This window comes from Anarhichas minor, unplaced genomic scaffold (genome assembly GCF_050575085.1).
Source record: "Anarhichas minor isolate MPS153535 unplaced genomic scaffold, ASM5057508v1 ptg000038l, whole genome shotgun sequence".
Classification (NCBI taxonomy): Eukaryota; Metazoa; Chordata; class Actinopteri; order Perciformes; family Anarhichadidae; genus Anarhichas; species Anarhichas minor.
In genome coordinates this window covers 2,429,931-2,548,188 of record NW_027466484.1, presented here as the reverse complement: position 1 = coordinate 2,548,188, position 118,258 = coordinate 2,429,931, and the positions used below count along the sequence as shown (strand labels likewise).

The 118,258-nt window shown below is 41.9% G+C and overlaps 5 protein-coding genes and 1 long non-coding RNA gene across 13 annotated transcripts; 2 read left to right on the top strand and 4 right to left on the bottom strand.

The window, feature by feature from the left end:
* Window positions 1–7,793: 7,793 nt before the first annotated feature.
* LOC142967692 (G-protein coupled receptor 151) lies at window positions 7,794–9,137 on the bottom strand. Its single transcript, XM_076107172.1, has 2 exons — window positions 9,015–9,137; window positions 7,794–8,937 (listed from the first exon to the last, which is right to left on the bottom strand). Exon 2 carries the CDS (start codon window positions 8,925–8,927, stop codon window positions 7,794–7,796), a length of 1,134 nt encoding a protein of 377 aa, XP_075963287.1. The 5' UTR covers window positions 8,928–8,937; window positions 9,015–9,137.
* Window positions 9,138–32,854: 23,717 nt separating this feature from the next.
* On the bottom strand, window positions 32,855–34,245 carry LOC142967821 (uncharacterized). Its single transcript, XR_012958968.1, has 3 exons — window positions 34,172–34,245; window positions 33,610–33,659; window positions 32,855–33,423 (listed from the first exon to the last, which is right to left on the bottom strand). It is a non-coding gene; the product is annotated as an uncharacterized LOC142967821 (long non-coding RNA).
* Window positions 34,246–40,611: 6,366 nt separating this feature from the next.
* On the top strand, window positions 40,612–65,620 carry rab11fip5a (RAB11 family interacting protein 5a (class I)). 2 transcript variants are annotated; one of them, XM_076107158.1, is made up of 6 exons: window positions 40,612–41,331; window positions 52,485–52,996; window positions 54,175–54,733; window positions 57,594–60,065; window positions 61,690–61,855; window positions 62,693–65,620. In XM_076107158.1, the coding sequence occupies exons 1-6, from the start codon at window positions 40,952–40,954 to the stop codon at window positions 62,948–62,950; spliced, it is 4,347 nt and encodes a 1,448-aa protein (XP_075963273.1). In that variant the 5' UTR covers window positions 40,612–40,951; the 3' UTR covers window positions 62,951–65,620. The 2 variants fall into 2 exon arrangements, with proteins under 2 accessions (XP_075963273.1, XP_075963272.1); XM_076107157.1 differs by having other exon boundaries at window positions 61,690–61,861.
* Window positions 65,621–66,498: 878 nt separating this feature from the next.
* sfxn5a (sideroflexin 5a) lies at window positions 66,499–91,359 on the top strand. Of its 7 annotated transcripts, none has more exons than XR_012958945.1 (16): window positions 66,499–66,657; window positions 68,586–68,654; window positions 70,183–70,260; window positions 70,420–70,446; window positions 70,547–70,659; window positions 71,631–71,685; window positions 72,389–72,442; window positions 73,355–73,411; window positions 73,522–73,587; window positions 74,493–74,583; window positions 77,589–77,704; window positions 77,788–77,873; window positions 81,599–81,716; window positions 82,688–82,733; window positions 87,034–87,108; window positions 90,437–91,359. XR_012958945.1 is itself a non-coding variant. In XM_076107160.1 (16 exons), the coding sequence occupies exons 1-16, from the start codon at window positions 66,610–66,612 to the stop codon at window positions 90,438–90,440; spliced, it is 1,131 nt and encodes a 376-aa protein (XP_075963275.1). In that variant the 5' UTR covers window positions 66,499–66,609; the 3' UTR covers window positions 90,441–91,359. The 7 variants fall into 7 exon arrangements, 5 of the variants coding, with proteins under 5 accessions (XP_075963275.1, XP_075963276.1, XP_075963274.1 ...); XR_012958944.1 differs by having other exon boundaries at window positions 77,570–77,704; window positions 82,688–82,761; XM_076107160.1 differs by having other exon boundaries at window positions 82,688–82,761.
* Window positions 88,329–92,781, bottom strand: emx1 (empty spiracles homeobox 1). Its single transcript, XM_076107164.1, has 3 exons — window positions 92,436–92,781; window positions 90,426–90,610; window positions 88,329–88,496 (listed from the first exon to the last, which is right to left on the bottom strand). The coding sequence occupies exons 1-3, from the start codon at window positions 92,779–92,781 to the stop codon at window positions 88,329–88,331; spliced, it is 699 nt and encodes a 232-aa protein (XP_075963279.1).
* An 11,459-nt stretch (window positions 92,782–104,240) lies between these two features.
* On the bottom strand, window positions 104,241–105,349 carry noto (notochord homeobox). The gene is made up of 3 exons (XM_076107179.1): window positions 104,959–105,349; window positions 104,655–104,842; window positions 104,241–104,447 (listed from the first exon to the last, which is right to left on the bottom strand). The coding sequence occupies exons 1-3, from the start codon at window positions 105,347–105,349 to the stop codon at window positions 104,241–104,243; spliced, it is 786 nt and encodes a 261-aa protein (XP_075963294.1).
* Between the last annotated feature and the right edge of the window lie 12,909 nt (window positions 105,350–118,258).

The window sequence follows — 118,258 nt, the reverse complement described above, 5'->3', positions numbered from 1 at the left end:
AAGTAGATTGGATCTAGACTTCTGCTTTACATCTGTCTCTAATCCCTGATCCTAATCCGTTCACATAGACACACGCACACACACACACACACACACGCACAGACACACACACACACACACACACACACACACGCACACACACACACACACACACACACACACACACACACACACTCACGCACACAAAGGGGAGGGAACAAATTGTGTTATTTATATGAAACAGAAAATATGATCATAACAATTGTATTCCTTAATGAAAAAGTTGGTGTTCAACAGCAGAGAATCCGGGAGCATAAAAACACACAGTGGTGATAGTAATGTTAGTGTTTGAGGTACTTGTACTTGAATATGTCCATTTCATGGTACTTTGTTATTTCTACTCTGCTTCTGCTCCGATTCAACACAGAGAGGAATATTGTACTTTACATGATGACCTTTGAAAGATGTCTAATTGTTACAGATTAAAAGTATCTAACCGGATATATAACCACACACATGAACTCCTCCGCGACCAGCTACAGCAGTCTGAGTAAAATGATTATTAAAAACTATAACTAGAAACGTAACGGAGCAGAAAAGTAGCATGAAATTGAAATACTCAAGTGAAATATAAGTACCTGAAATTTGTAAATTAATATTCCACCACTGCTGATATTATTACATTTGTGCTTTTATCATGTTGTTTGTGCTGATTTCAAATGTACTACTAATAATAATAATACATCAAATTTATATAGCGCTTTTCAAAATACCCAAAGACGCTTAAATCTGCATTTAATGATGATGAATCTGTGAGAAACAACCGCAGTGGCAACGTCAACAGACTCAAATGAAGAATCCTCTTCAAGCCCTCATCATTTCACTTTCTATGCTTTTTGCCATGTCTCTGTGGTGTGTTTCAGTGTTTCAGCTGTTTTATTATTTTTGTTGTTTCTTTAATGTCAACATTTATTTTGTCTTATAAATGTTTGCTTTATGTTCTCAACGAGGAGAAACGCCTTATTACCCAAAACCCTCTGTGTGGTTTTATTACAGTTACCGTCATATTGTTGAAGCTCGATCATTAAAGACTTTACTATGGAAAGAAGATAATATTGATTTTATTGATCTGATTAAGTGAAAGCGTGTAATTGAGAGTGTGTTAAGGGGGAAAACAATAGATCCCAAGATCTGCTGAATCATAAAAGCACAAGTTACATGAGTTTAAATTATGTCTAAAACAGAAGTTTATGGCACCAGAGCAGCAACATGACTGAGTCAAGTGTAATCATGGCTCATGCTCATGTCTAAACACAAGGCGGCGCCACTGACTCACGCACTGAGTCAGTGAGTGAGGAGCAGCCTCCTGTGTCCAGTAACACAGTCATATGCAAACATTCCCAGAACACAACGAGCATCCACTGACGTGTACAAACAGGAGATACGTCTTTTGTGTGACAATAATCTTATTTAATGCAAGAAGCAAGTTAACAACATGAACAGGGTCCCGTGTGAGCTGAAGTACTGGAGCATTATGGGATGGATAATGACATCAGGCAGGCTGCTAGTTCATGATATTGCATGTCTGTTGAACAGGGATCGAATGGGCTCAATGTTTGTTTCAAAGCTGTTGTTTTTTAATGATAAGATGTTCTTTATCCTGCAAACGTGCCTTTAAATACGTTACATTAAATGCATTGCCTCCAGAAAAAAACGACATCTCTCATGAGTTATGATGCAAAGAGGTAAATATCGTGAGCACAGTGTTGCCTTTGTGCTCCACACAAATCTGATTATTTAACAGACAATTTGAACATATATGCTGTTTGTCATTTGACAGTTTTTCTGGTGAAAGAGACCAATGGAACGAGAATAAGCACCTCAGTTGATGCTAGAAGGGTCAAACAAAAAGACGATATCACACTGCACCATGGGAAGCGTAGGATTCACGGTCTTTGGAGCTTGACTCATATTAGGAACTAAAGATCTGGATATTTTATCCGCTCATATTTCCATATTGACCATCAACTTCACGCAGGTACATTTCTAAATCGCTTTAAGCTTTGAACCTCAAAACAAAACAACATTTCCATTAAAACGTGCATTACTCCGGTTGCCGCTGCAGCTCTGCACTTCCCACAAATCACCTGTCAATAAAACCACGTGGGCGGTCTCGTCTGTGACATCTCCTTCCTACATTTCCTTTTGTCGTTTCTGCATGTAGGTGGCAATCTCTTCTTTATCATTTTTCCACATTAGCGTCTGAACTAAACGTGAAGCGTGTCACTGCCAGAGGAGCATCATGAGAGACCGTGTGTGTTTAGACAAGCAGATGTGGGAAAATAAAGATGTGTTTGGATGAATAGTTGTTACTTTTATGATATTTGATGAAAGCAATGATCTGGATGGTAGTCTAGACATCAGAGAGGCCTGACAGAAAATAAGAGAATGTGAAAATAAGTTGGGAACAGACAACAAACCGGACACGAAACAACACAAAACCATCTTTATTCGGCGAATCCCAACCCTCTAACCCTCCTCGCAGCTCTTGCTAAAACTATTAGCGAGTCCCACTTTGTCTCAAGTCTGCTTCCAACCTTTCATATCTTGCAGGGCAATCCTTCCTTTGAGAGACGATGCTACAAATAAAGCCACAGCGAGAGCCTGAGGCAACATCAACTATCCATCACGGCTGAGTGGGGAGAAAAGACAGCAGCTACATCTCAATAAAAGAGCAGCACTGTACTCTCTTCAGAGGCCTTTAGCTTTAAAACCACAGAAGAAACAGACGGAGTCATAATGTAGACGCTTCTCATGCAGCACCGCGCAGATATCTCCACTCAGGCTTCAGTGGTTCAATGTAAAGCATTAAAGACTGCATACTATACCATGAGATCATTATTATGATGCATTCATGTAAAAGCAGGATTTTGTTGTAGTTGGTTGAGGTCAAGATCATTTTGAACTATTTACTCATTTTCATTATGAATTAATCTGCTGATTATTTTTCCCATTAGTCGATTGATTATTTGAGTTGTGAAAATGTAAAATATAGTGAGAGATGCAGTCACCATCACCCAGAGCTGCTCCAAACACATTCAAATTATTACAATTATTAAAAGGAAAAGCATCAGATCTTCACATGTAAGAAGCTGGAACCATGAAATGTTAAAAATGACTTGAAATGATGATCAAAATATTTGATTTGACTGATCGCTCCAGCTGTTCTCGTATATACTGTTGTGTAGTTTCATTTAAAACATCTTCATATGTTTTGTATTGAATAGTGACTAAAGCTGTCAGATGAATGTAGTAAAGTAAAGTACAATATTTCCCTCTGACATGTAGTCAAGTACAAGTATAAGAGAAAAGAGAAGACTCAAGTTTTAATTCCCTCTGCCGATCCAACATGACTGCTTTTTCCTTTTATGCGAGTTCAGATCTTGGTTAAAGTTCGTCAGTTCAGTCTTCAGCAGAGACGGCTAACCCTTACCCCACATATGAAGAAGCTCGCTGGCTGTGTGAATGATGAATGAGACGGCTTTAATTAAATATGTGCACTTAAAGGGAACTCTGCACAGCACGCCGGGGCCGTATAGACTTCATCCCCCAAAGGCAGTTTGATTTCTTTTATGCTGGCGTTAAGTGAACCAAGCGTCATGGCTGCACCACACAGCAGCCTGCACTGCTCTTTAAACACACGGTGCCTCTGACAACATTAAACATCTCAGAAAAGTGCTGCAAACACTTGGGCATGCCATGTGATAGTGAGGGATGCTTTGTGAGCCGTGTCTGTCAGTGACATGGATGAGAATTCACCAGAAATACTTTGTCTCAGATCGCACTGGCTTATGAGAAAGTGTCCCAACCTCGCCCCCGATTCTCTGCTGAGTGAATGAAGGTTCTGTGTCTGCCGGAAGTATCTGTCATCTGGATCCTGGATAGCTTGTACATGCGCTAACACCTTCAGGGTTAAAGGTCGGATCCCTATTGGGGTTTTAACCGATAATAAAGGCAGCAGAACACAAACAGCAGTGGGGAAAAGTAACAGGAATCCGGGAATTGACCTTTAATGCCTTTAATAAATATTCATCAAATCAACAATACCAAAAATAAAACACATGAGTGAAACAGCTTATCATGAGAAGCTAATGCTAACGCGACTTCAGTGCTCTGCACATTAATCTATTATTGTATTGATACGATATAAAATGTATACAGGTTTTCATTTCTCTTGATCCTTGAAGTACATTTTGCGTTTACAATACTAATACTTTACATTACTAATACTTCAGCACAAAAAAGCTGAATTGAATTGACTGATCACTGTCTGGTTAGTCAAGTTCCTGCAAGGCAGCAACCTCCGGCTCTGAGGACTGACGTCAAAGCTTCATGTCTTAAACTTGCATTCTCTCTAGTGTCCACCAGGGGGCGACTCCTCTGGTTGTATAGAAGTCTATGAGAAAATGACTCTACTTCTCTCTTGATTTATTACCTCAGTAAACATTGTAAACATGAGTTTATGGTCTCAATCTCTAGTTTCAAGTCTTCTTCAATACAGCATGATGTTCATTTAGTACATTATGGTCCATTTAGAGTCACACAGACCATAAAGCAGGGGATGCTTTAGGGCGGGGCTACACGGTGATTGACAGGTCGCTATTACATTACATTACAGTCATTTAGCAGACGCTTTTATCCAAAGCGACTTACAATTCAGAGTCTATCACATTTCTACACCGTAGGCACAACTACGGGAGCAATTCTGGGGTTAAGTATCTTGCTCAAGGACACGTCGACATGCGACTAGCGGAGCCGGGGTTCGAACTGCCGACCCTCTGATTGAAAGACGGCCCTGCTTAGCCACAATCGCCCATAACTTATGGACAATTCAACAAGAGCCGTATACATCATATCTACGTCACTCCTCCGCCGTCCAAATATGGTCACTTCTGTTCACTGGTTACAAAAAAGCCAAGATGAGCTACCATGGAGCCACACTGTCACTAACTACACTCCCTGCATAAATATAATGACAGGATATCAAAGTTATTCAGCAGCGAAAACTGCCTAAAAATATAAAGATAGAAGCACAGATCACAGTGAAGAAGTGAACAAACACTTCACCTAGTGATGGAGACATGTATCATTTCAATGGTATTATCACAAAAACTTCACTTCTTCTCAGCTACGTTGCCTAATGACGACACCTTTAAGACAATGGACTCTTAGTAAAACAATGGAAAAGGTCATTCAGTGAGCCATAGTTGGATTTCCAATTGTGGTAACAGTATTGCTACATACTTCAACCTTCCAGAATCTAAATATTTGAGGAGAACAAGAGTGTGAGACAAACACGAGTAATGACAGCAACGTCTTGTAAAAGCAGGATCAGTGTGATCAGTCTTGAAGATGGAGCTATCCTCCTGAGAATCCTGTTCTTTGTCTCATTAGTGAGATCATTTCACCGGCATGCAGAAACATCATCTGTCAGGGGAGTTAAAAAGCTTCCTGTTGGAGCACTTTTGGACGTTGCCGTAAAAGTTAATTAGACAGCTATACAACGGGCGTCCTGGTCATTTATTCTGTCCTATACAGACCTATGTCCTATCATGGCCTGCAGGTTATTAACTGCAGGAGTCTGTCAGTGCCTTTAAATTAAATTTTTTTCAAGGATTAAATGAAAAGCTGGTGAAGCTGCTTTTACCGTGAACACTCACCTCTTTTAAAAGCAGCCTATGATCAGGTTTCATCCTGTTTGTCTGTAAACGCTCGGCCTAAACTCTTTTGTTTTTTTGTGAATACGGCTCCACTCTTTGTATTTGTGTTTGTTACAAGCAGATGTTGGAAGCAGAGTCAATAAATATAAATATTTAGGCCATCGTGGCTAAATACTCATCTTTGTAGTGTTTTTTCTTTTCAGCTAATCTCTGTTATTTTCTGCTGCTGTGACACTTTTCCCTGCATGTTAGAAATAAACGTACCTTGTCTTATTAAACCATAAATAACAGGCTACTGATGTAAAAAGTTTGTAGTTTGAGCCAATCTACATTTACACAATTGAAGTCAGTCAGTGTTTTTACATTTCTTACATTAAGATGTATTCCAGGTTACAAGCACACAGCACAGCGTCTCCATCTTTAATTCATGTTGAAGGAGAAATGTGGGAGAAGTTATTTTGTACTTTTGTCTTTTAAATAGACTCCTTGATTGGCTGAGAAAAAGTAAATGATGTCTGTTATTCAGTATCTGATCTGCTGGTTAACTTTTATAACGACAGTGAAAAATAATGAAAAACCAAGTGACCCAAGGGCAGACGTTTGGAGACATGGTCCATTGTCAATGAATAAATGATGTGCCGGAGCACAATCATGATGAAGAGCTTTAGAGGCTTGTCTGTTTTTTCTCCTCGACCTGTAACCTTTCTTTTCACTCAGGCAGACTAAAATGTCAAATCTGCTGGGGCGTCGGAGCCACAGGCGGCCGCTGCTTTACTGGTAAACACACAGACGACTAAAAGCAGGTTTCTTTTCACGACCGCTGAAAGGTTAGACTGTTGACCAGGTCATGTGGGCTGGTGCTGGGCAGCTGACCATCCTCTCTCTAGTACGTATATATCCGACCAAAACCATTTATACTTCAAGAAACACTGGTTTTAAGTCTCTGGCTTCTCATTTTCACTAAAAATGTAAATAAATGGTTTCTACAAGAAATCTAAATCTAAAGACCATCATCACTTTATTTGTACTTTGATTTAGTTTTTCTGTCTATATCGTGTTGTAAGTTGATTGTTGAATACAAACAATGTGACAAACAATATTGTTTTTCATTTTACTTTCATCCATTTATCATCTAAATTGTTTATAACACTTTAAAATATAGTTATAAGCAGATATGATGACATTTTAAAGTGTTTATTGATGTATTTACAACCCTTACAAGAAACACTTTACTTAAATTGCCCCTATTTATCATCTATAAGCAGTATAAATATATAATAAAGGTGTTATAACACTGGCGTTGTACACACAAGATCTGAGTACTTTCTCCACCACTGCTTATACATCATGGAAAGGTTTAAACAGCACTTAAGTCAAACTTCCTGGAGTTTCTTTTACATATAAACTGAACATAATAGTGCACGCTGCACTTTTATGGCACCTTGTCTGTTAGTGTGACTGAGACTCTGCAGTCATTCATGCTGAGAAAGAATAAAGACATAAACATTGACCAGCTTTGACACCACTACTTAGTAAAACAGCCAAACTGTTGCTTTCACTGAAATATTATGATTGACCTAAAACATGCAGCTGGATTATAGTCGTGATTTTAATATGGAGAAATGATCTCTGCATGTCATCTCTTCTGAATTAAATGGAGAGATTTGATGGTCGAACTGCATTTGATCCGTGATTAAGGAAGACTCAATTATTTTATAGCCTTTGGAGAGAAAAAACCCAGAGAACATTTGTGAATGTTTTAATAGGTTATGCACCACACGTACACAATCACAAGTCACTCCTTGATGCGAGAGTGTCCTGGATATTTACATTGGCTTCATGTTAGATACAAACTTCCTCTAATAACGGTTGACAGTGCAGCAATACTGCAGGCAAAAACAGATATTCAAAATAGATAGAAACATGTGTTACAACAAAAAACATTATAGTGTACAAGTTTATTTTACATCTAATCAAGCTCACGACAGCAAACAGCCGTTGAACGAGGGTCTGCACGGTGGGTCAACACACTGGAAACCAGCTGAGAACAAGTTGAACTCTACTGCTAAAAAAACAGAACCAAAACAATCTGATTTACAACATCTTCTCCTCTCTCTCCCACGGAACCGGATCCTGCTCCTCCTCGACGTGCGTATTCCTGCGCCCTGTCCAAAAGTGCTCCACATCTGGGAAGTTCTTCTCATTCTCCTTCAAGACCGCGTTGCCGACGGCGTTGGCTCCGACTTCAGCTCCATTCCCCTCCGTTTTTGGACACTTGGTGCTGTGGATGGGCTTTGTGCCTCTGCAGGTGGCGATGAACCAGATGCTGATCAGACCTTGGCGCACGTCGTCGTACATAGTCATCAAGATCACCGGAGAGAGGGAGCTGCATGCGTAAAGGAGGACTTGCGCAAAGATGATCAAACCCACGGGAGGTTTGTTGTACCCAAGCCTGATCCAGGTGAACGTCCCCCACTCCGGCAGCAGCATGAGCACGAGGGCGCCGCTTAGACACAGTAAAAGCAGGGTAACTTTGCTCTGGTGCTGCGGGTTGGGTGCGTGGTTCACCGCGGTGTGCAGCGCTTTTGTGTAGTAGGCAAGAGTGAAGATGACCGGCACCACGAAGGCTGCAGTTGGATAAATCTTGTAGAACAAACTCATGAAGTCAGACGCGCACTTCGGCATTTCAGAGACGCAAATAGTGTCGCGGCCATGCGGCACCAGAGACGCGAAAAGCATCTGAGGGATTGGAAACATCATCGACACAATCAAAATGAACGCCAGGGCTCCGTGGATCCACGTCGGGCTGTAGAGGGGCCCCGTAGCGGTGCTGGGCACCAGCGTGTGTTTGGCTCTGGTGGTGACTGCAAGGACTAAAGTTTTTGCAATCACACACGAGTGCTGGAACCAGTCGGTGGTGCTGCAGACAAAACTCCCCAGGGTCCAGGTCTGCTTGTAGTAGGTTAGGGCGCGCACTGGGGCGCACAGCAGCAGGATCGCCAAGTCCGTGGAGGCCAGAGAGGCGAGGAGCGCTTTCACCTCGGAGCCCTTTCCGTTTCTAAAGTCACGGATGAAAATCAGCAAAATCAGCAAATTCCCAACTGCCCCGGACACGCAAATCCCGATGAGGATGACAGGTATGGCTGTCCTGGTGTCCTCCCCCTGGAGAAGTTGGACTCCTCCAACGAAATCAAAAAAGGAGACATTTGCTGGTCGATTAATATCCATAACCGAGAGACTTTAAAGTTCGAGCTCCTCGAAGTGGGGAAAAATAAATCGCAGTCAACAAACACAATTAAATGTGTTTTTTTTTCCTTTTGAGTTCCACTTTTCTCCGCAGATTTAAGGTCCTCGAGGAACAGAAGGCGGAGGAGCTGTCCAGGGCGCCGCGGTGCTGAAACGATGCTGACGGGGTCGTGATCGCATCAGCAAGTGGGTGAGCAGGCTGGCAGGTAGGCTATTTCAAGTGCTGCCATTTAGCATCGTCAACCACTCACGTCATTTTGTATCAGTGTGGCTCCAGGCTGCAGCTGCACAAATGTGAGCGCAGCGTGATGCGATTTACATTCAAAAACCTCAGAGGGATCACGGCTGGTGTGGCGCGTCAGAAATATGTCAGAGTGCACATTTATCTGACTCCTCTGGATATCTGTCAGTTTATCTCTTTAGATTCAAATGTAACAGGTGAAAACAGGCAGCGACCTTTACTGGAGTCACTGGCCAATAATTGGCATTTAGTGCAGCTATCTAAAGTGTTTCAATCCCTAATTATATCATGATGTCTTTAAAGACATGCAACTCCTCATTCGGGACAAATGTCCCTTCAATACATTTAAAATAAGTCTTAATATATGAACATCAAAACAATCCTCTTAATCTAACTTCCAACTTTCCAAACTGACAAAAAAAAAAAAACTACCTCAAGTTCAGTCAGGGCCAAGCATCAACCTTCCATGAGTCAAACTGAGAAGAATAAACGGCTAAACTTTGGTTTGCTGAGGATCAAATTCAGTATCGTATTGTGGCCTTTTAAAGTAATTATTCTGTCCATATGTACAATATTTAAAGGTGCTTTAATACATTTTAAGTTACTTTTTAAAGATGAAGAAGCCTAACCCCCACAATTCAATACAGCCCTACTTGGTCTGGTATGACCATCATCTTATGGTAATGTTACCATTATACTACACTTTCAACTTGTAACCACAGTAACTGCTCTTCAGCAAAACTCCGAGGCCGAGAGTCAGAGTCCACAACTGGGTGGGCGGAGGGGGTCCGGAGGAGGGACGTCCAGATCCAAAAGCTCAGGGGAACCGGAGTGGGGAAACAGACAACGGGACTCTAGAGACTGGGGGTCGGGAGGGCGGAACTCTAGAGGCCGGGGATCAAGAGGAGAACTGGACTCCGACTCTCGGAGACGGGGCTCCGGGGAACAGGATTCAGATGGTGGCCCAGCCGGGTCCGGAAATGGAAAACGCTGCAGCTCGGAGGCGGCGGCCGGAACTGGATAAAGAAATCAGAACAGGAACACAAGAGGGAATCCACAGACGAGACGAGGGGGAAAATCCAGCAGAATGAGGCGGGGCAGGCAGCCGGGCGGGTAGACATGTCAACGATCTGGCAGTGAGTGAGCGTGTGACTGGGGTTTAAATAGTGGATGCAGCACAGTGATCAGGTGAGCGTAATGAGCTGACGAGGTGGGTGTGACTGGCAGGTGCACTGAATAAACTGATTAGGTGAGTGAGAGATGGACAGAACAGGATAATGGTGGCAGAGCTGTGACAACCCAACTTATAAGGGATCATCATCAAACTTTCTCTTCATCTGTTTATTTGACATGTTAAAGATTAATAGAAGCAGATATATTGTTATCAGATTTTTAAAACTCTCAAATACTGATGTCAGCTTTTGTTTCAGACTTCCAGTATTGATGAGGCGCTGTTGGCACATTGTGGAAAATCCAACATGACACTTTATTTTTTCTTTCAAGACCTCTCCAGTGAACTGTTGGACCGCCGAACCTTCTGGAAAACATATGCATGTGACTTCACAACACTGCAGACTTGATGTCTTATTAGACAGTGAGAAACCAGTGAGTAATGTTCCCTTCCAATAAACCAATTCTGAAACTCTGGGAATCTGCTGATATAAATCTGATACCAGTTCTCTCTTTTCCCAAAATGTACGCTACATGTACCTCCTTGCAATCATTGTTTTACTGTAAAGTAACACGAGGGATCGCTGTGGCACATAAAGCTGAGTTAGCGGCTTGCTGTGACCTCATGACTGTGACTGAATTACTGGATGTTTATAATGGCATTAACAAAGAAACTGTATTGAATGTGCATTACATCATGTCATGTATCAGCGTCACAAATAAATATGAATGAGCTATAGAACGTAACGTTTTAGAGGTATTTACACATCATTCAAATATTTAGTAATAAACAAAATGGCAATTCAGGCTCATTATGAGTCTCACAGCGCATGGAGCAGACTGCACCACAGAGTGAGGTGTGTTTACTTGACTTGAAGAGCATCCGGATAATGAAGGGGAGGAAGGGTGGGGTGTGTGTTGGGGGGAGGGGGGGTATATGTGGAGAGGTGAGAGTGCCCACTCAAATGCTGTCACCTCCTCTAAGGGAGTCGGTTGCTAGGAGACCGGAGCCACCATCACAGTATGGGGTTAGGAAGATGTGAGGCGTCATGAAGTAGTGCGAGTTGTGGACGGATAGAGAGGCTTTAAAGCGACTCTGGAGCTTCAGATGTAATGAATGAATAATAACAACGGTGTGATTGCAGAGTAGGAAAAGGCTTTGGTGATATTTAGACGGCTGATATAATGGCACAAGCAGGGATGCTGCCCGGAGCACGGAGCAATCAGGGATAATTGATATGTTATGAACTCTGCAAGGCTAAGAATACAAGTAGGTTTCAGCTCCCACTGATCAGTGTAACACAGATGTAACACTCAAATCAACATTTCTTTCTTTCCTTCTACACAGAGATCCATTTGTAATATTCCAATGTCCCCACATGTATGAGCTGCAACATATTTCTAGATGAATAATTAGTAATATATATAAATATTGATAATAATTTGGAGAGTCACTGAAGATTCAAAGCTAAATTTAGCAGAAAACCCAAAAAGAAAATAGGCAGTAACACTAAGTATAATGTTTGAGAACAATATCATGAACCATTAAAAACAATAAGAATGAAACCAATAGACATCATATAAAGACATATTTAATGAAAGATAGATCAAAACTGTATGTCTTAAAACAAAGTTTTGGCCAAATTGAAAATTTGATTGATGGTGGCGCTAGAGGCAAAGTCAGCGGATCATCAAAGTAGGATTCATCGTTTGACAAACATTCTGAGTTAGATATTTATGTAAGTGAAACATGTCAGAAGAGCATTCAAAGATAAACAGTCGTGTATCATCTGTGAAACAGTGATATCTGACAATATGACGAGTAACAATGTTGCACGGATTTAGCATGTTAAGAGAAAATACAATGGGGCCTCGTACGCTTCCCTGAGGAACTCCGTAATTAAAATCAAATGTGATACAAGACCTACTTTTTTCTCAAGTCTATTAATTAAAATGCTGCGATACATTCTGTCTCAGGCGGTGCTAAAATCTAAAAGAATGAGGAAAACCACTTTGCTGGAATCAACAGAAATGTGTAAGTCATTAATGATCTGATTGTGGCGTGTTGGTCTTTCAGGTTGTCCACAACGTTAGTCCAAATGTCTTATCAACTATTTGATGGATTGGACAAACTTTTGTAGACATTCATTGTGCCCAGAGGATGACTCCTAATGGTGGTCACCTGAGGATGTCTCCTAATGGTGGTCACCTGAGGATGACTCCAAATGGTGGTCACCTGAGGATGTCTCCTAATGGTGGTCACCTGAGGATGACTCCTAATGGTGGTCACCTGAGGATGACTCCAAATGGTGGTCACCTGAGGATGACTCTTAATGGTGGTCACCTGAGGATGACTCCAAATGGTGGTCACCTGAGGATGTCTCCTAATGGTGGTCACCTGAGGATGACTCTTAATGGTGGTCACCTGAGGATGACTCCAAATGGTGGTCACCTGAGGATGTCTCCTAATGGTGGTCACCTGAGGATGTCTCCTAATGGTGGTCACCTGAGGATGACTCCAAATGGTGGTCACCTGAGGATGTCTCCTAATGGTGGTCACCTGAGGATATCTCCGAATGGTGGTCACCTGAGGATGTCTCCTAATGGTGGTCACCTGAGGATGACTCCTAATGGTGGTCACCTGCTTTTTCAGCTGGCATCATTATGTTTTTTTCTGAGTGAAATGTCTCAGCAACTGTTGGATGGATTGAAATTAAATTTCGTACACAAATTCATGTCCCCTTCAGGATTAACTGATGCAGCTTTTGTGATCCCTTGACTTTTCATCTAGCGCCACCATCAGGTCAAAATTTCCATTTGTCCAATACTTTTATTATGACTTAATATCTGCAAAGCTGATTACATTCCTACCAGACTCATCAACTTTGTGTTTGGTGCTAATGATCACATCTTTGCATACTAACACGCTAAACAGAACTGATGAACATTTAACATTATACCTGCTTGACAATCAGCATGTTAGCATTGCCAGCTAGCATTAGGATATGCCTCAGAGCAGTGCTGTGAAATACAGCCTCCCTGAGCCACCAGTATGTGAATGAATGAAACAAATCGCTGTCTATTCAAAAAATCTATCGATCCATTTAAGGGGCATTAAATTAGTTGCAGAATATCTCGCCCTTATGAGGTTTTGTCATTCTGTCAGTCATGACAGCTATTATCCATGAAAAGGTGCATTAATGTGCTGTAATCTTCTGCCATGTGTCATTTTAGTAAGTAAATCAGTTTTTAAATGGCAGCAGTCTCATCTTGGAACAAAACTGTTTCTCAGCGGGGTCTTGAAAAGAAGAAAGAGACTTCTTTTTGAATCGTGTGTGCGCCTACGTGTAGCGTGTGCTACTTAGGTATTTTTCTCGGGAAACAACCCAGACCAACTGAGATACAAGAGCAAATGGCCATGAGTTGTTGTTCTTTGTGTCATCTCTGCCTCCACCACTCCAGCCGAGACTGAATCAGTATTGTGTGAGAGCAGGGTCCCTCACATTCCCCCGAGGCTTTTACAAGAGAAGGACAAAACAAGAGAAAAGAAGAAGATGATAGAGAGGAGGGGGAGGACACCAACAAAAGCCCTGAGCTATGTAAGAGTCTAACTCCAGTAATGTTCCCTTTGGAGATACTCCAGAGCAGAAACAAAGATGAAGTACTTTTTCCACCACAGGGATGTCTACCCTGAAAAGCAGACCTTGCCACAATACATTTCGCTCCCAAATCCCTTGATGCAGAAAAGCTTTCACAGTATCAAAGAAAAGAAGGTTTTTCTGTTGTCATCAGCATCATTCAGAGAGATCAAAGGAAACAGGGTCTCCAGGTAACCGCAGACATAAACCGCCTTGTTATTGATGTTATTGCTCAGAAGTGGAGAAGCGATCAGCAATTTGCTGTTGATGTTGCGACCCTGTTTTACATGAAAACTGACTGCTTTCAAGTTCCCCACCGCCATCAAACGGAGCTCAAGATGCAGAACGATGGCTGCTGACATCAAGCTGCTCCATCAGTGGCAAAGACTGACAGTGACCACGACAACCTATGGATGGGAACCACTGGACTTGTGACTGCTTGTGACTTGTGACTGCTTGTGACTTGTGGCTGCTTGTGACTTGTGACTGATTGTGACTCGTGACTGCTTGTGACTTGTGACTCGTGACTGCTTGTGACTTGTGGCTGCTTGTGACTTGTGACTGCTTGTGACTTGTGACTGCTTGTGACTTGTGACTTGTGGCTGCTTGTGACTTGTGACTGCTTGTGACTTGTGGCTGATTGTGACTTGTGGCTGATTGAGACTTGTGGCTGATTGTGACTTGTGGCTGATTGAGACTTGTGACTGCTTGTGACTCGTGACTTGTGACTGCTTGTGACTCGTGACTGCTTGTGACTGCTTGTGACTGCTTGTGACTCGTGGCTGCTTGTGACTCGTGACTGCTTGTGACTCGTGACTGCTTGTGACTCGTGACTGCTTGTGACTGCTTGTGACTCGTGGCTGCTTGTGACTCGTGACTGCTTGTGACTCGTGACTGCTTGTGACTCGTGACTGCTCGTGACTGCTTGTGACTCGTGGCTGCTTGTGACTCGTGGCTGCTTGTGACTGCTTGTGACTCGTGGCTGCTTGTGACTCGTGACTGCTTGTGACTCGTGGCTGCTTGTGACTTGTGGCTGCTTGTGACTTGTCTTCGTGCTTCGGACAGCTTAATGAATTCCATCCTCTCAAACTGTTTTAATTTCTCCGCTCACGTGAATAAATCTGTGTCCGATTTGTGATGAGCTGCAAGAAGACAGATTAGCGTTATCATTTGATTGTTTGTTTGAGGCATCATGCAAAGAGATAAATGACTCCCTTTAGCAGAAGGGCAGACTCCCGCCTGCAAAATAGCAAATAATTAATGTCAGGCGTTTTTCTTCATAGTGAGTGTGGGAGGGGGAGCAGATGGAGGCTTTTCTTTTTTTCTTCTTAAATCATGAATACATAAAAAGCAAAGACGCAACAGGACACATGGTATTAGCAGATACTGTATAGATTATATGTTTAGTGTATATTACTCCCATCACATGTTCTTTAGTGATTCATTACTTGTTTCCTCTTTTTTTATGTAGATTAGTGTCACCTCTCTGCTGCTGAGGCTTCCTGCTGTCTGCTGTCATGACTCATGACTGATCAGTGCATGGACACTGAAAGCTTATTAAGAATCACATTTATGGTATTTAGCTGTTTTAAAAACAAATTCAAAGTAATGCACAACAAAACAAACAGTGGTGGAAGGAAACTAAGCATTCAACTACAATTATCAGCTTCATTTTAATGCTACTTTACACTAAACATTGTACTTCACTTCACATTTGAAATCTTTAGTCACTTTTCACATAAGATTTTACATAATACAACCGAGGATTAGTTTGTAAACTATAATGCATAGTCATTGTTGATCTCCCACACAACCTGCTGCAATGTTAAACGATTCAAAGATTAAAGATTTAAAAGGATTTATTTGTCACATGCTTAAACAATGTGTGTGTGTGTGTGTGTGTGTGTGTGTGTGTGTGTGTGTGTGTGTGTGTGTGTGTGTGTGTGTGTGTGTATGTAGAAATGCAGGGTGGCATAATGACTGTGACATAGAAAAATCAATGCCAACAGTATACAATCAAATTCAAAGCTTAAAGGTTTATAAGTATATATGTAGTGACAGTAACAGCCTGTTTTCATTTCAACTTGTCCCGCGCTGACGCTCGGTCAATCCCTTCAGCGTCTCTTTCTAACACACTCAGTAGCCTCATCGCGTCAAATGATCTTCCTTCACTACAGTTTTTGGACCCGGACATTGAAATTCCACCGTTTGGCCACTGTGTCAAATGTGCTTCTGCTCTCCCTGAGGTCTTGATCTGAACATTAACACTTGCTCAAAGGTTCAGGCATCAACTTAGTTGTGTTTAGGAAAACATCATGAGTGGGTTTAAAATAAGAAGGCCTCCGTAAACCAGGTAAAACGTAGACAACACGGAAAACACGGCACAAACATCACTGACATAACTTCAGAATGACTCAATAACACAGTTTCTGTGTCTTTATTGTCTCTCAGTGCATTTCTTCTGAGGGTCGAATCATGATGTGGTTGGGTTTACACAAAAGATGGGGGCGACCGTGGCTCACTGGCTTAAGAGGGTTGTCTGGTAACCGCAGGGTCAACGGTTCGATCCTCGACTGGGACGTGTCACGTGTTGAAGTGTCCCTGAGCAAGACACTGAACAATTGGTGCTGAACAATTGGCAGCCCACTGCTCCCTATATACAGGGATGGGTCAAATGCAGAGGTCAAATTTCGTGTAAGTGTATATGACAATAAAAAGGGTTTCTATTTCTAAAGATACTTGAAAGCCCGATACATCTCATACGGATGCCTGGTACCCAATGACGAGGGCCGTGACAAAGCATTGGTATTTGACACCCTGAAGTATAGAATATAAGTATTAAAATGCAAAGGTGTGTATTGGCCTGATGTGCATTTCTCGAGAATAAACATGTTAAATGTATGTTTGTCACTGTTGTAGTACACACTATTGTACATGGTATAATATACTTTATAATGATATGACACAGTTGCACGATGAGTACCTTCAATATTTAAAGTACTTTGTTTATAATACTATAAAAGTTGAATATTTAACAGTATTTCTCACATTACAGTACAAAATCACATTTTAGTAATTGAAACAATAATAGAACACTGGGAACCTTTCTGTTCTACCGGAAGAAAAATATGATTTCCAAAATAAAAGCTCATTACATCAGAGAGTTTAAGAATCCTGACAGTCTGCAGTCAGAATACTGTGAGCTTTTCTTGGCTTCACGTCAACAACGATGGCAAAGTGTGACCGGCAGAAATACTAACAGAAGAGCGCCTGTGACCGAGTCACGCATGTGACACGCATGTGACCGAGGAAGGAAACACAAATCCTACAACCAGAGGTCCTCCACTCCAACGCTATTATTCTGCAGCAATGAAAACATGCAGCAGAATAAAATACAAACATGTAGAAGATGTATGTCGTTGTTTATCCCCAACAACCCATTTCCCTCCACATGTTTGTATAATATATTTAAAATCTGAATCAGGAACAGTTCAATGCCAACAATGCTTGCACATAAAAGAATTTGATTTGGTGATTGTTGCATGACGATGAACCGAGTACAATAGTATGAAAATGTACAATAGAATATGATAAACAAACAAACAATATAAGAGTACATACAATATGTATGTTTTTTGTATTTCCACTTCCCCACTTCAGGTTGACATACTGTTAAACTGCATTCATCTTTGTGTTCATATTGGTATTGTGATCTCAACAGTAGGTGGCAGCAGATGATAGTTAGTTTAAACAACAACAAAGTCGTTCCTCACTTCAGCCACTAGAGGGAGACTTTGATATTTGAGTTGTGAAGAACAGCTGACGGATGGAATGAATCTCAATCAGTACAAATCTTCTGTATTCGAGTTTGTCTGTTGGATGAAATAGTCACAATTTAAGGATCAGTTTTACTGTTACATGATTCATTTGATGGAAACCAATATGTGCTGCAGTTTACAGCATCGTTTATTATCTAAAGTATTAAAAAATCAAAAAGGACTGTTGCTCCGAATAAACATTTCTTATTTGGTAAAATAAAAATCAAACAGTGAAAGTATTACAGTGTCTTGAGCAGGCGTGTTGTTGAAATGCATGAGTAACAAATGGGACTTTGCTGTAAAATACATTTATTTGAAGTAGTTATGCTTCACTAACTTGTATCGATACGTTATGTGAAATGGCTCAACAAAGAAATGAAATATGTTAGTGATCAGAAATTGGAAAGGTTGTTTAATTTTGACATTTTCAAGTTTGCTAACTTTGTCTCAAATACCTGGAAAAAAGGAAAGATAGATTATTTAATTAGTAATTATTATGATTTCCCCAGAACTACATAATAGATATGTCTTACAGTGACTTGTTGTACTCAGTAATGATATGAAGATCAGACTGTGAAAGTAAAACATATTGATCATATCAGTGGTAATAATAATGGTCATGTACTGTTAGTGTCGAGGGTGTGGTCACAACCACAAACACTTTTATTTTTAAACCTTTCTTTGCTTTTCTTTTCTATTCTTTACCTCTTTCATAACACGATAAGGCAATTTATACATACAGCACATTTAATAAAGCTTAACGTTTGGATGTTTTAAAGTGAATACCTTCAGTAATACGAACACACCAGAATAAAAGAAATGAAAGCTGTCACAAAAGAAAAGCAGTGTGGCATCGTTCATATCAATCAACACACTGTTGTTTATATGTCCTCCCTCAGCAGCACTGACAGACAGGCAGAGTTTAACGTGTTGAGAGATGAATAAACACATTGTTGGTTTTGCTCTTTTAATGGGATTTGTTGACGACACGCTCATTGATCCTCTGTGTGTTCCTTCAATCACTTGTTTGTGCATCGAGTGAGAAATAACAACCACATTACACGTCATGGACTTCATGAGACCTGGAAATTATATTCAATCAGTTCCACATGTAGGCGGATTAATAATTAGTTCAAATGTGTCTGTCATGATGTTTTTATGAAATTGCTGAAAGAGAACAGAAGCCTGCAGCAGCAGCAGTCTGTGTATCAGAAGGACTATATTATATTAACACACACACACATAGTGCAACTGATTAAAGTTAAAGTTTTAATGCACACAATGAGAAAGCAAAAGTGTTTTGTTTATGGACCTGTGCTGTCTTTATTTAATCTAGAAGACTGATGTATGTTCCCGCCTTTATGCACACAAGGCCCCGCTAATCTTGTTCTCCATCGGCCCCTGTGCATAATGAAAAGGGGCTTATCATGATGCTGGCCTCGGGGTGACGTCGACTTTCTCCATTTCCAGCGAGAATAAGGTGAATGCCACTTAAACCACGTGACCGGCAGAAATCTCCCAGGACCCGTGAGGTGCCATCGCTGGCTGGAATGGGAACAATAACTCAGAGAGAATAAAATGAAGAGTTCAATTGGGAGGCGATTAAAATGAATAGAAGCTCTGACTAGATAAGACACATACCATTTCCTCATCTATTTAACATTCATTGAATTGAATAATCCGGTCTTATTATCGTAAATAGTCTGCATATTTACCCTGAATATGCTAATTTATGTTTGCTGCAAGCCCTCTGCGACTTAATAATTTTCCCATCAATATATGCATAACTGCTTTCTCCTATAGCTATTTCTAAAGAGGAGTGGAGAGAGAGAGAGAGAGAGAGAGAGAGAGAGAGAGACAGAGAGAGAGAGACCTAGAGGAAGAGATGAACACAGTTATATAGTGCTCATTGTTTCTGTAACTTTTGTATTCATTCCTTTTTCTTTTTTCCTTGCTCTCTGCCCAGGGCCAACCGAGTTACATTTCAATCAAAAGATTCATTGTAAAGTCATTATCCCAAACTAGGCTCCCATAATTGGCTGTCATTCTGCATAGTGGTGGCACTCTGGCTTTAGGGCAAATGACTGTGGTCTTATCTTTCACTTTTAAGGAAAAATAATGGACAATTTATCATTAATCTTCTCTGGGAAATAATAACAAGTTAAATGTCAATTCCTGTGTCGCGCATTACAAAAAAAAAAGAATAGTGTTGCTCAGGGCCTGAGCTGATCACTGACTGACCTCTCCTCTTCACTGTGGAGGCAGAGGAGACGTCTAACACAGCAGGGTGAAGGAAGGTTGCACCAGAATACAACAAGCGTAAATATACATGTAATATGAGTTATAACATGAATGTATAGTCTGCTTCTCCTGCAGCTCTTACTGCGCAGATCCAATTCATTTATATATGTGTTATGATCTGAAGATCCAGAAAAGCTTCTTAACGGACTTTGTTTTATCACTGAATTTCTACACAGTATTGAAATTAAATCATAGAGACTTTTAACTTGCTTAAACTTCTCCGTGAGCATCATGTCCACTTTAATTTGGGCTAGCTGCGTTGTTGTTGTGCATTAATTTGAATCTGTAGAATCAACTTGCACTGACACCTGCATCACTGGCCCATGATAATACATAAAGTGCATGTGAACAGTCTGAGTGTGTCCCAGTTGATCTGCTGGTGCAGTGGAGGAACAGAGACAGCAGCTCTGCATTGGTGCAGACGTTGGGGCCAGTTTGATAGAAGTTAATGGGTCGGGCATCAGTCCCATTATAACCCTTCATATCTGGTGTTTCACGTTAGAATGAAAAAGGCTTTCCCACAAACCAAAACAAAAACATTGTGTGAAGTTGACTGATGTTTTTTATCTAAATATGTGAGTTTGTTTTGCTTGTTATTGGCCTCATGGCTCGGACCAGCAACTGCATGTAACTCAACTTCAGTTTCATCATGACATACATCATGATACATGACCGAACTATCATCACGGACCAGACTCAGAACCAGATCAAGCTGCTAGCTCTGATTATAACTGGTCGGGCTGTCGGAGTTATTTAAACAGGACATTATGCTACAATGCCTGCAGTTGAGTCAGTGATATATTAGTCATCTAGCGTTAGCCTAACGTGAGCTACACACACATATGTCATCTCAGCGTAAACAACTAGCGAGGCTGTACTTTTTAACATTCACCAACAGTCTGCTGTCTGGTTGTGAGGTCAGGCTGATCTGATATCAGCTCTTTGGCCTGAAGGTTCTCCTCAAAGTTCTCCTCTCGAACGGGTCTTGGGGGAGGATCGCGAGGATCGCTTCCGGTTTCAACTTCCGGTTGAACCCGGAAGTCAATTTACGGTTGAAACCGGTTCAACCGGAAATGAGGAAATGACAAATAAGAGACACAGGCCAAATCCCAATGTCCCCCCTAAACCCTGAACCCTGAACCCTCAAGGACTTACTGAGGTCACCTGGTGAGTGGGTGAGTGTGAGAGGCTGTGAGGGCTTGAGATGGTGTAAATATGAACGGGACAGCACTTTGCTGCAACATATCACGTTACCATGAAAACGACAATAAATATGATGTATAACTGTGTATTTATTGTATACTTTGTACTCCCTGATGTGAAAGTCTTCAGGCTCTTTCCTCACTAGATGAGGTAACTTCATATCATCTATTTACTCGTCTTTGTCAAAACAGCTTCAATGACAAAATCAAATATTTGATGAATAAATAAATAAATATCTTCTGATTTCATGTTTATTTTTTGTTCCATCTTTAACCCTTAATGTTTCTGAGTACATTTATTAAGACAGGCTTAACACACTGATCCGTCCTCTTTGTTTACCTTTTGTTTACGTCTCCATGCGTCCGCTGGTTACCCCGTGTTTAACGTCACATTGCAATGATTTGTGGGTAATTCCCTTAGGCCAAGTCAGCATACCATGCTGACTTACGGAAAGGGTTCATAAAGGGCTCAAAATGTCTGCCAGAGACTCAAACACTTGATGATGTGACAGTGGGACAGCCCTAAACCCTCACGGACTTCGCGGGAGCGCGCCTCAAAGTCCGTGAGTCCGTAAGGGGGGACATTGGGATTTGGCCCAAATTGTCGTTTCCTCGCTCCTCGATCCTCGCTCGAACGCCGCCATATTGACGGTCGTCCCAAAGCTCTAATGTAGCTCGGAGGAGCGAGGATCGAGGATGGAGGAGGGACCTCGGAGGAGCCATGAGCGAGGACCCACGAGAACAGACTTCCAGGAAGTGTTTTAACGGCCGACACGCCCCCTCATTGTTCATCTGTCATGTGATTGGACGCTGCAGCCGATCGGACTGATGAGATTTTGTTCAACATGTAAACAGTGAAGACGGATCACAGATTAAACTCAAGCTTTATATTTGATTCGTTTTCTGATTCAACATCTGGTTTAAATAAATGTGTGTGTATATATATATATATATATATATTAAGAGAGAGAGAGCTGAGAGACGAAACACTTTTTACATCATTTATCATAATTTCATTCAGTCACGTGAGGCTGTTCATTCCTGATTGTCGGGGCAGAACCGATTCTGCTGAATCTACTTGAGGGCGCTGATTGGCTGATTGGCTAAATTGTATGTCACACATTTATATCTTTAACCAGCAATTGGCTAAACTGCTTCATAGCCCCGCCTCTTTTGGGCAGTTTCTCCAGCGCCCCAGAGCTGCTGAGACGTGCACGCGAGAGGACGTGCAGGAAAAGCATATATATTTAAGCATATACTTACCGCAGATATCATATTTTACACATATTACTGGGTGATTCCATATTTCAAAAACACAAATATTGACAAGTTGTATAGTTTATTATTATTATTAATTTTATTTTATTTGTTGTGGCTCAAGGTGGGGCGGCGCCCTAGCGCCTCTATTGACCAGCCGCCACTGATGATACCGTAGGCTACTAAGTATCTAAATATAGCATTGAAATACTTGTACTTGTAACAACAATACTTGTTGGTGATAAAAACAGAATCGTTTTTAAAGTAAGACTTTCTCCTTCTGACAGAAGCAGCAGGCCTCAGCGAGTGACCCCGTCCATTGTGAGGCCTCATCAGTAAACAATATGAGATAAATGGCAGAGTGAAAGGTTACATCAGCAGAGGACGACACTCATTCCCATTCGTTTACCGGATTAGGCCGCTGTGAGAGGACGAGGCCGAATGACTCGTTTGGCATTCAAAGGCAACTGTGGCCCAACGAGAGCCTGTTTGAACAGGGATCAATTATCAATCAGTCTATAGGCGAGCGGGGGAGATCACCAAAGCTATACGAGTCGTGTTGACAAATAACCTCGGAGATCCTGTCAATGAATGCACACGGACAAACGCCTTTGGCTTTGACACTGGCCACTGCTGAAATTCAGATTAGAGTCCATCTCATCGGAAGATTAGTGCTGTTTATGTCTGCTCAATCATTTCTGTTGTCATTTCAGCTGCATTAAGCTCCTCACAGGCTCCCGACCGGCCAATTATGTCCTCGTAAGCTTACAGGTTACATTCACTTCGTCAACAAATCACATTTTTGGGAAAATATATTTACACACACAACCACATTTTCTAATAATGTCATAATTGCACGAGGACAAGGAAAACAATCTCACTCTCTCTCACGTTATTAAATGTTGAGAAAAAAATGTGTTTTCTTGAAGAGACACACAAATAAACAGATAATGAGCCGAAGCTTCACAAAGACAATGAACGCACCATGTGGCAGGAAGTATGAATCATCTGGAGTCAATCAAGACAATAAGATAATATGAGTCAACAAGCTTTTAATGAATGACTAAACTATTGAAGGATTCTTTTTGGCTGCTGTAATTAATGCAAAACTGGTAGAAAAAATGAATAATTAGCCTTAAATTAGTGTTTATACGCAGGTACACAGAACCTCTTTCCAACTCATGTTCACGAACCACTAAGACGTTTATCTTTCATATTTAGTTGTTTCATCAGGTGAGTGAACAGAAGTTTCATCAGTCTAATGACTGTAATATTAAGAGGAGAAGTTATGAAACATAAAATCATTCAGAAGAGACATGACAGCTTTGTGATTTATCTCAAATGTTCTTTGTTGTTGTGTCATGGACGAGAAGAGAGAAGTAAAGAAGATACATGTAATCTTTGTCCTGAAAGACAATTGATTGAACCACAAAAAACATCAACTTACAAGACAATAAAACACAGTAATGAAAGGACAGAGTTGTGTAAAAATATGATCATTATAAAAATTCTTGATTCTGACTCTTTAAGAGAAACAACAACTTCAGTGAGTGTGGATCAAATAGGAAATGTTACTTCATTATATTCATGAAATGCATAACAGCATCACATGCAGCCACTGGGTCATACATCTGCAAACACACGAAGGAACTCTGTTCTAGTCGTGAAAAAGTGCAACAGATGAGGATTAATTTGACCAAATGCTGCTGTTTGCAGATGCTAATGTTTTAAATACACGTCTCTATAAACAGAGTCAGATTAAAATAGTCTCACCGCGGATATAAAGGAGGCTTTGACATCAGCAGCAGCGGTCAGTGTGTCAGTTTGGAGGGCAGGTTGAAGGTTTCAGAGAGCAAACAGTCCCTCGTAATCCTGACCTTCCCTTTCTCCTGCAGCAGGAGTTGACCGTGACGGCTAAGAACCGCCGTGACTCCTCGGGCACGTCTGGACAGCCCCCCCCCCCCCCCCTCAAAGTCGAGGGGACGGAGACAGATCCCGTGACGGATCATGGGAAATGTGCAGGGCAGCAGGACGGGTCATCAGCCTGCAGCGACATGGATCATTAAAGCTACGTTTTTGTGATTTGAGGTCAGATTAACAATAAATACACAAGAGAGGCGACGGTAGTTATTATACCTTAAATATATTTAGTAGTAGGATATGATTCTGCTCAAATCACAAAACATCATGAAACATTCAATTGATCGCCACTCAAAAAGCGTTTCTACTCTTTTACTAGATTTACTTAAATGCAAGGTTGAAATTATTTGAATTTTCTGCTTTTGATTTGAATTACAGAAGGACATATTGTACTTTTTACATTTATTTGATCCACAGCACATTTACATATAAACACACAGTATATGATTTAAAATAAGATGCAATATACTTCTAGCCCAGTATATGGAACAATGTATCTAAATATACAGCATTAATACTCTCACATCTGTTAGTGATGATAACAGAATAATATTATATTATATAATGATAAAACACTTTTAAAGGAGTCAGTCTGCAGAATCAGTTTTGATACTTTATAGAAATATTCTTTACTTTAACTTAAGTAACATTTTGCATTTCACTTGTTGTGGAGTATTTTTACACTGAGGTATTTCTACTATTATTCAAGTAAAGGATCGGAGTACTTCTTCCACCATTCTATACTTTACATGTAACTGAAATGTCACAAAAGTATTCAAACCTTTTGCTTTGACACTTTAGCTCAGGTGTCTCCCATTCCTCTTGATCCCTTTGAGACGTCTCTGCACCTCTACTGGAGTCCACCTGTCGTCAATTCAACTGATTGGTCATGATTTGGACACGCACACACACACACACACGCACACACACACACACACACGCACACACACACACCTGTCTGTATGAGGTCTCACGGCTCACAATGCACATCAGAGCAGAAACCAGAGGACTGTGCCGATGCACAGATCTGGGGCGATTAAAAGTGTTTTTTTACGGAAACAATCGGATTAAATTTGTCTCCAACTTTGGTACCGAGTGCATCTTGTTTCTGCGTCCTCTTGGTGAACTTAAAGGCTCTGTAGGTGGCGCTCTATGCTTTGAATATAGAGTGCTGTAGGAATCCTAACATGGAAATGAGTCAGCATTTTTGCATTTCCCCTTCCTTCATTCTAAATTCATGAAAGTTTTTTAAATGGGGTTTTAGTTCGATGCCTGAAATAAGATCTGTGGTTAACACACTCAAGAGATTTCTACGTTTTGTTCTACGATATAAAATACGTTATTTAGAAGCTTTTCAGTGTCTTTAAAAAAGGCGGTTGCTGACATCGTCACTAAGAGATGTACACTGTTTATACTACTGTTTCTTCTACTTCTGGTGGTTGTGTTCCCGCTTCAAAAATCAGAAAAGTGGTGTTCGTGTGTGAAGATTATCTTGCTGAACAAAATGTGAAAGTATCATAAACGAGTTTATTTTCTGCTCTAATCCAAAATTCGACGGTAAATTCCCGTTGGCTTTTTGTCGAGGGAACCAGTGCGATGCCTTCTTCTGAGCTGGCTCAATACTCTCACTTTAGGCTGATTGCTACGCACGCTTACTACCCAACTCTTCCTCCTTGCTGTGTTTAGTGTGGACAACAAAAATGATGTAGATCAACCAGACAAACACGTTGCACTTTAATGCAGGTTAGTAGCTTCAGGTTGAGTTTCTTTTGTCATCAGGGGACGTTCACAGACATGACAATGTAACAGACTGTATATTAAAGGGGACATGTGCTCATTTACAGCTTCATACTTTCTACTCAAACATGTTTACATTCTTTGTTATCTCATACTGTCCGTCTGAACTTTGAATTGTTGCTAACGTGGTAAATAACTGTGGTTCCCTGTTTGTAAAGTGTTTCCAGCTCTGTGTCTCCTGAGGAGGGTCACTCTTCTGCCCTCATGACCTGCAGGGGGTCAACGAGAGCAGCTCTACAAATCCTGACTTTATAAAAGCACCGGGAGAAGGTCCTCGTGGGAATTAAGCCCTACCCAGGCAACCCCAAACAGTGCATTACAGGGAGCTTACATGATTCCTGCGTTCCCCCGGGGACATCAGACAGTCAGACGGGCTCCGTTAAACTCGCTCCACTTTAGATCTGCTTCTCTCTTTTGTTCCACTGTATTAGTTCAATCCCTTAAAGGCCGCGGGGAGGCTGCTCGCTCTCCACACGCTTTCTTTCTCCCTCTGTTCATTAAGCTGTTTTAAAAATGTCATCTTCTTGGGCTTGTCGGTGACCAGACTCGCTGCTAGAATACGTTTTGGTTGGTTTGTAGCTCATGTGGCTAAAAAAAATATACATTTTAAGGGTTAAGAGGACAATTCAGAATAAATCCAGAATAGATGCAGATTCGAGCCTTTTGAATGTGTGTTGTTGGTGCTGTTAAGTCCCTGTACAAGATGTCATGAAGTGTGCATTGTTTACCACATCTACTTCTATAGTTACTGTTTTCATTTGACTACTTTACCTTTTGCCCACAGAACTAATGTAAACGTGTTGCATTTAGTTGTCGGTGAAAATGTTGCTACCTTCATAAGATTATCTTTCTTGCTGTTCCCAAATGTTTTGGGGTCAATTTAGTTTCTCCAGCCTGCACAGAATATGAATATAATGTAATCAAATGTTTTGTAAAAAGGATGTCACTTCATCTAACGCAACAAAAGACCTAAAACTACATCTTCAACAGACACTTTTTTGTAGTTGCGTCCAGAAGTTTTGGGGTTTTTGTATCATACAAACTGCTGTTTATTATTACTTCTTATGTCTCAGTCCGGTTTAAGTATCATTAAAAGCATATTTTATGAATATGTATGTTTTTAAAAGCATATTTAGCTTGAAATGGTCAAACATATTCCCATTTTTTGTTATTTTTCCTGCCTGCTTGAGTTCATACAACCTGTCTTTTGAGCCATACAAGACATTTGAAGGTACCGTTCTGTTAACAAGCACTAAATATCAGCAGAAGATATGAGCTGATATGTTAAATACAGTGAGAAGCGTGGCTGCTCTCTGCTGCCGTGGAAAGGCTGGATGGTTTGTGTGCACTCGGGGGACAATAGCTTGTATACGTCTGAGTGTTTTTTGCTCAGCTCTTCATTGAGAGGAGCCCCGCTGGGAGCAGATTAGCCTCTTCATGGGGGATGTGACGCCCAGAGAGGAAGTATCAGAGGAGGACAAACACAAGGACAAGTCATCCGTCCGTCTCTTAATATTCACCACAGACGAGCAGACAGCAGGAGAGGGCTTCCTCTGAGCCATTTCTTCTCTTCTTTGTTTCCCCCACATTGTGATCTCTATTAGCTGCTACTGGTCGTCTGTGGAGGCAGACATGTTCTAAGTCACAGCAAAGGAGGTTTTATAGAATTTGAAAGAAGGGGTTTATATGGCAGAAAGAACATCTTTGTATTTTCTCAGGGTTGCAGGAGCAGACGATAACAGGACGTAGAATATTTGAATCAGAAAAAGGTTTATTGTCAGACTCACACACAAGGATCTTGACTTGAGATGTTGGTGCCGGTCACAATAAACACAGTAGGAGAAAAGAAGAAACACATATTAACAGAAGTCAAGATTCACGAATATAAATTAGAAACTTACAATAAAAAAGATGTCAAATAAATCAGTTTAAAAATGAAATGAGCCGTACAGTGTTATACTAAATAAATATAATAAATAAACTGAATAAAGTGAGAGACCCACGCCACGATAAGATCAAATAAATACTATATCCAAACAAGCTTTTATATACGTCATAAAGGATGTTATCTTCAAATCTGGAGCTGATATTACTTTGATATATTTTTTTTTTCAAGAGAAAACAAGATAAGAAACTTTGCTCGATATTTAGAAAAGAAAAAAGCAATAAAATATATATATTTTAATTCATAAAAAGGTTTATTATTTATTTCATTTATTAAAAATGGCATTTTGAAAGTTGAGAAAATTAAGATCTTTGTCATCCGGAGTCTTTTTCATTCCACGACCAACAGATGGCGTCAAATACAAACTTATTTAGATTGAACTGATTGTTTCTTAGACGCTTCAGATACTGACTGGAGGGAAACATTTACACAAAGTATTACTCAGTGGTGGAAATTCACTAATCACATTTTGCACTTAAGTACAATATTGAAGTACTTGAGTATTTCCATTTTATACTTTAAACTTCTACACCTCAGAGGGACATATTGTACTTTTACTGTACTTACTGCTACTTTTTAAATATCTGAATACTTACCTTTGATAGTAGAAAATGAAACTCCTCTTTGTTAACATTTGGTTTTGTATTGACATGAATCAGATACAACGCTGATTATATATAGTATGTTCTGTGTTGAATGAAATGTCGTGTGTATGAATATTAATCCCTCCTCCTTGCTGGCTGATTGACAGCTGCTGGGGTCAGTCCTCGGCTCTTTCCCACATGGCCCTCAGCCGCAGTTTAGCAGATAATTAAAATATAAATCGGACAAAGACCGCTAAGTCGCTGGTTAAGCGTTACAAAGGCGGAGCCCACATCCCCAGAGCCGGTAAACCAACACCGTCTTATTGAGCCCGCAAAGAAAAACACGCCGCTCTCCGCCAGCTGTTCCACCGCAAGTGTTCGTCGGAGCGCCGGGGCCGCAGAAACCGTCTGCGGGCCGCGAGACACACGCTGCGTTCAGGGGCCGTCGGAAACACCGGGATCCCTGCTTTGACTGTGCATTAAACTGAATCAGATTCCGCTTTATTTGATCAAGTATGTGAACACATACAAGGTGTTAAATTGGTCTCAATGTGCCTACACACAGATTTGTTCACAGGAAGATAGAGACATATATATATAAATGTATTTACGAGAAAGCAAAGACCGAGTGTTGGATGTTCACAAACATAAATAGTGCAGATTTCTAAATATTGAATGGGTAAAGTATCCTATTAGGTTTATGCACGTGTAATGGGTGGTCATGTACCGCTTGTCTATAAACAGTGAGCAGTATTGACTGATGCATGATACATACAATGATCAATGATGAATCATGTTTACATATGGAAATATTAACCACTGAGCATGACGAGATTTCTTGTTCTGATTAATATAATTGTTATTTTTTACCAAATTATTATCTATAAATCAAATTTACACGATAAGATAGCATTCAGCCAGAGTGGAAATGCAGGTGTTGCTGCAGCGCAACGATAAAATATGAGTACAGATAAACCGAGGAAAGTAACAAATAAATAGTTGTGTATAAAATAGAAACCATGCAAGTGAAATAAAATGATGTCAGGGAACATTTAGCAGATATGTTCATTAGTATTTTCAGATGATATGATAATGAAATAGTTGAATTGTAATACAAGCAGCTCACTAATGTGACGCAGTGCCTTGTTAAAGGTGAAGTTTGCCTCTCAAATACATGTGTAGCCACTAATGTGCACGAAGCTCTCAGGTATTCCTGTAAAGTTTAAACTGTGGTCAGTATGCAATACTGTCATATTTGGAAAAATACGTTCTTTACAACCTGCAACTCATGCACATCCCCCATCTACTCTCTGCTGCTGAAAGTTACTACAAACTTAACATCCAAGGTTTCCTCTCATTGTATCCAACCCTCACCTTGGGAGCTGCAGCTTTTAAAATTGACTGAATGCACCTGAACGCAGCATTTCTCTGCTGCTCTGTCTACATGGCTTTTGACACTGAATGAATCTCCTGTGCTGCTTAGAAAGGATGACCCTCCTCTCCCTTCATATAACTGAATACAGTTTGATGTTTAAATACTGCTCAAACCTTCTATCCTGATATTACGTGCAGAATAAAAGCCTCATGGTTGTCATGGGGGGGGGGGGGGGGGGGGGAAACAATGTTAATACCTGTAATCATGTAACTGTACACATTTTTTCTTTGTACTTGAACATGAACATGCATTAATAGGCTCCTCAAAATGTATGAAAACATTTGTTGTGACCGAGAACAAAGAACACTGTGTATGCCGTTTACTAGATTACCAAAACACAACACTTTGCTGCCTTTATTTTGACAGAGGTGAGCACTTCCTGTGTCCCTGATTGAGCAAGCAGTCTTTAGATTGGGCGTTTAAATAATGAATCAGCAGGTGAACAGAATTATCACCACAGAGGTGAAAATACAGACATGTAGCATCGTTGAAGCTTGACAGTGAGGATGTTCAAGTGTTTACTACAGAGGAAGAAAACAGTTTATGCAGAGATTGAGACTACCGTATATACTGTAATATCCAGGTCAGCATCGTTCCGTTGAAAACACCTTTAAAATAAGTCTATGGTCTCCGGTGATAAGAGGTTCACAACTGGTTTAAAAGTCAATATGTTTTACTTGTTTTATTTCCAGATGTCCACCTTCTTGAAAATATGGCAGATCTCCTGAACCGGCTCCTGTGTGGCTTTGAAAACGACATTTAAAGAAGGAAAAGGAGATTGTGGTTGTATATAAAGAACATTGTTTATATTTATATTGTGCTTAATAAATACAAATTAACTGTTGCCTGTCACTTGGTCTTTTGTCCTGTAAGTGGAAACTGTTGATGTGTTACTAACATTAAGTATTTAGTTGCTACATATTGATCTGAGAGCATTTCCACGTTGAAAACACAGTTAAGTTTTTTAGCCGACTATTTGAAGACGTTGATTCAACGTTCACGTTTAGACCAGATTTCAATGAGATTTCCAATACTGGCTTTCAACTGATAAATGTGGATGTGGTTTCTTAGTAAGCCTCTAAAATGATATTTAGCTTTTTTAAATGATAGGGGTACATCCCAAGTCTCTTATTTGTCATTTCCTCAATTCCGGTTGAACCGGAAGCGATCCTCACTTAAACCGGAAGTTGAAACCGGAAGCGATTCTCGTGATCCTACCCCAAGACCCGTTTGAGAGGAGAACTTTGAGGAGAAACTTCAGGCCAAATAAATAATTTTATATATATATATATATATAGATCTATATATAGATCTATATATAGATTTATATATATATAGATCTATATATATATAGATCGATATAGATCTAGATCTATATATATATAGATCGATATAGATCTAGATATATATAGATCTATATATATATATATAGATATATATATATATCTATATATAGATCTATATATATATCTATATATATATATCTATATCTATATATAGATCTATATATATATATATCTATATCTATATATAGATCTATATATATATCTATATCTATATATAGATCTATATATATCTATCTATATATATATATAGATATATATATAGATATATATAAAATTATACACACACATATATATATGTGTTTTATATTATAGTAAATATTATTATATGATATATATATATATTATATTATACTGAGACTATAATAAGATGTCCTGACATGTTTATCAAAGTGTTATTTTTCATGTTGGAATAAAGGTTAAATATTTAACTGTAAAGTAGTAATACGTGTTTGATACCTTAATGTTTCTGCATTAAATCATTCTGGGATGTTTGCTGACATAGATTGGATGTGGCTCAGCCCTACAGAGAACATGTTCCACCAGCCAACACTCGGTCCAGATAAAAACTCATTACGGTCCTGCAGATACCCGATCCCCTCCACACAGTCTAAACATTTGGATTTACATAAAGCCCAGTATACTGAAATAATAAGTGACATTTACTTGAAAAAAGCTAGGTAACAATTTGCACTCAGAAATTCTGAGTAATTTTTACTCAGGAATTCTCAAGTTAAGTTTACTTACTCGTAAGAATTGTTTTTTATCCAAAATATTCAAGTAACTTTTACTTGCAAATTTCTCCCTTAGACATAAAATGTACTTTGCCTTTTATAGTAATCTTTACTCAGGCTACCTTTGCATCTAATTACAAAACCCCAGTAAAAATCAATTAGGTGTTTCATGTATATTTAACTAGCTTTTCTTTACTTTTTCTGTTGAGAAATATTAAGTAATATTTACACAATATATCTTTTATCTACTACTACTCTACACAACTATTCAAATATGAATGTTGCATTTTTTAAACTGGGCTACTGTTAATTTAATAAAATTGTCTTAACATCAGGCTCCTACAAAACATGAAACATCTTTTAAACTACAGCAGCTTTACTTGTTAACTGGTGAAAGAGGTCACTGCTGACAGACACACACAAATACCAACATATAGAATCTGGTTGGCATTGCCAGACAAAACATTTCTAAATCAGTGCTGCCAATAAGAAATTTAAGAACACAAACGCTTAGTCATTTAACAAACACTTTTAATTTGAAACGATGGGTATTGCTTGACAACACTTGGATACACATAGATGAAGCCCATGAGCAGAAGGCAAGCCTTTGCCACACTTTGACAGTCATCAAGAACCTCTTTTCCCTCGATGACGACGAACACATTGTCAGGAGTGAAGCCTTTCTGTGTTGCATTTCCATGGATGACAAGGATCTTCATGACATGTTGAGCATAGACCTCTTCAATGACATCTTTGAAATTCAAATTTACTAATGTTCACTTTTACGTCTTCGAGTCTGATGTGTTCTCAAAAAAGGACAATAGTGGGGGAAACTAACAAAAATATTGAATGTGTTCAAATGCATCATTATGCATCTATTCTCAGTGCATATGAGCCCAACATAATTTTATAGAATATTAATATATGATATCTAAACCTTACCAGGCTGGGTGATTCCAGCATGGGTCTTTGTTCCTGCAACTCCGCCCTTTGTCCCAAGTATCTCCAGAAAGTTGGCAGTGCAATTGTATAATTTCGACAAAAAGGTTCGCTCCAGATGAACTGTGGTTATTCTTCTGAACTCCTCATTGATCTGAAACAAGACAATAAAAAACATGATCAAGATGAGGTACCTAAAACAATGAATGCAGTAGTCCTCCCAGTATAATGTACTATTGACAGCAACACAAACTATGACTTCAAAATGGATCAGGGTGTTTTTCTAAGACTTCAAATGTATATGTCAAGTTAAACTATAACAGTACTAAGTTGATTTTACCTTGCATCAACTGTTGATGTCAACTTGCTGAGTTAATGTCGTTTAATATCCTGTGAAATATATAGAGAATTATGTTAAAACATGAACACACACAACATTACATCTGAATTTGGCTTAAGTCTTCATATCGATAGCATGTTTTATCCCCACACAAAAAAACAGCACATAACCAAGTCACCATAACGTTAATACACAGCAGGCCTGGTCATGTTGATATGAGACACTAACTCAACACAGTACTGGCACCTTGTTTCATGCCCAAAGCCTTAATCATCAAGGACACCGCATTGGATAGAGACATAAGCCGAGCACCGTGTCCCCAGGCCAACAACTTTTCAAGGGAGAACCCTGTAAAGTCGCGACCAAAACCACCAAAAACAGCCACAAAATGTAGCGCCTAGAGCCATGTCTGTAATGCTGCCCCAAGTTAGCTAGCATCATAGCCTAACTAGCTAGCACGCTAAACTGACCAGTTCGCTACTCTTCAGTGTTCACAACTCAAACACCGACTTGACCGAAGGCTCAACAGCAACGTAGAGCATTAATTAAACATATAACCTACCCCAAAGGCTCCCGTCCATGAAGTTCCTCTCCTCAGGTGAAACGCTGCCGTCCTTGTTCAGGTTCTGCTGTTCCGTCGTCTCGTTGAAGAAAGGAGCGCGAAATCTCCTCTGACGTCACCCCGAGTACGCGCTATAGGTTGCCAGGTTTTACTCGTATTACCCAAGTACATTTTACTTTGTTGTGTCAGGTAGTGCATTCAATACAGTAGTTTAGTAGATATTACTAAGTGTGAATGATTACAATTTACTTATAAAAATGAGGATACATAATTACAAACAAATACCAAGTAACACATTAAGTAAAAGGTGATATTTTAAAGTAAAAGCACTGAAATGATAATTTCTTGTAAAATTTACAAAAATAATCGAGGTAATAATTACAAGGCCAAAAACTCTTTTTTTTCAGTGACCCGTGTCACCAGTACTCACTGCCCAGTAACAGCTGCTGCTCACCAGCAGAGTGAGGTGACAGACATGCGTTTTACTGACAGCGGTGTCTGTCGGTTTGTACCAATGAGGGAAAACGGGACTGTAAATCCAATTTAGGACCACCAACGATGGAGCACAGCAATTTAGTTTGCTTTCACCCAATGTGGCCCTCTAGACAATAAAGTTCTGTTCTATTCTAAAATACTAAATCATTGTTCATGATTGGTATCAATTAATATCAATATCAATCCTGAATATTAACCACCTGATGCACAAAGACAATAGTAATGATTCCTCTCTTTTAATCACTTCTTGCGGCATTTGAACACACACATGTTGACATTTTCCGATGAGAGGTGTTTACAGGCAGTCGCAGCTGTTTTGGGGCCCGTGAATCAGTGTCACCTGTACGAGGACGGGAGCATTTCATTACGTTCATCGGGGGGTGAGAAAGTGAGCCCTGATTAGGTTTCTAATTACCCAGTTTAAACTCTAAGTAAGCCATTTGCACTGCGATGCTTGAACTGGATCCATCTCAGGGCCTCGTCTATATCTGTTGCTCTTGGAGTGTGTGTGGCAGCTGCCGGCCCTCATTGTCTACCAGAGTGTGTGTTTATATGTGTGTGGTTGTGTGTGTGTATCCGTATTACATGTGGATTAGCTGTGGTTATGTAACACCTGTTCTGATATGAATCTGTGAGCCTGATGAGGGGATGATTGGCAGCTCGGCTCCCAGAATAGACGAGGAATCTCTCTTTGATGAGGCCCTGAGCTCTTGGCGAGGCTTTCTGTAGGCATCTCTGTGTCGTCTTCATGATTGGCGGGGATAATATCTTAAATAGACAGATTAGTTTGTAAAAAAATATTGCTAAACATTTCAGCCCCTCATTTAGAGCCTGTTAGAGGCCTTTATGGCTCTCGAGTGTTGTCTCTCGAGTGATTAGAGGACGTCGAGGGATGTTCAGCGGCCTGAAAACCTGTTGGTCTGCATTGGGAAATAATAAGCAGTTTGGCACTTTATCATTTCACAAAACACAACATCTCATGAAACAAAACATTTCACAAAACAAAACTTTCACAAAACACAACAACATTTCACGTAACGTTTAATGACCCACAGCGTACATAAAAGTAATCAAAGCAAAGTAACACAAGACAATGAATCCAGTCTGCTGGACTGTAAGGCATGAGTCCAACATGTCGCACTTCAACACACGGCTCAAGAACCTGACACACATAAGTGAATATATGATGAGAGAATATGTACTGATGTTTTTGTAGTTGCCACTTTGTTGCCACTGCAACAAAATAGGAGAAATAAATCTGAATCACATCAAATAAACATATATCTATTTTGTCTTCCTACACTGAAACTATCAAGGCCTTAAAAGTACAAAATTACTTGTTAATTGAATTTGTACATGTCCTAAATTGTGTCCGGAGGTTAATTGATCATGAGAACTGGTTATTTGCAGCATTGAAGAGAATAATGTCCACTTTGCCAAACAGAAGTCAAACTTCTAACTGTTGTTGCCTGTGATGCCCAACAGAGGGCGCTGTTTGCCTCAGCTGGTATCTGTGCAACCCAAGTTCTCTGTTTCTGGCTGCCAACTGGAGAGCTTTGTCTTTACAGAACTGGGAAAGAAAAAACAACAACAAACTTTATATAAATTGGGTGTTGTACTTTTCAAATCTCTCAACTCTGTGGGGAGAAACCTGAACAAGCCCTCATAATTCATGCAAACCGTGTCAGCCATTCCTGCACGTTCACTGTGTTTTGATTAGCATGCATACAGCACAGGGATTTATGTGATGAAATCAAAGTCACACCGAGTTATTACAGTTTAGACGCACAGAAGTTCTGCACTAAATTCACTCGAAAGTAACACCTCGCCTGTTTAAAATCTACCACATTTTCCTTCCAACCCAACTGGCAGTCAGAGGAAGGTAAAAACACCACATTAGGATTTGTTTGCTAATGCTGTTTGATGCAATTCTGGACACAACAACCATGACGCCCTCAGATATCTGGACTTCCACCAACCAAACCTGCTTCATCTGTCTGCCAAAATGTCGCCTTTCCACAGCCAAAGCTCCATCTTGGCAGCGCTAAAATATTTCGGTTGCATCTTTCAAGTCACAGAAATTTCATAAAAACTCAGATTGGACCATTTACCAGAGAGATTTTCCCTCATCATTTGATTACTTTTTTGTTTTGTTTTTTTAATGTAGAGAAATCACACACCTTTGCTTTGACACAAGCTTCCGCTTAAAACTAATTTACTCTCAAACCTCATTACTGCTTCACTGAAATTAACTTCCAATGAAACATCGTGGACAGATTCCTGGTATCTGAAATACTGTGTGACCACAGTGGACAAATGCAACTGTGAGAGAGACGATATACTGGACGTGTGCCTCAGATCAGCATTTAATATTACAATCAGAAAGTTCTCTCATGAAAACTCTTTTATTGACACTTTCTCTCTCTTCGTGCAGCAGATGATATATTTTTGTGAGAGGACAGAAAAGGTGAGTATTTGTAAAAGTTTGTCGAGAGAAAGAAATGACAAAGAAAGGAGGAATTTAAGTCAGTCCGAGTTTAACTCTCCCTGCACTTGAGATTTTGTGGATAAAAAGGTTTGTTAAGTGCCTCCTTTTCTTTGGTTTCCACTTCAGAGAACAGTCTGTTTACTCAGTCTTTACCTGAGTGGAAAATCTCAAGTGCTTCTGTCAAAATACCCTCAAAGAAAGAAAATTCCTGCAGCACAAACTGGTCCATAAGTTGTAATTCATAGGTGGGCGGCCGTAGTCGTACACCTGCTTTAGTAGAGCTGCTTAGTGGAGGATAAGGCTTGTATGTAAACAGCTCATGATGAACCATTAAAATCAAGTTAAATCCTTATATGGGCACCACATTGCTGTCATAGCCTAAATACAGGGAACCTGACCCGCCAGATAGTTTGTTACACAGAACCATCAAAGCCATCATTGGAGACTATTTGGAACAATGCCGCTTCCATTGAACTTTCTGTGCCATTTGAATCCCATCTCTTTACAGCAGCTTAACAAAAAATTGATATTCATATTTACAGAGCGACTTTTTTATAATTTTGTTGGGTGTTCTTCACTGTCATTGTTAAAAAGTATAGTGACACAAACTTGTGGGACATTGCTGTGTTTGATCTCTAACAGCTGTCCACATATAACTCCAGCTATCAGATAGATGTATGTAAACAGCTGTAGTTAGCTAGCTACATATTAAACGTTACCACTGGACGTTAGGCTAACGTTAACGCTTGTATTTTGAGGTAGCCCATATTAATTGTGTTATTTTGGTGAAAGCTAAAGTAATCTTTCCAGTTTACATCATCAGCCAAGTGTCAGATGTGTTGACCATATTTTACTCTTCTATCTATTTGGGTCATATGTGAGCAAGCTAACATCTGCGTTGTCAGTTCAGCTAGCTGAACAAGCTAGCTTGTTCAGCTAGCTACATTAAAACAGTTGGAAGTTGGTAGGTATAAATATTTAACCAACAACTGGCCTAATCTCTAAATTACTAGTTTGTGTGGTGCAATTTATTAGTTTAGTGATATGTGAGTAAACATTTACGTTACATAAAGTTTTAGTTTTCCAGTTCCCATGTCTTTATCTTTGTATCAGTATTTTACTTTTTAAAATCTTATTTCACTGTGGTGTATGTTATGCATAATTCAATACAGCTTAATGAATGTATATTGTGCCTCACAACACTGCTGTAGTGCCCTTAGGCAGAGGTGGTAGACCTCAAACTGCCCCTGCCCTGCTGCTTTGCTTCCAAACCTGCACTCCGGTTGGCCTGTGGTTCAACGCACATGCACATCTACAGCAGGAAGGATACAAATGTCAGTAATGTGAGTGTAAAGTAACCATTTAAGTAGTTCTAACCTAAATGAATGACCCCTTTAACTTGTCAGTCAATAAACAGATATGACGCTCAGTGAAGGCCGCCCACTTTCCTCAAGCAGCAGCAAATTCTTTCCTTCACTTATTGATTTTCTCACATGTTAGCTGTGCACCAGTTCAGCACTGCATCACTAACACTAGCGGCGACATTAACTGGCCCAGTCCTGACATCAGTCACTGGGAGGCAGACGTAACCTCACCCGGTCCTACGAGGCCTTTCACAGCAGCATGTCAAGTAAGTTCAGGCGCAGACTTAAGGAGGCAATTCAACTGGGAACAAATTCTTTCTTCACAATGACAGCTGGAAGGAGGCAAACGGGACACAAAACAAGGGCGGTAAAAGACTACTATAGCATGCAAAATGTAGAAGAAACCAGAACTTAAAACAGCTTTATAAATGACACAAGCAACCACAAGGACACTACGAGCAATTCAAACATGCGGCAAACATAACGCAGAGAGAAACAATCCCATCTGTTCTTTTACATGAATATAAAGTTGACTTTACTCGACACCCAAAGGGGATTTTAAAAACCTACACGATATGTGATATATCTGCTGTCATGGTGTTTGCTGTCATCTTCTAATATAGTTGAAACCACAGTGCAAAAAAAACACTGACAGGATGTGCCCAAAATATCAGCCCAGTATATGTCAGGGTGACTTAATGTCACGACATGAGGTGCTTTGGATTGTAAAATCCTGTCTGCAGTGCTGACGAAGAAAATGGTACCAATGTGTGTCATATCAGGCCTCACAGATTCCCCTTAACCCCATCCCAGGGCCATGTGACACACTTAAAAGCTAGTAAGTGGACCTTGAGTTTACTTTGTCAAGGATGAACTTTTATGCTTAACTCTTAAGCCTGCGTGGAAAAGAAGTCCTAAAAGTGCAGCTACCGAGCATGTCAACAGATACATCAACATCCATTGATAATAATAGATCACGTGGTTGAAAGCTCTGGGAAAAGCTAGTAAGTGGACCGAGTTGCAGTTGTTTTGTCAAATGAAACTTCCATTTGTTAGCCATTTCCTTATTAAAATCTATAGCCCACATTATAAAACACTACTTTGAAAAAGGCCAACTACCTTGTAAATGATGTGCACTTTAGCACAAAAAATACAAATTAAGACACACGTCAGCTTTCAAACACATGATCCATTATTATATATGAATCAACAACTAGTTTAATCAATTAATCAATTTAATGCAGTTTTCAAGCAAAAATGTCAAATATCCTTGTGTTTCAGCTTATTAAAGGTGAGAATGTCCTGCTTTCTCTGTCAATAATATAGGAAATTTAATGTTTTTGAGGTTTCGACAAAACAAGACACTTGATATCTATCGCCTTGGTTGTAGGGGTACTGTAGTGGGGGGTAGCCGTGGCTCAATGGGTAAAGAGGGTTGTCCAGCAACCGGCTGCGGTTCGATCCTTGGCTGCTACATGTCCTGTGCCGAAGTGTCTCTGAGCAAGACACTGAACCCCTAACTGCTCCCCGGGCGCTTCTCAGCTGCCCACTGCTCCCAATAAGCTAGGGATGGTTAAATGCAGAAGTTAAATTTCATGTATATGTATATGACAACTCTAATAAAAGATCTCGTTAAAATGATATCTCAAATTCCCTCTGTAAAAACCTTGAATGTAGTGGGTATAATTCATAGTTTTCTGGTGTTTTATTGATTAACAATGAAATAAATCATTATGCACAGCACTTTGTAAGATGTTTAAAACTATTAAAATGTTGTGTAAGATTGTAGGGTTTATTTAAGCCTACATGTGTCACTGTATATGGGCTTCAGGCAGTCTCAGCTGTCTTTAATGTATAATTTAAAGGAATATTATTGCAGCTTGTAGTACAGAAGCCTTCATCAGAGTCATCGCAGCCAGGTAGCATGCGAGTTTTACATTCCTTAGAGAGGAGTGGACTTTATTTGGTTGAAATACAACACCCGCCACATTCCAGCGTGCGCCTGTATTGTAGTGTCTGTGCGTGCAGCGTGTGTCTGTGCGTGCAGCGTGTGAGCGCGCGCGTGTGTTTTGTGTCTCTCGAGTTGAACTTCCTCGTCCTGCAGAAGAAGAAGAGGGAGGCGTGACGTCGCTGCCCGCAGAGAGGCCCGTACGGCAGCGGGAGAGAGGCAGGGACACGGGACGCTGCTGCAGCCGCAGAGCAGAGACTCGAGGAGGAGCAGCTGCGGGCGCACACACACAAAAGAAAACAAACCGACAACCACGGCAACTTTGCAGAGACGACAGACAGCCATAATGCGGCACCGCCCGCCGACCCCGGAGCTGATGTGACTCTGCAAACCCAGAGCAAGGGAGGAAGCGGCGGACACCACCACCACCACACGCCGGTGGTCGGACTGTCTGGTCTGGAGGAAGGTGGGGGGGAGGAGAGGACATGTCCTCGCTAACCGTAGAGGGGGACCAGAAATGGTTACCGACACACGTCCAGGTGACGGTGCTGAGAGGCAGGGGCTTACGGGGCAAGGGCAAGCACGGCACCAGCGACGTGTACACCATCATCCAGCTGGCGAAGGAGAAGTACTCGACCTGCGTGGCGGAGAAGACCACCGAGCCGGAGTGGAGGGAGGAGTGCTCGTTCGAGCTGCAGCCCGGCGTGCTGGAGACCGGCGGCGGGCGGAGCAGCTGTCCGGCCGGCAGCAACGAGCTGGTCCTCATCGTGATGCACCGGGCGCTCATGGGGCTGGACGTGTTCCTCGGACAGGCGGTGATCCAGCTGGATAAGGTCTTTCATGAGACTAGATGCGTGAAAAACGAGTAAGTTCAGCTGCCTATACATGTGTATAGTATACATATATGTGTGTGTGTGTGTGTGTGTCAGCATGAGAGTGACCAAAACCTGCATGCAGCTTGAGCTGCCATTTCCCATGTTCATTGAACTCATCAGGGTGTTTCTAGTATGCTTTTGTCCTGTTTTCTGTTGCTTCACAGTTTGTTCTCGGATATAAACACAGCTGTCAAGTCTGTGGTGCTGCATCAGGGCCCTGCAGACACACCCTCCCTCCTCCCACGGACACAGAACTCTTCTGAGCACATCTGACCACTGTTCACCTCGCTGAGGCAGAAGGTTTCCCCTCCAAAATAACCCAGTCCTTCTGGACACTTCACGTTCACCTCCTCCAGGCTTGTCGCCATTAGGTGTTTGCTTTTGTTGCGTGTGGGCCCTTAAAGTGTTGTTTCCCAATAGCCGAGGCATGGCGTAGAGCAGGAGGGGGGATTAATGCCTGTCCCAATTCCAGGGATTATCTAACCGATTCATGATCCGAGAGCTCCAAGGTATTTTAAGCAGAACATGTTGTTTCTACAACAGTCCAACCCACCCACTGGAGCACAGGATGCAAGGAGGCCGATGCAAAGTTTCACGTTGCATCATCTTAAACATTTGCCAAATGTTAAAGGAAGTTTTCCGCCCTCATTTAACTGGAATTAATGACCAATATGTGATTTAGTTGGAGTTGTTTAGAGGTGAAGGACAGACATGTTTTGGTGCACCAACTGTCCCTAAAACTTATTGTTGTGTTGTTCTATCTGTGAGGTCTAACATTCCCCATAATCCCTTTCAACACCTTTCAGCTTTCCAAAACATCAGCAGTCTTTTTAAACATCTTTTCTAGATCAAAAACAGGAAGAAATCAATTATCGAAGAAGCAGAAAGTCCAATATCTGCTTCTTCGATAATTGATTTCTTCCTGTTTTTGATCTAGAAAAGATGTTTAAAAAAAAGACTGCTGATGTTTTGGAAACATTTCCTTTCATGAGATCATAACGAGATGTGATGGCGCTTTGTTTACATTCTCCCAGGCAGAGCAAAATCAAAAGTTTGTCTTTGTAAAGGCAAATTTGTCCCAAGCATCATCGTATTGTGACCTGGCAATAACATGTGCATCACCCGGTGGGTGTATTTGTACAAGTGCCGGAGTATTTTCGCTCCAGTGTGAATCAGAATTGGAACACGACCCAGGACATCCCCCGTCCCTCAGCACAGATTGAATGTTTTTTCATATGTTCCTCTCAGCCTTCTTTAGTTTCTGTGTCCTTTATGGCAGATTGATAAATAATAACTAGCGGCCGACCACGCCTGTGCTTTAGCTCGGATAGACCTGTGAATATGAGCTGAAAGAGGAACCAGCCTCCTTCTGTTGGAGCTGGTCACGTGAAGGTTAGAGTCAGCCTGTGATGTTGACGTGTCAGCAGTTTGGTGTCATGGTACATTCAGTGTCTCCATGTGGTATTCAGTGAATCTGGGCTGGTCAATAGCAACACATCCCAACAGTCAACACTGCTCACGGAGGTCAACCCTTTAAAACAAAATACTAAAAAACGCTTAAAACATCTTGTGTTTGACGGAGAACATTCACCAAAACATGAGCAGCATTTAAGGAGAAACCACCGTTTTGGTTTTTGTGCTACTTGATGCCAGATGCTACACTATACGTTGTTGTAGACAAAAGCTCCGGCATTCTCACCAGTCAGAATCAACTCTTCAGTTAAACATGTGAATACGTTTTGAAACCTGAAAAAATGTATGCAGCAGAACCAAAGACATAAGAAGTGCACGTAGTCATCGTGACGTCATCCATTGGTTTGTGGACTGTTGTTTTGAAGCTTCGAGTTTGGCCGTCGCCATCTTGGTTTATCTTGGCTTTCTGCAACCAGTGAACCTGTCAATCACTGTGTAGCCCCGCCCTAAAGCATCCCCTGCTTTATGGTCTGTTTGACTCTAAATGGACCATAATGTACTAAATGAACATCATGCTGTATTGAAGAAGACTTGAAACTAGAGATTGAGACCATAAACTCATGTTTACAATGTTTACTGAGGTAATAAATCAAGAGAGAAGTAGAGTCATTTTTGTTTCATAGATGAAAATACTTTTGGATCAGAAAATTGTGCACAAGTAGAAATGGATGATTGGCTTTATCTTTTTGCATCTTTAACAATGTTAACGGACTCAGAAAAGCACATGACTGCACAGTTTCCATTTCAGATGGTTTGTGATTTGGGGCTGTTCCCAGTAACAGTCTTTATAGAGCTGTCTGATCTGTGTTCTCTTTGGGCTCATGATTCAGTAAATAATAGGTTCTCTGAGGCTCTTATATTGTTCAAAGCTTTATTTGCACGGTGATAAACCCCGGACGGAGGGGTGGATGGTGGCAGTCAAATCTGATAATACCAGTGCAGTCAATTAGCTGCTAAAGTGAGATAGAGGAAAGAAAAAACGCTTTTAAAACCAACTCGACACAAACAAAACAACAACAAAAGTCACTTTACATACAGATGACCACATGATTTTTCATTTCAAGTTTGTGGTTTTCAGTGACAGTAGTGTGACATTTAGTATTGCAGATGTTGAGGGGGCCGTGCCAAGACTCCTTCACTTTACAGTTTGTAATATTTATAAAGGCCTTTAGAGGAGGGTGGGGGCGTCACAGTGATGTAGTGCTCTGGGTCGTATATTTCAGCAAATGGAGGAGATACGTCAGGTCGAAATGGCTCTCTTCTTCTGAGCCTCTGACTTGTTTTATTCTCTCTAGGATTCATCAGTTTCCACACAGTGTACTACTGAATCAGCGTGTTCCAGTCACCGTCACCGGAAATGAAGGATGAGGTTTAAATTTAGGTGTGGGGATGTTGGAGATGAGTTTTTCTTCTGCAGGTGAGAGGATGAAGAAAGAGTGATGATTAATCTAGCGAGGTAGTGCCAGAGGTGAGGACTCGAGCCGTGACTCTGGTAGCCTTTCCAAAACCCCAAAATGTGTAAAGAGGAAGTTAAACCGTGTGTTTATCTGCTCTAATACAAGCCGCAAATGTTAGCATGCATGGCTAGCTAGCTTACTACCTACAGCTGTTGTAACCAAGTGTAACTTTAAAGCACTCTAAATAACCTGCGTTGAATTAGGACAGTTTTAAAACTAGCAATAACAAATAAGCAGCAAAACAACCCCATGAATGCTTTATTCTCCTAACATTTCCTCTTTAGTTAGCGATGTCTTCATTGCATGAAGGCAGAGCAGCTGCCACTGAATGGGTGGCATGGGAGGATGCAGTGACCGTGATGCATTTGCGTGATGAACTATCAGTGTAGAGCAGATTCCCCGAAAGGTGGGCGTTGGGTGAATTCCCCTGCAGGGTCTGTCAGGAGGAAGCTACAGAAGCACTGCCAGATCAGCACACGGTGGACAACAACAACAAGCAACCCACGTTATCAACAAAAAATATTAAATAATTTGCGACACTTTTGCTGAATATTGAACTTGTCGTGCACATTTCTTCCTTTGATAATCTAGTTTCTTCCCAAGAGAGTCATTTTTAAGTTTCAGCTCTTTTTTTTCTGCAGTCCAGGGATTCTTCTCGGTGTCGGTCGGGTGGTTCTTGAAGCGCCGACATTATGATTTAGATGTTAGATTTGATATTTTACAACCGCTGCTTTTACTGCCATTACTGTCTCAGTTTTACGTCGCCTGTCATGTTGTTTATCTGAAGAAGGCAAAGCTCTGATGTTGTTTCAGGCAAGTGTGTGTGTGTGTGTGTGTGTGTGTGTGTGTGTGTGTGTGTGTGTGTGTGTGTGTGTGTGTGTGTGTGTGTGTGTGTGTGTGTGTGTGTGTGTGTGTGTGTGTGTGTGTGTGTGTGTGTGTGTGTGTGTGTGTGTGTGTGATGTACATCCAGCCAAATCCTCTGTTAAGTGCAGACAGACTTTCAGCAGCTACTGCAGAGACAGAATATGGACATTAGAAGTTACATAAGAGTGTGACCGGACAATCCTATACAACTCAAATGTACCTCCGCTTGTTGAAAACAAAGAGATTTATTTATTTATAAACTCCAATGTTATATAATCAAAGGATATATAGCGGCCTACATTCAACTCATATTGGTAACTTATATTCCTGAGTCATGTAGAGGCTGTGCAGTCGCATCACAAATCTCCCATCAGCCTTTGTGGCATCATCATGGAGATTCAGTGAAGCACAGACGAGACGAAGACGCATGGAAATGACTGTTCTGGTAGCTAGGTAGTAAGCCAGCATGCTATGCAAAGCAGCTAATTGCTAAGGGATGCTAGCAAATGCAAGTCTGCTTAAAGCCGCATTTTGTCTCACAGTGCTCTACATTCTTGAAGCATCTTATTAACACAAAGTTCACAGGAATCTGCCTTTTGAAATGCAGACGTTGGCCTTGAGCTTCACATACGATGGCCTTGTATACCAGCAGCACAGTCTAACAGAAGGAAGGTTGTATCATTTGTTGCAGGCTTTGAAAGTGGACAGACAGCAGCAGCCTTGTTATCAGGATGCAGCTGCAGCTTCTGTTTGTGATCTACTTTTGCTCATTGGCTCATTCTTACTGTTGCGTAATACTAAGGATGAGCAGGTATTCATTTATCTCGTGTTGTTTTCTTGTGACCACAATTTATTTGTTTATTTTTGTATATTATTCCTGTGATCAATAGATATTGTTTCTGTAATCGGGGTCATTCTGTTGAGTTGACAAAATGATCATCCTGTGTTTATTATCATTATTTTCACGACATAATTATTTGATAATAATCCATTATTTTCTTCTTAAGAATTCCAGTTTGTTTTATGAGATGCAAGGATCTACTACTGTCTACTGCTGTTCTTTACAGTACAACTGAGTACTACGGTATTTTATCCGTAGAAGTGTATTTCTCTCTAGCTGACCTGTCCTCAGTCTGCAAAGGGTTGGCAACCTTTCTTTATTTTTTTAATACAACTTTTCACAAAAAAATGACTATTTGTATAGTTTTGTATGACTTTGGGCCCGAGGAGGTGTGGTTTGAAGACACAATGCTCGGTTGTGTGAAAGCATTGGGAGGGAAGTTGGCGGTGAGGTTAGAGCTCATCACATCCAGATGTGGAATGTGGTCTGGGTCTCGCGGCCCGTCTCCTACTTCTGCTGATGAAGGCAGGAATCGCAGGCCACAATACCAGCATTACCCACCGTGCTCCTGGAGGGTTTGTTGGCTCATATCATAGCTAGAGATGAAATGGGAAGCGTCCACTTGATTAATAAAATGAAGTAGCACCACTCACCTACCTAGCACCCTCTATAAGTGGCATGAGGCACTAAGCCGAGCGTCTTCAGCTGAGCGTGGATTGTAGTTTTTGCAGCGTGCTCAGCACTGTTGACTCTAAATTAGCAAATGTTTGGATGCCAACACGCTAAACAAAGATGTTGAAAATGGTAAACATTTACCTTTATAGACATGCAGATGTTAGCATTTTGTGCATTTTTCTACACCTGTCACTTTCTGCATGTTACAACGGACTCCTGGGTAAAATTCTAGTTTTTATCTTTGACCCATTCCACCCGCTCTGTGTGGGTATTTGCAATCTTTATACTTCCTGGTTCATGATTACGTGGATTACACACATCTACTAATCACAGAACATTCTTCTTTCTGCCCGAGTACAACCTCACTCAAACATGTTTTATTTCTAAATGTGACCTATGTGACAGAGAGGTTCAGATGTTTTCTTCAGTTGCAGTGAAGTGCATCAAGCTCTGTCTGCCCTTGTAGAGGCCCCTGTGAAAAAAAGAGTATCTGAGAGTGAAATAACCTTAAATAACAATATGTTTGGTGAGTAAAGTGCGCCGCTAAATCCCACGGTTGACACAGATCCTGCGCCCTTGGCACCAGTTTTATTTCAGGGAGTCTCTTCTGCGTGGCTCAGATACCAGCCAGGCTCACAGAGACCGAGTACACGCTGGATGAAATAGGTTGACAGCCTACTCGTCTTGTAATTTCAGCCCTGCACTGCCTTCAAGGTCGGTTTCTGGGGATCGACTTGTTCCACAGAAGAAGCCGAAGCCTAGAATAAGAAGGAAGCTTAGGGAAAACGCTGAGGAGATGGTGTCATGCTGGGATGGGGTGGAGTGTTGTGATTTCCTGTTTTGGAAGATAGGGAAGCAGATATGCAGTCATGCTCTGCAGCTCTGGAATGGGACTGTTTATGAAAGAATGAGCTCTACAGGAGTCTGTGTGGAAACTGGGTCCTCTTCAGTCTGTTCTCTGCCTGAGGACGTGGGGTTCAAAATGTAGGCTGCTGGGTTTTTGTCTGTGTTGCAGTTTCTGTATTTAGGCCTCATGTTACTCACGTTTACATTTGTTGTTGTCAGGCTTTCTCACGAGTCACATGACCCACAGGCACAGGTGCATGCACGTAAATAGACCTCTAACTTTTATTTTGCATCGTCTTCGAAAAAACAAACCAAAAGATAGTTTGTGTCATGAAAATGTCTTCTGAAATGTGTTTTTTTGTTCAGCATACAAATGCTTTTTCTTCCGATCTTTTAATGTAAGTCAGTCTGCCTACGTCAAATAAATACCATAATTATATTTGCTCCACGATCTCCAAGAAAAAGTAGAGGCTAAGAGGGACTTGCGCCCTAAATTACAACCTCTGCACAGTGGATGTAGTAGTAGCAGCTGTAGGTCTGCAAAAGAAGAAACCTATAGCGTGCTGGTCCTGTATTTGGAATTTGATCCATCCCTCGGGTGCAGGGAGTCAGGAGGAGGACTGATACTATTGTTGGCACATGGGTGTGAAACTGGAGTCCACACCTAAAAGGCATGTGAGGTAGAAGCACTGGTTTACAATATTAGAGCAGAGAGAGTTTGCTCCAAAATCTCTGTGTTGTTTGGATGCCTCCAAACATAGAAAACATGAAAACATGTAGATTGATAATCCGGTAACATGATTTGATTAAATGAAATGCTCCAAAGTAAATCAGATTAGAATAATTGAGCCTCTGTTGAACTGATTGTAATGCTTCATGGGAGTGCCACTTGTTCCGCCGTCTCGAATGAAATGTGGATTAGTTAAACATACTTCACATTTCTCACGTGGCACATTTCCATCGCTGTCTATTTACATGCGATGTAATGCTTTGTTGTTCCTGTGGAGCTTTAAAAAGCATCTGCATTCCTCTCTCTTCTGGGCTCGGGGCTCCGCCTGTTTGTTAGTTGTGGCTCTCGGAGTGTTTTGTTCTGGAAGCAGTTTGTCTGCTAATTGTTTTCACTGGCATTCATCTTGGGTGTTACCGTGTTTTCAGGGCAGGATGATGATGATGATGATTACATAACAGTCTGTGCTGTGAGTTATAGGATGTGTGTGTGTGTGTGTGTGTGCGCGTGTGCGTGTGCGTGCGTTCTCCTGCAGCCTACAATTACACCAATGCTTTTTTTTTTGCTAGAGAAGGGAACTCTTTTCCTACATACACGAACAGGACCTGGAAATACAAACACTGGGTTCAGAAGAGTGTAATGCTAATGGCCTTTTAATAAATATCAGACGCTCAGAACACTGAAAGTTGATGTCAGATAAAATAAATCGGTATTAATATCTTGATAATGATTCCACATCGCCCAGCCCCACTCTCCTGCTAAACATTATATACTAGCATGCTAACTGATCATAACACTTTAACGTTAGCATGCTAACATGCTAACTGTGATCATAACACCTTAACGTTAGCATGCTAACATGCTAACTGTGATCATAACACCTTAACGTTAACATGCTAACTGTGATCATAACACCTTAACGTTAACATGCTAACTGTGATCATAACACCTTAACGTTAGCATGCTAACATGCTAACTGTGATCATAACACCTTAACGTTAGCATGCTAACATGCTAACTGTGATCATAACACCTTAACGTTAGCATGCTAACATGCTAACTGTGATCATAACACCTTAACGTTAACATGCTAACTGTGATCATAACACCTTAACGTTAGCATGCTAACTGTGATCATAACACCTTAACGTTAGCATGCTAACATGCTAACTGTGATCATAACACCTTAACGTTAGCATGCTAACATGCTAACTGTGATCATAACACCTTAACGTTAACATGCTAACTGTGATCATAACACCTTAACGTTAACATGCTAACTGTGATCATAACACCTTAACGTTAACATGCTAACTGTGATCATAACACCTTAACGTTAGCATGCTAACATGCTAACTGTGATCATAACACCTTAACGTTAGCATGCTAACATGCTAACTGTGATCATAACACCTTAACGTTAACATGCTAACTGTGATCATAACACCTTAACGTTAGCATGCTAACTGTGATCATAACACCTTAACGTTAGCATGCTGACATGCTACGATACTAAATATGAACAGTCAACAGTCTTGTTAGGCACAGTATTTGCAGCGTTAAGTAAAAGGATTTCATTATTATTTCATTATTTTAGTTTAGTCTAAATGCTGTTCTCACATTTTTTTACACTGTGATATTAAAACTGGAGGATAAATGGAAAACTTTAAGTATGACATTGATAAAAACAAATAATAGCAGCCATAAAAAAAGTATTGATTCATAGCATCATATTTTGAAATGCTTGAACCAGAAGATCTCCAGTCTAACGGGCCGCTGAGTTCAGTGAACAAACCGTCTGCAGCCTTTATTTAGAAGTGTTTGTGTTGTGCCCCGTGTTCATTTACTGCCTCGCTGAGTGTCTGCAGAGTCACACTGAAGGTTCACAGAACAAAAAGAGGAAATCTTGTTTTTTGGGGGGAAATGAAAAGTACTGTGTTTTCTGGCTATGCAGTAAATGTGTGAGGCTCCTTTCTCAGATGCTTCTTACGTCAGTGTTTTTACTTTAGTCTTTCATGTCTCGTATATGAAGTTTAAACCTCATTTCTTCTGACTTTTCTTCAGTCGCACATTTGTCTCTCCATAGCATGACATTTAGGTTTTCTTGTTGACTCGACAGACCGGGGCTTTAATTGTACTTTACCTCCTTTAACTGCTCTGATCTTGTTTTATGTTTGTGCATTGAGACTGAATTCACTTGTTTATCAGTATTTCACAACCACTTAAAGGGATTACAAAGTCAGCTACATTTAATTGCATTTAATTCAGTTAAAGACACGTTTTTTGTTCTATTCTCAGCAACGACTTGTGTTCGGTAAAGTTGTCAGCATTTGCTCATTAAAGCATGCAGCTTTGTCGCTGGGCTCTTTTTGTCTTCATGTCTATTAGATTGTTTTTCAGTGATATAATTAGATAATATTTCCGTGAAACTACTCTTTAACCCACATGTGGAACCAAGTAGAATTGTACTCTTTCAGAAAGGTATTGTGAAATATTGGGCAGGTACGTGTCACCCAAACTCAAGAGAGCTCATTTATGAACAAGGTGCTGTGGTCGTGGTGTGAGGTGAAAGTAGCCCAACAGCACAGGAAGTGAGAGAATAAAAGCAGGTCTTGGTTTCAGGCCCGGTTTCAGTCTTGCTCCCTGCTCTGATGACTTCACGTTGGTAACAGCCAAGTTTAGAAGAACACATGTTAACAGGGGGAGTTCTTCTCAGTCATATTATCTTTGTAAACCGGTCGAAGCGGAGCAGATGAGACTTTCCCATGAGTCACGGTGTGGTGAACGTGTTGGCGCTGCTACGCCCACCGGTACGCAGCGTTTCTAAGAACTGCTCCTCCGTGTCCGTCCAGTAAAGCACTTTACAGTTGGAGCAATCTGTTCTGCATTCATACTTATGTAGGACACTCACTGTTGAGTCAGAAAGGAGCTTTTGTTTTACTTCATTGTTCTTGCTTATAACCAGTCTGATGACAAAAAACAAGAGGCCTCCCCGAGGTATTATGGGATGTCTGGCCACATGCAGCCTTGCGGTGTTAATAGGACACAGACACACACTCGACCTGTTTGAGGACAGTTTAGCCCCGATCATCATAACAACACACTCATTCACATTGTTTCATGTCAACGCTGAACTGACTAATGACTAATGATGGCTGTTTTGCCCGTTCTGTACTCATTTAAATGTTTCTTTTAATGATTTCCTCAATGTTACTTATCATAGAGAGTAGCAGTATTGTAATGATCCTGGAGCTTTATTTTATTGTCTACTCAGGCTTTGTTCCTGAGATGTTTTGTTCATCATTTGACATGGCAGGCAGGTATAGATACTACAATACCCATGAGCCTCGGCTGCTGTTTCCACGGAGAAGAAGCCAATAACGGGCCCGAATCAGAGCGGTCGGTGGTGAATTCACAACGCTTCGTACTTAGTGATGTTTTCGACTAAACACGGCGCAATAGTTGCTGAATTCCTTTAAAATGAACAGAGAATTTAAAACCGATTTGATTTGAGATGCAGAGTTCTTCTCAACAATGTAAACGTTAGCTTTCTCCCACAGTTAGTGCCGCATGTAACACTATATCAGCTCGTGCTATGATGTTTCTGGCTGAAATGCACCTTCAGACTCAACGTTTGTTTTGTACACAGACTTGTACCTTTTGACTATTTCTTTTATTATCAAAGAAGCAGATATTTAACGCAGCTGTTAATCTTTTCTACTGATGATTTAGTCGAGAGAGTTTCATGTTGATCCAAAGCTGTAGAAGTGCTCCAACTATAAGTCCCCTCACACTGTCTCTGGGACTTTAACTTATGGAACCTGGTGCCCAAAATATCTCCTCCAATTCCATCCAGGGCAAGAAACGTAAACAGAAACCCAATTCAGGTATTAAAAGGAAGAAGTGGGGATCAATTCATGACTGTTTTTGATTAATTCATTAATCATGTTAGCCATTAAATGTCTAATAAGAATGAAAAACATCCACCACAGAGCCCAAGATGGTGTTTTTTAACTACATGATCTGACCAACAGTTCAAAACGCAAAGACATTAAAAAAAACAATGATATTAAATAGAACAAAGCAGCAAATATATCAAATTTCAGAAGCTGGAACCGCCGACAGTTTGATTTCTGTTTGATAAACGACCTCCACAATTAATTGATTTTCTGTCGACCAACTAATTGATGAAGTGACTTCTTGTTTAACTGCTAAATGTGTTCGCTGTTAACCTCATGAGTAATCTGGTGTCTGCTGCAGGTGGTACAAGCTCAACTCCAAGACGGGGAAGAAGGAGAAGGAACGAGGAGACATTCAAGTCACGGTCCAGTTCACCCGGAACAACCTGACCGCCAGCATGTACGACCTGGTCATGAAGGACAAGGGCGCCTCCACCTTCGGCAAGCTCAAAGAGCGCATCAAGGGGAAGAGGAGATCCAGCGAGGAGGACTCTGCGTCGGCCGTCCTACCCAGCGGTTACGGGTCCCTTCACCGCATACGGCAGCGGCTGCCGAGCGATGGAGGCGGGGAGGAGGATTACGAGGACGACGAGGGGGGCGAGGCCCGGCGGAGCAAGATGAGGACCTTCTTCCTGAGAGGGAAGCTGAGGAAGTCGTCGGACACTCGTTCCAGCACGTCGCTGGGCTCGGAGAGCAGCGAGTCGTCGTCGCGGGGAGGGAGCCTGAGCCCCACGGCCGGCATCAGCGTGGTGGTCTCCGACCTCTCCAACTCACCCAGCAACAGCAGCAACCTCACGGTCGACAACAGCCCAGGTGAGAATGAGCACGTACTGAGTATTATTCTCACTATTCACAGTCGTCCTTCCTCTTCCTCATATTCAACTCGTCAGGTTCCCCTCTTGCAAACAACCTTTTTTCTTGAGTAATTGTAAGTCAATAAAATATCACATAATTGTGAAAGGATGCTCATTGTTACTTTCTACAGTCCGATGAGACGTCTTAAAGGTCTTCTTTTGTTTGACGAATTGTCCAGAAGCCAAAGATATTCAGGTTATGATGATTTATGATGAGGAACAGCAACACATGGTTTCATGTTGGAGCCTGGAAGCAGTAGATATTTAGCATTTATTCCACTAATCTTGATGAAAAAATAAACTAATATAATTGCAGATTCTTTTTTTGTCAATCGACTGATCGATAAATAGTTTCAGGGTAATTTATCTCAAATGTATGTCAAACATTTCTAAATTAAGCACTTCCTTTAGAGCTCGTTCCCTCTAGTTCACTGAGTGTGTGAGAACCGTGTAAGTGGTTTAAGAGATTTGGTTTATGTTCTCGTTCATGAAGTTGCTTGTCACTTGTATTCATGTCTAAAAAGGAAGCTCCACTGTTGAGTGAATGGAAGGCTGTGAAACTGGTTTTAGCTCGTTCGTGCTACAGGAGTGGTGGTTATTAAACAGAAGGGTGCGACAAATACTTCCTTAAATTATCTTAATAAAGGTTAATGGACGGGTTATGTTGCCACATGTCTCTGTTTGTTACCATAAATCATTTTATTATAGATTTAAAAAATAATAATTTCAGCTGTTTTTGAATACTTAGGTGAATATAATGATGTATTAAAATGGAGAAAAGGCTGTGATTGTCCGTATCATTCACCTTCAGCTAACAAACTAAAGTATATGTGCATAATACTAGTTAATAATGTGACTTTATGGAGGCAGGTGGTCCCCTGAGTGCCATCTCCATCGTTAAATCACCTGAGTGGAGGGATGCTGCACTGTGAAGCTCAGAGCAACATTATACTAGAAAGCCTTTATTCTAACATCTGTTGTATCTCTGCTAGTGATGCGAATCCATCTAGCTGGGAAACGTCTCGTCAGTCTAAGCTGTTACTAGGTGTTATCACCCGTTAAGTTACCTGCAAATGTGAGTTATTGACCTCATCTTTATCACGCTGCCTTTCTGTCTCTCTGCTCTGGTTTTTGCAGAGCACACTTCCTCTCTCATATGCGAGTTCGGTGATGATGACGGTGAGATCACCATCGCAGTGCCTCAGCCCACTGTGTGCGTTAACGGAAGCCATGCTTACGGCGTCCAGCCCCTGGACCCGGGCTCAGGAAAACCTGCGGACTCCTTAGGCCTGGGCCTGCTGCAGAAGTCTTTGCCTCTCTCCGTGTCTCTGCAGAACCTCAGGCCTTCCACGGACCTCCTCAAGGGCCCCGTCGGAGATGGGCGCCGCTGGTCTTTTGACAAGCCCTGCGAGGAGGAGAAGGCAGCCATAGCGGCGGCCCTGGAGCAAAGCGGCCCAATGCTGGGCGACGAGGAGGAGCAGTTGGGACGGTCCGCTCCGCCCAAATCCGCCTCCTCCACGGTGGAGTCGGAGAGCCAGGGGAAGAAGCAGAGGAGGAACTTGTTTTCTCAGGGGAGGAGCGGGTCTGCGGGGAGAGGACAGAGTCAGTCCAAGGATGAGTCTGAACAGGCCCCCGCTGCCGCTGAGGAGAAACACAAGGGATGGTTTGGATCAAAGGACTCGCACAGCAAACCCAGGTGAGATACACACTGCGATCGCAGAGACGACTGATGTGTTACAACGTCAAACCGGTGATGAATTATCATTTCAAGATGAACGTGGATTGAATTAGGACACAAGTAGCTGAACGGTTTAGATTTCTTTGCATCGTAAGTCACAGACTGAGGTGTTTTATTGCAGGTGACTCTTTTACTTTTTATTTGGCATAAACATGCTTGTTTGCCATCTTTCTGAGGGTTACATGAAAAGATCGATACCACTCATGTCGAAGTACGGAGTCAGTAGGTAACCACCAACACCAAGTAATTATCATGTCTTTTGGAAATGGTTGCCAGATACGGCCGGTGAGCACAATGGTCTCTGCACAGACACAACGGTACAACCAAACCTGGCAACCTCACTGTGAGGACAACACTCCAGGAAGTCACTGCGCCCAACTGTTGCTCCATTAAGAAATAGTTAAAGCGAGTAATTCTCCCTTTAGTGCCAAGTGGGAGTGCCTTGAGTCAGTAGGTAGATCTTCTATCACCAAATACATATATATATATATATAGATATATAGATATATCTATATATATATATCTATATATATATATATAGATATTATACAATATAGCATGTTTTCTACTATTTCAATAAGTCTATATGAAATAGCCACATGGTTTTCTTTGTTCTTGAGTATTTTCTCATTTAATTTAGAAATTTAGTGCAAAATAGTACGATTTTCTGAAAGATTTGAGTTAGAATGTGCTTGTTATTATCAACTTAGGCGATGTAATTGTGTATCAGGATGTCTCTCTATAGGATTTCATTGAAAGAAGAATTATCTCCCAGTTTTATTGTATTATACTTTGGACAGAGTCAGGCTAGCTGTTTCCCCCCGTTTCCAGTCTTTATGCTAAGCTAATAGCTTCCTAGCTCCAGCTATGTAACGCGCTGACATGAGGGCGGTATCATCTACTCTTTGCTCTCTCCAAAGATAAGCCTGTTCCCCTAAATGTTGTGATATTCCTTTAAAAGGTAGTATTTACTGTTTCATAGGTCACATGATATCTTAGCTGTTTAGAGGTTCAAGTAAAGAATATCCAACACAACTTACAGAAGGTTACATTGGAGTCAACACAAGAGGGTTACATTTTAAAATCATCAGAGTAGTTGTTCACTTTTAACTTCCTGTGCACCAGCATGGCTGCTGGACGTCGCCTCCAGCGCTGCACACATCCCTCCTCCGCTCCTGGTCTCAGTCTCTGGTTACAGCAGGTATCTGCAATGCAGAGGAGGAGGGGAGCGCTCTGGTGAAATTAGCTCCATCAAGCTGAAGCCTCGTTGCATGGTTCAGCGATGATGTCAATTTCAATGGAAAGATGACGATGCGAGCTGGAACAATATTTGTTCTCTTACAGATTTTGTGTGCGTGTGTGTGTGTGTGTGTGTGTGTGTGTGTGTGTGTGTGTGTGTGTGTGTGTGTGTGTGTGTGTTTCGTCTATGCATTTGTGGTGTGTGTGTGTGTGTGTGTGTGTGTGGGCAGAGAAAGGGGAGGCAAGAAAACCCCATCTAATTTTATTTCCACTTGGAACACAAGCCCATTCTTTAGTGGGTAATTTATCTGGAGGGTGTCACCTGCTGTACTGTACTCTGTACTGTACTGTCTCTGCTGCTCACTGACGTGTTGATGCATCGCTCCTGCAGTTTGTCTTATATAAGAAGTCATCTTTAATTCAGCTCTATAGGAACCCTTTACCATCCATTTACCCGACCGAGACCAAAGAGCCACAGGTATCGTAATGTTTATAGAAACAACACTGAGCGTAAACACAATATTGGCCCGATAAGCGCCTGCTGATTGAGGCGAGGTCAGCTATTCTGGACCATAGTACACTCGATACCTCTCTGCCAGCTCTGTAACTATACGTTTCCACCGCCTACACACCCACATGCCTTTATATCCTTGGGGAAAGTTGCCAAGTTGGCACCAGCAGCACTAAGTAATCACTACACCCAGCTGCATCAACTTTTCTTGCTAAATGTTACATCACGGGCCACGGAAAACACACAAGAGGCACAGTTTTAGTTTTTTAGTTTGATTGATTTAAATATTTAATATGCAATGTTTGATTGTTAGCGTTTGCACATCAGTTGCTGTTAAAGCCACTATGAGACTTTTCATGTGACAGCCAGATTTAGTTTTAATAGAACATCCTGGGGAACACGAGTGTAGTTTAGTGTTGATTTCAGCCCATTCATCTCAGCAGCGAGCATCGTGTGATACATAGGCTTTAAAGTTGCACAAATCAATATTTCATATCAACAATAGATGAAATGACTACCAGTGATGTGAAGCGGTCACTAGTAGTGATGAATCCACAGCTTGTTTGAGAGTCATAAGTTCCCCTCAGACTCTATGGAGCGCTTTAGTGTCTTCCAGCTCATTGTTTTGGTTTTTCAGCACCAAACAGCAGACCGACAGTTGGAGAGCATAGTGGAGCATGTAACTGCTGATATTTCCAAAAATGGAGCTAAAAACAAGTGAATGTCGGACTGTGTGTCTGCTGGACGTTCACACTCACAACTCTTTTCTATCATATTCACTATGAAAGGTACGAAAAGCCAAAGCTGTGTTCACAGCTTGTTGCGCTGCCCTCAAGTGGCCAAACAATGACTGCAGGTTTAAAGGTGTTTTCCAGGTCATGATTTAAAACAGGGTTTAAAGGAATAAAAAGGGCAAAACATTGTGAATAAATTGTGTTAAACAAGAACGACTGTTAAAATGTGTGATTACGATGTGACTTGAGACAGAAAAGCCTCCTGCAGGCCTGAGGTTGAGCTGTGTGAACTATCCACACTAATCAAGAGGACTGTGTGCCCTTCCTTTCACAGCCTGGTGGTGTCACCTAAACTAGAGCCCAGCACTGACCCCCACCCACCACCCAGTCACCACCCCCCGGGTCCCCCCGTAGATCCCGCCCCTCCGGTTTCCCTGCTGCATCACACTAACCCTTTCTCCCACTCACAGACCCCACCGCCTCCCATAACCCCCTGCAACCCTTTCTTCTCTGTCCTCCAGCACAATCCTTTCTATGACGACCCGCTAACCCCTCAGCCCCTAAAACCTTCGCTGCCTCCTCTGCCCTATCTCTCCAGTTCCCGGCCCCCCATAGCTCAACTCTTTCCGCAGGCGGGTAACCCCACCCTGACTCACGACAACCCGCCCACAGAGGACGCCATCACCGGTACGGTTGCAAAGAGCGAAGCTGGGGAACGACCTCTTGAAGGGGAGAAACCTTTAAGCATGACGTTGCCCGGCCCTTTTGTGTGTGCCGGGGAGCTGAACCCGGACTCAGAGTGGGACGAATCCTTTGAAGCGTTTGCAGCTGGCAGGCTGCAGTCTCCTGAGGATCTGACCACAGACTGCAAAACACAGCAGAACACACCCGGCGATCATCCACTGGAACACTGCGCTGATAAAGGAGTATCACTACCTATAACGGATCCAAACGACGCACTACATCGCCAACCTTGCACGGGATTTGCGTCCGATGCACAAAAAGCCCTCGGCCAGGCGACCGGCACAAGTCATTTTGACACATTTGCACAATTCCTCGAGACAATCCCGGAGCACGCAAGCTTTGAGATTGACAACATCCCTTTGAGTAACACACCAGAACTGGATGCTGAAACTAATCAAGCTAACAGCGCTACTAACGCAAACGATTTAACGGACACTAATGGGCACCAGGCCCCCTGTCACTCCCCCTTTGTAAAGCTCAACAGCAGCTCCCCAGATCCCGGTTCTTCGGGTATCGGCAGTTCAGAAGCAGAAGAGGATTTCCTCTCCTGCCTCTCGTCTTATTCAGACAAATTCTCTGCATCCTCCTCCGAGGAAGCCGAGGCACAGCACTTTGAAAGCAACATCCTCTGCTTTGAGAAATCCTCTGATTCATCTGTTGTAAAGCACTCAGAATCAGAAGATGACATGACCGACAGGTCCACTGATCTGTCTTTAGCCGATGTAGCTCAGCACACTGTTATTCAGCACGGTGACGCTGATGAAGAGGCAGATCTCAGCGGTTTAGAGCGGTCATTGGCACAGCAGTCCCCAGTGCTTACGCATCAGCAGCCGGTGATCAATGCAAGTGAGGACGCTGGTACTCAGTCACCAAACCTTTCAAGCACTGACTTGTTACCAGAAATACAGCCGGAATCCAAAGAATCTCTACAGTCTGACAATGAAAACGGAGAGAAATCCACAGGTGAAGGTCTGCAGGATGTCTCCACAGTGTTAAATGATTCCTCTGTATCTGTATGCGACACTACGGATATGATGACTTTTACGATTCCAGATGAGAAACTCTACTCCACACACCCATCACTACACATCATGACCTCCTCCCCTGATGTGAGGCGGAGTTTGTTGGACTCGCCCATTGAGAGCACAGATGTAGGAGGGCAGGATGAAAGCCAGCGTTCCCCAATACCATTCGGGCTTCTTGGCGATTTCCTCAATGCCAGTCACATTGCGAACGGTCCCAGCCGAGACTTTGAGGACGCGCTGTTGCACACCCGGTTGTCCACTCAGAGCACCAGCAGCTTTTTCCCAAGCCTCTCTGTCAGCACAGACTCGCAGGATTACCAAACCTGCGAGTCTCACCAGACCTCAAAGTGCTCCAGCGGCTCGGAGCCAAACGCGACGCTGCACTCTGCGAACTTGACGCTCTGCGGCGAGCTGAATGACACGCATACAACTGCTGAGGCTGCTTTGGGCCAAGAAGATTCCACCAATGAATGCAAGCCGCGTGACGAAGAAATCAAACAGAACGACCGATCTGGAGGATCCGTCTGCGGAGCTGAGGACAAGACGGCGACTCTCGAGTCAAGTTTCATGATGGCGGATGACTTCGGTTTCCTCCCCGTGGCATCTACGGACTCTTACGCGAGCTTTGATCTAAGGAAGCTCAACGAGGGAGGTGTGGAAAGTCAGCATGTGTTGTCGCTGAGTCCCGAGCCACAAAGTGCTACGCTACACCGCTCCCACTCTGAAGGCACACTGACACCTGCCTTTGACGAACTCCTCCTCCTGCCCTCCTTTGGGAGCGATCCCGGTGCGATACAAGAGTCCTCCTCGGCTCAGCCTGGCCCTCACCTCCCCTCTCTGACCTCCTTTGCTCCCTGTCTAACTCCTCAAAGCAATAGCTCCCCTTTCGCGCTCTGTTCCCTCCCTCTTCTTGCCAACGCTGTGGCGAGGTCACCACCCAGCACGGCGCGAGCTGCGGCGCCAAAGCCAATGCTTCAGGAGACGCCGCCTCCGCCGCCTTGGCAGCAGCAGCAGCAAGCAGCCAATCAGCAGAACAGGTGAGGTTGCACATGCTCAGTGCTCGGTGAAAAAAAAAATGGTGGAGAGGAAGCACTTTTTCCGCACTTCCAGAAATGTCTATCCTGTCGACTCTTCAGTCTCCCTCTGCCGCTCTGCTTCCGCCTGCTTTTATTCTGTGCAGCAGACTCTCGAGGGGATTCTCCTTCGTGGTGTGACCTTCTCTTTTTCATCACTTTGATAACACACACACACACACACACACACACACACACACGGTATATACTGGTGTTAACAGGACTCCTCTGCAGGTGTCTTGTGTGTGTCCTGGCTCTGTGGTAGCGGGAAGGGAAACAGAGCCTCAGGCCAATTAGCAGTTATTATTTTGCCCTGAATCCTACCACACACCCCTTCCTCCCAACACACACACACACACACACACACTCACTAACGGCCCCTCCCAACAGGGCCAACTAGTGTTCTCACACAGCCACACTGTTTGCCAAAATCTCAACCAGAAACCAGGCAAAGAAGGTGTTGTTGTGTCACTGATAGCATTTCCTTTTCACCTTGGGGTAATAACATATTTAACACAATTCTACATGTTTGATTGCACCAACGCATGCAATTAAGTCTTTCAATTTTCACCAGTATTTCCTTTTAACGAGGGCTCTTACACACGTCTAACCTCCTTTTACTCTTTCTGGGGATTTTAAAAAGGTTGATCTGCAGCATCCAGGTCTGCCTGGAGGTCCAATGTGTTGTGCTCTAATAATGGCTAAAGCTACACTAGCTGGGTGTATGAGTGCAAGTCACTGCAGTAAGTAGTTAAGCGCTCTGATAGATGCTATGTTTCCTTGTTAAATGTAGGTCACTGACACAGGAAACTGTCTTCGTGTTATTGTAGAGTTGACCTGAACAGAGAGCTAGTTTCTGGTTGTTTGTCCTCGAAACTCGAACCAGCAGGCAAATTCATTTAATTCAATTTAATAATTTAATAGTGAGACAACATTTGAACTAAAGAGTGATTTGTTTTTTCTCACATCGTTTCATTTGAAGGACGATGAAGTGAAAGAATCTATTGTTTCACAAAGAAAATAAACAAACATTTGAGAAAAGTCAGAAGAAGTTAAGTTAAAGTATTTTTATCCATTTTTATCATCTTGAGACCCCTCAGAGTTATCTTGGAGTCCCTGAAACGTCCTTTAGCCAAGGTTGTGAATCTCTGCACATTTGAGTTTGAACCTAATTAATGAGAAATCATGCTGGTAGTTTGGTGGTATTTTAATACATTTAAATGCTAATTGGCACCGATTGTCAGTAACACCTAAAAGTATTATATCGTTAATTAATTAAAATAAGCCTTCTATCACCCACAGCCACAAGCATGTTGAGTTTTATTTCAGCTAAAACTGTTTAATCGGCCATTTCAAGGATTTTACTCTGAAAATCACAAACTGTAAATTCAAGTCCTCTTAGTTAAATTAGTTTTAGATGCTAATTTCAGACACGTGGCTGAAAGATAATTGGCTTTTTTCACCATGAATCATGAGGAGCTTTGGACCTCCAGTACGACCGCCAGAGTCTTCAATGTAAACCCAGAAGCCCCGGAGGAGGGACACCTGACCCTATACTGTGTGTGCTGCTTGTTGTCGTCCCCTCCAGCCCCCACCCAGTGAAGCCCCTGAGTACTGCCACACCGGCTGAGGAGAAGCGGACTGAGGGCCGGTCAGTGCTGGCCACCGGCCTGGAGAAGCTCAAGTCCACCATCCACCCGGGGAGGAGCAGCCAGCTCAGCCAGCTCAGCGAGCAGGAGACGGACAGGAAGAAGGTAACGGTGAGTTATTCTATTAATAATGTGAAGCATGCTGCCCTTCAGAGGCAAACAACAGGAACTATGTGTTTGTGTTGTGAGATTTAATAATCATGACTTGTGTTTAGTTTATGTACAATTTCAAACTGCACTTTAAATTACACTACAAAAATGATTATGAATAATTAGAAAAAATCAAACTGGAGTAAAAACATAAAAGGTGAACTTAACAGGCTGTAGCTGCTTACAGATCCAGTTGTGCCTTCGTTTCATAAACATACATTCATCTTCTTTTATTTTCTATCCCCATCTTCAAAATATATATTCTAAATTTAAATGTTAAAAGATTTTAGGCAGATTGAAAGTTGTATTTTAGTTTGATAACAGCATTGTGTTCCTCAGTAAGGATGCAGTGAGTCACTACTTTACATAAAAGTGATGAGATTTAGTTTATTGTTGTGAATTGTGTTAGAATCCAGCAGCGATTTGGAAAACAAGGAACAAATCATGTATTAAAACTATATTATTACTATACTAAATTCACATACATTATCTAAATGACACCTGATCTGTTTTAAGTACGAACAAAAGGCAGAAATGGCCTAGAGGTGAAAAATCATCCCTGTTCATGAATGAGTTTGCATTCACTGTTGGAAACCATCTTTCTTGGGCTGAATCCTCAGGAGCACAGAGTTACATGTATTTAAATGATAATTAGCATGAGCAGCAAACGCCAATATAGCTGAACAGACAAACTCAATTGAATCAACAGGAAATCCACTGAGGAGACGTGACGCCACTCTTATCTTTGTTAAACTCTCATTCCTCTTCCTGTCTGTCTGTCTCTGCCTTCAGTCCGTGACTGAGGGAGCGGGCTCGTACTACCACCTGAACCACCGTGAACTGGTCGCCCTGCTGGTGCAGCGGGAGGCCGACCTGGAGAGGCAGAAGGCGGAGTTTGAGCGTCAGAAACTGATGCTGGCTAAGCGGGAGGTGGAGCTGAGGAAGTTGAAGCCGCAGGTCAAAGACCTGGAGGACTACATTGACACGCTGCTGGTGAGCATCATGGAGCAGAAGCCCACTCTCCTGCAAGTGCGCTCCAAGTTAAAGTGACGGAGAGGCGGGAAAAGGTTTTCCTCGGCTCGGTTCACTCCGTCCTCCACAACAGCTCTTTAGTCTTTTCACTGCTATGCTGTCCTTTTTGATACAAACATGTCGGCACCGAGAGAGATGTCGAGGCCATGTTTTCCAGCCGGCATGCTTACCTGTGCTGAAGCGCGTCCTCGTTGAAGGCTTTGGTTCGGGCGGTTCTGAATGTAGCGGGTCCTCAGGTTGTTTTCAGGTCCACACAGCCAGTTGGTTTTGAGATGCTTCCATTTCCTGATTGTGGAAACAGTGATTCCTCCTTCTCACCTCACCTCACTTCTATCACCTTATCACAAGAGAAATGGTCGAGTGTCAGTCCACAACACTGAATACCCAACTCACTCCTCGCACCGCTTCTTCAAAAGCATTCTTTAGAAAGTGTTGCAGTCCAGAAAGGAGAGCGAACGACTTGGAGGGCCACTCTGGTGCTTTTGCATGTTTCAGACCATTGACTACAAATTGCATACTTTAAATCAATGCTGGCCACTTCTGCAGCATACCGTCAGGCTTTAGATTGATTCTATACCTTGGAGGCAGCCATTGGTTTAGCTCCGCTTCAATGCAGCATGACGCTCAACTTGCAGAGACTTGAAACCTGCTCAAGACTAAAGATCTATCCGTGACCACTTGCTTTTATTTCATAGTTGTGTTCTGAAGGTAGTGATGCAGAGGTTCAGTCACCAGAGGACATCGCTGTCACCAGCCTGTCGGTCTGCAACTTTTGTTATTTTCATTTTCAATTAATCTGCAGATTATCTTCTTGATTAATGGATTATTCACTTGAGGTGACGTCTTCAGATTTCCTGTTTTGTCAGACCAACAGTTCAAAATCCCAAGAACTCCAGGAACAACTTAGTGCATGTTTATCGTCAACGTTTTTTAAAATTTGGACAGAGCCAGGCTAACTGTTCCCCCCTGTTTTCAGTCTTAATGCTAAGCTAAGCTAATCGCCTCCCGGTTAATGATCCGTACTTGGAGTACAGATTTGAGAGTCGAATCTTCTCGTCTAGCGAATAACCGTCGAGATATTCCTGAAATGAACTGAAACCAATGGCTGCTTGGAAGGAAGGAAATGTATCAATAATCTTCAAGTACGCTTTGGAAAATAGTCTCATTATTTTATAGCATATGCAATATTTGGTTAATGAGGTGAATTCGTGCCAAACCACTCGTTTCTAATACAGTAATGTATTTAATGACTTACGCCTCCTTCCTCCTGGTGTCTCTGTTGTTTTGGATTGACACTCTACAAATGTTCCCAAATGAATCTCGAGAGCTCTGACTCGTGCTTTTGGTGCGAGGGGTCAGCCCTGTCGCGTGCACATTACTGGGAACTGGATTGTAGCATCTGAATGTTCAAAAGTGTTCTTAGCCAGCAAGTGAATGGTTTTCTTTCATACGCACGATAAGGGCCGTTTATCTTTTGCTTGCTCTGCCTCCCCCCTCCTCCCCCTCCCCCTCCCCCTCCCCCTCCCCCTCCTCCTCCTCCTCCTCCGTCCTGCCTTTTTTCTTCGTTCTGTTCTTTGGGCATGTCTTGAAACTACCCATAATGCTCAGCCACATAAGCTAACTGATTCTTCTATGGGTATGTGTTATCAGGTGAAGACAGTATCACGATCAGCCATCACAGCTCCTCTGATCTCCTGCTTCTGCCTTCCTATCAACACAGCGCCACTGCTGACAAAATGCCTGCTAACGTGCCGCTTCTTGACTCCCCCCTCCCTCGGTGTCCGTGTGTCACATCCGCTTCTGCTCAAGCACGCACATCGCTCCTGCTTTCAGGTGTTACAAAGGGATATATACCGCATTTTACAGCATATATATATGCCGTGTTGAAATGCCAAATGCTGCCTTATTTTTGTTTTTGTTTTGACGTTGGTCAAGAATCTCGCACTTCATCTGACTTGTCGGGGCTGGAGGCAGGTTTGTGAAGAGGAGAAGCCATCTGTTCACTGGGAGAGAGTTCACTCCTTTTTTTTACTTCTTCTGATGCTTTGTTTTGATATTGTTTAGATCACTGCACAAAACTGAATTGTATGCATACCAATAGAAAATGAGCAGTAACAGTGATTTCCTGTGAAATGCCAAAAAAAAAAGCCTTGAAACTTAATCTATGGAGCGGATCGATTCACCACAAAGTATTCTGATGTGATGCCACTTTTAACAGCGTTTGTGGATGTTCTTGCACTACTTAATCGTCAGAACATAACTTTGCTGTACCCGTCTGTTGATATCGGTATAGTTAGGTCTACTTTACACCGTACTGCACTTTCTAATCGCTCTGTGATTTAAGCTTTGATCTAAGCTACTTCGACACCACAGCGATGATTTGCCAGTGAGCTTCAAGCAATCACGACCATCTCGTCATCTCTGTTCTGCGGTGCGATCGCAATACCAAGTGCATAGACGACTGTAGAGACATATTTAAATGTGACTCGGCACTTATGAAGCGCAGGAATAAGCGTCCATGTCTTCCATTTTCATTTGATTTTAAACTGTTTGTATTCTGAGTATGTAGCCGGTGGAATGTGCTTAAGGTAGTATGTGAGATTGGAAAGTTTACAATTCGTGACGCAATTCTGTTTCACAAATTTTGTATATTTAATAAAGAATATTTTGTGTTTCTTGCTCACCGTATGTTTGGTTGTAAATCTTTCTTTGGGGTGTGTTTGTGTCTTTCTTTGTTTACAGTGGATTTGCATTTAGGGTTTGTGTTTCTGATAGTTTGCTCTTTTTTCTTCTTCTTCGTATTAGCAAAAACAGATGTACAGATGTTTTAAATGTTATTTATAATTCTGTTTTCGACATCTTAACAGAAACACATTTGATAAAATGATGACTAAACCGAGCACTTTAATGTAATGGAAGCTGCAACCCGTACCCAGTTTTGTAGCTGCTTTTCTTACATCTAATATAACTTGTGAAAACAGTATTTAATACTTAAAATGTACCTTGTTTTTTAAGTGACGTATCTACAGTCACCGTGTATTCACACACAGGATAGGGTAAATTCATGTGTGCTCTATGTAAGGTTAAATATACTGTTCATTCTTAAAGTAAGAGCACTAGCATGTGTCTCCCACCATATATGTTGAGGTTTTATTAGGTGACATTAAAAGCCCCCATATTCCAGGGAGTAATGCATCATTTCCAAATAAATACTACACATACTATAACTGTCATGAATGAATGCTCATCTTAATTTGTCCAACACCTGCAGATTGTACTACTACTGACTTTAATCCAGAAGCACCACTAGAGGGCTATGTTCTACTCTTTAAACCCAAACACCTTCCTTCAGTGCTTCCACCACCAACGATATAACTCACAACGTCTCATTATTAGTCTGCTGCGCTCCAGACTGACGCTTAACACCTTAACTTCCCTTTTAAAACACCGTCAACAAAGCGTGTTCCGCTGGGAAGTGTAGTCCGCTAAACAAATGTTCAAACCACATCCTGTTGCGCAATGCAGCCCGGAAAAACTACATTACCCATAATGCAACCTGGCCACTGAACGGCTAAACGCTGCATGAACAGCTCGACAGCTTGTAGTTTCATGAGGTGGTGAGCTATCGTGGAGCAGAAACGCACTGCTGTGGATCTGTGGTGTTTCTGTGCAGCAGCATGTCTGAATATGTCACATTCCAGCATGGCAAGCCACGTTTCGACCAGGTACTTTCATCTTTAAACACAATTCTTTGGTAAAAGTTTGCCACTTTACTTCATATGTGACACTTCAAGCACCAGGCTTGTTTGTTTGTCTTTCGTTCAACAGACTTTTACATATCCGAGTGTGAAGCACTGGTTTGTGGAGCTCCAGCTCCTGCAAACTAGTTCTGTAACTCTTAAAACGTGCACGTTGAAAGCTCAGCAGTGATCGAGCTTATAGGTCAACGTTCACTTACTCTGGACTCTGACCGGACTGTCAACATGGAGCATTCTACACACACACACACACACACACACACACACACACACACACACACACACACACACATGCTTTTATTCCGAGTATGTTGAGGCTGATACTGACTCAGATTTACTTTAGGTCTCACATAACATGTGACTACTCGAGTAACTGTTAGTTAGTAAACATTCGAGGTACTTGTACTCTACTTGAGTATTTCCATTTTAAGCACCTTTATGCTTCTATTCCACCATATCTCAGAGGCAGATCTTGTACTTTTTACTCCACTATATTTATCCAAATTTTGTGATTTTTCTGTCGAATTTTAATTGTTATAAACTTAATGATTTCTTCCATCAGTTTATCAAAAGGATTCAAATGGACCTTATTAAGGGAAGGTGATGTTGTCATGTAGTAGGAAAAGCACAAGTGAAATTGATAACAAACAATGTCTCCGCACCATTCAGTGTGATGCAGCATCATTAATAGTATAGAATACCTTAAATACCTTTTATTAAAAATCCTCGGATTAGCTGTCATAACTTTATGAAAGTGCAATTTTAAACAACCCTTTGATTGTAAATACTATAATAAGCTAATGATAAATACATTACATAAATAAATGCTGGAGCTACAGACCTTTGCAGTATTTGCATTCTTAAGTGAGAATTGTTTGCATATAATTTGAAGTTTCCTCTTAAAAATATGAAAGTAGTGCATTGATATATTCATGGCATAGACTGAAATTAACACATGTTCAAAACATAAAACACATTCATGATCACTAATGAAATGCACAAATATTAGACCAAAAATAATAATGTACATGAGCGTGATCAATGTTACTTTGAAATGTAGTATTTCTATAGGACGTAGGATGACCAGTGACTATTAACGTGCTCTAGATCAGGTTACATCATCTGACGGGTCACAGAATACAGCGTCACACCGATGAGCTCAGGTAAAGACATGTCCCCTCTCTCCCACTGCTCACCAGTGTTGGCTCAGACTGGTCAAGTTGGAGTGGCACTGGTGAATAATTTAATTAAAAAGATAAGAAACTATTCCCTCATGCCGTGTTTTTACCAACCGTCCATATGTTCAGGGTGTCACGAGGCACAGCAGTTAGTCAGATACCAGACTTTCATCCAAATTAGCAGTTAGTGTAATTAAAGTGAAGTTCGGGGAGGGAGGGCGGGGGCCTCTCGGTGCTGCGTGGTGTGTTGCTGTATCTCCGAAATTATTCCTTATGCTCGTTTATGAATAAATGATGGAAAGGTATTTCTGGCACAGTCATTATAGAAATTAATTGCAAATGGTGTGAGTGGATTCGGGTCCCGAAAAGATGCAGATAGGAAAGAGTTTGTCTGAGGTCTTAATGAGGCGGTGTGTTGGAACAGCTGGCGCGCTGTAAAACCACTGTTTACTGGCTGACAGCTGGAATCTCTGCCTCTCTTTGCTCAAAGGCACAATCCAGAGTCAGCCTGCTTATTTCAGCATTCTATTTGTCCTGTATAGCGGAGAGAAAGGTTTCCTGAACGTTCCCGACTCCAGTATTCCAGTGATTACACATTGAAAACACAGACTCAAAGACCACACTTTGCATTAAATATCTTTGGTTTATGTCTCGCTGTTAATGATGTTTAGGTAATAGATATTGTTTGTATGATGTATTTTCTTCTCCTTCTCTTAGAACACATTCTTTGGTCGGTTCAGGCACTTCCTGGACGTGATTGACCCCAGCACACTCTTCGTGACAGAGGTACACAAACTCATTTATTATATGGATTTGGTCTGATGAATCTGTTTTTAAGTTAAAGTTGTAACAGTAATGTTTCTGAAGAAGATGACCAACCCTGGCTTTATTGACACATTCAGGAAGAGGTCTCTTCTGCTCTGGAGGTTCTCAGTTCATCAGAGTGCTGCTCTTCTGATCCATAGCTATCTTGTGCTTCACATTTGAGGGATTGTAGGGAGATAGCTGCAGACTTTGGGAGTATGACTTTTAAAATAGTGAAGTTTATTTAGTCGCAAGTTTGTCATTAGATGACTTTACCATTTGTACATCACACAGACCCTCTGTCCTCAGATCTGAAACAAAGAAACAGGAGAAACCTCAGAGTACAGAACAGAGGAGAGATGTCTCGTCCAGGACAGACAGACGTGCAGTAGATGTGCGTCTGAGTAGAGCTAGCAGTGATAGAACTACAAGTACTATAAACAACTGAATAACAGAACTACAAAATATAGAAACTATGAAGAAACATAAAGGGTTCTGTAATGTCGCATATCAAGATGCCATCACGGCAAAGCAATTTTAACACGGAGGTCTGGGAAACTGGCAAAACTCCAGTTTTAATCCAGTAAGAGAAGAGAGCACAGCAATGATGCATGAAACAACACAGAGCCAGTGTTTACTGTCCAGAGATGATGGAAGGGAACCTTAAAGACAATGGATTTGACGGAGTAATTCAATTCCTAAAATGTCCATTTTAACTTGACTGATTTATTAACACACTTAAGGATTCTCTGTAACCGGGAGCACAGCTGAGATCGGACCTCTTCTGGCCACGGACGCCGCCTTCTCTGGTCTTTCTGTCCTCATATTCTTCCAGGTCTTTGTTGTGTTTTGGTCAGTTGGTTCATGGAGTCATCAGTGCTCTGGTGCTCTGGGTAATGAAGCTGTTAGCGAGCTCTTTGGTGACAGTAATAGCGGCAGTGGCTCCTGGGATGTGATGAGGTGTGGACATTTGGGGCAGCTGTGAGGGGTGGAGAGTGTGTACGCTCACACACACACACACACACACACACACACACACACACACACCCACCCTGCTGAGCCAGGCGTAGCCCTAACTTGCCCCTAATGACGAGAGTGGAATAAGGATGGCCATGATTTTGCATACAATCGCGCACACACACACACAACCTCATGTGCGCACAGGCAAAAGTGCACACCTAACACTAACGCACACAAATGTGGGGAAAGGAACGTGCACGCACACACACACACACACATACAGATGGCAAGATCATTAGAACAAATTGGGCCACATGATCTTGTATTTGGCTCAGCATTCAACGATCACTCCACAGTAAGCTGCTCATTACTCTTCAGGAAACTCATTTGTCAACTGCAAATCAGCATGAAAGTTTTAGTGAAACACGATTATCATGCATTGAGCCGTGTGGCTTCAAGAGTAGAATATAAAGAAACACCTCTCAGCCTCCAGGACAGACCTCCTCCCTCCCTCCCCTTTTACTGACTTCTATCTATCTGGTCTCATCAGAAACGTCTGCAGGAGTCTGTGGAGCTGCTCGACCGCTTCAAACAAGGAACTCTGCCGGCAGGAGTGACAGATGCTCAGGTGAAGACACAACAACTTGAGTTGACATTAACATTAATCAAAGCGTGTTGATTGGTCGACAGAAGGGTTAAAGAACCAGGTGTTTGTGAAGCATTTAAAGGTTGGTGCTTACAAGTGAAAGTTTTTCTTCCCATGAAAGATGTTTATTTGTTTCTACAGCTTTGGCAAGCTCAGAAAATAAAGCAGGTAAGATGTTTCTCTCTCATTCATTCCCTTCTTGTCTCTCTTCTCACTAACGTACACATCTTCTACAATCTTCTATCTTCCCTGGTTGTTATGGTGTCAGTGGATTGGCCAACAAAACTTATACCAGACTTTAAACCTAACGTCAAAACATCCCAAACATGATGAGGAAGACTGTGGCTCAGTGCGAAGAGCGTGTCGCTCTTTAACCATCAGGTTGGTGGTTTGGTCCTCAGCTCCTCCTGTCTCCGCATGTTGAGGAGTCCTCATGGGAGACAGTGTGTTGTTTTTATATTTATAGTAAAGTTTAACAAACATACCGTAGATTGGACAACAAGCTGAAAAACGCAACATTAAAAACAGGCTTTAATGATGAAGTTATAGAAATGACTCAGACGCTGAAGTGGCGTTAACTCCAGTGCTCATGAGCAGTAAGAGCTTCCACAGACGTGTGACTGAACTGAACTGCAGGTGCAGTTAGTCAAAGCAACAGAAAATGATTGACAGTAACATGTAAACAGCAACAGTTATAAAGCTGGTGTTTATGACTCATCTAAAGAAAACATAATGATTTTAAATGATTATGTTTTTAACTGAGTTGTCTTGTTTAACAGAGTATGAAATTGAGTTCGGTGCTCTTTATAGCTTTAGCTTATGTTATTGTTGCATGATCTGATTATAAGCTCTAAATACTGATGCAAATACACCCACATCTCCCCCAGCATGCACTAGGAGTTAAAGATGATTGTGCTGGAATGTGTTGGACCACATATTGAAGTATAGTCCCCGACTACGATGACGTGTCGCTGGGTCCTACACAGTACGAGTATGCAGAACCAAGAAGGCCCCCATCAGCTCCACCCATGAACCCTCCAAATAAACTCCAACGTGAACCCGATCACAAGTGGTCACTTCATGCCTTAATGCATTGAGACGCACTGATACTCAGTACATCAACACACAATACAATTCATTTCATGCGAGGGAACTGTAATACTTTTGAGAAAGTTGCCCAATATCTAGATGTTCACATTGAAGGGATGAAAACGATGAACTAATAAGTAAGTGAAGTATAATCCTTTGTTGCTCCAAGCTCGCAGCAAAACTCTCTTCCTAATAAATTTGAACTGAATTAACCCAAATCAGTGCTCATCATCGTCTGATACTAATAACTGCTCTTTCTACAGGCCATCATCCACCCTGACACGGGGGAGAAGGTCCTCATGCCCTTTCGGATGTCAGGTACAGTAGCTTGGTGTGGAAGCCTCGGGGGAAGTGGGATCTAGGGGCTTGTTATGTGGTCCAACACGGCGGCCTCGTTCACCCTGGGAACTGTCACGGCTCAACGGGGGACTTCAGGTTGTCTCGGGCCTGAAAAAGGTCACGCTCAGCTGGGCGCTGATTAAAACCTCTCTCCCACGGTGACGGGGAAGTTCTCGAAGCTCTCGGAAGAAGCAAACACAAGTATTCTGGTCCGGTCCCAAAGCACCTTTTTTCTGCAGGGCAGTTTTGAAGTGTCACGGAGAGGGAGGAGAGAGAAGGAAGGAGGCAGGAGAAGGAGATGAATAGTCCTGGACCCAAGCTCTGCAGAGATCAGAGTCTTATTGTACAGACAACGGAAGAGAACCAGAGCTGTGTGCTTCTAAAGATCTTTAAATCTGGCAGCAGAAAACTTCAAAATAAAAGCGAACCATTATGAATGTAAGATGATGAACAGACTCTTTCTTTAACAGGGTTTATCCCCTTTGGCACACCAGTGGTAAGACTCTTCCTCCTCATACAGTATTTCAGTGATGCAATCCAGTCGTCATATTTCTTGTAATTACTCTAAAATGTAGAAAGCTTCATAGAAGGTCATCCACACATATTGTACGCTTTCATAAGAATATTAAAGATATCTGTTATTGTTAACAGTCTATTATTTAGGAATTGTATCTTCGTGCAGGTTGTTGGCCTCCTTCTACCAAATCAAACATTGGTGTCAACGATCTTCTGGCAGGTAAAGACCGACTTCTTGACCTGTAATCCTCATCGATCTTATCAAGACATCTTTTCAATGTCACGTACAGTGTGTAGGATTTAGTGGCATCCAGCGGTGACTGAATCCCCCTTCACTCCACTTTCCCTTTTCAAGAGAACGTAACGTAATCAAACGCGGTGGAAGTGCCGTTGGCCTCGCTCACAGGCCGGTCTCACCGTAACAACACTGCTTTAGGAGCAGAAGTCCGACTGAAGAGGACCTGCTCCCTCTGGAGATATCAAGGACTCACTCTGAGATCACTGAAACACTATGATTTTCAGCTTCAGGTGTTTATACACAAATGAAAGCTAAGTTATGAATATTATATTAATTTTCTGCCCCGGAAATGCTGCACACTGGCTCTTTAAAATGAACCAATAGAAATACTGCTGCTTTGAGACAAAGGCTGTCATCGTCTCATTTCTACAGTAATATTTAAAATCATTAAACTCGGGGATCAACTACATGCTTTCTCCAGAACGTTCGGCGTCTCTCTCCTCTTTAGACGGCGGTGACGTTCAGTTGAAAGCTCGGGGAGATGCTAGGAAATTACTTTTAAGCTTCAAATATGTGTACCATCCACTATGGACTCACTAGGATATCTAGTGGAGCTGAACAGCTGAGGAGGCGGGTGGTGGGCATGTTGTGGAAGGGACGAGGACATTGTGTACTTGTTTCTTTGCTGCTGTACGAGCATTTTTATGTTTTACTTCTGCATTTGTGTATTCCATATATGCTTTTTACCCATGGTCAAGAACCTCCAGAGTCCCATTTGCTTACATTAATTAACCAGACAGGGACTTAACAATGTTGTAAATGCTAAATGTAGCAGCTGTAATCACAGAGTAATATCAGCACATCTACTAACAAGCTCCTCTTCTCCTCCTACAGTGGTTAAACCAGAGTCACAATGCCTGCGTGAACTACTGCAACCGCAACGCCTCCAAGGTTCTGTAGTAGTCAGTTGACACAGTCCCATTTTGACGCATACATGCTGTATTTAAACAGAGCTGCATGAAATGTGTTCATATTGTAATTTGACTCATTTTTCACGGCAGCCGGCTCCAGTTTCCAGATTCTTCCAGGGATACCTCGGTGCAGTGACCAGCGCGGTGTCCATTGCTGTGAGTTCCCTTAATGCTTCTGCTCTGACTGAACGGTCCCTGTGACTCCGAAGAGGCGAAGTCATCGCGCAACAATAGCTGAGTCACCTATTGATCCACGCTTTCTGTTACAGCAGGGACAGACCAATATGTCAGCAGGATATTGATGATTGCAAGTTGAACCACATAAAGAGTCTTGATATACCGGTATAACCATGTCATTTAAAAATGAAATATTGTTTCCCACCCTGACAGGAAAACATTTTTAGGGTTAAACGCCCAATATTTTCAATTGATTTGACAGGAAAATGGCCAAATTCAAGCATAGACCTTTGAATACCAGCCATCACAATACCCTCATCAGTTGAACCTTTTTTTCATACCTTTTTTTGTCATCAAAGACTCGAATGTCAAACGAGTGTAACAGGCGTTCACACACCTGCCTGACTCAGCCCTCAGTGTGGACGCAGGGCTCAACCCGAGCCAATTACTGGTCCCGCTGGGCGCTCATCCGGCTGCTGCCCTCAGGCTTCACAACGTCAACAAGCACAGAAAAAAAAAATCCCGGGGTGTCTGGAGGGCGGAACGACGGGCGGGGGGGGGCTGGAGCTCTCCAATTAAACGTCCGCTCTGGTGACGACCCCCCGCCGGCCGGGGAGGGCCGGAGGCTGGAGTAGCATGATGGGGTGTTATCTGAGAGCTTAGCTTCTTGACTACAGCACTCTGTAGGGTGTTCACATACAGTTCTGTATTTAAATTATTTATCTTTATCTTCACTTCTCTCCTAATCATACCGTTTCTGACAAAAGCATGCGTGTTCTTTGCTTCAGTGCTGAAAGACTCAAATAGTAAATCCATTTGTGTACCTTGGCTTTCTAACACACAGCCAGTGGCTGATGTATCGTGTGCGTCTGGTTTTCCTTCAGGTCGGGTTGAACTTGTTAATCCAGAAGGCCAGTCGCTTCAGCCCAACTACCAGGCTCTTGGTGCAGAGGTTCATCCCCTTCCCAGCAGTGGGTAAGTTCAAAGAGCTCACTGAACGGGACGGACGGGGAGCCCAGTTCTGAATGAGTGTATGTTTGAGTTCACAGTAATGAACTCAATGCTGATAAGGAGACCAGAGCTTCTCTATGCTTCAGATAAAACCTCCATCGTTTCTGCTTTAAATTGTCTGTCAATACGTTATTGTGTTTTTTTCAATTATTTAAATGTGTGAATAAGTCCGTTTTTAATGTTATTTCATGGCTGAAGCGCAAACTGCTTTAGTGTGCTGAAGTCAGGGTTAGCCTAGCTTTAGGTTAGCATGTGAACTACTGCATGTTAGCATGCTGTGTATATAAGAGGTTGGTCATTGGTGTTTTTGAGGTATCTTGTCATGAACTGATGAAAAGTCAGGGCAAAGAATTACTTCCTGTTTTCATGATGTAAAAAATGACAGAAAACTTGAGACCTAATATAAATCTTCAGATTGAGAATGAGCTCCTTCTTATCCTTAATGTTGATGAGTAGCTTTTTTAAAAGCTGTTGTGTGATCATCATAACTGGCCGTGTGAGAACCACTCCGTTCCTCTCCGTGCGTCCTCTCTGCGGGGCTGTGAGCTCTCTTTGTCAGACGTGTGTGAAGCCACAAAGCTGATTTTCATGCCACTCTCCCGCAGACACACCCAGGGGTATAGACCCGTGTCCCAGAATGCTGCTGGCTCATAATTAAAGTGTTTGCCCCCCCCCCCCCCTCTCTTACCATGGCGGTTCTTTTAATTAAATCAACAGGTTTCTACAGCGCAGCCTTTGCCTGGTAATTGGCTGCTTGTTAGAGCTCTGCTGCCACAAACAAATTGGATAATTACCCCTAAAGTGGCGTCTATGTCAAGGCCTCATCTACCTGATTTATGTTTGTTCATTGTTGTTGCTGTTGTTGTTTTGGTCGGGCCATATATAAGGTAATTAAAATGGCTAATTGAAGCGGGCGAAAGTAAAGTGCTGTTTGGATTTTCCCCCGCTCCATTTTGTTTGCTTACTTAAGGCTAGATGTATTTGTAATAACCTAATCAAGCGGCGGCCTGTCATTCAATTAGATTATGAAGACCTTAACCGGAGGGAAAGACACGCCGCTAGAAATGTATGGGGATAATTTGTTGTCGTTTGAAGGTATTAATCATGATTTAATTATTATTAATATTTCTGTAATTATGTGGAAAGTCCTTTAGTGCATTCCCAGTATACCACGAGGTATTAGACGGCAATTAGAATGTACATAAATGTAATTATTTTAAATAGTTACAAATTACAGCCAGATATTTAAGCATTGAGCTGCTCAGACTTGGCAATAATTGATTCACTTTTATAATTACTTTGATGCCTTTTATTAATTGAGTTACAATTGAGTTTTTTTGTTTGACCTGTTTGCTGTAGTTTGTGTTATTCCTTGCTAAAATCCCGCTATCTGTCCCTCTGTTAATTGGTGCGGATAATAAAAAGACATCCCTTGTAGGTAGAAAGAGCTGTTTGCTCAGTCAATTGAATTCCCCTCACAGAGCGCCCTGCGAGCCCTGCAGCCGTGCGTAGAGATAACTCCCAACGCTGTTGTCTTAAATTAAAAAGGCTCGCGGCGACACCACTAAACTCTCTAAAATGACTTTTTCTTATTCCTATTAGAGTCAAGGAGAAAGGTCCATCTGTATTAACATACATTTGGGTTCACTTTGGCTCTCGTGAATAAATCACAGGCGGACAACACTGCTGTGTGCTGACCCATCGGTCACCTTGGTCACGCTGTTCGTTGCTGATTCGACCGACTTAAGACAAGCTCAGCGTTCAGTTTGTGGATTGTGGCGCACGTGACTTAGTGATGAAGGCTTTTCAGTGAGTAGAGCCAGGAGAGCTCCACTGACTTCTAAAAGAACACTCAATGACATAAAATGTACCATATTTTCATCACAGTTTAAATTGTCTTTTATGTCTAAAAGATATAATTTTCTAAAGAAGGCAAGAGAGGACATCGGCAAAGCTCATTTCTTGGATATTGTGTCCTGATCATAATATAAAGTTTACAGGTTAGCAGCTCTGTGAGACTTTGAGCATCATGCTAACATCATGACAATGCCAACATGCTCACAATGACAACAATAGCACGCTCGTGTTTAACAGGTGCGATTTGCCACCTTAGCTACAAAGCTAATGTTGCTAGCAGTAGAGCGCTACATGTTTTGTCGAGCTGTTTTTCTGCGATGATGTAAAAACGCCTTCAGACGTCGTTTCTCAGCAACAAGATACAAAATGTCTTTCCAACAAAACACCAAGAACTCGCTTTGCGCCTGTTTGCTTCAAAGCGAAATTCAGGGTCAGGAGAATAGGAACCGGTCATTGCGCTACATTGTTTTCACCAGCGTGTTAGCATGCTAACATTTGCTAATTAGCACTAAACCCATTTGTTTTGAAGCTATTTGGTCACAAGCCAACATGTTGGACAAAATAAAAGATGTGAAGATGCTGCTTGAGGTTATTAAAGATGCCGAGGAGAACATGAATGTGTGCAGCACATCTGAGGAAACAGCCTACTTGTTATCACAACCGCACAACTTCTTTGAACTGTGAAACCCGTTTTCACATGATAATGAAATAAGTAGTTGGTCAACTCAAAACAGAGAATATTTTGTCTTCATCTTGGTAATTATAATAATTATATAATTAATGCAGGAAACAAAAAACTTGTGATGTTTGAATCATGAAATTCTGAAATTATTCTCAGGAAAATAAATGCATCCTCTCCATCCTTCCATAAAGTTCACGTTCAACCAGTCTGATGATGTAAGCACTCATTCTTGCAGTGCCTACCACAGTACCCTTGAGCAAGGAACTGAACCTCTTCCTGCTCCAACGACACTTTCCAGGCTGCCTGATCTTAAACCTCAGCCAGAAAGTGAAAAGACAATTTCCTCATTTGTGAGCTAATAAAGAATGTCAACTTCCTCGAGGTGAGACTCTTCACTTTCATTTTTAAAAGCCTTCTCGCCTCCCGACAGCGACTGCAAACGTCTGCAACGTGGTGCTCATGAGACACTCCGAGCTGTCGGAGGGCATCAGCGTGCTCGACGACAACGGGAACGTGGTGGGAACGTCGAAAGTGGCCGCCATGCATGTACGTAGCTTTATAAAAAACCTGATGTGAAATCTTCAGCTGCAGCTTTGTTGGTTTACGAAGCGTCTCTTTGTTTGTGACAGGCTCTTTTAGAAACGGCTCTGACCAGAGTGGTCCTACCCATGCCCATCCTGATGCTCCCTCCCATCATCATGGCTGCGCTGGAAAAGTAAGAGACTGCATTGTGTTATTTATCTTTCATGAACCGGTCACTTCTCTCCAAAGCAATGAGCTTGTTTGGCTTCTACGAAGAGATCTAAGACGGATTGTGGGAAGCAAACCTTTAGCGATAGGAGGAAACCACATCCTCATTTTACATTTTAATGACATTTGAATCATGTTTGAAACGCGCTCAACGTTGTTTACTCGAATATGCAGCCTGGGATCAATACTGGTGTATTTTAAAGACTTCAGTTGGTGCTATTTGGTCTTTTTATGAGATGTAGTTCCAATAAAAATATCGACTATAGCCAGAGCGTAATAATCATACGGTTCTTGTTTTAGTGTCACTTTAAAGTGGTCATTGCTTTGTAGTTTTACAGCCTCTATTGCCACAGAGACAACATCAGATAGTGACACTCAGTTTAGACTGTAACTGATAAACAACAGGAACAATATACCTGAAGATGAGCCGCTTCTGCTTCTGGTCATAATGGCTTTAAGTCCTCAGACAGTTGTCTCCCTTAACCGGTCTATCTCCCCCTGGATGTTCTGCTGATTCAGTTTCTGTAGGTGGCGTCCTTTTCTTTATCCATTCAGCCATTGAGACTTCTGCCTGCTTCAAGTGCATGCATCACTCGATGTGGGCAGAAGCATATTTTCACAGGAAAAAGAGACCAAGACGTGGTGTTCTGATATAATACAAGTTAGATTAAGTAGACATTAGAATGACCCCTAATTAAATGATAATGCAGAAATGGAGAATAAAATCATCAATATTTCAGAGTCTCAGATTCCTTCATCCAGAACCTCCTCCACCACAGAGATTCAGTGATGTGTGATTTGACCGTAATGATGTCTTAATGATGCAATGTGTTTTTACGGACGTCCTGTGATCGATGGCCCGACTGTGCCTGCGGTGTGCCGAGGAATGCGGCCATCTTTGTAAGTCCTTGACGGCACTTGTCCCGACCGCTCCGAGCAGGCGGGCCGGCTGCCCAGGTGTGTTTGGGATTCCTGGCAGCTGCATGACTGAGCGGGAAGAGAGAGAGAGAGAGGGAGGGAGTGTAGAGACCGAGCAGGGGAGTGCGAGGTGGACCGGTGGTTGCAGCTCAGCGTTCCTCTATGTCGGCTTCACTGGCTCTCAATGGAGCGAGAACAAGGGGACAGAGACGGCTCCCTGCGTGGCCCCTCCGTGATGGATTACACTGCTGAGAGCAGATTCAAGGCATGTTCAACAGCATGTTCTGTCCTTCATCTGCTTCTCTAGCTGTGAGAGGGTGCACACCCATAAGTACATTCAACACTTCTATTTGTTTTTGGGAGTCTTGAGCTTCATTCAGGCCTTCCTGCACTGAGAACCTCCATTTCAGCCTGAATACGCAGGTATAAGGATGTGGGGCTGAGCTCACACCGTAAGAGCTGCAGAAGGACTGCAGAGAAACTCTCTCTCTGCAGTCCAATTATATGGAAATACAGGTGATCGTGTGATGATGTTTTATGTCAGAATAACAATAAATAATGTGTATATTTTCTGGAAACTTGATAGAGAAGCTGTTTAGAAATAAAAACAACAACAACATGGGAATGTGTGTTTAGGCCAATGAAGCACATTGAAGAGCGTCGAGGCGCTTCATCACTTTAATGCAAAAACATCACCAGAAGTAGACCTCAAAAGTATTTTAAATTCTGCATTGTTTACATTCATGTTAACTAACTTTCAGTTTTCTTCTTCCTTACTTTAGCTGCTGCGTTAATACGTAGCCTTGTGTTTTACTTCCATATTGGTGGAATAGCATGAAACGTGAATCTCTTTGCTGTGTGTGACCTCGACTCCGTGCACAACATCCACGTAAACCAGGACCCACTGGTGTGAGAGCGTTGCTCCGTATCTTACTCGTGGCCAGATCCTCCACACGGTAACTTTAGTGTTGTGAACTCTTGAACCGTTAACTGTTGAACAAGAACTAAGAATTCCAACAATAGCTTCTTCCGCTGCTGACAGAGAAACGCCCTCTGGCTTTTATTTAATTCCGTTGCATGTTCATGTTCACCCCCCCCACCTTCTTCTCAAGGTGTTTGTTTAGTGTCAAAATGAGAAACCTGCTTTACAGTTTATTGTTCCTCTTTACAAGCCTCTGTATCCACGGTGCAGCTGGCTCTGCAGGAGTAGAAAGTGAACAAAAGGTAAAATAATAATGTTCAGAAAGCACCATATTTAATGCTTTGTTCTTCCCTGACGTTCATTTGTGGCCTTCGTGCAAATGCAACTATATTTAATCACTATTAATTATTTTTTAGTCAGGAAAATGCGTTGCCCCGAGTAGAACCTCTACGGCTGCCGTGGCTTTGTGACTTTATAAATGAATGTTTGGTGACGGTCACTATGATAACATAGTGTTGTATCTGTATGTGGCAGAGACTCAAGTCAGCAGGGATATTCCATTAATTGGTCTTCTCGTGGCGACAGGGCGGCTCAGTGGCGGTGTCACAGGTTCATGTAAACAGTGAAACCGGGTACGACCTCAACCAGAAGATGGCCAGCAGCCAGCTTATTCAGTGCATGTTCACGCAGACAGGATTGCGTGAAATTGTGTCGTTAATTTTTCACCTGATTTTCAAACTTGTGCCCAAACTCTCAAACCTCACAACTTTTCTCCCATTGACTTTTCTCTTTGTGTGTGTGTGTGTGTGTGTGTGTGTGTGTGTGTGTGTGTGTGTGTGTGTGTGTGTGTGTGTGTGTGTGTGTGTGTGTGTGTGTGTGTGTGTGTGTGTGTGTGTGTGTGTGTGTGTGTGTGTGTGTGTGTGTGTGTGTGTGTGTGTGTGTGTGTGTGTGGCCTAATTAAACCATAGAAGCCATATGTGTTAATGAGCTCCCTCATTAGGCAGTAGCTCTCCTCGTTAGGGGGAGAGGCGGCGCTGGTGGAGGAAAGATGGAGCGGCTCTTTCTCAAGCTCCTGCTGAGTTCACTGTCCCGCTCACTGAAGAGGGGATTATCCTACAGAGGGCAGCGGGGGGGAGGAGGAATATGGGCTGAGACCAGAAATATATTTTTGGAGATGGGTCTTTAAAAAGTCGGTTTTGTTCAAAACGCGACTTTTATAATTGATGGTAATGTGTTTTCTAAAGTGTTTAGAATTCTGAAGAAATGATAATAAAAGCAAAGATGAGGAGAGTTTGGTAATACAACGTAATGGTGTAACTGTGTAGTGGTGTTGGTTCTGGAGCTCAATGTTCCTGAACAGAAACCTCTGAATCTGTGATTGAATAGCGGCTTATTATTTGATAATAACTTCGTTTAACTTCCGATCCACAGGAGATGTACCGTTCTCACTTCATACTGTGCTGTCTGTCTGACAGAGGGTTAATAATAATGAAGATATCGAGGGTTGTTTCTGATTTGCAGGATGTGATGTTGCTGTGACATAAAATCTGTTTATCTGCAAAACCCCGACTTAGATGTTTCTTCATTCTGGCATACGTTGCCTAGATTTGTCACTTCCTGTTGTTGGATGTTTTCTGCCAGGAAGTGCCTGAAATATGTTGTTCACAAACCGGTTGAATTGCCAGCGTTTATTCCTGTTAACTGAACTGTATTTTCACATTTAAAACGGTTACTTTAACTCCTGCTTTTTGAACATGTTGGTATCTGCATAAAGTCTTTGTGGAAGATGCATTCTATCACCGGTGTACGTTAACCGTCAGGTAAATAAAGTCTCCTCTGTGTCCCAACAGGCTTCCTCTCCTGCAGAGACGGCGGAGACTCGTCCTGCCCGTCCACAGTCTGGTGTGCCTCGCCGCCTTCGGCCTGGCTCTGCCTCTCGCCATCAGTCTCTTCCCACAGATGTCCCAGGTACGTCCTCCCAAAACTCTTTCTCCCAGAGCTGTTGCTCTTTATCTCATCTGAGATAAGTGCCAGACCGTTGTAAATGTGAAAGCTTTCATTAACCGTGTATAGCTGTAACCAGTATTGTGTTAAATCATTTGAACGTATAGATTATGATTTTATCAGATGTCCCCCCTGTATGTATGATATGATACACCGAGTCCTCTGAGACGTGACCTCTCTGGCATGATGTGCCCAGGCTCTTCCTTCACTGATGCCATCCCGGCTCGCTGGCTGAGATCTAACTCCAGCCTTGTTGCCTCCGTGTGTCGTTCTACTTGTGAAATGACTCTGGAGTGGTCTCTCTCTCTCTCTTTGTCTTCCCTCTGCCAAATGACTCGCTGACACAAGCCAGCCAGCTCTGGCTTTAGAAATGTGTAGGATTTAATTACCGCTGGAGAAAGCTCAGACAGCCATATGGTAGGAAAGCTTCAGACATATGTGTTGCCAACAGTCCTGTGAAAAGCTGCCTCCCGCTCCACAGAGGGGCCTGTTTTTCTCTCACAAGTCTTTTTTGCACTTTCGCAAAGATATCGGGTGAAAAAAAAAAGAAGAAATCCCTAAAAAGCAACATGAATGCGCTGCTCCCCTCGGACCCCCTGCCTACTCGATTTGTCCCACTTCCCCGTTTCACACCTACCAAGATGTCTGATTGGGATTCTGCCTCCGACTCCAACAGCCATCTGTCTCTGGTTCAAATATTAGGAGACGCAAACCTCAAATTAGACCTTCATCTGCCAAATTGGCTCTTTTTGCACATTAGTAGTAAACACAGAACATTTAAAGCCTTTAAGAATTATTTAGCTACAAATGAAACGGTTTCAAATCTTTGAGCAGCGGCTGGTGTAGAAGTGTACGGATGCATCTACAGCGTACGCACGCAGTAAGTATTTCTCTCTGCACTGGTGACCTTTCTTATTCTGCTTCCATCCCCACAGATCAGTGTGAGTCAGCTGGAGCCGGAGATCGCAATGGCGACAGATTGTAAGATTGTGACATACAATAAAGGCCTGTGAGTGATCTCTGCAGCCCGACACATGACGACCCCCCCCCCCCCCCCCCCCCCCCCGCTCATCATGGTGGTTCAAACCACCCTGAAGCTTCCAGAGACTGAATCCTGGTAAACTTGGCTGTGAAAAGTTAGCATACGTTTACAGAGAAAGGCAGAATGCATGTTGTTTACGCCAAGACGTTGCTTGTTAAATAAGCAGCAACACATGATGACATACTGCGATACTGGAAAATATCTTATTGACACCTCAGACAGTAGTATCACTGTTATAACATGGACCCAATAACTGAGCCCTCTAAAGGATGCATGGAGATGCTCTGCCTGGTGTCTGTCTTTATTGTTCACAATGAGCAGGCAATACACTGGAGATGAATATGAACAAACATGAAGAATTAGTGGATTAATGGGAGACGCTGGTGAACAGGGTAAAGGTTTCAACTCGGAGATACAACCATGAAACTTCCCCAGTTGATTAATTGCATCAATGCAATTATTTTTTGAATTACATGTTTTCTGAAATGGCATGTTTTAAAGAAATGATGCATTAACTTTTCAAATATGTGCTAATTTTCATACATTTCCAGACCAGAAATGTGAACATTGGATAAAGCCAGGTTCAAAGTTCTTGTTTCTTTTTGTTGCTGTGTTAAAGTCAAAGGTTGTTACAGAGGCCATTTTGGATATCGCTTTGTATCACTCCATAAATCAGAGAAATACTCTAAACAGCCCCAAAAAATCCATTATCGCCATGTTCTCTGTAGGGCTGTTCCACATCCATCAATGTCAGCAAACATCCCAGAATGATTTAATGCAGAAACATTAAGGTATCAAACACTCATTACTACTTTACAGTTAAATATTTAACCTTTATTCCAACATGAAAAAAAACAGAAAATAACACTTTGACAAACACGTCAGGACATCTTATTATAGTCTCAGTATAATATAATAATATATATATCATATAATAATATTCTGTATAATATAATAATATATATATCATATAATATATATCATATAATAATATTCACTATAATATAAAACACTCATATATATATAATGATGTATTTATAACTATACATCATGTCTCAGCAGGTGCTTCATGTCCCTCACTCCCTACCTGTCCGTGCTGGATCTGTCCCCGTTGTTTTAAAAAGCTAAATAAGTTATTAGCATGACGTCATCCAGCTAGCCAAACCTGTCTGGTGTTCGGCTAGTGGAGAAGCTTCATGTGCTGCTTCCCTTTGCTGCTAGTCTGCTGTCTGGTTGTGAGGTCAGGCTGATCTGATATCAGCTCTTTGGCCTGAAGGTTCTCCTCAAAGTTCTCCTCTCAAGCGGGTCTTGGGGTACATCAGACGTCCTGCTAAAGACGTCCTCCACAAGACGTAATTTCCAACTTCCGGTCCGGCGATGAGAGAAATCACTCAACCGGAAATCGAGGAAATGACAAATGAGGAAATTGTCAGATTTTGTTCAACATGTAAACAGTGAAGACGGATCACAGATTAAACTCAAGTTTATATTTGATTCGTTTTCTGATTCAACATCTGGTAAATAATATGTGTATATATATATATGTATGTATGTATATATGTATGTATATATATATGTATGTATGTATATATGTATGTATATATATATGTATGTATATGTATATATGTATGTATATATATATGTATGTATATGTATATGTATGTATGTATGTATATATGTATGTATGTGTATATATGTGTATGTATATATATATATGTATATATGTGTATGTATATATATGTATATATATGTATATATATATATAACTTCAAAATATATATATTTTGGGAGACATTTTTTTAATCTGATCTCTAGCACAGTTTAATTGCACGTGTCAGAATCGTATGTTTTGTCAATCATTTTGAAGATGATTCAGAATGTCTTTCTTTCTCAGTAATGAGGTTGTAATTTGTAATTCAGTGTGCCGATAGACTGACTGCTGCAATGTGACAACTGAGACTTCGCTGCATGATTTATCGCTCCACATGCAATTTTATAACCAACAATAAAACACGTGTAATTTGTAGTATTGGCTGAGGAGAAAAATAAAATAAGGAGGCTTCTTTCATCCCGCAGAAAACAGGTAATCAAACGGTAATGATCACACCAGTCGTTGTCTTTCAGTTCAGCTCTGCGACACCTTTGCGGCAGCAGCAGGGATGCGCCTCCTCCCCACCTCGCAGCGCCTCCTCCCCACCTCGCAGCGCCTCCTCCCCACCTCGCAGCACCTCCTCCCCACCTCGCAGCGCCTCCTCCCCACCTGGCAGCGCCTCCTCCCCACCTCGCAGCGCCTCCTCCCCACCTGGCAGCGCCTCCTCCCCACCTCGCAGCACCTCCTCCCCACCTCGCAGCGCCTCCTCCCCACCTGGCAGTGCCTCCTCCCCACCTCGCAGCGCCTCCTCCCCACCTCGCAGCGCCTCCTCCCCACCTCGCAGCGCCTCCTCCCCACCTGGCAGCGCCTCCTCCCCACCTCGCAGCGCCTCCTCCCCACCTCGCAGCGCCTCCTCTCCACCTCGCAGCACCTCCTCCCCACCTCGCAGCGCCTCCTCCCCACCTGGCAGCGCCTCCTCCCCACCTCGCAGCGCCTCCTCCCCACCTGGCAGCGCCTCCTCCCCACCTCGCAGCACCTCCTCCCCACCTCGCAGCGCCTCCTCCCCACCTGGCAGCGCCTCCTCCCCACCTCGCAGCACCTCCTCCCCACCTCGCAGCGCCTCCTCCCCACCTCGCAGCACCTCCTCCCCACCTCGCAGCACCTCCTCCCCACCTGGCAGCGCCTCCTCCCCACCTCGCAGCGCCTCCTCCCCACCTCGCAGCACCTCCTCCCCACCTCGCAGCACCTCCTCCCCACCTGGCAGCGCCTCCTCCCCACCTCGCAGCACCTCCTCCCCACCTCGCAGCACCTCCTCCCCACCTCGCAGCACCTCCTCCCCACCTCGCAGCACCTCCTCCCCACCTGGCAGCGCCTCCTCCCCACCTGGCAGCGCCTCCTCCCCACCTCGCAGCACCTCCTCCCCACCTCGCAGCGCCTCCTCCCCACCTGGCAGCGCCTCCTCCCCACCTCGCAGCGCCTCCTCCCCACCTCGCAGCGCCTCCTCCCCACCTCGCAGCACCTCCTCCCCACCTCGCAGCGCCTCCTCCCCACCTGGCAGCGCCTCCTCCCCACCTCGCAGCACCTCCTCCCCACCTCCCCACGCCTCCTCCCCACCTCGCAGCGCCTCCTCCTCCTCCCCACCTGGCAGCGCCTCCTCCCCACCTGGCAGCGCCTCCTCCTCCTCCCCACCTGGCAGCGCCTCCTCCCCACCTCGCAGCACCTCCTCCCCACCTCCCCACGCCTCCTCCCCACCTCGCAGCGCCTCCTCCCCACCTCGCAGCACCTCCTCCCCACCTCCCCACGCCTCCTCCCCACCTCGCAGCGCCTCCTCCCCACCTCGCAGCGCCTCCTCCCCACCTCGCAGCGCCTCCTCCCCACCTCCCCACGCCTCCTCCCCACCTCGCAGCGCCTCCTCCCCACCTCGCAGCACCTCCTCCCCACCTCGCAGCGCCTCCTCCCCACCTCGCAGCACCTCCTCCCCACCTCGCAGCGCCTCCTCCCCACCTCGCAGCGCCTCCTCCTCCCCACCTCCCCACGCCTCCTCCCCACCTCGCAGCACCTCCTCCCCACCTCGCAGCGCTCTGCTCCTCTGGAGAGACTTGTTTTCCCGGTTGGATCCCTGAACACTCCGTCTCTCTGCTGACTCGGGCGACAGGAGACGCAGCGTTTAGGGAGACGGCCGTGAGTTTCCTCTTTAATTGTTTTCCTAACAGACGAACGAGAGGTGCAGCTCTCGTTAGTCGTGCTGACCTTTTACCTGACCGAGGAGACGGTTGAGGTGCTTCTGAGTGTCAGAGTGAGCTACTGTACCGGTTACCTTCTGATGGTGTTTATTTGGACGATAGGGAATCTCTTGTACTGTGTATTTGCACCTGCAGTGAGTAGAGGATATCCTGGAGGCTCTAAACAGGGTGGCCCCTTCTGCTACTGCAGGTGTTAGTGAGACTACATGGTACCTCCCCCACTGCTCCTCTCCGTCTCTCTGTTTCTTAGCTTACAAAACAAGACGTCAGACGTCAGGGCTCATCTCTAAAGCCTCGAGGTCATTACGAGGAGATTCCTTCCGTTTCTTTTGACAGGTGATTACTGAGGCGGTTTGGTGAAAGAGCCGCCGCACAATAGTGACTACTTTACTTTCTTCTTTTCAGAGGTTTTACCCTCTGGATGGGAATCATCTCTGTGTCCCCCTTCTGCTGGAATTCAGAGGAAATACCGGCCAAAAGGTAACACACCTGACACCTGTGCAACATTCCTGACACCTCAGTGGTTCCCAACCTCAGAGAGGGCGCGGGCATGAGACAGAGTTATACTTTGTAGATGCAGGGATATCGTTTAGTTCTAGTTCAAAGCATAAAACCACCTGCACGTGATGATCGTTCTTTGGTTGAGCTCTTGGCCTCAGCAGGTTTTTCATTCCAATCAAACACTGCAGCAGCATGTTTCACACTGATACACGCACCTCCAGCCGCAGAGGAGCAGCTAATGAGTGAAAGCTGTAATGGCTGTTTGGAATGAAACACTGCAGACTCGATGTACAAAGTGAGATCTGAATTACACAAAAGTCTGACCTCTCATCAGAGAAATAGTTTTTATTTCTAAAACATCTGTTTGTAATTACACGTTCTGCTGGAAAAGTATGTTCTCATATATGGTTTGTGTGCACACGGCTCTTAATGAAATCTGCAGACATTCAACGAATGGAGAGGTCATCCATCACCCAACACTGACACATGTGGCATCGCAGGAGAAGCACAAAGCTGGAGAACTCGCTTTTATTGTGTAGCACAACTCGCCCCTAACACCAGAGGTCCCTGCAGCTTCTCGTCTGTCCCAGACTCATGCACAGCTGGCCGTGAATCGTCTCTGTGTGCCGAGTCCTCGTTAGGAAGCATAGCAGAGCGCCGGAATGGGTGTCAAGTCGCTTGTGAAAATAAAAATCATGCTGCGTGTTGATCTTCTTTGTCACACGGTTCATTTCCTGTTGTGCTCCTCTGGCTATAGTCCCCAGCCTGCTCAACCGACTCACTGGTGGTTTAAAAGTGTGCGACAGCATCATCTCATCATTGAGGAAGCAGATTAACATGGTGCACAGGTGGCGGAGTGGATGAGCAATGAGGTGTTAATGACCTAAGCAGGTGGTAAAAACAGATTTAATGAAACGAATCCTCTTTTGAAAGCAACCTTTATACATGGCCTGTGTACAATATTTCAAAAACAGACTATGATGGAGGTTGACGTTGTCCTTTCACGTTTGGTTGGATTTCTCCTCATCTGTCATTAAATAAGATGATTTTTTTCTTTCCAGTGTAGCACCTCAGTGAGGAGAAGTGCGGCGATCACATATTTAGTCCTTCCTCTAATGTGTCTAGTTATACTTAATAATATTACATAATAAATAGTGTTGGTCCTCTGGTGCGTCGTGTTGGGGCAGCGTTGTCGGCCTTTAGTCCTCTGAGGTGACGTCTACGTCCTCGGAGCTGGGCTGCTTGGTGGCCATGCGCCATCTGTTGATGTGGTGGGTTCCCTTCTTCTTCTGCTGGCTGTCTGGTCCCTCCTCCTCCAGCTTCTGGCGCTTGTACTTGGTCCGCCTGTTCTGGAACCACACCTTCACCTGGACGGGCAAATCAACAGGGTTAATGATGATGATGATGATGATGCTCAGAAGTGTCCTTTCAGAGAGGCACTGATTTAAATACAAACAATAGGCAGTAAGACCTTTCTCAGGGTGGACTTGTTCTATGTAACACTGATGTGACTTTAGTTCTAGATTGTTGGTTTTATCTAAATGTCATGGAGCCATCATTCATGTTTTTAATATCTGAGATTGAGGTGGCAACTCACGATTATTTTCATTATTTCTGCTCAGTATTTTCTCAATTAATTGATAAATCACTTGGTCTAAAAAAATGGCGGAAAATAGCACCAACAACATGCACAAATCCCTGAAGTGCAACATCTTTAAATGCCTTTGAGTTTTCTCTCTGATTCAACCATTCAAACCCGAACACCTTCATGCACTTTACAGAGCAGCACATCTTGAATAATTGGCATTTTTGCAGGAGAAATTACTTCTTGTCAATTTTCTTTAATTCAACGAATCCATTATTTGGCTAATTGTTTCAGTTCTCCTATTAAGGCAAGTTACAATGTGTGTGGGTGTGGCACTCACCAAATCAAAATGAAATTTTGAAAAATTACTTTCACAATCTATGCTACATTTATGTTATTCTGTTTAAAACAATGCTAATATTATATACAGTTCTGTTTTCTTCCCAAACATGTAATTAAATTCACCCTCTGCAAACCATGTTATTTTCTACCATTACATTAAAACTCTAATTAAACAACCAAAGTCTCAATCTGCCGGTCACAGAAACAGATGCTTTCTTTCTTCCAACCTAACTGAGCCGCCATGCTTTGGATCTTGCTGCATCCTGTCGCCCTCTCAGATGCTCGTTCAAAAGGATTCTGTTGTAAAAACCAAACCTCTTCTCTTTGAGTTAACATGGTATCAATGCACAGAAGGTCGACAGGTTCCTGACTCGTGTTGTTGGAATATGAGCTTGGCTGACTACGTGTCCAGGATGCATTTTTTAAATAGCAACACACTCATATTATCGTCCTCCCTACGAGGCTTCAGGCTAATTCTACTTGGTAGGAATTGTTGTCACTAAAAGTCCCAAAGAGCCGCAGTCTACTGAGCTGTGGGAGTGTTTTTGAATAATAATGCGCATTTATAAGATCAGTCTAGTCCACATGTTTCTCCATACATGCTCACTCTAAGCAGCAAGACCAAATAACAATTGAGTGAGATACTTAACATTCAGTTCACTGTCATTATAATTTGCATAATACAATTGGTGCTTAATTGAAGACCTCTTATTGACTGACACAGAACTTGCAGGCAGCATTTATCCCTTTCGCTGACTCAGGAAACCTCTCTTTATATTGCCTATTAGGCCTAATTGACACCCAGATAATGTGGACTCATTAAACATAACCATCAATAACATTTACACTGCTTTATAATTGGATTGCATAGATTTAAAAGAAACGTTTGAATTTCATTAAAAGGGTCCCACACAAGCACAGGCAGTGCAGATGATTCACACTGTTAATGTATCATTTCCTCTCATCAACATGGTGGTCACACACATTTAGATGATTCCTTATTTGTTAATAACAACTAACCTTTAATTCAAACCACTGGCCTTCCTATGTCACACCTAAACTAATGAACAATTTAAAACTGTCAGTAAAACAAATAATAATGTTGCTGCTTTAAATTGAAGTTATGATTATGAGGCTGTAATTGTTTGACCTTCCAGTATCAGGAGTTAACTGCAGGTTATTTTAAAATGTTCATTTCCATTGTTCCACTGTTTTTGAGAATACTTTAACTGTCCGGGTATAATTCTGCTTTATTTGGATATATTTATTATAAGCAAAAAATATATACAATTTTGAATTATCCTTCAATTATTGAACACATCAATGGACATTTAAATACAGCAGTCTGAATGTGTTCTCTTGCGCTCACCTGTGTTTCAGATAAACTCAAGCTGTTTGCGAGCTGCTTCCTCTCGGCTCCGACCACATAGTGGTTCTTCTCGAAGGCTCTTTCCAGACGGAGGAGCTGCGACGGAGAGAAGGCCGTCCGGATGCGTTTGGGTTTTCTGGCGAAAGGCCCGTGGAGGAGCAGGCTGTCCTGGGACATGTCGTTACCTGAGACCGGAGTCAAAGAAAGCAACATGGCCGTCAGTCGGGGCTGGCAGAGGTATTTTCACAGCCCATTCTATCTGGACACCAGGACACCTGTATTATAGGCGCACTGATCAGAAACGGTGTGACCGAGTGATGCTGTGCGTCATTGTCACGGTAATGAAAAGCAACGGTCAAGCAAAACTTCAGATCTATTTATAAATCTATTATTATCATTATTATGTCTACTATCCAGTAGCTGTAGTTATAATAGCCTAATAATAATGATAATATAATAATAATATTGCCATAATAATACAATTGACCAGAAATGTAATATTTCCATAAGTTAGTCTAATAGATCTTTTTTGTCAAATTCCGTTTTTGTTAAATGAGTGTTTTTAAAAAAAGCGACTATTGTGCTTCCATCAAAAGCTCCTTTTTTACGACATGCTTTATTTTTTGTATTAGACTTAGAATAATGCATTTTAAAAGAGTTCATATAAACTCGTTTGAACAGTTTATGGAGGCAGAGAACCTATGAAAATAGTTTGAGCCCGATGCAGAACATTATGTCGAGCTAACTATAACAGTTTCTTTAGTTTTTGTTCTTTTTTTTAACCAACTAAACATAAATAACTCGCAACTTGTTTAGGAGAGAACGGACATCAGATAACATCAAACACATAATATACCTGTAGTCAGATAAACAATTATAATCTACTAATGTACGTAATTGAATTTACTGAAAAATACAATAAGATCAAAGTTGATATTGTGTTGTGTGTGATTATTTATTATTGTGGTGAATGAACGTGAAGCTACATTTTGTCAGAAAATATTCTGAGAAAATGTACATTTTTATTTCAAGGTAAAACATTGTGATTGAATATTTTTAAAAAAAGCGTTTTCGTTCTTTGTTGATGCTGAAGTTTTGTTTTAATGTTTATATGCTAATTACCATTTTTTTTAAAAATTGATTTGCATTTGTTTGTGCTCTTGCATCTCAAATAAGCCCAAACCAGAGGTCATTATGAACTAAATGTGTTAAATTCACATCAGGTTGCCAGTGTGGCAGTAGGCTATATTATTATTGTTATGGCCATTTTATGGATTTGCATCATTCTTTCTTCATTGCACAATACATTTGTTGTCCAGAACTATATGCCATTAAAAGCGATATGAAGATAAAAGTTGCCTCGTACAATATAAACAAATAGTTATAGAGATGCGTTCATTGGTTAGTTGGCGCTGCAGGTTTGTCTGGTTAATAAATCACTGCAGGCCGTGTTCAAAGCCTTTCTATTCCCATTATATTCAAGATATTATCCTGGATGTAATCAGGTGTGTCTACAGCCTGCTGTCCTGCTAGATTTATTTTAGAATGAAATGAGCCTATGAACCTAACCTAGGGCCAGTGCTCTTGTATAAAAGAAAATCTACATCAGAGCTTATCTTCTCTCGGCTGCGGCTTCGTGAAAGAGCTGCAGGGCGAAGGAGAGTGGAAGAGCAGCCGCCACCCTGCTGCAGTTTAGTGTTCAACTGAGAAACACTTTCAATGCTGACAGCCATGTACAAATATCATCTCACAGATTGTTGAAGCACACTTTCAATTTTAAGAAATGCTGTTAGTTTATTTTGAATCATGCAAACCTCGTTTTTCAAGCAGTAAACTCAATTACATGACATGATAATATAAAGTTATTCAGTGTTTTATGTGCAGATCCTATTATTTATTTATTTTTAAGTCTGATTATTCGAGCAGAAATACTTGCAAACATCAGAATCGGTTGCATAAGAGTGTATAATAAGCAGATTTGCATCGCCACCACTTCACTTAGGCCTGTACCTTGAAATCGGTGTCCGAAAAACCGGTTCCGCAGGACCCAGGGGTAGAAGTTGAGCGGGTCTCGGTGCTGCGTCCCGAAGAAGTGCGGATGCTGTAGGTGGTGGGAGCCTCCGAGCTGGTGAGGAGCCACGGTGAGGGAGGGGTGGTTCTCCGGGAACACCAGGTCCGGGCTCTGGTAGAGGGTCCTGGCCTGCGGAGCCTGGTAACTGTTCATTAAGGCATCCGTCGTCGGGTTGGAGTAACTTAAAGCCGTCGGACGGATGGGATCCTCCGCGATTAGAGGGTTCTCTTTGGCGACCAGAGACTCTATCGTGAAGCAGCGCTTGCCTGCAGAAGAAAACATCATCTCTTGACAGAAACAGAAGCCAATACCAAGAAGAAAGTGATCAGTCTTTTTCCCCTTCCTCTTGCTGGAAAAAAGCAACCTCCCGCTCAGAGATGCATCATGACCAAAGCAGAGATGCTGCTACAAAACTCAACAGTGCTGCAAATTGCCCGGATCCATGAAGTCTGCGCGCACTCGGAGGGTTTCTGTGCACAAGTGCGCACCAAGTAAAGCGCCTCCAACCTTCAATGTGGCTTGGCGCTGCGCAGGGAGGGAGCTGATTGGACCAGAGCACCTGCCAATAGGTCTCCTCAAGTGCCTGCTTCAAAGATCACACAAGACCGGGCAGCTTAGTTACAGAGACACGCTGAGAAAACATGTGTGCCTCCAATTAATGTGTGTCCTATTCAGCCTTAATATCTCGTTTTTCTTCAGGGAAACAATGTGCCGGTGGAGGGGAGGAGGGAGGAACTTCCACTTGTTTGCCTGTTAGAGCAGGAATTCTAGAAGTTACGAAATACAACACAAGAAAATGAAACTTGGATAAATGTCTCATGGAAACGAGTTGGATTTCCACTCTTTTCACAGCGAAGTGCCTCGTGTTTTATAATAAATAAATCATTTATAATAACGTTTAGACGTGTTTTAACTCGTGATTCAGTGTTAAATCTCTGCTCGTGGCCTTTATCTGAAATAAGCGTTGAAAGGCTGCAAAGGTCAGTTCCCTCACGTTGTTCTCGACTATGACGTCCCTCATTTCACACTTACATTTCACGTGCGATTGTTCATCGATGATGAAAACAACCAGAAGCAGAGTGACGTTCAGGTGAAACGTTCAAACAGAAATATCATTTTAATCTTCATGCATCAACAAGCACAAACAATTTCCCTATTTCCTTATAGGAGCATATTTGGTAGCCTCTAATTATATTTTTAACGCTTATTTTTTATTTTATTATTTGCATTGTGTGCATTATGCAAAATGTTGAACGTTGAACGAAATAATATTTATAAATTATAAATAAGCTGTTGCTATAAATGACCACCAACATAATAATAAGAATAATGTTGTTCTTGAATATGCCTCTATTGTTCTTTTTATTCCATTCATTGCTACATTATTTCAAATGATGATCATTTGATGCTTTTGGAATAAGATGAAGGACGCACAAGAAACCCTTCCGTTAGGCTTTTCTAATGTATTAATTAAGAGAAAGATAATAATGATTGCGTTGTTTTGAGATGAGTTTCAGTTGTTATAGGCTCTAAACATCGTAACCGACAGAATGAGTCTCGGCTCCTGTTATTGGGGACAATGACTCGTCTGGATGTCAGCTCTCCGTCTAGCAGCGCGCGGACCAGCATGCAGAGGACGCAGCAGCCTGTGATCCTGTTTGGAGCTCGCCGGCTTCCTTATTCCTCGGCGCTCAGCTTCCACGGTGCACTAACCAAGTTAATAATTATCCGCTTAATACGCTCGTTTGTTTGGAGGTTGCATTAGAAAATCATTAGCGATGGAAATGATGAGGTGTAACAAGTTGTTGATTAGGCGTTTAGAGCTAAAGGCTCCTAAAGACACACGTATGTTCTGGGAACCGCTCGGTGCCAGAAACAAAGCTCCATTGTTGTTTTTCATAGTGTGACAGATATAAGTCTGTGTTTATTTACTGGCTGAGCCATGAACTCCTCGATACAGTTTCACCAAAAATATGTGTCCTCACGTGCATGACCCGACTGTTGAGAAACACCAGAGCTACATACCAGAGTTTATATATATATATATATATATATATATATATATATATATATATATATAGATATATATATTATATATATATATATATAGATATATATATTATATATATCTATATATATAGATATTATATATATCTATATATATATAGATATATATAATATTATATAGATATATATAATATTATATATATAATATATATATATATAATATTTTATATATATATATATATATATATATATATATATATATATATATATATATAGATATATATATTATATATATATATATATAGATATATATATTATATATATCTATATATATAGATATTATATATATCTATATATATATAGATATATATAATATTATATAGATATATATAATATTATATATATAATATATATATATATAATATTTTATATATATATATATATATATATATATATATATATATATATATATATATATATATATATATATATATATATATATATAGAAAAATAACCTCTGAACGTTCTGCGGAGTTTTTGTTTTTTTGCTTCAAGATACAAATATTTTCATTTAATGTACATGTTATGTGTAAATTAATTGAGTTTGGTTATACGTCACGTTATAAATCCTTAGTCATAATTATTAAGAATGTGAGAGAATCATTAAAAAACAAAAGATCTGACGTGTTTGAGGGGAAAGTGAAGAGCGACCTGTTTCAGGTCACATAACTCTTTATTGCAGGACTTTATATTTACACAGTCTTCTTACCCAGAGTGCAACAGCACGAACTTGCGGGCTGTGCAGAGCCGGTTGAGTTTAACGATGGAACCCTGCGGGCCTTTACGCACTGACCCTGATCGCTGCTGGTTAATAGATGTTCAAGTCGCTCCGCATTAACAGGAACACAGCAGAGCAGTCTACCTTTGTTCCGCAGGCTACTGTTGGTCCCCCCCCCCCGAGGCTCCGGAGGAGAGTTCCTGAGAGTCTGACCAAAAGTGATCTTCAGATGGACGTTCCTCCTCAGCGGAAATACGTTTTAGTGACATTCCTCAATAGTTCAACATTTTAGTGCACGTGTGACCATTAGTGGTGTTGAGACTTCAATGAATCCTCATTTAATATCCTCTATACCACACTGGATGTCATAATGTGTTCAGATTATATATTAATTATGGGATTACTGTAGTAGTTGTAGCATGTTACACATTGGCCAATCAAGGAAACTGAAAGAGAGAATAGTTAACATCAAAGACGAGTTTGAGCTTCAAGAGGGCACATTCCTCCTTGTTTTAGGTGTAACTGTGCAACATATAGCGCCACTATTTATATGTGATAGACGAGTTAAAACAATGTTAATTCAGCCAAACTGTCTCTCATCATTGTGGGAGGAATAGCCACAGAGAGACACTGCACCACCTTGTTTATGTGTAACAATGGAAAGTATCATTGAAAAGCTTCAGGTTAACAACACATCTGACTGACACACACAGACACACACAGACACACACAGACACACACAGACACACACAGACAGACACACACAGACAGACACACACAGACAGACACAGACACACACACAGACACACACAGACACACACAGACAGACACAGACACACACAGACACACAGACACAGACACACACAGACACACACACACACACACACAGACACACACACGGACACACACGGACACAGACAGACATAGACACAGACACACAGACACACAGACACAGACACACACAGACACACACACACACACACAGACACACACACGGACACACACGGACACAGACAGACATAGACACAGACACACAGACACACAGACACACACACACACACACACACACACAGACACACACACACACACACACACACAGACACACACACGGACACACACGGACAGACATAGACACAGACACACACAGACACACAGACACACACACAGACACACACACACACAGACACACACACGGACACACACACGGACACACACGGACACAGACAGACATAGACACAGACACACAGACACACACACACATAGACACATAGACACACAGACACACACAGACACACACAGACACACACACACTTAGACACACACAGACACACATCGACACACATCGACACACATTTCTGGTACTTGAAAAAAAAAAAACAGACAAACATTTATCTGCAAATTATACAATTTTTAATTAACTTAATTTCACCAGGATGATCCACTCAGAATCAATGCCTTCCAGAGATTACTGTGTCGAAAATGGCTTTCTGATGACTTTCGTCTTCTAACGATGTGGAAAAATACAAAGTGTTCCAAACACAGTTACAATGACTTTGACCTGAGCTCAACAAACTGATGTCTTCAAACGTCATTAAAGTTTCCTCTAATCAATATAACTCTTCAATCACATATATAAATATATAAATATATATATATTATATAATATGATATATATTCCACAGGTTAATTGTCTTTTTCAAATATCCACAGAGTTGTTTTTTATGGGAAAAGAGGGACAAAGAGGAAAAAGCACTTTGAAGACAGATGGTTCAATTTAATACAAGTGCTGCCCTCTAGTGGCCGAAACCAGATGCTCATATAATGGAGTCTTATCTAATGACTGATGTTTGCTTTAATGAAGACAATTGCAGCAACATAATGACAGTAAAAGTGAGTTTTAACCATTCTCTTCTTTCTGAAAGTGTTAAATCTTTGTTACCAAAGTTCTATTCATAATAATGTTCAGAAATGTGTCTCATCTCATAGAATGCATGTGATAAACCCTCAGTTCATTATAACTTGACCGAGTGACCTTAAAACTCTAACTCTATTTCTAATGTTTGAGGCCTGTGGCTGAATAAAACCTTTCAATCTGAGAAACATTTCACTCCATCAACTGTCTGACACTTTACCTCCAAAGAGGTGCGAGATCACTTACCAGTCTGCTGACCCTGTGTTGTTGTTGTTGTTGTTGTTTTTAACCCGATGCTGCCATCCAGTGGTTGAAGGAAGTCGGAACATGTTAACAGGATTAAAGGTTTCCTGCAGAGTTCATCTTTGACCTCAGTGGGTTTTTAGTTCCAGTTCCCAGAGGTTTCCCTCCCAGCTGTTTCAGTGGGACATGATGAATATTATCCTGATTACACTTTACTTCAAAACTGGGAAGTTAATACAAGACCTCTTAATGAACATCATGTATACTGTAAAAGGCCGCGTGTGAACTCAAACTTCAACCCTAAAAAAATAAACCAAAACGGCCAAAAAAATAATTAGCAGTGTTGAAATGTGCGCTTACTTGCACTTAAGATTCAACAATTAGTAGTTTTTGCAAAAGTAGCATTTGGAGTTTGGACATCACAATATTCTGATGTTTCAGTGGTCGATAATGTCAAAGACAGAATCTCCTCAGCTGTGTTTTAGACAGCAGAGGATCAGAAGAAGATGAAGAAGACAAAACCAAAGACACAAATTCAGCTCTCCAGAAAAATAGCATCACTAACTGCTGCAGAGTAGAGTTGGCTTCACTAAACTGAATTCTGCAAAGTCATTTCAATTGATGTACCTAAAACATCTCGGGCTGTTTCATTTTCTCAGGTATCTAAAACATTTTAAATCATTAAATTCTACGCATTCTTTTAAAAATAGCCCCTTTAATTCTTTTAATTTGATGACTGATGTGATTCGACCACTTTTTTCACACAGTGTGGTAAACTATTAGACATAGTTTTGGGGCTTTATTCATCAGTTGGCTCGTAGATAAACTTCTGGTCTCTTCGTCCATGATGAAGATGAAACCAGCTGAGGCTCGGGGGTTTCCCCTCTCACCTCCCGCGTTCATTAATAAACTAATTGGCCATTTTGTTTCGCATTAGCGTTGTGTGTTCAGCTAATCTGTCCCACTTAAATACTTGGAAAATGTCACCCCATTATAACGAGATGAGAGAAGTAGCACGTCGCTGCGTTTGTGCCACCTGCACGAGAAGTGGCGTCGTTTAGCCACCTGTACTGGGCCCCGCTCCTCCACACCGGCACCCCTCCTCAGCATAAACAAACACCCCCCTTTTAACACGGCCTACGTGTTCATATCGAGAGAAGGCATTTATCGTCGTTTATTTTGCTGTTTCATATCTAAAAGATCGTTTGAACTGTTTTGTGAACCTGAGCCCTTATACAAAGTATATCTGCACATTTTAAAGCTACTCCAGCTAAATCTTACACACAGTTTCCCATATGAGTGGTACAGGAACATTCTGGCATTGCTATATGAGATATGATTGTAATATCACAAATGTGACAATAATAGTATTTGAAATGAAAGCTGCAGTGATTTATTTGGAGATTAAATCATTGATGAACAAATAAACGTATCTACTGCTGAGTATCATGAGACTGTTGTGCTGAAATATTAGCGAGATATTACCAAATTTTCGGTTATTTTTAATTGTTTTCCCCCTTTTATTCATGTGGTGGTGTGCGTAAAAGACGCACGTTGGATCAATTACGCGTTCGCTCTATTTGGCCTTTAACTGTTCTTCATGGTGTTCTGTGTCACTGAACACGATGTGAACGGGAACTTCTGTTTCCTGGGAGAAAACGAGTCGGTTCTCCGCACATGAGGAGGATGAGGCGAGCTGTGCCCGTGTCAGAAGTCATTGTGCGTCTCCGTGCGGCCCTTTCACCACGAGACAAAGGGCGGCTTCTACTTCAAACGCTTGTAATGAAAGCTAATGACTATTAGATGGAGTGGAGGGGCCCTCGCCTTTGCAAATAAAATGCAAAGAAGGATTTTTTTTTTTACAATGGCCTACCCTAAAACGCGCGTTATTCAAATGAAGTGCACTTTCCTTTTGGAGCTGGAGGTTATAACTCTCCATGAGAACTTTCACACCTTCTCACAGCTGCATCTGAGCTGAGTCACGTGACGAAGGTCATTTAAATCTCGGGAGGAGAAATGTTTTTAAAGGTATTAAAATATATAAAGAAACAGCCAATAATAATAATGGCAAGACAAAGACATAAGCACATTGTCATCTGACTATTACGAAATTACGTTTTTCATTTTAAAACACACATTTGTATTGAGCTGAAACAATTCAGTTGCCAATGCTCTGGTTGCAGCCTCTCAGATATGAGCTTCCTTTGTCACATATACAGTAAATTGAACATATTTGGGTTTTACACTGCTGGTTGGACAAAACGAGCAGTTTGAATGTGACACTTTAGATTCTGGGAAATGATATTGGAGCAAGTTTCACAATGATTTGACAATTCAATCATGGAAATAACGTATTACAATTACATTTCATATTTAATAACTTGGTGTTAAAGTCTGTGTGCAGCATGTTTCATGATTCTGACCAACATAGTGCTAACTATCTTTATTAAGGCTGGTTATTCTGCACTGGATATGAGGTGTTGTGGCCTTGTGTCAGCTCGTATCCGGATTGTTTTAGTGTACACTTAACATATCGTCATACAACAGTTCATAGCAAGCCAGCAGCACGTGTCAGCGTTCTGGATGAGAACAGCCTGAAGTACAACAACAGCTGGTTTTAATAGTGACGCTAACGTTGCTGCTGGAGTCTAAATTCACTTTGTCACTGCTGGACAACCAACGCTTGACATTGGCTCAAGTTATTTTGCTTGAACATGACTTATTTTGTGTATTTTACCTTTATTTTACCAGGATAGTTTCTTGAGATCAGGGAATTTATTTTTAAAGCATCGCAGCACAATTTAGACCAAAAGAAACAACGTCATTGAAAATACTTTGGCTGCAACTGAATCATTTTCATCATCAGTTAATCTGCAGAATTCTGTGGTTTGTAAAATGCTGGGAAACTGTGAAAAAATGCAATATCACAATGTACCCGAGCCCAAGACGTCTTTAAATGGATTGTTCTGTTCAACCAACTGTTCTAATCCGAACTGTATTCAAATTTATATCGTATAGAACAAAGAAAAGCTGGAAATCCTGAGAGGTTGAGATGCATTTGTGTCTCTACAATTCATCGATTCATCAAAAGGTTTTTACCCCTCCACTAATTGCTTAAGCTATAGAAAACACAGTAAAAGCAAAGACACAATGTATCCTCACAGTGTGGATGAACGAGCCAAAGGTATAAAAGCAACAAGTCTAGAGGCAAATGAAGATGTAACAGTTGTCTTTCATAAGCAGCTTCACCGCAGAGAGTCTTAAGACACCCAGCCAGCGTTGGCTTGTTTCCAGCCGTTAAGGTGCCCTGTGCTAATTGGGCTTCCCCCCCCCCCCCCCATCCCCAGGACTTTCCAGGCTTTCCCAGGCCTCTGACTGCTTCTTTCTTTCCCTCAATGGGATTACGTTGGGCTGTGGAGAGCGAGGGGAGGAGGGGGAGCTGATCACATCAGAAATGGCTCTCTGGGGTTTTTACACAAATTCTGCTCCTTCAGCCCTAATCAGGCGGAGCAGAGACACCAGGAGAGAGCAGGGGGGGGGGGGGGGGGGCTCTGCTCTCTCAGCTCTGTTAGCGTTTATTAAACTTCTCTCTTTGATACTGTCACCAGCCGTCTTCTTCTCCCTCTTACAGCACCTCTGCTGCATGCGTTGGTGGCGTGCTGGGCTTACATTGGTCTCTTATGTCTTTGATGTGTTTACATAGAAGAGGCCTGCAAACGTCCCCAATGTGCACCGACATTACAACCAGCTCAGTGAACGTGATCTGACTGGAATAACTTCAGGCTCTCGAGCTTGTTTTTCATAATTTGCATGCTTCTGCTCAGTATTTTATCTGATTTTGTTTATAGGGTGGATTTGTGCCCAGCTGGTTTCAGGAGAACTTTGTGCTCGGAAAAGAGACCTTTATTCTGAAATCATTGTGCACAGGAAATAACTGCATTTATAAATCAGAGCAAAAGAAGGAGGAGGATGTTCTCTGCACGTGTACAAAAGTAAATCTGGTCACCATGCTACACTCTGTCATGTACAGTACTGCTTACAGTGGCCGAGAGCAGGAACTACACAAACAGTGAAAGTGAAGAGAAGCGCATGAATGTCTTCACCACACTGTTAACAGATACACAAGATGTAAAATGCTCATTGTGTATGTGCTCATAGGCTGATTGTTAAAAGGGTCAGAATCCAGAATCAATTTGTTTTCTATTCGGTTGTTAGTGCTTTCAAATTTGACACGTTTTTTTATTTTGCCAAAATGAACTGTGTTCAAGTTTCCTCAGATAAGCTTCTTGATGGATCACTAAATAGGGAAAAAAGACACAAATAACTTTCTGTGACCAAAAGGCCTTTATATCCGTGCTGAGACGTCACGTATTACTTCATCTCTAAGGTTCACAAGTAGAGATGTTAGTCACTGATGTCGATGGTGCTGAACCCTGAGAGACAAACATTATGAGCACGACAGAACTCAAATTATAGGAATTATTCAAAGTGAAAGCTACCAACATGGTTGCCAGTGTGTTTCGGGCGTCTGTAGTGTTGATTGGTTCCACTAGTCACGTAAAGCTTATTGCTTTATGTAATATGTTCAAAATCAACCTGCCACCGAGGCTATTTGGTTACAGAATGTCAATATTAGTCATCAGGTTTATATAACTCTAAGTTTCTCTCAATTCATTTAAATTGGCAGTTTTGCAGTTCTCTCGTCTCAAAGTCATTGTTTCTTTTGTTCAATTCCTGAAATAAGGTTTGTTGTTAACACAAGCGTTTAATAGATTTTAACGTTTTGTTCTGTGATTTAAAACATCAGTTGATTCCGCTCTTGTGAATGTTGAACCCTTTACGTTTTTAAAAGAGACGGTTGTTAACAAGTGAGACGACTAGACATCATGGAGCGGACTTGTCTGCCTTCACAGCCTCCGTTGTTTACATTCCCGCTCTGTGACCGCGGTGCCGTTAGCTCTTAGCTTAGCCCTATGTTATCTGTTTTTCATCTCACGATCGCATTCACGCTTCAAAAGTCATAAAATTTGTGTTAATTTGTTAAAATGAACATGCTGATCAGTATCATAAACCTTTGTTTGCCACAGAGATGCTTTTCTTACAATAATACAAAACTAATCCCGTTGGCTTTTTGACGCAAGAACCAGGGCGACGCTAACTTCCAGGGTCGGGCTACAAAAACACGTCATCCACGCAGCGCTCTACTGTCAAAGGAACATGGACATGAGACGGATATCTAAATACATCAGTAGAGTAGTTTGATGGAAGGTGATAATACATTCATTACCATAAAGTAATCCACGCACGAACTTATTGTGAAACAAATGTGAGGATTACAGAGATGGACACACCGCCTCAGATGTCTTTGTTCAATGTGACGGAGTTCTCCACAGGACGGGACTTTCAGGTTGACCAGCGCAATGAGCTGCTCTGATGGACTCATTTGCTACATCCCAGTCCTTTCTGCACGCTGTCTTCCCTCGCGGTTTATCCCTCATGTCTGCCAGGCAGGCTTCAGCAGACAGCGTGAGTCCTCTTCCACCTGGAAGGAAAGACGAGGACTTTCAACAAAGCAGAGACGGGACACCTGCCGGGGGTGGGAGGGCCTGTGTGAGCCCCGTCTATTGAGAGGCAGTGAGAACAGGCGTATTGACCGTTTAAACAGATTAAAAACAGTGAGACCCGGCTCTCCAGCCCCGAGACAGACTGACCCCTACCACCCCGGGTTACAGATATCCTCACATAATCCCTGAGCTGGTTATTTATTTGCTTAGCTCAAAGCAGAGGGGAACCCGAGTCCGTCCCAGACTTCAACTTAGATCAAACCGGGGAGGAAATGTCTCGCCGTGTCTCTTCGAACCGGGCGCTCAGAGTGAGATGAGAGGAGCAATAAGGGGAGGTCAAAGGGCATGATGGTGGTTTGATGGATACATTAGAGAGGAGACAGGTTTACTCTCTGTGGGTAAATCAGTTTCTGACACTAAATGTTGTGTTTGCTAGCAGGGAAGCTACATTTAAATGTGGTTAAAATGAGTCTGACATAACTATGAGCAGTGGTTTCTGATTAACCTGTTTTTCTTCAAAGCCCGTTAAATCACCGTTCCAGAACTTCTAACTTCAACACTTTTCTTAAACATTAACAAAACGTTGCACCAAACGAGGGTGAAACGAGACTAAATGAGCCGCAGTCAGATTTCAAATGTGAAAAAGCACATCTTTAGATTTAATGAATTAAAAGTTTAACATTAAAACACGGAGTTAATCTGCTTCATGGTGTTGGAGTGATTTGATCTGATTTGATGGTTGCTAAACAAACCCAGAACTGTCGTCAGATTTTGCTGCTAACTCCTGATTGGTGGACATAAGTGCATGACGTCACGTTTTCCCAACTGAGCCTGAAACCAGTTTGAGCACATGAGAAAACCAGAAACCTCTTCTGTAAAATACTAAATCTGACTTTTATAGAATATTGTGTTTTAATGTAAAATGTCTCGTCTCAGCAGAAGCCTTTAAAATGTCCCATGAGTTTAGCTGCTGCAAATAATAAATGAGGATTTCTGATTTCTTGCAACACAAAATGTAATAAGAAGGAATAAACAGGACATGGTTGGCATTAATGTCATAAAATATATTTCTGAATATGTCATTCAAATGTACAAAAACTGAAGAGGTGAAGTGAGCTTATCAAAGAGCAAAACCATTTAAATATATAACTATACATCTATTAAATAACTGTAGTTGGAGACACAGGCCCCCTTTCTCAAAACATGCACAAAAAGTCTCAAAAAGTCCGGTGGTGTTCGTTCAACAGTGGTCAGTAGAGTCATCAGACACGTCAATGTCCACGTCCAGGTCGGAGAACTCCTCATCCTCATCTCCTTCGTCCCCGTGGCCTTGAGATCCAGGACTTTTTAGCGGAGCGGCCAGGCCAAGTTTGGCCAGCTTGGCCTGCTGCTGCTCCAAACTCTGTTTGCGCCACTTGATGCGTCGGTTCTGGAACCAGACTTTGACCTGGAGAGAGAGAGAGAGAGAGAGAGAGAGAGAGAGAGAGAGAGAGAGAGAGAGAGAGAGAGAGAGAGAGAGAGAGAGAGAGAGAGAGAGAGAGAGAGAGAGAGAGAGAGAGAGAGAGAGAGAGACATGCATTTTAGAAAAAAAATCCAGTAAGAGACGAGTTTCTGAGGCTATTCCTAAAATTCAGATTTGTTTTCCTTTTCTCACCTGAGCTTCTGTGAGCTGTAGGGCCGAGGCCAGGAGGAACCGCTCTGATCCCACCATGTACTGCTGTCGCGCAAACTCCTTCTCCAGCCGGGAGAGCTGCTCGCTGGTGAAGCTGGTGCGCATCCGTTTCGACTTGCCACCTTTAGTTTTGAACGAATGCAGCCCTGCGTTCACTTTGGACATTGAAGCTGAAAAGAAGAGATGACGCGTTTAGTCACACTGTCACGTGAAAACAGTTTCATTTTGACATTTACATCTCACTCTGCTAGATCCAGTAAATAGTGAAAAAACTCTCTTTTTTTACCTTGTGCGTAAAATGCTCCACGACACGAGGATTGGTAGGAGAAAGGCGGGCAGCAGTAGACTGAGTATCCAGGCTGCGTGTGGAGCGCAGAGTGCAACATGTTTTGAGAGTAGAGGTAAGGTGCTGCTGCCATCGGTAAGCCCGCGTGTCCGGTGAGAGGCAGAACCGGGACTCCTGGTTGGTATTTCTCTCCGCACGGAGTTGGACTCGCCCGACAGCTGGTTGCGTGCTCCGGCTTGGCGAGCAAAGCATCGATGGTGAAAGATTTCCCACTGGGAGGCTTCGTTGTCGACACGCACTGGCTCCCCTGGTACTGCGGGTACAGCGATGCCGGTGCGTAATTACGCACGGAGTATCCAAAAGCTCCCACTGGTCTGTTCGGCACCTGCATTCTGACAGATGTATTTTTTTTTTAAAGCTGTAAAATAAGATCTTGATCCTTTGCAGAAAACCAGTTGTCGCTCCGAGTGCAGCAGGAAAGTGAATGCTGCTCCTCCTGCGGAGGCTCCTCACTTATACTCCGGCCGGACACAGAGGTGTCAACAGCCCCCCCATCGGTCCTTTGTCTTTCTAAGTAGCAGATGAGAGAAACGAACATCCCGACAACGTATCCAATTAATTGGTGGAGTAGTACAAGCTGGGATTGTCAAACATCCTAACCCTTTGAATGACAAGGCTTTTGAAGAGTCGGTCGGGGGGGGAACTCGGGAGATTTACTGGGCTACAAATTCTTGCATGGATCTTAAGTCCAAATGTAATCATTACCGCTGGGAAAGCCTTGATGTTACCAAATCATCCTATTTGGAGCCTTTTAAGTTCTGGCTGGCCGACAGATGCTCTAAGCAGCGTAACAAGTCGCTTCAAGCTGTACAATAACAGAGAATCTACTGTGTTGAACTCTACTTATTTTTATGCACTTTTTTCCAACCTTATAATTTAGGGACAATCAAGACTTGTGTTTGTCTGTAAAAAACTGTAAATCAAGAGTCACTCCTGTTTGCAGACAGCCCATAATCTTCTTTTCTGTCCAAAATGAATGCGCTTTATTTCCAGAGTGTGTTTTTTAACAGCAGTGGTGTCGCTCTTAAAAGTGAATAACTGCCGTGCGCAATTGAGGCGTCAGATTCAGCGGGTCAGGTGTGGCGACAGAGTGATGCTGCTGTTTTGTTTTTTGTTTTTTTTAACCAAACTGCACCTCCACTAATCCCAGGCACCGCGTTAATCCACAGGTTGATCCGTCCATCCCATCCTTTGAATGCCAGGCTGGGAAAGGCCTCTGCTCTGGTTGATTAAAACAATCCCGGTTGGTCTAAAGCCTGAAATCTGTAGGCTGGATTTATTTTGTGAACAAACACAAAGTGTCTTGTGAATTAAATGAATCTCATCAGGCACTTGGAAAAGAGACCTTTATTGTGAAATTCCAAATTTGCGCCGGATATAATATCCTTAAACAGCTTTTGTTTTATCGGTCTCTCATGAAAGGTTTGAAGATGAAGACGCAGCTTCTTTAAAGGAAGTGATTTGCTTTCTTACACCACCGCAGCACAGAGACATCCTCTCTTTCAACTGGGATTATTGCCAGCTCTGCAAACCTTCAGCCTCATTTCCATCATTTGGAGGTGGCAGGGAGGCTCTGCAGAGCCTTAAGTAACTGTTAAAACACATTTAAACACCGAAGCGAAGCGCCTGTTCCCTTTGACCTCGGGGCCTTTTATTTATCTTCTTTCACTGACACTAGAATGTCTAATGACGAGGGCAAACACAGACTTTGTCGACCTGGGCTGAACAATAAAGATGCTTCTTCTGATGCCTCTGCGACCGGACCACCCACCCCATGAGCGGTGTTTGCTGGCGTGCACTGCAGAAGACCTCCGTCCTGACAGATCACTCAGTTCACATTCAGTGTTGAAACCTCGAGTTGACATGAAAGCTTCAAGTTAAATGACAAGAGTTAAAGGAAGATTGCAGATGTTTCTGAGTCAAACCAGCTGGAAAACATTTATCAAATAATGTTTTAATTTAGAGAAGCAAGTTTAGAATATAAGCGAAACTAATCTTAACAAGTGGAATTAACAAAACAATTGGAAAGCCTCTCAGACTAAGTATTATATTTAATTGTCTTTTGGATTTTTCGACCTTTCAAGTAAAAAGGCCAAAAAGTGAACAGTTTGACAAACGTGAATATTGTTTCTGAACGTAAACTGAGTATATTTGACCTTTGACTGCTTGTTGGATAAAAGAAGACATTTGAAGGCCTCGTGTTGAGCTCTGGGAACGTCTGATGGACACTTTTCACATTTTATTTGAACATTTTAGAGGCTAAACGATGAATCGATAATTAGAACAATCATTAGTTGAAACCCTAATCGTCACATCAAGTAAAAAAGACTAAAGAGGGAAATCTTTTTTCTATTTGCAGCCAAGTGCTCCTCCAGTATTCTGCCTGGATATGCTGACATGTCTTTTTCATGATGTCGGCAGTGAACCCTGTGTGTCCTCTAATGATGCTGCAGTGAAGGCAACGTGTCCTCCTTGTGTATTGGAGCCAGACTAGGAATACACGGACCATTGTCCCAGCGAGTCCTCTCTTCATAGTCATGGCCTGAGAGGAGAAAGCAGCTGTAGGGCTGCTCTCTAATGGCTCTACGGGCCATCCTTCCCACCAACAGCTTGAAACTGCTCATCAGCACTTCATTCAGTATCTGCTGTTGGATGCAAAATGCAAAGTGGTCACTTATTAGGATTCGTTTTTTACTTCTGGGAGCATCACTCAGAGAAAGACTAAAGGTTACAGATGTTACAGATGTTACGTTAACACGTTATTCTCCTTAATTAAGCATCTCAGTACGAACAAAACGTATACAGCTGTAAAAACATCAAATTCTACATATCACATGTCACATACTCTCTTGTGTACTAGAATGTATTGCCCATGTAGATGATGGTGTTTGGCATGTGTTGGATATTAATGATACAGAATATATACGTTTATAAAACAACTTAAAAGTTCTATGACAGCTGTACAGTTGTTCACCACAATAAAGGTCAACTTGCAGCTGATCTGATGTCATTTAATGGTGCATTCCCTAAGAAAAGATAAGTTACAGTAGAACGTTATCGTATTGGATTCTCATTTCAACAGAAAGTGGTGGAAATATGTTCATTTTGATTCCATTTGCATTAGTAAAAGTAGCCATAAACATACTTTGTTTCATGTCCTGTTTTCAGGATTTTACGTATAAAAGTGATGGAATTATTAGAGAACAACAAGCTCAAAGTTTAAAACAATAAAAACCTCCCTGTGCAGGATGGCCCTTGTATTGTTTTGACTGTTATAGTATAAATATATTATTGGATCATACTGATGTAATCATGTTGTAGATGCTTCTGAGCTCATTACTTCACGTAGCAAAGGAGAGTTTATTTTATTAACTTCTCAAAGAAGAATTTCACTATCGTCACTAACTGTAGTGGAGTCAAAAGTAAAATACTCAAAGTGCCTTAAAATGTGTAGTACAGCCAGAGATGGGCAAAGATACATCAAAATGTATTTTGATACAAAATACAAAATACCCCTCAAATAAATATATCAAAATAAAATACAATATACTGGTGCCAGAAAATGTAACAAAATACAATACATGTATTTTGTATTTAAAATATAGGAAATACTTTTTTCTGGATTTTCCGTTTTCTCACAATTTGGTATAGCGGAGCATTCAGGTTTGGGCTCTATAATATAATAATAATATAATATAATTATATATAATGTACACAAAGCTCTGGTGAAGCCCACAAAAAGGAAGAACAGTCACAGAATGTCAGTGTAACGAAGCACATCTGTGCTTGTTGATGGTCCTTCTTGAACATCATCTTGCTGAGACATGTTGTCCACCTGGCCAACTGTAGAATGTATGAAATAATAAAACTAAGAATACTTTCATAATATGCCTTTTAAATAAAATAAATTGGATATTTAATGTTTTTTAGTTTTTTTTAACAAATGGACATCTACTGTCATAGCCTGGCTAACTGTGAACTATATTATCTGCCAGTAATTGATATGGCATTATGACATTCACATTGAGAAGATACAGCATAACTTGTTATACAGTGCAAGATTAGATGGTCAGACGTCTCCTGATAAGGTTATCATGAACATACAAGCTCCCGATCTCCCTCTTCCTATAGCTAGCTACTCCACTGATAAGTTAACTTGCTAAACACTGGCTATGCACTAGCCTAGACAGCATGCTAGCGTCATTAGCATGTTAGCATCGAGCTTGATATTATAACCATCACCATGTTTATACAATAGGCTATGTAGCCAGACCCAGACATCAATTATACATCAAGCTAGTTGATATCTGTCACACTCAGATACAATATTTAACTTAACAGACAATCTGTTGAACTTGAAGATCTGAAGACTGAACTCGTGAACTGTTTTTTGATTTGTGGAGAAAGTGTTTTGAGTATTTTAAATACAAAATGACTCCACTCTAAAGTATTTTGTTACAAATTATGTTCGATTTTTATCGGCCCTATCAAATACAAATTACAAAATACTCAAAAGTAATTGAAATACGTATTTGAAATACAAGTAATAGAAATACTGCCCATCTCTGAGTACAGCAGACATTCATATTACTTTTAGTTGTCGTACAGTAGTACTGTGTCTGAACTCATCTCATAGAGAGGATTCTACATGCAACAGCTGTGAGTAACTTATTGTGAAGAGATTTAAAGATCAAAGTCGTGATCTCCTAACAATGGATGCTACAGACTGTATTAATACAGGAGTTATGGCATATGACAGAGAAGTGAGATCAGAGAGGAGAAACTCTGTTCTGTCTCAGCTCACGCGTGACTGAATGACACAAAAGCATGGAGAAACACTGTCATCATTATTATTATTGGGGTGAAAGGGGATCGTTTTCTCACCTGGACGACACATTTAACAGGCACTGTAATCTGTTCCTTTCCTGTCCACGCACATCCATCGCTAATGAGTTTATGAAGCCATTTACAGGACGATCCCCAGCGGCCGGCCTCCGTCACCTTGCTGCTGGTCCCGAGGGCTCATTACTGGGACCTGCTGGGCCTCGGCCCTCACCTTGACTATGAATGGGAGTCCAGTGAAAGGCCAGGTATGCTCCGTCTGTCTTCAATACACACACAGGCTCTGCTGTGGGATGATATGTGTGTGGTTGTGTCGGTTTTTTCCCAGCAGCACGAGGAGCTGGATTTGATGTAAAGTTGCAACTGAAACAGCTGCTCTGAAGCTGGGAAACATGCACACCGACTGTCTCCTTTGATTCAACTTGCCATTTGCTTTAGAAGTGTTACACTTGATGCAGGTGAATAAAGACAAAAGACAAACATGTCTGAACATGCACACCTGTCTGCAAAGGTCAGAGGTAAACTGCAGACTTCAAATACATACTTTTCATATGCATATGAAGTATTTCTGTTCATATGGATGTGAAAAGAGTTTGTGACATTGTGTTTAGATCACATTTGAACCAATGTTAAATGAAATACATAAAATGAGAGTTTAATCTTTTGGGTCAAGTCTCACACTCGACACTTTACACTACACTTACATCTCACTTGTTTATAGTCCTATCATCTGTTCGTTGTTTATCGTCCTGTTATCTGTTCGTTTGTGCACTTTATTTTATATTTCATCTTTATTTTATATCTTACTTTATTTTATATCTCTTGTAAATTTTAATATGTTCTACTTGCACTGATTGTTGTTGATTGTTAAATGTTTGCACCTCCCGTCACGCCAAATTCCTTGTATGTTCAACATACATGGCAATAAACGGTTCTGATTCTGATTCTGATTCAAGTCAAACTCAATGCTGCCATCGCGCTGATAAGCTGTGTGAACAGCGTGCTTTATAGACCTGTGACCTAAATCTCTCAATGCGTATGTTTAAGAATGAAACATCTGAAGATGTGAGGCATGAAGCCTGCTGCTTCTCTCTGAGGTCATTACAGTCCCTCCAGATGTTACAAACCAAAACCTGGGACTTGAATATGTTTGATGACAGTCCAACCTTAGAGCTGTCAAGTCCTCATTTTAACTTGAATCCAAGTTGATAAAGCTCTTTTAGTCGCAGGCTACCAATTCATTATTCACTCCTCGTTAACCCTTTGTGTCATGTATGTGAGTAGAAATAGTGTCCTTCTAGCGCCTTTAGCTGGACCCTCTCAGCCTCCTCGCTCTCTGTGGAACGGGCTACATTAACACCATCAGCTAAATGGTTCAGAAGTGAAATGAACTGACTAATTCCAGCATTGATGCAGCGTCACTATGCAGATTCTGTGTGTTTTTCATTTACACGTGTGGCAGAAGGGAGGACCTCCAGTCATCCGCTGCTCGGTTCTCCCGCTCAGCAGCCGTTAGCGTTAGCATCGACACCAGCGCTCTGAAGGGCTACTGTACGAGCTGCTCTCCTCGGGGCTTAATAGTGGCCACTTAGTTCCAGAGAGTCCTCTCACAGAATAGACCATCCATGTCATCACCAACTTAATGAGGGATTTACTTTCTCCCCGATCGGTATCTGTTGACTGTCATGACGGTCCCGTCCTGGGAATGGAGGACGTGTGTATTCGACCTGTCTGACTCTCCATACAGCGACTACGCCACTGAGCTGAGGAGAAGCAGATCCCTGCAGTCACGTTTATGCACTAAGAATAAAGTCAAATAAATCATTTTAGCTTTACTTGCTACATAGGGTTCATAAAGGAAGTTTTATCAGTAATTTGGTAAAGGAAAGCGTCAGTGTTTTGCAGATAGAGAGACATATCACAGCGTTTTAATAACTCGCTGACCATAGACCTCCTAAAACTAACAACCTTCCCGTCAGCCTCGGCTGTATTTTGTGCTAATTGTCTAATGTTAGCATGCTACAGTAAGATGGGGAACAAGGGGAAATGATACCAGCTGAACATCAGCGTGTAACCATGTTGTGGCAGCCTCACCAAGCCGCTGTATGACCGTGGACTCGAAGTATTGATGCATTTTCAGGACAGAAGTTGTCCGGTTTTTCTAACGCAGCTTGTTTTCTGATGTCAGGCTCTCTGCTGTCTCTCAGCTAACAGAGAGGATTGGAAGATGAGATTCTGAATGGTTGTACATCAAATCCTATATTTAGGTCAAGTGCAGAGATGAAACAACAGTCAGGTGTCTACATACCATGAAAGGCAACGTTTCAACCCTTTTGCCAGATAAAAAGACATCAAAATGATTCCATTTAAAGGCCTAGCTCAACATTTTGTGGAATATGCTTTTCTGCTGAGTTCACTGAAAAAGATCGATGTCACTCTTATGCATGATGAACATAAAGCTACAGCCAGTTAGCTGAACCACAGCTTGTTGTTTGTACCTTGTGGTGTTTGTCTGGACTAAAGCAGACGTCTTGTGTGTGTTGCGGAGCTTTAGGTGGATTCTCTTACTTTGGCACTGAGCCAGCTGGTGTGTTCCTGACCTTGTGTGGTGATTTGGTGTTGAGCGCAGAGAGCAAGGTGCACCGGTGGGAGGAGAGGTGCAAACAGGCGAGAAGTTCTCCTTCTTCATAAAGCACCTTGTATCTTACAGATAAAGTGGTTTCAATCTTTTCATTGTGTCAAAATGATCTAAAAGCTTTATTTACACAACGCTGTCTTATCAATTTAAGTTATTTTTTCCATTTCTCAGCTCTGCACATGTATCAACATGTTCAGGAGACATTTAGTGGTTTGATTCTTCTGCAGGAGTTCATCGTGCATTTGAACTGTAACAGTGGTTTGTCAGCTGGAGACTTCGGAGGGATTTCATGAATCATCTTGCAGAGTTAATACTTTCTCACATAGTTCTTTCATTTTAAAACCAAAGCTTTCGTCTTTTTGCTTTTGTAGTCATGGTAACGTGGTTGTGGGTTTCTTGATGAATGCATGAAATGTAAATGTCGTGTGGACATTTCACATGTGTGCTGATTTGTAGAGCTTCTTTATGAAACCAATCATTGTCGTGTTTTAAACGGGCCCCTTCCCAGGTGCTTTGAGGGCTCTGTGGAGACCCCCCCCCCCCCCCCTCTCAACCCCCTTTAATGGAGGTGAGAATTGGCGGGTTGGACTTTAACACTTGACCTCTGTTTACACTTGCTGTGGGTGTCGGGCTTGTCCATAAAGCGCTGCTCGCAGGACTCTGCTGCATTGAAAGGAGACAGAGAGCGGCCGAGCGGCCGAACACCCGGCGCTGCGAGCTGAATGCACTGCTGCTCCTGGGCCGTGATTATTAGGACAGGCCATTTCCTCTCTTCACATTCTCTGTTTGCTTATATTACTGCCACACTTCCTCGACCCCCCACACACACACCTCCCCGGGCCTTTGACATAGGAAAATGATGACAAACCTGCATATTCAACCTGACTGTTGTTCTCAGTGCCAGTCTGCTCTGTAGAGGGGATTTAATGGATGTTGTCAGAGATGGAGAGAGTGTTTCTTTGAGATGACTTAGAGTCAGCAGCTATGATGATTCTCTCATTAAAGCTCTTAAATCTAAAATGGCCACAGCTTCCAAGAGCCCAAGATAGCGTCTTCAAATTCCTCCAGATCGTTTTGTCCAAAACCAAAGCAGCAAACTTCTGAGAATCTAGACACATTTTCTGTTTATTGATCAATAGACATATCGTTTCATATTTCTTTGAGATATTATCCAAACATCTCTTTGATACTGAAGTCTGTCTAAAAAGGTTTTACTTTCTTTAAGTGAGTTCATATGGACGCTGTGGTTGAACCCGAAAATGTAACTTCTGTTTCTTCAACCAACATAAAAACACAATTCAGTTTTATTGAACGTTGCTCCGGCACAATAAATACAGAATAACTGTGAGATAGAGGGCTGTAACTGCTGTAAATATCTTATATGACATCCACAATAGATTAGACTGTGTTTATAATTATATTATGGTTATAGATAATTCATAATAAAATATATCACACAGTTACTTTAGATCTTCATATGTAGCAAAAACGAATGAGCAGAAAACAGTATATTTGTTACATTTTGTTATAAGTTTACAATGTGCAGTTCTTCAAATAGCATCAACTTATCTTCACTGTAACATGTCGTCATCGACAGAGTAAAAGCATCTCTCTCATGGATATGAAGAATGAAATACTGCTTTACGGGTTGCAACTTGTTTTTACTTCTTAGGCTAATAAAGACCCTTTGAATTATTAAAAAAAGCATTGGAACAAATGAAAATAAAAAAGCAATGGCCATGCTGATAATACAGTTCTACAATATATGTAACACAAGTCACGTTTGCAGTGCTTAAGGTTGGTTTATATATAAGTTGATGTGACTGTGATTTCACTCTCAGCTGCAGGTGGTGCAAACTGAATCTGTCTATAACGGTTTCTATATTGTAGCGTGTACAGAGTGAGAGGGACAGAGATGTAATAATCTACTCCTTGAGTATATGATACACAACTGTTTATGATTCTTCTGGGGCCGACATGCACTGATCAGTAATTCATGTATGCATTTAAAGGCTTCTCCCTGGTCTCCTGGAACTGACACTAGAGGCCTGAAGACGTTGTTCTAGTTGGAACACGTTCCCAGACAGTGTTCCTCGTCTGTGTTCTGTTGTGACGTAGAACCTCAGTTCAGGAATCAGACAAACTGCTGTTTGCACTCAAGGATTCAAGTGTCCTTCAAAGGCACAAAGAGTAATCATTTTAAACCATATTTGTATAATATAAACGTCAGATACATAATCTTCATTTTTCTTTATTTTTGTTTCTGTCAACAATAAAAGACTTAACAGTTCATCCCTCTTGTCTGCAGCCCTGAGCTCAGTAGGTCTTAAGTTAGTTCTTAAATCTTAAATCTTTAAAAAGTGGTTACAAATAATATAGTTTCATTTGTCAAAAAAGTTGAAAAATGTCCTTAAAAAACGTCGTTTTTAGCACGTTACTCATTTGTTGGGGACTATTTTTAGCGGCGGATGAATCCACGTTTGGTGCTCAGTGCACCACAGTAAATGTATTAGTTGTGTTTAACGGGACGCAATTATTTTTTTGTGCAGCTCGGCATGACTTCTTTTTCTGGACGACATTGTGTTACAAAACAAAAGTTAGATTTAGGCCAAAAAAAAACCACATCGTTATCTTTGATGGTCATGTTGGGCTTGAACGAGCTCAGCACAGTCAGGTTAAGGCAAGAACACAAACGTCAGGTTAAGGCAAGAACAACACCACAACAACACTGCAACACCGGCCTCCAGGTTGAAGGTCTGAAGGTTCTGTTAGTTGGACCCATCCACCATAAGTGGTCTTTGTAAATATGTAATACTACCTCACTCTGACCTTTGCATAGTCACAGGGATGCATCTAATTCTGTGTCCACCATGAAACAAAGGATCCTAATTGACTTTCCATTGGCAGTGTTCTCTTGCTGAGCCACACAAAACCTTTATAACACATTTGCTGTCATGATACTGGGCTGTCCAGTGAGTATTTGGGGCGGCAGGACGGTGTACGTGGGACTGAGTCAAGTGAAACTTCAGCGTGCATGTTCACGGTGATGAAGGAACATGTCACCAGTGAAGGAGTGAGGCTCATAGATGTGTTGTTAATGGAGCTCTGGCTCAGAGGAAGAAGACGTGTTATACATTCTGTGCTGGTTTTGGTCTTTTCCTGAAATTTGTTAACATTAAGAAAACTATGAAATATCTCCAGCCTTCACCTTAAATGTTCCCTAGAGAGAGTGTAGATTGTTTTAAAAGAAGATTTATCTTTTCAACAATAAGATATAAAGCAGCATTTAAAAGCATCAGAAAAGCACAACTTCGTTTTAGTTTTCAAAATGTACGAGGAAACCTGTTAATTCAACTTTATTCCTGCTTCAATGTTACTGTTGGTCCAACACATTATTGCTCCTCTAAGGTGTTACTGTAATGTTTTTTAAATCACACATCATTTTGTCTTGTATGTTGTTTTCATGTTCCGCTGCTTCTCTTTAGTGTGACTTCTCTTTGCATTGACAGCAGACAGAGAGGCCTGTGTTTCAGCCTTCACTGCTCTCTGTAGTGATGCAGCTTTACTGTCATCGCACCTTCGCTTCTTGTCTATTGTGTGTGTCCACGTAACTGAGAGCTGAACAGCAGATCAAAGCACTGGTCTCCATAGAGAAACTCCAAACAAAGACAGATACGCTCACAATGCCGGCCGCGATGGACTCTGAGTGTTGGAGCAATAATTAGAGCAGACAGCCCACCTAAAGGCACATTACACCTCACTTCCTCCTCCTTTAACTTATGACACAAGCCATGGACATGGTGGCTAATTTAGTGTTTTTTACAAGAGCTGACTGAACACTTCAAACAAGACCACACACACACACACACACACAGGCTGACAGGTAGACCACAGATCTGATGAACATCTGGAGACATCTGGTGGACGAGAGAGGTAGAGGCACTTCAAGTGAGGAAAAACCTGAACAAGCAATAAGTCACATTGTGTCTTTATCCAGAGATACTCACATATTATTTTAATCGACCAAAATGATGATGATAATAAAGTAAATTGATATAGAACTTATTCTATTAAAACAAGTAAACAGCTAGAAATAAATCAAAATAGAAAACAAAATGTGATAGAAAAAAGGACCAATATGCACAAACACACAGATTACACAATATTTTGGAATAAATATCAAGATATCAGTAGATGTCTCTGGAGTGAATGTGATAAAAACTGCAGATGGTCATCATAAGTCACATCCGTGCTTTTCCTGCTTTGACAAGTCAGAAAATCTGCTGTCAAAAGGATGTAAATCCTTTGTCACTATGAATGAGAGGAGCTAAGGAGCGACCAGGTATAAACACATTCAGAACAGTATTCACACTGCCCCCATGTGTTCACTATACAGAACAACATAAATCAGAGTTTGTATTTGCACAGAGACAGAAATAACCGCGAGGGACAAGTTTAACAGAGCTGGACATATAAAGGTAAAGAATAGACAGGACTGCTATGTGCACAAGTAGTGAACAATGGGTGTTTACATAAATATACTTAAAACGCACCAGGGACCAACAGTAAAATATAAATGAAACAATACAAATAGTGCAAAGAAATGAATACGGAATGAATATACATGCACTGATTGTGTACATGTAAAGATATATTGCACAGCATGTAGGATTTATATTCACATTGACAGGTGATGTGTACATGCCAAAAAAGAGCTGTTCAATCTTTAATATGTAATTTGTTCATGTTTGTATTTCCACACTGACCTGCTTGATGCTGCATGTTGCTGTATATCTTGAATGTTTCCTATATAACTAATAACTGCACATTATTTCATGTATAGGCCTATTCTAGTCAAGGAAACATGTCTGAGATTTCTGCTTAAAATGTATTTGTATTAATTCATAATAATTCATAATAATTATGTAATGGACCTATGAGCCTCTTGCTGTTTATTCATAAACACATAATCATCTCTAAATATCGGTGTAATCCTTCAAGACTCCTCTGGATGGGGATCTTACCTCCTTTAGCAAAGAAAGCATCACCATTGTTGTAGTCCAGGATTTAGCTTGTAGTCCTGCTTTTGATCATACCCATCCTGCAGTTCCACACATCACCAGCAGGTGGCATCACGCTACAAATATACAGTGTATGAAGCCCCTCTGGCAGCTGCTGTCACACACTGCGTCACACGTTTGGACTGAATACAGTCTGTGAAATGAATGAACGAGTGTTGAAGAAGATCAAACATCAAAAGGCATTTCATTTGCTTTGTGAAGGTAGATGTTTTGAAAATCCGCTTCCTCTTTCAAACTTCCTAATACATTTTTCATTTGCCAAAATATGTTACAATATCTAGGAGTTTGTGAATGAATTTGAAAGAAACATGAATTTCACTTTAAACAATGACTGTGATTACAGCGGCGAGCTTTCAAGAGTCTTAAGTGAAATGAAGTCTTACAGTCAGAGCCGGCCCTGTCACTGTATCTGGACATATCTTATAGTTGTTCACTCAATCATAGAACAACACTTTCATGTTTCATGGTGACATACTTACAGAGTTTCCACTTTGACACAGACAACCTGTGAGATAAAAAGACACTCAACATTTGGGATGTTTGATGACCGTTAGATGTTTTTAGATCTCATCTAAAGATGCTGAGAGGACAATGAGGTGATGCAGTGTTTCAGGCGATGGTTGCACTGTGAAATATCATGATGAGGTCATGTTTTATAATCACTAACTGAACTGAATGA

Bases quoted from the DNA above. Each gene is read 5' to 3' on its own strand.
- sfxn5a (XM_076107159.1), top strand. From the start codon at position 66,610: ATGTCTGAATATGTCACATTCCAGCATGGCAAGCCACGTTTCGACCAG. The intron at 72,203-72,388 runs GTAAGACTCTTC...ATCTTCGTGCAG, and splicing joins TCCCCTTTGGCACACCAGTG to GTTGTTGGCCTCCTTCTACC. The intron at 87,109-87,571 runs GTAACACACCTG...TGAAATCTGCAG, and splicing joins GAGGAAATACCGGCCAAAAG to ACATTCAACGAATGGAGAGG.
- noto (XM_076107179.1), bottom strand. From the start codon at position 105,349: ATGCAGGTGCCGAACAGACCAGTGGGAGCTTTTGGATACTCCGTGCGT. The intron at 104,843-104,958 runs GTAAAAAAAGAG...TCTTCTTTTCAG, and splicing joins TGGAGCATTTTACGCACAAG to CTTCAATGTCCAAAGTGAAC. The intron at 104,448-104,654 runs GTGAGAAAAGGA...CTCTCTCTCCAG, and splicing joins TACAGCTCACAGAAGCTCAG to GTCAAAGTCTGGTTCCAGAA.
- rab11fip5a (XM_076107157.1), top strand. From the start codon at position 40,952: ATGTCCTCGCTAACCGTAGAGGGGGACCAGAAATGGTTACCGACACAC. The intron at 54,734-57,593 runs GTGAGATACACA...TTCCTTTCACAG, and splicing joins GACTCGCACAGCAAACCCAG to CCTGGTGGTGTCACCTAAAC. The intron at 61,862-62,692 runs GTGAGTTATTCT...CTCTGCCTTCAG, and splicing joins CGGACAGGAAGAAGGTAACG to TCCGTGACTGAGGGAGCGGG.
- LOC142967692 (XM_076107172.1), bottom strand. From the start codon at position 8,927: ATGGATATTAATCGACCAGCAAATGTCTCCTTTTTTGATTTCGTTGGA.
- emx1 (XM_076107164.1), bottom strand. From the start codon at position 92,781: ATGATGTTTTCTTCTGCAGGCAAGCGCTGCTTCACGATAGAGTCTCTG. The intron at 90,611-92,435 runs GTACAGGCCTAA...CTCCGGTCTCAG, and splicing joins TTTCGGACACCGATTTCAAG to GTAACGACATGTCCCAGGAC. The intron at 88,497-90,425 runs GTGAGCGCAAGA...TTGCCCGTCCAG, and splicing joins TGAGTTTATCTGAAACACAG to GTGAAGGTGTGGTTCCAGAA.